The sequence below is a fragment of the Coregonus lavaretus genome (assembly GCF_964263955.1).
Source record: "Coregonus lavaretus genome assembly, chromosome: 33".
NCBI classification, from domain to species: domain Eukaryota; kingdom Metazoa; phylum Chordata; class Actinopteri; order Salmoniformes; family Salmonidae; genus Coregonus; species Coregonus lavaretus.
Genome location: NC_140020.1, coordinates 14002909 through 14113851, shown reverse-complemented (window position 1 = coordinate 14113851; position 110943 = coordinate 14002909). Strand labels below are relative to the sequence as shown.

The window sequence follows — 110943 nt, the reverse complement described above, 5'->3', positions numbered from 1 at the left end:
TACATTTTAACCTGACACATTGAATTGACATCTGGGCAGGTGGGTGATCCACCTCTGATGTCTGAACTTGCCCGGGGGCTTATCGGCTGGCTGAAGCCCCTATTAGTGCCATTCTGGCATTGTTACCATAAAGATTAACTGGTGCCTTTACAAAGATTATTAATATACGATCTCTGAGAAATGATACTCCTGACTTTAAAGATAATCTTATCTCTGCTCCAAAAAGGTATGTAGCTTGCACAACTGAAGTGGTCAATTTCTGATCTAGATATCAATTATGTAGTAGTTTAAACTAAAGCTACAAAAGCACAGATAGTAGTTTTTCATGTATTGGTTGGTTTATGAAAATCAAATGCACAGATTTGTATTCTACTTTTGTTTGTGGTTCTTCTATGCTGCTGCACCACTATCTTCTCAGTTCATGTAATTCATGTTTTGCAGAAAACTAATGTATGTTTTTATCAGATGGAATTGTGGAGTCATTAAACAGTGATGGTTGAAATGCCAAAAATGTATCTTCTTCCTGTACTATTCAGTCAAGTAAACCAATTGATGACTCAACAAAAAACACTGTCTTGCACTTAACCGCCTTGATGTATAGTTTTTCAAAGAACACTGCCCCTTCCCCTCGCGAACCCCATTCCCTCCATCCACAAGGATGTCCTGTTCCGAAGTAGTTTTTACGGAAACGTTATCACCTTCATTTCCATAAGTGCTTGCCCCCTCTGAGAATAGCCCAGGAGTGTGGCCTACACCACACCAGTAGGGCCAAGCTGTTATGTTATCTATCCTGTCCAGTATCCACTCTATCCTCCCTGGGTGGACAGACACAGGATGCGTCCCAAATGGCCCTCTATTCCCTTTATAGTGCACTATTTTTGACCAGGGCCCATTGTGGTCTGGTCAAAAGTAGTGCATTATATAGGGTATGGGGGCATTTGGGATGCAAACACAGCTCACAGCTCCCCAACGTCATGTGATCTAACTGGGGCCTGTGCTTACTGTACATAGCTCTGGGATGACCACTGAGAAAGTGAGTCCAGCTGGTTATTGTCCCACAGGTCAAGTGGAGTCCTCCTGGGGATGGGAAAGTATTTACAATAGGGCCTTCAAACAACCAAGCACTGTCCACTCAGATACGCTCCTATGAGCCAGCATAGGGAGCGAGCCCCTGAACACAGATAGGCTTGTTTGACCAGAATGCTGTGTGCTCCCAGCTAGTTCCTTCCTTCCTTCCTTCCTTCCTTCCTTCCTTCCTTCCTTCCTTCCTTCCTTCCTTCCTACCAGGATCATCTGATTTATTGTGTGTGATTTATAATGCTGTGAACAGCTGTGTAAATACACAGGCTCAATATCAAACAAATTCAAGAAGACAGCATATGATGCAAAATGTATCATACCGGCTGTATTTCTGTATTTTAAAAGTTATATATCTTGAAAACTTGATTGCTGACATGCAAAACATTTTGGGACTATATCAACAATGGACTAAACAAATACCAAAATATCATTTTTGGGTTGAGTTTTTCTTTAACAGGGCTTTAACAAGAGGCTCAGCAGAGCTGACAAAGCTATGAAATATACAACACATTTACATTTTTACATTTTAGTCATTTAGCAGACGCTCTTATCCAGAGCGACTTACAGTTAGTGAGTGCATACATTTTCATACTAGCCCCCCGTGGGAAACGAACCCACAACCCTGGCGTTGCAAGCGCCATGCTCTACCAACTGAGCTACAGGGGACATTTAATGAACATTGCCTGTAGTTAGTGGTTATGCATTAGCAATATTACATAGTAATAGGCTCTTGTTGCTGTTCCGACCAATGAAGGGCCTCAAACCACAATAAAAACCAATCTGGACCAGACATACTGTAGCTCTGAGTCTGATCTGAATAATTGTTCATCATAATGAAAATTCCATCCAGTCAGTTGAATATCCTGCCTCCTCCTGTTTCCCTCTGTGAAGTGGAGTTGCTGTCTGTCTGGGGGACTGTTTCCTCATAGTGTGGGGCTGTGCTCCTCTCTCTTTGTACCGGCTGAAACAGACATCCTGTTGACAGAGCTCTGCTGCCATAGGCCAGCTTAAGAAGCGCTAATGACAGGATAAGGCTTGGCAGAGCTGCAGATTGAGGAGTTCAGATACCAGCACTACCACACTGGTCCCTGGTACAGCATGCCAGCATGGGGTATGGAAAAATACCCGGTGAATTACAGTATTTCATATTGTATTTTGAAAATACAAAAAATAAGTAATCTTTCAAATCCATTTGAAATTATATTCATGGAAAGATTACGGCTTAAAAGAGAAATCCACTATTTTACAACTTGATGTTAGATGGTTCCTCACCCTGAAAATAGTATATGGGCCAGGAGAAACTGTAATCCATGGTTCAGTTTTCTTTAAATAGCCATTACAAACTTCAGCTAACTTTAACCACCGCTAGCAAAAAATCTATGGAATTGATGGGGGCATGCTCACATCATGCCCACATCACTTCCATAGATTTTTAGCTAGTGGTGGCTGACGTTAGCTAACGTTTGTAATGGCTATTTAAAGAAAACTGAACCATGGATTACAGTTTCTCCTGGCCCATAGACTATTTTCAGGGTGAGGAACTATCTAACATCAAGTTGTAAAATAGTGAACTTCTTTTTTAAATGCAAGGTCTTTCCAAAACACATCATAGGTCAAAAGAGCAACTGCTGCATTGAGGAAGAGGTGTTGCTGGATGCTTGATAAAAGGATGAATGATCAAAAGAGTTCAAGTTGAACATTAATTGATTCAATTAACCCTCACAGCTATCATCCAATCATTGCATCTGAAAGACTGATATCTTGAGAGTCTATCATCTTCTACCATGTGTTTTGCTTCTTAGAAAATGAATAAATTCAGCATAATTTTCAAATTTTAATAAAATGTATCTGTTTACCTGGGAATAATTGTAAGCAAATAATTTATATCGTGGGTAAGGGATTGAATGAATCTGTTATATCAAATTATATATTATTATATATTATTATACTGTACCCCAATCATCTGGAGTTACAGTAACTCAATTTATCATGTGACAAATGTACTACAAGAGATGTAGTTACCCTGCTCTGACAGATGAGGGTGTACTGTACATTGATCAGAGGAGATTCTCAAAGACTAGAATCACAATGTATTAGGGGTGTAACGATTCGTTTTAACAACGATTCGATTTGTATCACGATTCGTGGTTGTCGATACGATTCAAGGACGATATTGGTTCATTTAGAACGATACGATCCGAAACAATTCAGTGACTTGAAATCGATTCAGTAACCTTTTAGCCAAAAATTCAACCAGTGTGACTGAAATAAATGCCTGGATACTGGACAGTGCAGGTGAAGTTTCCTAGATTCCTGTTTCTTGTAAGGACCGCAATGGTGGCTTGATAATTTCTCGCTCGTCGGCTTCTCCTCTGTCATCCGCCATGCTATGCTTTGTTGTCTTGGCGCCTTTGCGCTGCTGCTGGCGCGATGACGTCACGGATAGGCAGACTGAATCGAGTAATGTTTAAAGCCTTTATCATTAAAAGTGCTAAGAAAAAACATCCATATAAAGTCTGACGTGCTTAAATCCAATGCGTTATTTCCTAGTATCGATACAATCGATTTATTACATTTTAAAACTATGTTAGATCGATATATGTTGTCCAAAAGGCCAACTCGCCGAGCACAGATCGATGTAGTTGGATCATAGGAATATAAATCGATACATCGATGTAGTAGATGGATCGTTACACCCCTAGTAAAAACACTCCAGTGCGCAAAACAGGGGCACTGGAAAATACAAGGCACACAGGGAATATTCCCAGCGATACAAAATACATGGAGCTCCACCGAGCTTCTCTCTCCTCCACAATAAACAATCGCACACAAAGACAAGGGGGCAGAGGGAACACTTATACAGGTACTAATGAGGGGATATGAACCAGGTGTGTGTAATAAACAAGACAAAACAAATGGAATGATGAGATGAGGAGCGGCAGTGGCTAGAAGGCCGGTGACGACAAACGCCGAAGCCTGCCCGAACAAGGAGAGGGGCAGCCTCGGAGGAAGTCGTGACAGATACTGTATATTTTTGAAAGAATAATATATTTCCCTTGACAGAGTAATGCTGAATGTAAAAAATGGCTCAACTTACCCCACTCTCCCCTACACATGATGTAACATTTGTTTACGATTGACAGATAATGTTTAAATGCAAAACACTTTATTTTGTGATGGGGCCCTCAGCTCAGTTTGGGAACCTTAATCCAGGCTGGACAGCAGGAACTCAACCTGTATTTCTAGATTCCTCATCACCTCCCCCGAGAGCCTCTCTGGGCTTTCATAGATTGACTCATTGAGGTTGAAGATGGATTCTAGCCATGCCTTCATCTGGCCCTGTTGACAACAGACACATCATCAACTATGAGAGAGAGAGAGAGAGAGAGAGAGAGAGAGAGAGAGAGAGAGAGAGAGAGAGAAATGTACCTTAACGAGGAGGTAGAAGTTCTCAGCAGCCTCTGTCCAGGCTCCTCCAGGAGGGTCAATCCTCATTATGACTTGCAGGAGCAGATAAAGGAAGCTACCAGGCTTCTGGAGAAGGAACAGGGGACATGAGTGAGTGTCTACAGAGCTGATATGACAACAGTGTGTATAGCATAGATAAACAACAGGATGTTCCATTCTTAAGGCCACTTACAGATATAGGAAGAGATGTCTTTCCTTCTAGAAGGCCTAGTAGAACGAATTCATAAAAAACATCTGCGAAGTTGATGCGGTCGATCTGAAGTCAAACAAATAGGATAATTACATAATCTTCATTGACAAGCACTTTAGAAAGTCTCATTGAGTAGATGTTAGATGAGAAGACGGTGCCTGCAGCTAACGCTCAAGCTTGCATGTAGACCTACTCCTACGAGAGCCATCTCCTGCTCTAGTCGCTCCCTGTTTGCTGGCTCATTAATGAAGTTCACCAGTAGGTCGTAGGCCTGCTGAAACTGCCTCACATCCTCAAAACAAAACAATCATAAAATTCCTTAAAACTTAGATCATAAACTCAAAGATTCAGGTCTGTAATTCAAAGGGCCTCCGATTGTTTGGCTAGTATGACGTTGAAACTTTTCAACTAAACCCTATGAATCACTGTTGCCTAAAGGTAACCCACTGTGCAAGAACTGGTTGAATCAATGTTGTATCAATAAAAAATGTCAATGTGATGATGTTGAATCAAAGTGGGAAACTGATTGGATTTGAAAGAAGTCATCAACGTAAGGGAATTTCGTCTTTTAACCTAAATCCAACCTAAATCCAATTACGTTCCCTATTTGGCTGAAAAACAAAGACATCCCCTAATTATAGAGATTGCTCTGTGATTAATAAGACACACAATTGTGGAGATAGAGGACATGGTAATGTGTACTATTACTAATCAGCTATGACTGTCTAATAATGTGATTGACTACCTGTGAATGGCTATCTGAAGGTGCTGACAGTTCGTCAAGCACTAGCCTCCCAGCTTCAGTGAGGTGAATGGTAGGCTCCTCAATAACCAATTTGGAAGTCTGTGAAAAAAAAGGGAACAGGGTAAAGTAAATTCTCCCTATAAGATCAGATGAGCTTTGGTTAATAATGTGTTTGGTTACCTGTGTGTTTAACACTGCAAGCTCTGTTACCAGCATTCTCCCAGCACGAGTGAGGTAGTAGACTGGTTTGGCCTTGGAGAAGACAGGCTATGAAGACAAGGGAATATGTTTTTTCATTATGTGGTTTTATAGAAAACTAGTGACTTGATGTTAATCTTTAATATCCTCTAAAGACCAGAGAGTATCAGAATGGATAGACTCACAAAGATAGGAACACACAAGGGTCCAGACCAAGGGATTAAAGCCAGACAGGACCGGTGCCCAACCTCCTCATCCACATACTAAGGAACAAGACAGGATTAAATTAAGAGTCAGTTTGAATGATAGACAGGTAGCCTATAGGACTGACAGACTGGAATAGGGAGGATCGCAAGAGGAGGCCACTGCATGATAGATTCTAAGACAATTGGCAGTTGAAATACACATGTCTGTGTTCAAAGGTTAAGGAAACATCTGAGGTACCTGCCTATGAATGGTTACCTGTTCATTTTGAGAGGACAGTTCCTCCCATACCATCCTCCTAGCAGGAGTGAAACTGATGATAATGGGCTGCTCCATTGTGAAAATCTGAGAAAATGAGGGAACAGCTTTAAAGATATCAAAGTATTCTACTAGTGGATACTGAAGGTAATTATCCCTATTAGATCAGATGAGTAATGGTTAATAATCTGAATGGTTACCTGTGTGTTTAACATTGCCATCTCTCTCACCAGCATCCTCCCAGCGTGGGTAAAATAATAAATTGGCTGCAGTTTGACAGGCTATAAAAAAAGGGAATATGTTTACAGAAATGTATTTCCAGAAGTTTCTTTTAGAAAAAGTTATGTTTATGTTTAAGCCCCCCTAAAGACCAGAGAGTATCAGAATGGATGGACTTACAGCGTTTGAAACCCACAGAGGTCCAGACCAAGGGATTAAAGCCAGACAGGGCTGCTGCCGAACCTCCTCATCCACGTATTAAGGAACAAGACAGGATCAATTTAAGAGTCAGTTTGAATGATAGACTGGTACTGTATAGGAGTAAAATATTGGCATAGGGAAGATTGCAAGAGGAGGCCACTGCAATGATAATAGTTGAAATACACAGGTCTGAGATATAAATGTTAAGAACATGTCTGAAGTACCTGCAGATGAATGGCTACCTCTTCAAGCTGAGAGGACAGTTCATCCAATACCATCATGCCAGCACGAGAGATGAAAATGTGCTGCTCAATCTTGCAAATCTGTAAGAAAATGAGGGAACTGTTTTAAGGGCATCAAAGTATCCCACTACCATAGTAGATACTGAAGGTAATCCTGCCAATTAGATAAAATGAGCTTTGTCCAATAATCTGCATGGTTACCTGTGTGTTTAACACTGCCAGCTCTCTCACCAGCATCCGTCCAGCATGGGTAAGGTAATAAGTTGGCTGCAGTGTTACAGACTATTACAAAAATAGGGAATATGTTTACAGAAATGTATTTTCATATTGTTCTACAGAAAGCATCATGTTTATGTTTAAGTTACATAAACCAGTCTAAAGACCAAAGAGTATCAGAATGGATGGACTTACAGAGCTGGGAACCCACAGAGGACCAGACCAAGGGATTAAAGCCAGACAGGGCTGCTGCCGAACCTCCTCATCCACATACTAAGGAACAAGACAGGATCAAATTAAAAGTAAGTTTGAATGATAGACAGGTAGCCTATAGGTCTGACAGACTGCTATAGGGAGGATCACAAGAGGAGGCTACTGCATGATAGATTCTGAGACACTACACAGGTCTGTGTTGAAAGGTTAAGGAAACATCTGAGGTACCTGCATATGAATGGCTACCTGTTCATTTTGAGAGGACAGTTCATTCCATACCATCCTCCTAGCAGGAGTGAAACAGATGAAAATGGGCTGCTCCACTGTGAATATCTGTGAGAAAATGAGGGAACGAACATCAAAGTATTTCACTACCGTAGTGGATACTGAAGGTAATCCTGCCTATTAGATTAGATGAGCTTTGTCCAATAATCTGCATGGTTACCTGCGTGTTTAACACTGCCAGCTCTCTCACCAGCATCCTCCCAGCATGGGTAAGGTAATATGTTGGCTGCAGTTATAAAAAATAGGGAATATGTTTACAGAAATGTATTTCCATATTGTTCTTCAGAAAACGTCATGTTTATGTTTAAAGTACATAAACCAGTTTTAAGACCAGAGAGAAGACCAAAGAGTATCAGAATGGATGGACTTACAGAGCTGGGAACCCACAGAGGTCCAGACCAAGGGATTAAAGCCAGACAGGGCCGGTGCCCAACCTCCTCAACCACATACTAAGGAAGAAAATCAGGATCAATTTATGAGTCAGTAAAATGACAGTTTGAATGACAGATTGTTATTGAACCAATCCTGCTAATGAAGCAGTATTGTTATAGCCTGGGTGCCAGTCTGTTTCAGCTCTCTGTCCACTCCTTATGGGATTGTGATGCCAATATCATATTGCCACGATGGAATTGGCAAGAGAGCAGAAAGACTGGCACCCAAGCTATTGATAGGCCTGCAGCATTCTTACCTGAACAAGGACTGGGTCCTCCTGGTCCAGGGTGGGCTCATTATCTTCATGAAAAACAATAAAGGATTGTTTTCTCTAAGTTTAAGAAATACTAGCTACAAGACACCAGACATCTGTCCATGTAGTTAGGCTGATCATATATTTACTTGTGTTTTATATTGTATGACATCAAATGTATTTATGTGTCTGCATAATGTACCAACATGTTCAATTAAACCTAAAGCAACGGTTTGGTTTCAAAGGAGCAAGTTTGTTTGTTGTTGTTAATCTAGGGCTACACTGTAAAAAATGTAATCACCATGATTGCTACCTAAATGACACCCTATTCCCTATTTAGTGCACTACTTTTGACCAGCGCCTTTTAACCATAGAACTATGGGTCCTGGTCAAAATAAGAAATAGGGTATTGGGTGGCATTTGGGACTATTACTATGTAGACATTGTCAAATATGTAAACTTACCCTCCTCAACCGTGACAACACGGTCCACGCTCTCCACGGTGGCCAGTGCATCCTCACCGATACCGTAATATTTGCTATAAAAGTAGACTGCCGAACCGGTCGCAAACAACAGGCCAGCTGCACACAGAAGCGACCTCTCGCGGAGGAATCTCAGCGGGGTCGCTGTCAACAAACGACTGAACATAGACCTACTCATTATCGCTCTACATACTGCAGTGATTTTGACTGAGTTCAAAACCATCTGACAATTCTTTATTAGAATTACAGGGTTTTATAGGGACCATTAATACGTCAAAGTCTTCCATAAGTCATGGTTGGCTATGTCACAATGGGATAAACATGTTTATCAAACTGATTAAAAAACACTCAACAGTGACATCAATTAAATTGAATTTTGAGCATGATTTGGGAGTTTATACAATTGTAAACTATGAAACCATTGTTTAGAGAACAGTAGGAGTATAACCATTTAGAAAATACTGTATCTATGGCTCTGAGTAGGAGTAGAAGGGACCGCGTCACAATGCGCTCGCCATGGTTCTGAAAAAGAACGTTGCTGCGTTCATCAGCTCTGTGATGTTCTAGGCGGAGACACTCACTGAACCACTCACTTTCACGTTCAAGGTGTCAAAGCGTTCAACCAACATGCATTGGACTAAAACATCATTCAAATAGTTACTAAAAAGCCTACAGATATGTTTTACATTATTATTTTAAATCTCCTGCATAAATCAGCTGAGATAGCCTACTCTTCTCATCTCTTCGCCCTCCTGCCCTGGTGGTTATATCAGAGCGTTTTGATAACTGATTGATAATTTGGATTATTCATATCCAAAGTGAAATGCTGATTGTGTCATATTTATAATGTAGGCCTAGTAGCCCACGTTTCATGACATAACCCTAATCCTAAAATTGAAACCCTGGGCGAGCACACAAGCTCTGGCTGTACAGCCGGCAACAATAATACATCCAAAGCGGGTGGCTGTTGAGGAAAACCAGTACACCAACACAAATCTTCATTAGGAGATAAAAGTAATCAGAGGCTAAAAGAAAATGGCAGACAATAGAAATCGAATGCGTATGTTACGGCTGGTTAGTGTTTTAATTACGAAGGACTCCCACAAATCTATTGTCTCTCTAAAAAACTGTAGGCTGCATATTGGTGGTCAAAGTGGTCGAAACGGTGTAGTGATCCTCGCTAATACAGTGAGCCACATTACAATTCTGACCAAGTGGGTTAAATCTGTTGGAGCGATGCGTAGGGTGTGTGCCTTTCACGCATGTAACCTGGGTTCGCTTCCCCGCCCCTTGTTTGCTACAATATTTTAGGAAAGGGACATCTTCATGACCAACAATCTTACTCTAAAAACGTTTGTGAAAAAAGTTTGGTCAGTCTGTGAAAGTTAGAAAAGGTTGGTTAGTCTGTGAAAGTTAGAAACTTCCAGCAGGAATTGACAGTCATCAGTCAAGGTGGTTGGATTATATAGCTACAGTGGTGCTATGGTTCCAAAAGTGCTGGTGATAAAATTAACATTACTGGCATACACATTTCAAAACAAAAGCCTATGATCAGGTATGGAGTTTTGGAAATGTTGTTAAACCCAACAGTCTATACTCTATAGCACAAAGTGTGATGTCCCCAATGATAAAATTGCATGTTACTCTAATTGTGAGATGTGTTACAGTTTACAATAGGCTACTTGGGTCTACTATACCTTCATCCTTTATTAAAGCATTCGGTTGCTAGCATTATCTCCACAAGCAAGGGTATCCTGGGGAAAGACAAATCTTCTCCTCCCAGTAGACTAACTGAATCAAAGCCAGTAGCCTTTAACATTACTGCTAGATAGCCATGTAAACACGAACCTCAGTGGCAGAGCTAAAGCTCCTCTGAGATCTTGCATAGGCTGCTGTTTACCATAATCAGGATATTTTTTTACAAACCTTGGCGATACTTTCTTTGTTCTCGATTCGGAAGAAACTTGTCTCTTATGAACATCTGTGTGCAGTTGCAGGTGGAACTCCAAAAAACAGAGAATATTCAGAAAAATATTAAATCCACTTTTTGTATTGAGCGATAAATACCGCTTTCATATGTGTAGATCTTTCTTTTGGTCGCACTGTGGGAAGTGTTGTCATTAAGGCTACTTCTACAAGCGGCCGCAGCCGCTTCGCATAGAAACGACTAGTTACTGCAACGGTGTTGGGAAATGTGAGATGTGCACAGCTAAAATGCCGAGGACTGTGCAAAAGGTGGATTTAATATATTTTTTGTCGAATTTTCTCTAGTTTTTGGAGTATGCTACCTGTAACTGCACACATACGTTTATAAGAGACACATTTCTTCCTAGGTTAGGGGTCTATAATTGTAAAATAAATGTGTTTGATTGAATAACTAGCCTAATCTAACTATCGTGGTCATACATCTGGACTCTTCATCATCATCATCAACACTTTGAATTACTAAGGAATATTCCTATAGCAACTGGTTGCTAGGGGAAACGAGACACTAGCATTATCCTCTTGTGGATAAGAGCGTCTGCTAAATGACTAAAATGTAAATGTAAAATGTTGTGAGACTGAGAGGGAGGATTGGAGAAGTGCACGAGGAGGGGTGGGAAGCAGAGAAGACGGAGCATGGTTGAAATTCCACCAAATGGATAAGAAGAGGCAGACAAAGTTTGACACATTTATGTTTTCAGTGGTTGACCGACACGAATGAACGAGTAAACCTTGTTTTAGCCTAGTGAAGTATCACAAATTAATACCTCAGTATTAATTATCCACTGCACGGAATCTCCATGAGGGCACAAGTCTGCATGACGATTTTCGCGTAAAGAGAGGCAGCGCGGGAGAGCTGACTTGTCGCCTGGCAGGTATGTTCTGCTATTTTGAATAAAGCTAGCCATACAGCTAATATAAGTTTTAGGCTATTATTAATTTCGTATAGCTAACTAAATAAATGAAGCTATCTAACAGCAATGCTGTTGTGGGCTTACACATGTAATAATTAAAACCAGGAGCCTATAATGGAGGAAGTCAGCTTTTCAGTCAGTCCTATCATTTATATTGAAAATAGGTTATTATAACACAAGGTAAACACACATTTACAATAATTGTTAGGTCTATGTTATTAGCCAAAAATTGACTGATACAAGTACAGAAACATTCATAGCCAGAGGCAACCTAGGCTACACTGCAATTAACACTATACTTATTATACACGCTATGTTCTACAGTGCTGATTCTAAGAACAGGGTTAATTCCCATAAAGTATTAGTATCTCTGTCTCTATCACATACATGCATGGACAAGGAAGATAGGTTGCATAAACAGATACAAATATAGAGCGATAAGGCGCAAGGGGGACAGGGGAAGAGAATAAACAGTGAGAGGGAAAGAATTGGTGAGTACGCTCTGTCCTGCAAATGCCAGAGCACATCAGCGCCGGAGCTACATCTAGTTTGATGTAAGGAAGTAGCCTACTCGATTGCCTATCCAGGGGCCTTGTATGTGATCAGACCTGTTGAAGGTGGGGTTCGTGTGTGAATGTGAGTATGAAAGTGTGAGTATGTATAGCTGTAAGTATGAGAACGTATCAGTGTAAACTAGGGGTGTAACGATTCGTTTTAACAACGATTCGATTTGTATCACGATTCGTGGTTGTCGATACGATTCAAGGACGATATTGGTTCATTTAGAACGATACGATCCGAAACGATTCAGTGACTTGAAATCGATTCAGTAACCTTTTAGCCAAAAATTCAACCAGTGTGACTGAAATAAATACCTGGATACTGGACAGTGCAGGTGAAGTTTCCTAGATTCCTGTTTCTTGTAATGGAATCAGGTATCAATTAATTATGAATATAAATAAACAAGTAAACAACAATGAATGGCAAATGCATTCACATTTTATTTGAATAAAGTGCAAACAACACTTTAGGTTGAATTAACAGGAAGTTAAAATTGTCTGATCTCATTTTCAATATTCAATACATTGTCAATAAAAGTACAGTAAGTGCAACCAACATTTCAACAGTAGGTTTACCTGCTACTTCTGCTTTTGTTTTTCAACATAAAAATATTACAATATTAATATCAAAAATAAAGTGCAACCAACATCTCTTCAGGTTGAATTAACAGTAGGTTTACCTGCTACTTCTGCTTTTGTTTTTCAACATAAAAATATTACAATATTAATATCAAAAATAAAGTGCAACCAACATCTCTTCAGGTTGAATAAAGAGTAGGTTTACCTGCTACTTCTGCTTTTGTTTTTCAACATTACAATACAAATACAGTATTAATATCAAAAATAAAGTGCAACCAACATCTCTTCAGGTTGAATTAACAGTAGGTTTACCTGCTACTTCTGCTTTTGTTTTTCAACATTACAATACAAATACAGTATTAATATCAAAAATAAAGTGCAACCAACATTTCTTCAGGTTGAATGAGCAGTGGATGAACCTGCTACTACTCTCATTTTAATAAACAAACAATATTCAACAAATGATCAAGTGTAACCTACTAGGCTACTCTTCAATGACTACAGATTTTTTTTCAAAAATATCAACTGATCAACATGATCTGGCTGCAGAACACTTCTCTGTGCGTTCACTATGTCGCCAGCAGTACTAAAAACTCGTTCTGCTGGCACACTGGTGCCTGGAATGCACAGGTACCGTTTAGCAAGGGTGGAAAGTACAGGTAGCTCTTTCTCCTGAGATCTCCACCACTTCATGGCATTTTCAGTCAAAGGCAACGCATCCTTTGCTCGGTACTTTAACCCCTCTGCTCTGGCTGTCTCGCTTGTGGATTTTCTTTCTCTTTGGGTGAAGGAATCGCCAAACAGCGCATCTAAGGCTTTCTTCTTACAAGGAGGTGACTCATTTGGAGCTACAATATAAGAAATATATTTCAAAATATAGTCATGTTTTTCATTAATACAAAACAACAACAATCTTTTATTGGTATCACATGAAACACACCTGTGGTCTCTTCATTGAATCCTGACAGCTTTGTGCTTGAGCTTCCCTCGTCTTCCTCCTGATTTCCCATTGCTTGCATCTATTGATGTAAGAATGTGTGAACTGTTCAAATTTCTGCTCTGTAATACTGCACACATAAATTTAGAGGAAGATAAAGAACAGATGAGATTTGAGAGAGGACAAATGAAAGGGGAGAAGAGAAAAGAGCAGAGGAAAGAGGAGAGAAGAGTTACCTGGTGGGACACTTCTGCCTCAAAAACCAGTTTTGTGTAGACCTGTTCTCTGTCCTCTTTTTCCAGGTAGGGCAGTTCTTTAAATCGTGGGTCCAACGCTGATGCTGTTTAAAGAACAAGAATATTGCATTCATTGCATTATTAAATTAAGTTGACCTGAAATTGCAAGTGATGACCACCTCCTCATACACAAAATAATCAGAAGATTAAACTTTAGTATGTTTAAAAGAAATGTGGCACAGTGATGATGTAAAGCCACCATGAACTAAGAATTGTATTGCAGATATCTTGTTTACTTTTCCATATGAAAAAACAACTCAAATTCAAACTTGAAAACGCAAAGGTGTGGCATTTTACAAATTAATACAGTCTAATAACCTAAAATATTAACCAAGTTGATTTTAATTAAGACTCCAAATTAATTACCTATGTTGAGAGCATCTTGGGTGCCCCTGTAGCGTGTGGAGAGGTCACTGGCCATCACCCTCTTAATCTCTGCAACCAGGGTTGAGTCGTCTTCGCATGGCTGTAGGTGTTTCAGCAGTTTTGCTTGAAGAGGAGCAATTACAGAGAGAGTTGGCTGGTCTTCTTCACACATCACAGTGGTTGCCATTTTGACAGGACCCATCAACTGAACAATGTCATCCATGTTGGCAATATCACTCTCACTCAGCGTGCCTACATCTGTGACCCCCTTTCGTAGATCCTTGGACATCAGAGTTGCCATTATAGCTGGCTGTTGTTCCAAAAAACGTTCAAGCATTTCGAATGAACTGTTCCATCTGGTGATTATGTCTTGGATCAGTTTATGTTTTGGTAAATCCATCAGAGTTTGTTTTTCCTGTAGGGCGTGACATGCAATCGGGCTGCGGTGAAAATATCCAACAATTTTTCGCACTTTCCCCAACAACCTGGAAGCACGGTCCACCCCCAAACCCTTCTGCGAGGCAAGGTTGAGTGTATGTGCGAAGCAGGTAATGTGTGGACTGAACTGGGCTTCTGCACCGGCCACAATCATATTCCTGGCGTTATCTGTGACGATGGCAGGATTCTTGTCGTAGATTTTCCACTCCATGCAGGCTTCACGCAGTAACGCGCCAATATTTTTACCAGTATGGGCTTCATTTAAAACTCTGGTTAGCAGAACAAAGGTCTTCATTTTCCACTCCGGATCAATGTGATGAGAGGTAATTGTCACATACCCTTGATTTGAGCATGACGTCCAGCCATCTGTCGTTATCGCTACTCGTTCAGCTTGAGAAAGCGACAGCTTCACATCATTCTTAGTACTTTCGTACAATGCAGGAATAACCTTTTCTGAGAAGTGTGGTCGGCTTGGTATTGTGTACCTTGGCTCCAATGTTTGAATCATTTCACGGAATCCCGGATTTTCAACCACACTGTAGGGTCGCATGTCTTTGCAGATAAACTTGGCAATTGTTGCCGTGATGTTTTTCGCCCGAGCTGAGTTTTGGCCTAGTCTCTGACTAAACATGCAGGCGAGACCTGAGGCTTCTGCAGAGTTGACTTTACCTTTCGCTGCTGTAGCAGCGGGAACGCTGCAAGAGGTGCCTGGACAGTCGGTGTTGTGTGAAATCCCATGGCGCCTTAGTAGGTGGTTGGAGAGATTTGTCATGTTGCCGTTGTACTTTACTTGACCTTTACATATCCTACAAACAGCGAGCGACTTATTTAGAACATCTCCGTCTTTGCAAAAGCCAAAGTGTTTCCACACACTGGACCGCAATGGTGGCTTGATAATTTCTCGCTCGTCGGCTTCTCCTCTGTAGTCCGCCATGCTATGTTTGGTTGTCTTTGCGCCTTTGCGCTGCTGTTGGCGCGATGACGTCACGGATAGGCAGACTGAATCGAGTAATGTTTAAAGCCTTTATCATTAAAAGTGCTAAGAAAAAACATCCATATAAAGTCTGACGTGCTTAAATCCAATGGGTTATTTCCTAGTATCGATACAATCGATTTATTACATTTTAAAACGATGTTAGATCGATATATGTTGTCCAAAAGGCCAACTCGCCGAGCACAGATCGATGTAGTTGGATCATAGGAATATAAATCGATACATCGATGTAGTAGATGGATCGTTACACCCCTACAATGTATGTATCAGCCATGACTTCTCATTCTGTTATGAAACATTGTATCCAACTAGCCTAAATTAATAGATACATAAACGTCACACTTTCACTCTACCGGAAACAATGTCAATAATATTTAAGTGTACTAAACTAATAGCATTGTTTGATTATTATTATTATTATTATTATTATTATTATTATTATTATTATTATTATTATAGTTCAGCATATTGCATATTTGGCATCATCAGGGTCCGTGTAACGTTTATCAGTCTAATGATCTAAAACACTCATTAAAATTGAATATTAGTTTACATTTCTCAAATTCTCAATTTTCTGATTGTATTAGATCGTGGAATGATAAGCATTACACGCACCATTCGCATACACCCATCAGTCTAAATCATGTTGTTCCTTAGACAGGAAAGAGTATTTGGAATATGAAAACTTCACAACTTTTTCTCAGATTCCTTTGTGAGTAAAGGGCAGTCTAGTTGGATGCGTCCCAACTCTAACGTCACCCCATTGAAGTTTACCACATTTTTACATTTTAGCAGACATTGTTACCAAGAGCAATTTACTGGCGCAATTAGGGTTACGTACGTTGAAGGGCACATCGACAGATGTTTCACCTAGTCGGCTCAGCGATTCGAACCGTTCTGTTACTGGCACAATGCTCTTAACCGCTAGGCTACCAGCTACTCTGCACTGGTTAAAAGGTGAGGGTTAGGTAAGGGTCGGGTTTAAGGTTAGGGTTAGGATTTAGGGTATGGACGTCCCAATGATCCCATATAGCGCTAACCTTATTTTTAGTCATTGGGTCCACCGCTATTGGTGTGTGTTAGACGCTCCGCCCATGGAGGCGGTACCGTAATAACTGACAATGAAGGAAGTCGTGTAAAGACTGGCATCTGACAGCGCAGCAGTAAGCTACTGTATCTACGTCCAAAGCGTTGTTTGGGAGAACAATTTATATTTACTAGAAGTAGCCAACTGCATCAGATTGTTTCGAATGGAGACCAGACAACAAGGTGAGTGAGCGTTCCAACTCGCAAAACGTATAGAATAATATATTGCACATAGTGGTTCATGTGGATGTAATATTGCTCTGTTGCATTTATTCAACTGGGTAGTATTTAGCCTATTGTTTGTTACTTACAATTAGCAGAGAGATGAACGAAAACTATTGTTAGTGAATTAATATTTGATATAGTCTTAGTTAACCTTAATAAATATATTAATAACCGTAATAAGCAGTTGACCTTTTATATGGGATGATGGTCTTGATAGATAAAATTATGCGTCATAACTTTTAATAAATTCTTCCTCAAAAGACAAACATTTTATCAACAGAGTAGCCATTTGCGACCAGTTATCACATGACGCGCCTAGGCTGCTAAATGGAGCACGTGGTTAACTTTTACCATTGCTGTCCAGTGTGCAACATCATGTTGCAACATGGTAACAAAAGATCAAGTTTGTAATGTTGCTCTGTCCCTCTGTTGGGTAAAAATTCATTTAGCAAACCATATGACTGGCTCAAGGGCAAGGCCACTACTTTCCCTCCCCACGTGACCATCTGACCAAATAATTGAAACCTTGTGATAGGTATTCTGCTTTGGAGAGAGTTTCTTTTGTAGTTGGCCCTATTTCCAAATAGCAAGATGGCTGTTTTATCTTGTGCACACTAGATTAGGCTACCAGTTGAATACTGGATATTTTAATCAACTTTCTGGTTCAAACAAGGTCTAGCCATTGGTTTTGATCAACCTCCGGTTATCAGGTTACAGTCAGTCTGTAATGCAGGGGTATTCTACCAGGGCGGCAAGTGCCGATGGCTGCTAGTAAGCTTTCTTGACTGACTTGGACATTCATTTTGCCAACACATGGCTAACCTTTGTTTAACCAGCTAAACAGCTGCTCTTAGCGGAAATAGGCTACAGTGAGGGAAAAAAGCTTTTGATCCCCTGCTGATTTTGTACGTTTGCCCACTGACAAAGAAATTATCAGTCTATAATTTTAATGGTAGGTTTATTTGAACAGTGAGGGACAGAATAACAACAACAAAAATCCAGAAAAATGCATGTAAAAAATGTTATAAACTGATTTGCATTTTAATGAGGGAAATAAGTATTTGACCCCCTCTCAATCAGAAAGATTTCTGGCTCCCATGTGTCTTTTATACAGGTAACGAGCTGAGATTAGGAGCACACTCTTAAAGGGAGTGCTCCTAATCTCAGTTTGTTACCTGTATAAAAGACACCTGTCCACAGAAGCAATCAATCAATCAGATTCCAAACTCTCCACCATGGCCAAGACCAAAGAGCTCTCCAAGGATGTCAGGGACAAGATTGTAGACCTACACAAGGATGGAATGGGCTACAAGACCATCGCCAAGCAGCTTGGTGAGAAGGTGACAACAGTTGGTGTGATTATTCGCAAATGGAAGAAACACAAAATAACTGTCAATCTCCCTCGGCCTGGGGCTCCATGCAAGATCTCACCTTGTGGAGTTGCAATGATCATGAGAACGGTGAGGAATCAGCCCAGAACTACACGGGAGGATCTTGTCAATGATCTCAAGGCAGCTGGGACCATAGTCACCAAGAAAACAGTTGGTAACACACTACGCCGTGAAGGACTGAAATCCTGCAGCGCCCGCAAGGTCCCCCTGCTCAAGAAAGCACATATACAGGCCCGTCTGAAGTTTGCCAATGAACATCTGAATGATTCAGAGGAGAACTGGGTGAAAGTGTTGTGGTCAGATGAGACCAAAATTGAGCTCTTTGGCATCAACTCAACTCGCCGTGTTTGGAGGAGGAGGAATGCTGCCTATGACCCCAAGACCACCATCCCCACCGTCAAACATGGAGGTGGAAACATTATGCTAAGGGGGTGTTTTTCTGCTAAGGGGACAGGACAACTTCACCGCATCAAAGGGACGATGGATGGGGCCATGTACTATCTAATCTTGGGTGAGAACCTCCTTCCCTCAGCCAGGGCATTGGAAATGGGTCGTGGATGGGTATTCCAGCATGACAATGACCCAAAACACACGGCCAAGGCCACAAAGAAGTGGCTCAAGAAGAAGCACATTAAGGTCCTGGAGTGGCCTAGCCAGTCTCCAGACCTTAATCCCATAGAAAATCTGTGGAGGGAGCTGAAGGTTCGAGTTGCCAAACGTCAGCCTCAACCTTAATGACTTGGAGAAGATCTGCAAAGAGGAGTGGGACAAAATCCCTCCTGAGATGTGTGCAAACCTGGTGGCCAACTACAAGAAACGTCTGACCTCTGTGATTGCCAACAAGGGTTTTGCCACCAAGTACGTACAAAATCAGCAGGGGATCAAATACTTTTTTCCCTCACTGTATGTTAGAGTTTACACTTCCTCTTCCAATTATAATGTGGGGAGGTCAAAATAATGAAAAACTATATACCAAATATTCATTTTGAAAGAAAGGCGGCCTGTGCGTAAGAGAGAAAAATATATAGATAGTTCAAAAGGGACTCGCACTCAAACCATGAATAGGAATAACCCAAGGAGGCTGAGATGTAAAAATAATATACTTAATTTAATCCATGCTCGAAAGAATACAAAGGGTGACAGTGCAAATTAAATAAAGAGCATACGTTTCGGCCTTATGCCTTCATCAGTGCTGTACAAAGCATTTATTACTTTTCCTTGCCATTATCATTCACCTGGGGGGCTAATGTACACTGCTCAAAAAAATAAAGGGAGCACTATAATAACACATCCTAGATCTGAATGAATGAAATAATCTTATTAAATAATTTTTTCTTTACATAGTTGAATGTGCTGACAACAAAATCACACAAAAATGATCAATGGAAATCAAATTTATCAACCCACGGAGGTCTGGATTTGGAGTCACCCTCAAAATTAAAGTGGAAAACCACACTACAGGCTGATCCAACTTTGATGTAATGTCCTTAAAACAAGTCAAAATGAGGCTCAGTAGTGTGTGTGGCCTCCACGTGCCTGTATGACCTCCCTACAACGCCTGGGCATGCTCCTGATGAGGTGGCGGATGGTCTCCTGAGGGATCTCCTCCCAGACCTGGACTAAAGCATCTGCCAACTCCTGGACAGTCTGTGGTGCAATGTGGCGTTGGTGGATGGAGCGAGACATGATGTCCCAGATGTGCTCAATTGGATTCAGGTCTGGGGAACGGGCGGGCCAGTCCATAGCATCAATGCCTTCCTCTTGCAGGAACTGCTGACACACTCCAGCCACATGAGGTCTAGCATTGTCTTGCATTAGGAGGAACCCAGGGCCAACCGCACCAGCATATGGTCTCACAAGGGGTCTGAGGATCTCATCTCTGTACCTAATGGCAGTCAGGCTACCTCTGGCGAGCACATGGAGGGCTGTGCGGCCCCCCAAAGAAATGCCACCCCACACCATGACTGACCCACCGCCAAACCGGTCATGCTGGAGGATGTTGCAGGTAGCAGAACATTCTCCACGGCGTCTCCAGACTCTGTCACGTCTGTCACATGTGTTCAGTGTGAATCTGCTTTCATCTGTGAAGAACACAGGGCGCCAGTGGCGAATTTGCCAAACTTGGTGTTCTCTGGCAAATGCCAAACGTCCTGCACGGTGTTGGGCTCTAAGCACAACCCCCACCTGTGGACGTCGGGCCCTCATACCACCCTCATGGAGTCTGTTTCTGACCGTTTGAGCAGACACATGCACATTTTGGCCTGCTGGAGGTCATTTTGCAGGGCTCTGGCAGTGCTCCTCCTTGCACAAAGGCGGAGGTAGCAGTCCTGCTGCTGGGTTGTTGCCCTCCTACGGCCTCCTCCACGTCTCCTGATGTACTGGCCTGTCTCCTGGTAGCGCCTCCATGCTCTGGACACTACGCTGACAGACACAGCAAACCTTCTTGCCACAGCTCGCATTGATGTGCCATCCTGGATGAGCTGCACTACCTGAGCCACTTGTGTGGGTTGTAGACTCCGTCTCATGCTACCACTAGAGTGAAAGCACCGCCAGCATTCAAAAGTGACCAAAACATCAGCCAGGAAGCATAGGAACTGAGAAGTGGTCTGTGGTCACCACCTGCAAAACCAGTCCTTTATTGGGGGTGTCTTGCTAATTGCCTATAATTTCCACCTGTTGTCTATTCCATTTGCACAACATCATGTGAAATGTATTGTCAATCAGTGTTGCTTCCTAAGTGGACAGTTTGATTTCACAGAAGTGTGATTGACTTGGAGTTACATTGTGTTGTTTAAGTGTTCCCTTTATTTTTTTGAGCAGTGTATGATGGGGGTGCCTGGGAGGGGTCCCTGAGCAAGAAAAGGTTGAAGACCCCTGCTGTAATTGACACTGTAACCTACAGTGTACACCAATCCTGTGTGTGTGCGTGTGTGGCTGTATGTGTGTGCGCCTGTGTGTGTGTGTATGCCTGGTTTGTGTGTAACCTACTCTTTTTTTCTTTCACCCCATTCATTGGCTTATGGACATCAAATGCTTCATCATCAGATCTGTACTCTAGTGTACTGAGCGACTCTAATGTTTATTTTTTTATTTTTTTATTTCACCTTTATTTAACCAGGTAAGCCAGTTGAGAACAAGTTCTCATTTACAACTGCGACCTGGCCAAGATAAAGCAAAGCAGTGCGATAAAAACAACACAGAGTTACATATGGGGTAAAAAACATAAAGTCAAAAATACAACAGAAAATATATATACAGTGTGTGCAAATGTAGCAAGTTATGGAGGTAAGGCAATAAATAGGCTATAGTGCAAAATAATTACAATAGTATTAACACTGGAATGCTAGATGTGCAAGAGATTATGTGCAAATAGAGATACTGGGGTGCAAAAGAGCAAAATAAATAACAATATAGGGATGAGGTAGTTGGGTGGGCTAATTTCAGATGGGCTGTGTACAGGTGCAGTGATCGGTAAGGTGCTCTGACAACTGATGCTTAAAGTTAGTGAGGGAGATAAGAGTCTCCAGCTTCAGAGATTTTTGCAATTCGTTCCAGTCATTGGCAGCAGAGAACTGGAAGGAATGGCGGCCAAAGGAGGTGTTGGCTTTGGGAATGACCAGTGAGATATACCTGCTGGAGCGCAGACTACGGGTGGGTGCTGCTATGGTGACCAATGAGCTAAGATAAGGCGGGGATTTGCCTAGCAGTGATTTATAGATGGCCTGGAGCCAGTGGGTTTGACGACGAACATGTAGTGAGGACCAGCCAACAAGAGCGTACAGGTCACAGTGGTGTGAAGCGTATGGGGCTTTGGAGACAAAACGGATGGCACTGTGATAGACTACATCCAATTTGCTGAGTAGAGTGTTGGAGGCTATTTTGTAAATGACATCGCCGAAGTCAAGGATCGGTAGGATAGTCAGTTTTACGAGGGCATGTTTGGCAGCATGAGTGAAGGAGGCTTTGTTGCGAAATAGGAAACCGATTCTAGATTTAACTTTGGATTGGAGATTCTTTATGTGAGTCTGGAAGGAGAGTTTACAGTCTAACCAGACACCTAGGTATTTGTAGTTGTCCACATACTCTAGGTCAGACCCGTCAAGAGTGGTGATTCTAGTCGGGTGGGCGGGTGCCAGCAGCGTTCGATTGAAAAGCATGCATTTAGTTTTACTAGTGTTTAAGAGCAGTTGGAGGCTACTGAAGGAGTGTTGTATGGCATTGAAGCTCGTTTGGAGGTTTGTTAACACAGTGTCCAATGAAGGGCCAGATGTATACAAAATGGTGTCGTCTGCGTAGAGGTGGATCTGAGAGTCACCAGCAGCAAGAGCGACATCATTGATATACACAGAGAAAAGTGTCGGCCCAAGAATTGAACCCTGTGGCACCCCCATAGAGACTGCCATAGGTCCAGACAACAGGCCCTCCGATTTGACACACTGAACTCTATCTGAGAAGTAGTTGGTGAACCAGGCGAGGCAGTCATTTGAGAAACCAAGGCTATTTAGTCTGCCAATCAGAATGCGGTGGTTGACAGAGTCGAAAGCCTTGGCCAGGTCGATGAAGACGGCTGCACAGTACTGTCTATTATCAATCGCGGTTATAATATCATTTAGGACCTTGAGCGTGGCTGAAGTGCACCCATGACCAGCTCGGAAACCAGATTGCATAGCGGAGAAGGTACGGTGGTATTCGAAATGGTCGGTGATCTGTTTGTTAACTTGGCTTTCGAAAGGCAGGGCAGGATGGATATAGGTCTGTAGCAGTTTGGATCTAGAGTGTCACCCCCTTTGAAGAGGGGGATGACCGCGGCAGCTTTCCAATCTCTGGGGATCTCAGACGTTATGAAAGAGAGGTTGAACAGACTAGTAATAGGGGTTGCGACAATTTCGGCGGCTAGTTTTAGAAAGAAAGGGTCCAGATTGTCTAGCCTGTACTGAGTGATGGTGCAGGGGAATGGGGTAAGACCTTGTAGTCCGATGAATGGGTTATGCCCAGCAGGGTTGAGATGCAACTTGAAGGTGACATGCCTTTGATCAGTTCCAATTCCCCTGTTATTGGTAGTATTACAGTAGTTACAGTAATTTGAATGTGTCATCATTGAAGAGTAAACCTGTGCAGCATCAATTGCATATGTATAATAGGCTACTGTGAATTGTAATAGCATGTGGTGATAAATCGTTGGATTTAGATCCACTGATCTGTCTTGATGATACTGCACAATTAAACCAGAAAATGGGCCAATGTGTTCTTGATATGCTTGCTTGCCCCATTATGTAGATAGATAGCTAGATTCCCCTTTTGTAATACTTCAGTTCTCTTGCATGTTATGTTTGAGCTGATTGTTTTAGGTATTGTGGTGTTTGAAATTTCTAAATGTTCTCTCGGTACGTATAGAGCCTAAAAGGATCTGTACATGAATGACCTAACCAGGGTCAACTTCATCAGGCAAACAATGAAACACCTATGTAATCTATGTATGTGTGATAGAAATGTTCAGAGACGTTTGTTATACAGCATTTTTTCTCTGGTTATGAACATGTTATAACCTTAGGCTATATGTTTAGAACATGTGACCTCCCTGGACAAAGTAGTCTAGGCCTATACACTGAGTGTACAAAACATTAGGAACACCTTCCTAATATTGACTTGCACCCCCTTTTACCCTCAGAACAGCCTCAATTCGTTGGGGCATGGACTCTACAAGGTGTGTGTGTGTGTTTGTTTGTTTGTGTTCCACAGGGATGCTAACCCATGTTGACTCCAATGCTTCCCAAAGTTGTGTCAAGTTGGGTGGTGGACCATTCTTGATATACACGGGAAACTGTTGCGCGTGAAAAACCCAGTAGCGTTGCAGTTCTTGACACACTCAAACTAGAGAACGACTGATATGGATTTTTTAGGGCCGATTTTGTTTGGGTGTCTGTATTTTACTATTTATATTTTTGACAACTTTTACTTTTGCTTCACTACATTCCTAAAGAAAATAAGGTAACACTTTACTTGACACCCAGCGTCATAACACATTATGATATGGTCATAACCATGTCGTAGTATGTCATAACAGCTGACATAACTTGTCATAACACTGTCATGACACATATACAGTGGGGAGAACAAGTATTTGATACACTGCCGATTTTGCAGGTTTTCCTACTTACAAAGCATGTAGAGTTCTGTAATTTTTATCATAGGTACACTTCAACTGTGAGAGACGGAATCTAAAACAAAAATCCAGAAAATCACATTGTATGATTTTTAAGTAATTAATTTGCATTTTATTGCATGACATAAGTATTTGATACATCAGAAAAGCAGAACTTAATATTTGGTACAGAAACCTTTGTTTGCAATTACAGAGATCATACGTGTCCTGTAGGTCTTGACCAGGTTTGTACACACTGCAGCAGGGATTTTGGCCCACTCCTCCATACAGACCTTCTCCAGATCATTCAGGTTTCGGGGCTGTCGCTGGGCAATACAGACTTTCAGCTCCCTCCAAATATTTTCTATTGGGTTCAGGTCTGGAGACTGGCTAGGCCATTCCAGGACCTTGAGATGCTTCTTACGGAGCCACTCCTTAGTTGCCCTGGCTGTGTGTTTCGGGTCGTTGTCATGCTGGAAGACCCAGCCACGACCCATCTTCAATGCTCTTACTGAGGGAAGGAGGTTGTTGGCCAAGATCTCGCGATACATGGCCCCATCCATCCTCCCCTCAATACGGTGCAGTCGTCCTGTCCCCTTTGCAGAAAAGCATCTCCAAAGAATGATGTTTCCACCTCCATGCTTCACGGTTGGGATGGGGTTCTTGGGGTTGTACTCATCCTTCTTCTTCCTCCAAACATGGCGAGTGGAGTTTAGACCAAAAAGCTATTTTTGTCTCATCAGACCACATGACCTTCTCCCATTCCTCCTCTGGATCATCCAGATGGTCATTGGCAAACTTCAGACGGGCCTGGACATGCGCTGGCTTGAGCAGGGGGACCTTGCGTGCGCTGCAGGATTTTAATCCATGAAGGCGTAGTGTGTTACTAATGGTTTTCTTTGAGACTGTGGTCCCAGCTCTCTTCAGGTCATTGACCAGGTCCTGCCGTGTAGTTCTGGGCTGATCCCTCACCTTCCTCATGATCATTGATGCCCCACGAGGTGAGATCTTGCATGGAGCCCCAGACCGTCATCTTGAACTTCTTCAATTTTCTAATAATTGCGCCAACAGTTGTTGCCTTCTCACCAAGCTGCTTGCCTATTGTCCTGTAGCCCATCCCAGCCTTGTGCAGGTCTACAATTTTATCCCTGATGTCCTTACACAGCTCTCTGGTCGGCCATTGTGGAGATGTTGGAGTCTGTTTGATTGAGTGTGTGGACAGGTGTATTTTATACAGGTAACAAGTTCAAACAGGTGCAGTTAATACAGGTAATGAGTGAAGAACAGGAGGGTTTCTTAAAGAAAAACTAACAGGTCTGTGAGAGCCAGAATTCTTACTGGTTGGTAGGTGATCAAATACTTATGTCATGCAATAAAATGCAAATTAATTACTTAAAAATCATACAATGTGATTTTCTGGATTCTTTTTTTTATTTATTCCGTCTCTCACAGTTGAAGTGTACCTATTATAAAAATTACAGACCTCTACATGCTTTGTAAGTAGGAAACCTGCAAAATCGGCAGTGTATCAAATACTTGTTCTCCCCACTGTATGGCTGGTAATAGCACCTACATAAGAGTGTCAAAACCCACGAAACCTACTACACAAGGCAAAACATTCCATTACATCATAGCCTACTTGTCAACAGTATGTTTATGTTATATAACATTTTCTGAAATTGACCATATTAAATTATCATTGTAATTGCGCACAAATTGATGTCATACATGCACCTACCCCAATGCTCTGTTGCTGATGACTGGGATGAATGCAGGAGCAGATTTCAGGAGCAGGACAAGACACCCTCTTTTTGACTGATGGCTGACATAAGGGCATGTACGTGATAAGCCTATCTGACTTCTATGATTATGATGGTCATAATGCTTCTTGACAGTGTCATAAAGTGTATTTTCTTGTCCAAGTAAATTGACACAGGATGGTCCTAATGCTTCTTGAGAATGTCATAAAGTGCATTTTCTTAGTCCAAGTAAAGTAAAATATGATGAAAAAAAAAACATGACTAAATAATTCATTACCACAACAACAAAGGAATTAAGAAACAAACTTTCAAACGAAAAGTAACTTCTTTGCAGGGAAAAAAGACATTTGAATAAATGTGGGTTCTGACACTCTTATGTAGGTATCATAACCAGCCATAAAATAACGCAATATATGTCACAACAGGTGAGCATATATATGGGTCATGACAGTGTTATGACCATGTTATGAGAAGTTATGTCAGCTGTTGTGACATATTATGACATGGTTATGACTGTGTCATAACGACACTAGGTTTCAAGTAAAGTGTTACCAAAAATAATGTACTTTTTACTCCATACAATTTCCCTGACACCCAAAAGTACTCGTTACATTTTGAATGCTAAGCAGGACAGGAAAATGTTCAAATTCACACACTTATCAAGAGAATATCCCTGGCCCTACTTCCTCTGAGCTGGCGGATTCCCCAAACACACATGCTTAGTTTGTAAATGATGTCTGTGTTGGAGTGTGCCCCTGGCTATCTTAAAAAAAATAAAGAATTAAAAGACAATAGTACCATCTGGTTTGCTTAATATAAGGAATCTGAAATTATTTATACTTTTACTTTTGATACTTAAGTATATTTAAAAGTATATTTGGGCTGATCTGTGGAGTCTTTTGTGCTACAGATTACAAACAATCTGTTTGCCTTCTATTTGGGACTTATATTAGCCTACTGATCAACAACATTTGCATAAAAGTATCACTCAAGCATGTCACGCCAGTATGGAAGGACATCATATAAGCACTGCTGTTAGTTTGAGAATATCTATTCAATGCAAATGGATCCAACGTAACGTCATGATTTGTGATCACGGATGCTTATGAAACTAGTATTTTTTGTCATTTTCCTTCATCGGGAAAAGGTATTATTTTTTCAGCCTCCAGGACGCATCTCTAAACAACTTAGCTGCCAGGATGAAATTCGAAACAACTCAATTGGTTAGTTCAGCTATCGGTCAAGAAATGGGCGAGTTGAAAATTGATCCTACTGCTACGATTGGATAGAGCGATGGCTGTAACTCGGCACCCTTTCACATCTCTCTCCATCGCTCATAATACTTGGTGCTGTTTACTGCTACTATGAGAACTAGCTCAATGGCTACCAAGCAATAAATGTGCATAATATCTAACAAGGAGAGCGCGGGTAGGAAAAAATATGAAACGAGGATGCACATTCTGTCTGAATGACTCAAGGCCTGGCCGATTATCAGTCGTTCTCTAACTCAAACCGGTGCTCCTGGCACCTACTACCATACCCTGTTCAAAGGCACTTCAATCTTTTGTCTAGCCCATTCACCCTCTGAATGGCACACATACACAATCCATGTCTCAATTGTCTCAAGGCTTCAAAATCATTCTTTAACCCATCTCCTCCCCTTCATCTACACGGATTGAAGAGGATTTTACAAGTGACATCAATAAGGGATCATAGCTTTCACCTGGTCAGTCTATATTAGCAGGTGTTCCTAATGTTTTGTACACTTAGTGTATATCTGATCAATTATTAATAATTTAATCAAATTAACATAATATTTCCCCCTCATTTCTGCTACCAAATGAAGAAAGAGGACAAGGACATCTCAGGACAGGTATGCTGCTTCTCTGATTACCTGGCTGCCCTTCACAGGAATGTTCCTGTGATGTGTTCCTTCTGACTGGAGTAATGCAGTATTCCTGATTCATGTTTTAAGTCTCTCTATTGTGAGTGAATGAATGACTGCACTCACTCTCACCACCCTCCCCCAATTGGATAAAAACACCCCTGACAGTGTTAATTCACCTAATGAGTTTGCGAGCAACCATTTGATGACGTTGCAGTCAAAGGACTATCTGAAATGGCATCTTTGACTTGAGCTAGCTATCACCACTGCTTAATTCTGCTCTGGCTGAGGCGAAGGACTGTGGTAAATCTAGTTAGATAATACTTGAGGGAAATCCCACTACTATAGCTAGGTCAGAAATTATGTAACAGGCCGAGATTACTGTCTAAAACAGAAGCAAAAATTGGAACCAATTTCCATATAACCTCTGTTTATTTACTAACTGATCCATTTTATTTACCGTGGTTAAGAGCTATCTCATTGGTAAGGGGATTGGGGATTTACAGTAACGCTTCCGGTTATGTTGGCTGCAGGTTCAGTCTGACACACTTCGTTAAGCTTACAGGATTTGTTTCTTCAGTCAATACACAATGCAGGTAATTTTACTGCATACGTAAACTCATTAAACATCAATGAGTTAGAATGGTGATAATAGTCCATGAGGAGATGACAGTACTATCGCTATCTGTGTAAGGCAAGAGAGGAGAGGGTATCAGTAAGCTGCCCAGTGACGTGAGCCTACCAAAAGAGCTAAATGCCTTCTATGCTTCGAGGCAAGCGCCACTGAACCATGCATGAGAGCACCAGCTGTTACGGACGACTGTGTGATCTCACTCTTCGTAGCCTATGTGAGTAAGACCTTTAAACAGGTACACATTCACAAGGCCGCAGAGCCAGATGGATTACCAGGACGTGTACTCAGAGCATGCGCTGACCAGCTGGCGAGTATCTTCACTGACATTTTCAACCTCTCCCTGACCCAGTCTGTAATACCTACATGTTTCAAGCAGACCCCCATAGTCCCTGTGCCCAAGAATGCCAAGGTAACCTGCCTAAATGACTATCGCCCCGTAGCACTTACATCTGTAGCCATGAAATGCTTTCAAAGGTTGGTCTTGACTCATGTCAACACCATCATCCCCTACCTATATGTACATATATACCTCAATTACCTCGTACCCCTGCACATCAACTCGGTACTTACCCTGTGTTTATAGCCAAGTTATCGTTACTCATTGTGTATTTTTCTATTATTTCAAAAGATTTCTCTGCATTGTTGGGAAGTAAGTAAGCATTTCACTGTTAGTCTAACCTGTTGTTTACAAAGCATTTGACAAATCTAGTTTGAGTCTCCGGACTTGAACCACATTGAAAACGTGTGGTTTGAATTGAAGAGGGCAGTCCATAAGTGCAGACGAAGGATATCTGGAAAGATTCTGTATGGAGGAATGGTCTAATGATCTATCCCTCCAAATGTGTATTCCAATCTCAGTGCCGTTATCCTCGCAAGGGGAGGGTGCACAAAGTATTGAAAACAGTGGCACCAATAATTTTGACATCCATTATTTTGTAGAAAAATAAATGATTACTTGATGAACAAAATCTATTTCTCTGAGTAATTGTATTAGTATAAGAGAATATAATAAATAAATAAAATGAAAGTATTCAAACCCCTTCCCTTTTTCCACATTTTGTTCTGTTACAGCCAGATTCTAAAATTTATTAAAAATAAAACATTTTCCTCATCAATCTACACACAATACCCCATACCCCAGCTCTAGGAAGAGTCTTGGTGTGGAACCACCAAGACTCTTCCTAGAGCTGGCCGCCCGGCCAAACTGAGCAATCGGGGGAGAAGGGCCTTGGTCAGGGAGGTGACCAAGAACCCGATGATCACTCTGACTGAGCTCTAGAGTTCCTCTGTGGAGATGGAAGAATTTTCCAGAAGGACTACCATCTCTGCAGCACTCCACCAATCAGGCCTTTATGGTAGAGTGGCCAGACGGAAGGCACTCCTCAGTAAAAGGCACATGAGAGTCCACTTGGAGTTTGCCAAAAGGCACCTAAAGACTCTCAGACCATGAGAAACAAGATTCTCTGGTCTGATGAAACCAAGATTGAACTCTTTGGCCTGAATGCCAAGCGTTCAAATATCTGGAGGAAACCTGGCACCATCCCTACGGTGAAGCATGGTGGTGGCAGCATCATGCTGTGGGGATGTTTTTCAGTGGCAGGGACTGGGAGACTAGTCAGGATCGAGGCAAAGATGAACGGAGCAAAGTACAGAGAGATCTTTGATGAAAACCTGCTCCAGAGCGCTCAGGACCTCAGACTGGGGCGAAGGTTAACCTTCCAACAGGACAACGACCCTAAGCACACAGTCAAGACGGCACAGGAGTGGCTTCGGGACAAGTCTCTGAATGTCCTTGAGTGGACCGGCCAGAGCTCGGATTTGAACCCGATCAAACATCTCTGGAGAGACCTGAAAATAGCTTTGCAGCAACGCTCCCCATCCAACCTGACTGAGCTTGAGAGGATCTGCAGAGAAGAATGGGAGAAACTCCCAAATACAGGTGTGCCAAGCTTGTAGCGTCGTACCCAAGAATAATAATAATAATAATATGCCATTTAGCAGACGCTTTTATCCAAAGCGACTTACAGTCATGCGTGCATACATTTTTTGTGTATGGGTGGTCCCGGGGATCGAACCCACTACCTTGGCGTTACAAGCGCCGTGCTCTACCAGCTGAGCTACAGAAGACTCGAGGCTGTAATTGCTGCCAAATACTTATGTAAATGTCATATTTCAAAAAATATATATATATATAAATGAGCATTGTCATTATGGGGTATTGTGTGTAGATTGATGAGTTAAAAAACGATTTAATCCATTTTAGAATAAGGCTGTAATGTAGCAAAATGTGGAAAAAGTCAAGGGGTCTGAATACTTTCCGAAGTTACTGTAGCTCAGTATTTGAATTATTTATTTTATAGTAGTCTTTGTTAATCTTTATCAAGGGTGCCAATAATTTGGGCAGTGACTGTATGTGGTGCTCAATTAAATCAGACTGAGGCAGGGGTGGGGTGAGGTTTTTGAGCCATGTGGTGCTACAGCAATGTGATATTCAGATGACAGGCTGCCAGGGAGTCAAGAGGAAAGTCAGAGCCCATCGACTCCAATGACATCCCGGCTGCATGGTTTCCTGTTATTTTTGTGCTCTTTCATATTGATTGCCATATTGATTATTTAATGAACATGAGAAAATGTTAATGTATGTACAGCAGGGACCTCTTTCAGGGCCGCAGGAACAATGCTAATGGACGCAGAACCTCACACAGGCAACACAAACACAAGCCCTCTAAATTGGCAGATTTAAATTGAGTGTCCCCGGTGTTGAAGGATTGACATGTCTTAAGGACAACAAAAGGATTTAATCAATGAGATGATTAGGTTTGCACGTCTGCATGACAAGTTGCTAAGCAACATACAGTACCCCTACGGTGGGCCTACCTTTTCACAGTGAAAAGATAGAAACAGCTGTTCAAAGCATACTGAATACTTTCCCATTTCAGATGAGCGAGGTGTCAGTAGAAAACTACTGTCAGTAGAAAACTAATGAGGTAAATCGAATGACCATACAATGCTGAGTTTAGTTATATTGTGCCCTGAAATATATTGACTATTACAAGTAGAGCTGAAGAGTGATTCACAAGGAGAGCTGCAGTGCATACTGTGGAAGGCTACACTTGAATAATGTTTACATATCTTGCATTACTCATCTCATATGTATATACTGTATTCTATAATATTCTACTGTATCTTAGTCCATGCCACTCTGTCATTGCTCGTCCATATATGTATATATTCTTAATTCCATTCCTTACTTAGATTTGTGTGTATTGGGTATATGTTGTGAAATTGTTAGATATTACTGCATGTCAAGAGCTGAGGTGTAAGGTGTGTGGAAGTCAGGCGCAGGACACCGAAGCTAGTCCAACAAAGTTTACTGAAGTTTACCAATAGGCAAAAATACAGAGAACGGCCTCAACAATAAACAGAGGCGAGCAAATACGCAAACTGTGCGTAAAACAAATAAACAAGAAAACAGGTACAAAACACGCAGCACAATGGACAGGCGAAAAACAACACACAATCTAACCTAAGCAAAACAAGGAACTTATAGGACAAGTAATCAGCACACAAACGGACACAGGTGTAAAAGACAGACGAAAGCAATCACACCAAGAAACATGGAGCGGTGGCAGCTAGTACTCCGGGGACGGCGAACGCCGAAGCCTGCCCGAACCAGGAGGAGGAGCAGTCTCGGCAGAATCCGTGACAGTACCCCCCCCTTGACGCCGACCCCGGCCTCGGGGACGGCCAGGAGGACGCGGACCCGGGCGCGTGGGATGCCCACGGTGGAACTCAGTCAGGAGGGACGGATCTAGGATGTCCCTCCTAGGCACCCAGCACCGTTCCTCCGGACCGTACCCCTCCCACTCCACGAGATACTGGAGACCACTCATCCGGCGCCTCGAGTCCAAGATGGTCCGGACCCTGTACGCCGGGACCCCCTCGATGTCCAAAGGGGGCGGAGGGGTCTCTCCTATCTCATCTTCTTGGAGTGGGCCAGCTACCACCGGCCTGAGAAGAGACACATGGAACGAGGGGTTAATATTCTTGTACTCAATAGGCAGTTGTAACCTGTAACACACCTCGTTCAACCTTCTCAGGACTTTAAAGGGCCCCACAAACCGCCGACCCAGCTTCCGGCAGGGCAGGCGGAGGGGCAGGTTTTGAGTCGAGAGCCAGACTCGATCTCCCGGTGCGTACACCGGTCCCTCACTGCGGTGGCGATCGGCGCTCGCCTTTTGTTGACGGATGGCATGCTGCAGATGGACATGGGCAGCGTCCCACGTCTCCTCCGAGCGCCGAATCCACTCGTCCACCGCAGGGGCCTCGATCTGGCTCTCGTGCCATGGTGCCAGGACCGGCTGATAACCTAAAACACACTGGAAAGGTATTAAATTGGTGGAGGAGTGGCGGAGAGAGTTCTGGGCCATCTCTGCCCAGGGGATGAACCTAGACCACTCCTCCGGCCGGTCCCGGCAATAGGACCTCAGAAACCTACCCACATCCTGGTTGACACGTTCAACCTGCCCATTGCTCTCTGGGTGGTACCCCGAGGTAAGGCTTACCGAGACCCCCAAGCGTTCCATGAACGCCCCCCAAACTCTGGAGGTGAACTGGGGACCTCGGTCAGACACAATATCCTCGGGGACCCCATAGTGCCGGAACACATGGGTAAATAGGGCCTCAGCGGTCTGTAGGGCAGTAGGGAGACCCGGCATTGGGAGGAGACGACAGGCCTTGGAAAACCGATCCACAACGACCAAAATGGTGGTATTCCCCTGGGATGGGGGTAGGTCGGTCACAAAATCCACCGATAGGTGGGACCATGGTCGTTGTGGAACGGGCAGGGGATGTAACTTACCCCTGGGCAAATGTCTAGGCGCCTTACACTGGGCGCACACCGAGCAGGAGGAGACATAAACCCTCACATCCCTAGCTAACGTTGGCCACCAATATTTCACGCTAAGGCAGTGCACTGTCCGGCCAATACCTGGATGTCCAGAGGAGGGTGATGTATGAGCCCAATAAATCAGACGATCACGAACATCGAGCGGGACGTACGTCCGTCCCACAGGACACTCGGGGGGAGTAGGGTCGGTACGCAGTGCCCGCTCGATTTCCGCATCGACCTCCCACACCACCGGAGCCACCAAACAAGACTCCGGCAGTATGGAAGTAGGCTCAATGGACCTCTCCTCTGTGTCATACCGCCGGGACAGGGCGTCTGCCTTACCGTTCTGGGACCCTGGGATGTATGTGATCTTAAAAACAAACCGGGTCAGGAACATGTTCCACCTAGCCTGACGAGGGTTCAATCTCCTAGCTGCCCTGATGTACTCCAGGTTACGGTGATCAGTCAGAATGAGGAAAGGGTGTTGAGCCCCCTCAAGCCAATGCCTCCACACCTTTAGGGCCTGGACTACAGCTAACAGCTCCCTGTCCCCAACGTCATAATTTCGCTCTGCCGAGCTGAGCTTCTTGGAGTAGAACGCACAGGGGCGGAGCTTAGGTGGCGTGCCGGACCGTTGTGACAGGACTGCCCCTATGCCGGCCTCGGACGCGTCTACCTCTACTTGGAATGGTAAAGAGGGATCCGGATGCACCAGCACTGGGGCCGAGGTGAACAGGTTCTTCAGCTTGGCAAATGCCCTGTCCGCCTCAGCTGACCACTGCAACCGAACCGGACCCCCCTTTAGCAAGGACGTAATGGGAGCTGCAACCTGTCCAAAGCCCCGGATAAACCTCCGGTAGTAATTAGCAAAACCCAAGAACTGCTGCACCTCTTTGACAGTGGTTGGAGTTTGCCAATTACGCACGGCCGACACACGGTCTACCTCTATCTCCACACCAGACGCGGACAACCGATAACCCAAAAAGGAGACGGACTCCTGGAAGAACAGGCATTTCTCTGCCTTGACATACAAGTCATGCTCCAACAGTCTTCTCAACACTCGGCGCACCAGGGCTACATGCTCGGCTCGTGTGGAAGAGTACACTAGGATGTCGTCGATGTATACTACCACACCCTGCCCATGCATGTCCCGGAAAATCTCGTCAACAAAGGATTGGAAGACTGAAGGAGCATTCATTAACCCGTATGGCATGACGAGATACTCGTAATGACCCGAGGTGGTGCTAAATGCGGTCTTCCATTCATCCCCCTCCCTAATGCGTACCAGATTGTACGCGCTCCTGAGATCCAACTTTGTGAAGAACTGCGCTCCGCGTAATGATTCTGTCATAGTCGCAATCAGTGGAAGAGGGTAACTGTACTTAACCGTGATCTGATTGAGACTACGATAGTCAATACACGGGCGCAAACCCCCGTCCTTCTTCTTCACAAAGAAGAAACTCGAGGAAACCGGGGAAGTGGAGGACCCTATGTATCCCTGTGCCAAGGACTCGGCTATGTAAGTTTCCATAGCCGCTGTCTCCTCTTGAGACAGTGGATACACACGGCTCCGCGGAAGTGCCGCTCCTGTTTGGAGATCTATCGCACAATCCCCCTGTCTATGAGGTGGTAGCCGTGTAGCCCTCGTTTTACTGAACACAAGTGCTAAATCCTCATACTCAGGGGGAATGCGCATTGCGGGCACTTGGTTCGGACTCTCTACCGAGGTCGCCCCTAAGGAAACACCTAGACATCTCCCTACACACTGGGCAGACCACTCCATAAGAGCCCTCTGTTGCCACGCAATGGTAGGATCATGGGTGCTTAACCAGGGAAGCCCCAGCACCACGGGATACGCAGGAGAGTCAATCAGATAAAACTGAATGGTCTCCTCATGACCCCCCTGCGTCGTCATCTTAAGTGGTGCTGTGACTTCTCTGATCAGCCCCGACCCCAACGGCCGGCTGTCTAGGGCGTGAACAGGAAAGGGGGCTTCTACCGGCCGAAGGGGAATTCCTAACTTATAACAAAATGCACGATCAACAAAATTCCCAGCTGCGCCTGAATCTACTAGCGCCTTATGCTGGGAATGAGGTGCCACCTGTGGAAATCTCACAGGTATACTCATGTGACCAACAGAGAGCTCTGGGTAAGTGGGGCGCCTACTCACCTGAAATGACTCCCCAGTGCGTGACCTGTTGTCCCCTCTCCCAGGAGACCCTCCCCAGCACCTGGCCGCGGTGTGTCCTCCACGGCCACAGTTGGTGCAGGGGATGGCCCCCCTCGGGTTCTCTCTCCTCCTCTCTCTAGCGCCAGCACCCCCGAGCTCCATGGGAATCGGCTCGGAAGTGCTGGAGGGTGGAATGGACGACCCCCACTCGGGACGTCCGCGGGTAGCCAGCAGGGTGTCGAGACGGATGGAGATGTCTACCAACTGGTCGAAGGTTAGGTTGGTGTCCCTGCAGGCCAGCTCACGACGAACGTCCTCTCGTAGGCTACACCGGTAATGGTCGATGAGGGCCCTCTCATTCCACCCCGCATCCGGCGCTAGAGTCCGGAACTCCAGGGCGAACTCCTGTGCGCTCCTCTTCCCCTGTCGGAGGTGGAACAGACGCTCCCCCGCCGCCTTCCCCTCAGGTGGGTGATCGAAGACAGCCCTGAAGCGGCGGGAGAACTCCGCGTAGGTGATGGTAGCGGCGTCTATTCCCCTCCATTCGGCGTTGGCCCACTCCAACGCCTTGCCGGATAGACAGGAGATGAGGGCGGAGACGCTCTCGTACCCCGAGGGCGCTGGGTGTATGGTAGCCAGGTAGAGTTCCACCTGCAGGAGGAACCCCTGACACCCGGCTGCAGAACCGTCATATGCCCTCGGGAGCGAGAGCCGTATGCCACTGGGTTCCGGTGCTGAGAGAGGAGGACTGGCCGTTGGTGATGGGATGGTGTGAGAAGGCGTGGGCACCTCTCCAGTCACCAACCGGCGCAGAGTGTTGGACACCTCGTTCATGGCGGCCCCAAGTTGCCGGATCATGGTGTCTTGATCGCTGATCCGATCCTCCAGCGACTTGGGTGCCGCCACTGCTCCTGCTGACTCCATGATGGTGTGTTGTTCTGTCAAGAGCTGAGGTGTAAGGTGTGTGAAAGTCAGGCGCAGGACACCGAAGCTAGTCCAACAAAGTTGACTGAAGTTTACCAATAGGCAAAAATACAGAGAACGGCCTCAACAATAAACAGAGGCGAGCAAATACGCAAACTGTGCGTAAAACAAATAAACAAGAAAACAGGTACAAAACACGCAGCACAATGGACAGGCGAAAAACAACACACAATCTAACCTAAGCAAAACAAGGAACTTATAGGACAAGTAATCAGCACACAAACGGACACAGGTGTAAAAGACAGACGAAAGCAATCACACCAAGAAACATGGAGCGGTGGCAGCTAGTACTCCGGGGACGGCGAACGCCGAAGCCTGCCCGAACCAGGAGGAGGAGCAGTCTCGGCAGAATCCGTGACACTGCACTGTCGGAGCTAGAAGCACATGCATTTCGCTACACCCGCAATAACATCTACTAAACACGTGTATGTGACAAATAAAATGTGATTTGATTTACATGATCAGGCTCCAAATAAAGGGAACGGCTCCAAAGGCTTCTTATGAAAAAGTATTGGACTCCGTTCCCCAGCACAGCCTTCCTTTCTGTTATTGGGTTATGTGGCCAAACTGCATCACAAGCTCTGTGCCACGCCACTCCATTCATCTGCAGATGTAATGAGAAGCCATGCCTCAAAGACATGACTCCTGTTTGTTTGTTGTCCACTTTGTCTGGACAAAAACATCTGCTAGCTAGCATCATCTTAGGAGACTGGTCGCTGCTCAATAACATCCCTTAAGTTTAGATGTCATATTATGTAGTTAAGTCCTGGCTTTATGTTGCTGGGGGTTGAAATACTATCAAAAGTTCAGAGCTTTTCACCCTTGGGATTAGTGTGAGTTGGGATTTCTATTCAGTTTACATTGCCAGGTGTATTACTGTAGCCTTGTATTGAATGCACAGCCACAGTCTCTTTACTGTACTTGTTATGCAGTTATAAAAGACTAATGGTAGTAGGGACAGATTAATGGCTGATCTAATCTGCCGAGGGAACACCATGTCAGGGCTTTGGCCATTACTTAATCAGTCTGTGCGTCAGTCGTTTTGAGCAGGGCTGCAGATATTGACCAGATACTCAGTGCTTCACGTACCAGGAAGGGTTATTTTGTTTGTCTGGTTTAGCTTGTATTGTAACTGTAAACGCACACACGCACAGATGCATGCACCCACACACACACACTTATTATCATGTAATTAGATCACTATTCAGTTCCAGAAAGAATTACAATAAACAATAGATTTGTGCTCCTATTTAGTTATACACTGTTAGTCAGACCTATTTACCTTTTTTTATTTTAGTAGAAATAGATAAGAAACAACATCCAGGACGGTTCATTAAGTGATAATGCCCGAGATGCCGGTGTTTGGAGGATATATTGCTGTTCGTCTCGGGCTGACAAACCGTGGCAATACAGTGCCTTGCAAAAGTATTCATCCCCCTTGGCGTTTTTCCTATTTTGTTGCATTACAACCTGTAATTTAAATGGTTTTGTATTTGTATTTCATGTAATGGACATACACAAAATAGTCAAAATTGGTGAAGTGAAATGAAAAAAATTACTTGTTTCAAAGAATTCGAAAAAATAAATAACGGAAAAGTGGTGCGTGGATATGTATTCACCCCCTTTGCTATGAAGCCCCTAAATAAGATCTGGTGCAACCAATTACCTTCAGAAGTCACATAATTAGTTAGATTGCACACAGGTGGACTTTATTTAAGTGTCACATGATCTCAGTATATATACACATGTTCTGAAAGGCCCCAGAGTCTACAACACCACTAAGCAAGGGGCACCACCAAGCAAGCAGCACCATGAAGACCAAGGAGCTCTCCAAACAGGTCAGGGACAAAGTTGTGGAGAAGTACAGATCAGGGTTGGGTTATAAAAAAATATCCGAAACTTTGAACATCCCACAGAGCACCATTAAATCCATTATAAAAAAATTGAAAGAATATGGCACCACAACAAACCTGCCAAGAGAGGTCCACCCACCAAAACTAATGGACCAGGCAAGGAGGGCATTAATCAGAGAGGCAACAAAGAGACCAAAGATAACCCTGAAGGGGCTGCAAAGCTCCACAGCGGAGATTGGAGTATCTGTCCATAGGACCACTTTAAGCCGTACACTCCACAGAGCTGGGCTTTACAGAATAGTGGCCAGAAAAAAGCCATTGCTTAAAGAAAAAAATAAGCAAACACGTTTGGTCTTCGCCAAAAGGCAATGACCCTAAGCATACTGCTAAAGGAACCTCGAGTGGTTTAAGGGGAAACATTTAAATGTCTTGGAATGGCCTAGTCAAAGCCCAGACCTCAATCCAATTCAGAATCTGTGGTATGACTTAAAGATTGCTGTACACCAGCGGAAACCATCCAACTTGAAGGAGCTGGAGCAGTTTTGCCTTGATGAATGGGCAAAAATCCCAGTGGCTAGATGTGCCAAGCTTATAGAGACATACCCCAAGAGACTTGCAGCTGTAATTGCTGCAGAAGGTGCCTCTACAAAGTATTGACTTTGGGGGGGTGAATAGTTATGCATGCTCAAGTTTTCGTTTTTTTTTTTCTTATTTCTTGTTTGTTTCACCCCCAAAAATATTTTGCATCTTCAAAGTCATAGGCATGTTGTGTAAATCAAATGATACAAACCCCCAAAAAATCAATTTTAAATCCAGGTTGTAAGGCAACAAAATAGGAAAGATGCCAAGGGGGGCGAATACTTCCGCAAGCCACTGTATATACTCCAAACACCGGCTTCGAGGGCATTATCACTTTTATACAACAGGTTACCAACATATTCAAATAATGATTGACATATTTTCATTAAAAAAAACATTCTTTTGATGAATTTATTCATACTTTCATCCTTCCATGAGATATAGCCCCGACACAAACCTAAGGTTGCTACCCAAGCTGGCTGGTCGTTCGTTCTATCGTTTCGGTTCGGTTGCCAGAGACGCGCCCCCAGTTGTTAAGTATTTTTGTTCTGTATCTATGGACGCGACCCAGTCGTTTGTTTCTAATGTTCCTTTGCCATACTGGCTGGCAACGTTCTTATCCCTTGCTTGCTAGCTAGCCAACTACTGCTAACTTACAGTCACGTCAAACAGTGCAGCCAGAATAACAGCAAAGTAGCTTAATTTGTGTTTGTTTAAGCTGTTTCCTAGTGACATTTATTTGGATACATCCATAACAATGAGCTAATGATGCACAATTTAGCCTGGCATAGAAAATTTGCTCTTTCATCAGGACACTGTTGTTCAGAGCAGGAGCTAGCCAACAACACAGCTAACACAATCACTTCAAACTGAAGATGGAAAGTCTGCAAACTAGCTGCATTTTGTTTTACCTGTTTTCTATTGACATTTCTTTGTATATATCCATAAAAATTATGCCAGCTGATTCATGATTTTGACTGGCTGAGAAAAGCTGTCTGCCTGTCTGTCTCGTCCCGACTCCCGACACATTCATTACTATGGGACAGCTGGAGATAGAATTTCAATATTGAAACAATGTTGCAAATGTCGGAGAGACAGACAGCAAGGTTTATACAAATCTCCGCTGTTGAAAACCAAATGCTATTCTAAAAGAAATGGGAGATAATGTCTATATGCTTTTTATAGTTGAGATCAAGTTTATAAATTGCCTGGCTGGGCTGATGAGACAGTGGATTGCGGAGTGAGATGGAACAGAGTAAATAGGCATTTCTACGTCATAGCTTTAGCTGGTGGTAACTTGTGGAATAGATGCCGGCTGGAATGCAGTTTTAACCAATCAGCATCCAGGATTAGACCCTCCCATTGTATAATTTCTAATAGACAACTGGTGGCCTTCTGGAACGGGTTAGCATGACTTTTCTCTAAACTATCCAGAAGATACTGTATCGTAGCTTTAAATATAAATTGGCTTGGAAATGGAAGCTCTAGTGTAGAGTATTGCAGTCACTGGGTCTAAAGGTGGTTGTTAAACTATGTTGGGTATATTGCCATTGTCACAATGATGCAGGCCATTGATATAGTTCATTCTGGCTGTACTGTGGCTGTGTTACTATGGCAACAGATTGGTGGATCTGCCTTGCTGTAGCCTACTCATCTCTTCTAGTTAGATCATTTGACAGCAGGGTGCCTTAGTTTCTAGCCATGACTTGATTGTCTATGTCCACCATATGCGAGTTTGTAGTTTCCTAACTTTTGGAGAGTTTGTTTTGTTTTTAATCCTCCATCCTTGTCTCTCCTCAGGTCTGTTGGACTCAGAGCCTCTAACAGAAGTAGATGAAGAGATGGTGTCAGATGTGGACCTCAACAACACTATGACTGATGAAGAGAGGGAGGAAATATTGAGTGAACTCACAAAGGTAGTCACTCTCATCAGCACTTTTCACTGATCTGTTTTCAATGTTTAGCTTGGTATGTTGATTGAGTTGGATTTAATAAATCTTCATTTTGTCCATCCAAATAAGCAAAAGATGGCAAAAAAGTTGGTACACTTATCTATCTCACATGGGCAGACTGTGTTGGACAATGGGAGAAGATATACTAAATGGAAAATAGGAGCGGAAGTAGAGGGCATTATGAGTTATGTAAATCTTGGCAGCTCTATCGGCAGAGCTCGTTTCATATTATGATTATGATTATGAGGGTAGTGCGTACGGCACAGTACATCACTGGGGCCAAGCTTCCTGCCATCCAGGACCTCAATACCAGGTGGTGTCAGAGGAAGGCCCTCAAAATTGTCGAAGACTCCAGCCACCCTAGTCATAGACTGTTCTCTCTGCTACCGCACGGCAAGCGGTACCGGAGCGCCAAGTCTAGGTCCAAAATACTTCTCAACAGCTTCTACCCCCAAGCCATAAGACTCCTGAACAGCTAATCATGGCTACCCGGACTATTTGCACTGCCCCCCCACCCCATCTTTTTACGCTGCTGCTACTCTGTTAATTATTTATGCATAGTCACTTTAACTCTACCCACATGTACAATTACCTCAACTAGCCGGTGCCCCCGTACATTGACTCTGCACCGGTACCCCCCTGTATATAGCCTCCCTACTGTTATTTTATTTTACTTCTGCTCTTTTTCTCAACACATTTTTGTTGTTGTTGTTTTATTTTACTTTTTATTAAGAAATAAATGCATTGTTGGTTAAGGGCTGTAAGTAAGCATTTCACGGTAATGTACACCTGTTGTATTCGGCGCATGTGGCAAATAAAATTTGATTTGATTTGATTCAGCATAATTATAATTTGGGTAGGGTGTATGTAGGGTCTTTTGTAGCCATTTGTAGCATATTAGGCTTCATCAAAAAAAGAAGGGGACTGGGATATTACACTTTTTGAGCATTCCAAATGAACGCTCTATAAAGCATATGGACACTTGAGCCCCAGGGGAAATCAGGATCCCTCTCTTACTCTATTTCTCTAATTGTCTCTCTTTTCTCTCTTTGTTATGTTTATCCCTCTAGTTAGAGGAAGAAATCTCCACCCTGAGGCAAGTGTTGGCCTCCAAAGAGAAACACCACTCGGAGCTCAAAGCCAAACTGGGTATAACACAACTCAGTGAGCTCAAGCAGAACTTCAACAAGAGCTGGTACGACATGCAGACTTCCACTGCGTAAGTACCCAACATATTTCAGTGTGTGTATTATGCTTGTGCGATGTATCAAATATGTTACAATACATTCCAATGTGCATGGAGCCAGGGGGATGGGGAGGGGGGATCTAAACAAGACTCCTACAGTTGCCATTTATTGTTGCCATTTAAAGACTGTCTCAGAGTAAGTGCATAAGCTTAGCATTTGGAGAAGAAAATAGGAAAATAGCACTCGGGCCCTTAAGGTATTTTGCTCCTGACACCAGAGATTGCCTTTTATGGGCATCACAGAGTGATGTATGTATGGATCCGGTCTGTTCAGGCTCAGTGAGGCAGACATTGACAGGGAGCAAGCAGCCTATCAGTGCTGTTACATCTACAGCAGCACAGTGCTGCCTGCCAGGCTGCCTGGCCCAGGACACATCTGCCCACGGGAGCAGCAAGTCAAAACAAACAGCGGCTTCAGGCTCTCTCTCTGAGACACTGATCATCATCAAAAGAATGTGTGCAGTTCGGACCAGGAAAAACCCTGAAAGATATGTTAAGTGGAACGTTGATTTGTTTTGTAAAGCTCATATACACTGAGCGGACAAAATATTAGGAGTTGCACCCCCTTTTGCCTCAATTCGTCGGGGCATGGACTCTACAAGGTGTCGAAAGCGTTCCACAGGGATGCTGGTCCATGTTGATGCCAATGCTTCCCACAGTTGTGTCAAGTTGGCTGAATGTCCTTTGGGTGGTGGGCCATTCTTGATGCACAAGGGAAACTGTTGAGCGTGAAAAACCCAGCAGCGTTGCAGTTCTACCAAACCCTGTTCAAAGACACTTAAATATTTTGTCTTTCCCATTCACCCTCTGAATGGCACACATACACAATCCATGTCGAAGAAGTCTCAAGGCTTAAAAATCCTTCTTTAACCTGTCTCCTCCCCTTCATCTACACATATTTAAGTGGATTTAACAGGTGACATCAATAAGGGATCATAGCTTTCACCTGGATTCACCTGGTCAGTCTGTCATGGAAAGACCAGGTGTTCACTCAGTGTAGGTCAGGACTGTATATATAGCCATTTTGTGTGAACAGCTACAGTGAGGGAAAAAAGTATTTTATCCCCTGCTGATTTTGTATGTTTGCCCACTGACAAAGACATGATCAGTCTATAATTTTAATGGTAGGTTTATTTGAACAGTGAGAGACAGAATAACAACAAAAATATTCCACAAAAACGCATGTCAAAAATGTTATGAATTGATTTGCATTTTAATGAGGGAAATAAGTATTTGCCCCTCTGCAAAACATGACTTAGTACTTGGTGGCAAAACCCTTGTTGGCAATCACAGACGTCAGACGTTTCTTGTAGTTGGCCACCAGGTTTGCACACATCTCAGGAGGGATTTTGTCCCACTCCTCTTTGCAGATCTTCTCCAAGTCATTATGTTTCGAGGCTGACGTTTGGCAACTCGAACCTTCAGCTCCCTCCACAGATTTTCTATGGGATTAAGGTCTGGAGACTGGCTAGGCCACTCCAGGACCTTAATGTGCGTCTTCTTGAGCCACTCCTTTGTTGCCTTGGCCGTGTGTTTTGGGTCATTGTCATGCTGGAATACCCATCCACGACCCATTTTCAATGCCCTGGCTGAGGGACGGAGGTTCTCACCCAAGATTTGACGGTACGTGGCCCCGTCCATCGTCCCTTTGGTGCGGTGAAGTTGTCCTGTCCCCTTAGCAGAAAAATACCCCCAAAGCATAATGTTTCCACCTCCATGGTTGACGGTGGGGATGGTGTTCTTGGGGTCATAGGCAGCATTCCTCCTCCTCCAAACACGGCGAGTTGAGTTGATGCCAAAGAGCTCGATTTTGGTCTCATCTGACCACAACACTTTCACCCCCTCTGAATCATTCAGATGTTCATTGGCAAACTTCAGACGGGCCTGTATATGTGGTTTCTTGAGGAGGGGGACCTTGCGGGCGCTGCAGGATATCAGTCCTTCACGGCGTAGTGTGTTACCAATTGTTTTCTTGGTGACTATGGTCCCAGCTGCCTTGAGATCATTAACAAATCAAATCAAATCAAATCAACTTTTATTGGCCACATGCGCCGAATACAACAGGTGCAGACATTACAGTGAAATGCTTACTTACAGCCCTTAACCAACAGTGCATTTCTTTTTAACAAAAAAAGTAAAAATAAAACAACAACAAAAAAAGTGTTGAGAAAAAAAGAGCAGAAGTAAAATAAAATAACAGTAGGGAGGCTATATATACAGGGGGGTACCGGTGCAGAGTCAATGTGCGGGGGCACCGGCTAGTTGAGGTAGTTTAAGTAATATGTACGTGTGGGTAGAGTTAAAGTGACTATGCATAAATAATTAACAGAGTAGCAGCAGCGTAAAAGGATGGGGTGGGGGGGCAGTGCAAATAGTCTGGGTAGCCATGATTCGCTGTTCAGGAGTCTTATGGCTTGGGGTAGAAGCTGTTGAGAAGTCTTTTGGACCTAGACTTGGCACTCCGGTACCGCTTGCCGTGCGGTAGCAGAGAGAACAGTCTATGACTAGGGTGGCTGGAGTCTTTGACAATTTTGAGGGCCTTCCTCTGACACCGCCTGGTATAGAGGTCCTGGATGGCAGGAAGCTTGGCCCCAGTGATGTACTGGGCCGTACGCACTACCCTCTGTAGTGCCTTGCGGTCGGAGGCCAAGCAGTTGCCATACCAGGCGGTGATGCAACCAGTCAGGATGCTCTCGATGGTGCAGCTGTATAATTTTTTGAGGATCTGAGGACCCATGCCAAATCTTTTCAGTCTCCTGAGGGGGAATAGGCTTTGTCATGCCCTCTTCCCGACTGTCTTGGTGTGTTTGGACCATGATAGTTCGTTGGTGATGTGGACACCAAGGAACTTGAAGCTCTCAACCTGTTCCACTACAGCCCCGTCGATGAGAATGGGGGCGTGCTCAGTCCTCTTTTTTTTCCTGTAGTCCACAATCATCTCCTTTGTCTTGGTCACGTTGAGGGAGAGGTTGTTGTCCTGGCACCACAAGGCCAGGTCTCTGACCTCCTCCCTATAGGCTGTCTCATCGTTGTCGGTGATCAGGCCTACCACTGTTGTGTCGTCGGCAAACTTAATGATGGTTTTGGAGTCGTGCCTGGCCATGCAGTCATGGGTGAACAGGGAGTACAGGAGGGGACTGAGCACACACCCCTGAGGGGTCCCCGTGTTGAGGATCAGTGTGGCAGATGTGTTGTTACCTACCCTTACCACCTGGGGGCGGCCCGTCAGGAAGTCCAGGATCCAGTTGCAGAGGGAGGTGTTTAGTCCCAGGATCCTTAGCTTAGTGAGGAGCTTTGGGGGCACTATGGTGTTGAATGCTGAGCTGTAGTCAATGAATAGCATTCTCACGTAGGTGTTCCTCTTGTCCAGGTGGGAAAGGGCAGTGTGGAGTGCAATAGAGATTGCATCATCTGTGGATCTGTTGGGGCGGTATGCAAATTGGAGTGGGTCTAGGGTTTCTGGGATAATGCTGTTGATGTGAGCCATGACCAGCCTTTCAAAGCACTTTATGGCTACAGACGTCAGTGCTACGGGTCAGTAGTCATTTAGGCAGGTTATCTTAGAGTCCTTGGGCACTGGGACTATGGTGGTCTGCTTGAAACATGTTGGTATTACAGACTCAGTCAGGGACATGTTGAAAATGTCAGTGAAGACACTTGCCAGTTGGTCAGCACATGCTCGGAGTACACGTCCTGGTAATCCGTCTGGCCCTGCGGCCTTGTGAATGTTGACCTGCTTAAAAGTCTTACTCACATCGGCTACGGAGAGCGTGATCACATAGTCATCCGGAACAGCTGGTGCTCTCATGCATGCTTCAGTGTTGCTTGCCTCGAAGCGAGCATAGAAGTGGTTTAGCTCGTCTGGTAGGCTTGTGTCACTGGGCAGCTCGCGGCTGTGCTTCCCTTTGTAGTCTGTAATAGTTTTCAAGCCATGCCACATCCGACGAGCGTCAGAGCCAGTGTAGTACAATTCAATCTTAGTCCTGTATTGACTCTTTGCCTGTTTGATGGTTCGTCGGAGGGCATAGCGGGATTTCTTATAAGCGTCCGGGTTAGAGTCCCGCTCCTTGAAAGCGGCAGCTCTACCCTTTAGCTCAGTGCGGATGTTTCCTGTAATCCATGGCTTCTGGTTGGGGTATGTACGTACGGTCACTGTGGGGACGACATCATCGATGCACTTATTGATGAAGCCAGTGACTGATGTGGTGTACTCCTCAATGCTGTCTGAAGAATCCCGGAACATGTTCCAGTCTGTGCTAGCAAAACAGTCCTGTAGCTTAGCATCTGCGTCATCTGACCACTTTTTTATTAACCGAGTCACTGGTGCTTCCTGCTTTAGTTTTTGCTTATAAGCAGGAATCAGGAGGATAGAGTTATGGTCAGATTTGCCAAATGGAGGGCGAGGGAGAGCTTTGTATGCGTCTCTGTGTGTGGAGTAAAGGTGGTCCAGAGTTTTTTTTTCCTCTGGTTGCACATTTAACATGCTGGTAGAAATTAGGTAGAACGGATTTAAGTTTCCCTGCATTAAAGTCCCCGGCCACTAGGAGCGCTGCATCTGGATGAGCGTTTTCCTGTTGATTTATGGCCTTATACAACTCATTCAGTGCAATCTTAATGCCAGCATTGGTTTGTGGTGGTAAATAGACAGCTATGAAAAATATAGATGAAAACTCTCTTGGTAAATAGTGTGGTCTACAGACAAGATCCTCCCATGTAACGCCAAGTTAGTGGGTTCGATCCCCGGGACCACCCATACTGTCACGATCGTCTGAAGGAGCGGACCAATGCGCAGCGTTGCGAGTGAACATGATGACTTTATTAATTAAAGCAACCACGAAGAAAACAACAAATGACGATACGTGAAGTTCAAAATACTGAAACACACTAACAGCAACACAGAAACAATAACCCACCAAACAAAGGAGAAAACACACAGAATATATATGGCTCCCAATCAGAGATAACGAGCCGACAGCTGACACTCGTTACCTCCGATTGGGAGTCACAGACCAATCACCATAGACACAAACAAAATGAAACTCACCCATCCCCAACACCACCAAATGAAATACACCCAAACACATGAAAATGAACAACCCTGGCTCAATTCTCAAAGTCCATAGAGCCAGAGTGTCACAGTACCCCCCCCTAAAGGTGCGAACTCCGGGCGCACCAACATCAGGACTAGGGGAGGGTCTGGGTGGGCGTCTGTCCATGGTGGCGGCTCTGGCCCCGGTCGTGATCCCCACCCCACCACAGTCACAACCTGCTTCGGTAGCCTCCTCCCAATGACCACCCTCCAACTAACCCCACCTGGACTAAGGGGCAACACCGGACTAAGGGGCAGCATCGGCCTAAGGGGCAGCACCGGGATAAGGGGCAGCACCGGGATAAGGGGCAGCACCGGGCTAAGGGACAGCACCGGACTAAGGGGCTGCACCGGACTACGGGGCAGTACCGGACTAAAGGGCAGTACAGGACTAAGGGGCAGCACCGGGCTAAGGGGCGGCACCGGACTCAGGGGCAGCACCGGACTAAGGGGCAGCACCGGGCTAAAGGGCAGCACCGGACTAAGGGGCAGCACCGGGCTAAGGGGCATCACCTGACTAGATGGCGGATCCTGGCTGGCTGGCTCTGGCGGATCCTGGCGGGACGGCTCTGGCGGATCCTGGCGGGACGGCTCTGGCGGATCCAGGCTGGACGGCTCTGGCGGATCCTGGCTGGACGGCTCTGGCGGATCCTGGCTGGACGGCTCTGGCGGATCCTGGCGGGACGGCTCTGGCGGATCCTGGCGGGACGGCTCTGGCGGATCCTGGCGGGACGGCTCTGGCGGATCCTGGCGGGACGGCTCTGGCGGATCCTGGCTGGACGGCTCTGGCGGATCCTGGCTAGACGGCTCTGGCGGATCCTGGCTGGACGGCTCTGGCGGATCCCGGCGGGACGGCTCTGGCGGATCCAGGCTGGACGGCTCTGGCGGACCCTGGCTGGACGGCTCTGGCGGACCCTGGCTGGACGGCTCTGGCGGACCCTGGCTAGACGGCTCTGGCGGATCCTGGCTGGACGGCTCTGGCGGATCCTGGCTGGACGGCTCTGGCGGATCCTGGCTAGACGGCTCTGGCGGATCCTGGCTGGACGGCTCTGGCGGATCCTGGCTGGACGGCTCTGGCGGATCCTGGCTGGCTGACGGATCTGGCTGCTCATGGCTGGCTGACGGATCTGGCTGCTCATGGCTGGCTAACGGATCTGGCTGCTCATGGCTGGCTGACGGATCTGGCTGCTCATGGCTGGCTGAAGGATCTGGCTGCTCATGGCTGGCTGACGGATCTGGCTGCTCATGGCTGGCTGACGGATCTGGCTGCTCATGGCTGGCTGACGGATCTGGCTGCTCATGGCTGGCTGACGGATCTGGCTGCTCATGGCTGGCTGACGGATCTGGCTGCTCATGGCTGGCTGACGGGTCTGGCTGCTCATGGCTGGCTGACGGGTCTGGCTGCTCATGGCTGGCTGACGGATCTGGCTGCTCATGGCTGGCTGACGGATCTGGCTGCCCATGGCTGGCTGACGGATCTGGCTGCTCATGGCTGGCTGACGGATCTGGCTGCCCATGGCTGGCTGATGGTGCTGGCTGGGAGGCTGGCGGTGGAGGCGGACCCCAGCCTCGGATTGCAGTCATCACCTCCAGCAGGGCGGCTCCCATCCGCAGGAGCTGCTCTTTCTGGTCCCGAACCCGAGCTTCCAGTCTAGTATGGGCTGCGTCGGCTCCTGCTGATTCCATAGCAGGTGTATGATTCTGTCTGGCGGAAGGCTCTAGCGGCTCCTGTCTGGCGGAAGGCTCTGAAGGCTCCTGGCAGACGGACGGCTTTGCAGGCTCAGTACAGACGGGCGGCTTATGCAGCGCTTGGCAGACGGGCAGTTCAGACGCCCTAGGGCAGACGGCAGACTCTGGCCGGCTGGCGACGCACATCGTGGACCTGGTGCGTGGAGTAGGAACAGGCCGGTCCATACCGGGAACACACACCAATGGCCTTAACTGCGGATCAGGAACGGGCCGGACCGGACTGGTAACACACTTCAGTCTCTCATGCCGTGCCACAACAACTTCCCTCCTTCCACTCGCCAATGGCTCCCGTACTCCGTTAGCCTTCTCTCCTTTTCTCCCTGTGGCAGCCTCCTGCTGCCCAGCTGCCCAAGCCATGTGCCCCCCCCAAAAAATTTCTTGGGGTTGCCTCTCTTCCACGGGCTTCCAGCCTCGCCTTCGCGCTGCCTCCTCGTACCACCTCCTCTCGGCTTTGGCTGCCTCCAGCTCTTCACGAGGGAGGCGATATTCTCCCGGTTGTGCCCAAGGATCCTTTCCGTCCAATAACTCTTCCCATGTCCCGACCTTAGGAGGCGTCCATAACTCCTGTGTAGGTAGGTCCTGTTGCCGCTTGTTACGCTGCTTGGTCCTTTTGTGGTGGGTTATTCTGTCACGATCGTCTGAAGGAGCGGACCAATGCGCAGCGTTGCGAGTGAACATGATGACTTTATTAATTAAAGCAACCACGAAGAAAACAACAAATGACGATACGTGAAGTTCAAAATACTGAAACACACTAACAGCAACACAGAAACAATAACCCACCAAACAAAGGAGAAAACACACAGAATATATATGGCTCCCAATCAGAGATAACGAGCCGACAGCTGACACTCGTTACCTCCGATTGGGAGTCACAGACCAATCACCATAGACACAAACAAAATGAAACTCACCCATCCCCAACACCACCAAATGAAATACACCCAAACACATGAAAATGAACAACCCTGGCTCAATTCTCAAAGTCCATAGAGCCAGAGTGTCACACATACACAAAAAAAAATTATGCACGCATGACTGTAAGTCGCTTTGGATAAAAGCGTCTGCTAAATCGCATATTATATTATTATTATTATGTAGTTCTGGGCTGATTCCTCACCATTCTCATGATCATTACAACTCCACGAGGTGAGATCTTGCATGGCGCCCCAGGCCTAGGGAGATTGACAGTTTTTTGTGTTTCTTCCATTTGCGACTAATCGCCTTGTGTAGGTCTACAATCTTGTCCCTGACATCCTTGGAGAGCTCTTTGGTCTTGGCCATGGTGGAGAGTTTGGAATCTGATTGATTGATTGCTTCTGTGGACAGGTGTCTTTTATACAGGTAACAAACTGAGATTAGGAGCACTCCCTTTAAGAGTGTGCTCCTAATCTCAGCTCGTTACCTGTATAAAAGACACCTGGGAGCCAGAAATCTTTATGATTTAGAGGGGGTCAAATACTTATTTCCCTCATTAAAATGCGAATCAATAATAACATTTTTGACATGCGTTTTTCTGGATTATTTTGTTGTTATTCTGTCTCTCACTGTTCAAATATACCTACCATTAAAATTATAGACTGATAATTTCTTTGTCAGTGGGCAAACGTACAAAATCCGCAGGGGATCAAATACTTTTTTTCCCTCACTGTATACAGTCGGCCTAGATTTCATTCCTCCATCTCGGCCTGTGTGTTTCCAGAGTGGCCTTGTCTCACTGGTTATTCAGTATTTTTTTTATTTATTTTTTTATTTCACCTTTATTTAACCAGGTAAGCCAGTTGAGAACAAGTTCTCATTTACAACTGCGACCTGGCCAAGATAAAGCAAAGCAGTGCGATAAAAACAACACAGAGTTACATATGGGGTAAAAAACATAAAGTCAAAAATACAACAGAAAATATATATACAGTGTGTGCAAATGTAGCAAGTTATGGAGGTAAGGCAATAAATAGGCTATAGTGCAAAATAATTACAATAGTATTAACACTGGAATGCTAGATGTGCAAGAGATTATGTGCAAATAGAGATACTGGGGTGCAAAAGAGCAAAATAAATAACAATATAGGGATGAGGTAGTTGGGTGGGCTAATTTCAGATGGGCTGTGTACAGGTGCAGTGATCGGTAAGGTGCTCTGACAACTGATGCTTAAAGTTAGTGAGGGAGATAAGAGTCTCCAGCTTCAGAGATTTTTGCAATTCGTTCCAGTCATTGGCAGCAGAGAACTGGAAGGAATGGCGGCCAAAGGAGGTGTTGGCTTTGGGAATGACCAGTGAGATATACCTGCTGGAGCGCAGACTACGGGTGGGTGCTGCTATGGTGACCAATGAGCTAAGATAAGGCGGGGATTTGCCTAGCAGTGATTTATAGATGGCCTGGAGCCAGTGGGTTTGACGACGAACATGTAGTGAGGACCAGCCAACAAGAGCGTACAGGTCACAGTGGTGGGTAGCGTATGGGGCTTTGGAGACAAAAGGGATTGCACTGTGATAGACTACATCCAATTTGCTGAGTAGAGTGTTGGAGGCTATTTTGTAAATGACATCGCCAAAGTCAAGGATCGGTAGGATAGTCAGTTTTACGAGGGCATGTTTGGCAGCATGAGTGAAGGAGGCTTTGTTGCGAAATAGGAAGCCAATTCTAGATTTAACTTTGGATTGGAGATTCTTTATGTGAGTCTGGAAGGAGAGTTTACAGTCTAACCAGACACCTAGGTATTTGTAGTAGTCCACATACTCTAGGTCAGACCCGTCAAGAGTGGTGATTCTAGTCGGGTGGGCGGGTGCCAGCAGCGTTCGATTGAAAAGCATGCATTTAGTTTTACTAGTGTTTAAGAGCAGTTGGAGGCTACTGAAGGAGTGTTGTATGGCATTGAAGCTCGTTTGGAGGTTTGTTAACACAGTGTCCAATGAAGGGCCAGATGTATACAAAATGGTGTCGTCTGCGTAGAGGTGGATCTGAGAGACACCAGCAGCAAGAGCGACATCATTGATATACACGGAGAAAAGTGTCGGCCCAAGAATTGAACCCTGTGGCACCCCCATAGAGACTGCCATAGGTCCAGACAACAGGCCCTCCGATTTGACACACTGAACTCTATCTGAGAAGTAGTTGGTGAACCAGGCGAGGCAGTCATTTGAGAAACCAAGGCTATTTAGTCTGCCAATAAGAATGCGGTGGTTGACAGAGTCGAAAGCCTTGGCCAGGTCGATGAAGACGGCTGCACAGTACTGTCTATTATCAATCGCGGTTATAATATCGTTTAGGACCTTGAGCGTGGCTGAAGTGCACCCATGACCAGCTCGGAAACCGGATTGCATAGCGGAGAAGGTACGGTGGTATTCGAAATGGTCGGTGATATGTTTGTTAACTTGGCTTTCAAATACTTTCGAAAGGCAGGGCAGGATGGATATAGGTCTGTAGCAGTTTGGATCTAGAGTGTCACCCCCTTTGAAGAGGGGGATGACCGCGGCAGCTTTCCAATCTCTGGGGATCTCAGACGTTATGAAAGAGAGGTTGAACAGACTAGTAATAGGGGTTGCGACAATTTCGGCGGCTAGTTTTAGAAAGAAAGGGTCCAGATTGTCTAGCCCAGCTGATTTGTAGGGGTCCAGATTTTGCAGCTCTTTCAAAACGTCAGCTGTCTGAATTTGTGTGAAGGAGAAGCGGGGGGGGGCATGGGCAAGTTTCAGCGGATCACTTACCAGAGTCACACTTTCAGTTACCAGAGTCACACTTTAACTAGGTGCTCAAATGAGCAGAGTGCCCCTCGCCATTCACCGTTACCATGGTGAGGGGGAACCGCAAGCCGCCAGGGCCAAGCAGATCCAGTGGTGCTGGATCTGCTGAGTGGCGCAGTGGTCTAAGGCACTGCATCGCAGTGCTAACTGTGCCACTAGAGATCCTGGTTCGAATCCAGGCTCTGTCGCAGCCGGCCGCGACCGGGAGACTCATGGGCGGCGCACAATTGGCCCAGCATCGTCCAGGGTAGGGGAGGTAATGGCCGGCAGGGATGTAGCTCAGTTGATTGAGCATGGCGTTTGCAACGCCAGGGTTGTGGGTTCGTTTCCCAGGGGGGGGGCAGTATAAAAAAATATCTATATATATATATATATATATATATATATATATATATATGTATTCACTAACTGTAAGTCGCTCTGGATAAGAGCGTCTGCTAAATGACAATTAAAAAAAAAAAAAAATTGATCATTGGCTGGACGGGAGAGGAGAGGAGATGAGGGGGCCTCCACTGTGTAAATGCCACAACATACAGTGGATATAAAAAGTCTACACATCCCTGTTAAAATGCCAGGTTTTTGTGATGTAAAAGAATGAGACAAAGATAAATCATGTCAGAACTTTTTCCACCTTTAATGTGACTTATAACGTGAACAATTCATTTGAAAAACAAACTGAAATCTTTGAGGGGGAAAAATAAAAAATAAAAAACTCACAATAACCTGGTTGCATAAGTGTGCACACCCTTAAACTAATACTTTGTTGATGTCACGGATTCTGCCGAGGCTGCTCCCCCTCCTGGTACGAGCAGGCGTCGGCGGTCGCCGTCCCCGGAGTACTAGCTGCCACCGATCTATGTTTCTGTGTGTGATTGCTTTTGTCTGTCTGTCACACCTGTGTCCTATTGTGTATTCATCACCTGTCCTATAAGTTCCGTCTTTTTGCTTGGTAGGATTGTGTGTTGTTGTTCGCCTGTCGTTGTGCTGCGTGTTTTGTTTCTTGTTTGCATTTTTTGTGTTTTACGCATGTTGCGTAAATGCTCGCCTCTTGTTGTTTGAGGTCGTTTGTTTTCCGTTTCCTTTTGGAAATTTTGAGTAAACTCTGTTGGACTGAGCCTCGGTGTCCTGCGCCTGACTTCCACCACACATACACCTCACCTCATGACAGAACAACACACCATCTCCATGGAGTCAGCAGGAACAGCGGCGATACCCGATTCCTTGGAGGACCGGATTAATTACCAGGACGCCATGATCCGGCAACTCGGGGTCGCCATGGACGAGGTGTCCAACAGTCTGCGCCGGTTGATGAATCGGGAGGTGCCCACGCCTTCTCACACCATCCCAGCACCAACGGCCAGTCCTCCTCTCTCAGCACCGGAACCCAGTGGCATTCGGCTCTCGCTCCCGAGGGCATATGACGGTTCTGCAGCCGGGTGTCAGGGCTTTCTCCTACAGGTAGAACTTTACCTTGCCACCATACACCCGGCGCCCTCGGGATACGAGAGCGTCTCCGCCCTCATCTCCTGTCTCTCCGGGAAGGCGTTGGAGTGGGCCAACGCCGAATGGAGGGGAATAGACGCCGCCACCATCACCTACGCGGAGTTTTCCCGCCGCTTCAGGACTGTCTTCGATCATCCACCTGAGGGGAAAGCGGCGGGAGAGCGTCTATTCCACCTCCGACAGGGGAAGAGGAGCGCACAGGAGTTCGCACTGGAGTTCCGGACACTAGCAGCGGATGCGGGATGGAATGAGAGGGCCCTCATTGACCACTATCGGTGTAGCCTACGAGAGGACGTTCGTCGTGAGATGGCCTGCAGGGACACCAACCTGTCGTTCGACCAGCTGGTGGACATCTCCATCAGTCTAGACACCCTGCTGGCTACCCGCGGACGTCCCGAGTGGGGGTCGTCCATTCCATCCTCCAGCACCTCCGAGCCTATTCCTATGGAGCTCGGGGGTGCTGGCGCTAGAGAGAGGAGGAGGGAGAACCCGAGGAGGGCCAACCCCTGCACCAACTGTGGCCGTGGAGGACACACCACGGCCAGGTGCTGGGGAGGGTCTTCTGAGAGAGGGGACAACAGGTCACGCACTGGGGAGTCATTTCAGGTGAGTAGGCGCCCCACTTACCCAGAGCTCTCTGTTGGTCACATGAGTATTCCTGTGCGTTTTCCACAGGTGGCACCTCATTCCCAGCATAAGGCGCTAGTAGATTCAGGCGCAGCTGGGAACTTTATTGATCGTAAATTTTGTGCTAGGTTAGGAATTCCCCTTCGGCCGGTAGAAGTTCCATTCCCTGTCCATGCATTAGACAGCCGGCCGTTGGGGTCGGGTCTGATCAGGGATGTCACAGCACCGCTGACGATGACTACGCAGGGGGGTCATGAGGAGATCATTCAGTTCTATCTGATTGACTCTCCTGCGTACCCAGTGGTGTTGGGGCTTCCCTGGTTAAGTACCCACGATCCTACCATAGCGTGGCAACAGAGGGCTCTTATGGAGTGGTCTGCCCAGTGTGTAGGGAGATGTCTAGGTGTTTCCATAGGGGCGACCTCGGTAGAGAGTCCGAACCAAGTGCCCGCACTGCGCATTCCCCCCGAGTATGAGGATTTAGCACTGGTCTTTAGTAAATCGAGGGCAGCAAGGCTACCTCCTCATAGACAGGGGGACTGTGCGATAAATATCCAGACTGGAGCAGCTCTTCCCAGGAGTCATGTGTATCCCCTGTCTCAAGAGGAGACAGCGGCTATGGAGACATACATAGCCGAGTCCTTGGCACAGGGATACATACGGCCCTCTATTTCCCCAGTCTCCTCGAGTTTCTTCTTTGTGAAGAAGAAGGACGGGGGATTGCGCCCGTGTATTGATTATCGTAGTCTCAATCAGATTACAGTTAAATACAGCTACCCACTGCCACTGATTGCGACGATGACGGAATCATTACGCGGAGCGCGATTCTTCACAAAGTTAGATCTCAGGAGCGCGTACAATCTGGTGCGCATTAAGGGGGGGGATGAATGGAAGACAGCATTTAGTACCACCTCGGGTCATTACGAGTATCTCGTCATGCCATACGGGTTAATGAATGCTCCTTCAGTCTTCCAATCCTTTGTTGACGAGATTTTCCGGGACATGCATGGGCAGGGTGTAGTAGTTTACATCGACGACATCCTGGTGTACTCTTCTACACGAGCCGAGCATGTAGCCCAGGTGCGCCGAGTATTGAGACGACTGTTGGAGCATGACTTGTATGTCAAGGCAGAGAAATGCCTGTTCTTCCAGGAGTCCGTCTCCTTTTTGGGTTATCGGTTGTCCGCGTCTGGCGTGGAGATAGAGGTAGATCGGGTATCGGCTGTGCGTAATTGGCAAACTCCAACCACCGTAAAAGAGGTGCAGCGGTTCTTGGGTTTTGCTAATTACTACCGGAGGTTTATCCGGGGCTTTGGACAGGTTGCAGTTCCCATTACGTCCCTGCTAAAGGGGGGTCCGGTGCGCTTGCAGTGGTCAGCTGAGGCGGACAGGGCATTTGTCAAACTGAAGAACCTGTTCGCCTCGGCCCCGGTGCTGGCGCATCCGGATCCCTCTTTGCCTTTCCAAGTAGAGGTGGACGCGTCCGAGACCGGTATTGGGGCAGTCCTGTCACAACGGTCCGGCACGCCACCTAAGCTCCGCCCCTGTGCATTCTACTCTAAGAAGCTCAGCTCGGCGGAGCGCAATTATGACGTTGGGGACAGGGAGCTGTTAGCTGTAGTCCAGGCCCTAAAGGTGTGGAGGCATTGGCTTGAGGGGGCTCAACACCCTTTCCTCATTCTGACTGATCACCGTAACCTGGAGTACATCCGGGCAGCTAGGAGATTGAACCCTCGTCAGGCTAGGTGGAACATGTTCCTGACCCGGTTTGTTTTTAAGATCACATACATCCCTGGGTCCCAGAACGGTAAGGCAGACGCCCTGTCCCGGCAGTATGACACAGAGGAGAGGTCCATTGAGCCTATTTCCATACTGCCGGAGTCTTGTCTGGTGGCTCCGGTAGTATGGGAGGTCGATGCGGAAATCGAGCGGGCGCTGCGTACCGACCCTACTCCCCCCGAGTGTCCTGTGGGGCGGACGTACGTTCCGCTCGAGGTTCGTGATCGGCTTATTTCTTGGGCTCATACATCACCCTCCTCTGGACATCCTGGTATTGGTCGGACGGTGCACTGCCTTAGCGTAAAATACTGGTGGCCAACGTTAGCCAGGGATGTGAGGGTTTATGTCTCCTCCTGCTCGGTATGTGCCCAGTGTAAGGCACCTAGACATTTGCCCAGAGGTAAGTTACATCCTCTGCCCGTTCCACAACGACCATGGTCCCACCTCTCGGTAGATTTTGTGACCGATCTACCCCCTTCCCAGGGTAATACCACCATTTTGGTCGTTGTGGATCGGTTTTCTAAGGCCTGTCGTCTCCTCCCACTGCCGGGTCTCCCTACTGCCCTACAGACCGCCGAGGCCCTCTTTACCCACGTGTTCCGGCACTATGGGGTCCCCGAGGATATTGTGTCCGACCGAGGTCCCCAGTTCACCTCCAGAGTCTGGGGGGCTTTCATGGAACGCCTGGGGGTCTCGGTTAGCCTTACCTCGGGGTACCACCCAGAGAGCAATGGGCAGGTTGAACGTGTGAACCAGGATGTGGGTAGGTTTTTGAGGTCCTATTGCCGGGACCGGCCGGAGGAGTGGTCGAGGTATATCCCCTGGGCAGAGATGGCCCAGAACTCTCTCCGCCACTCCTCCACCGGATTAACACCTTTCCAGTGTATTTTAGGGTATCAGCCGGTCCTGGCACCGTGGCACGAGAGCCAGACCGAGGCCCCTGCGGTGGACGAGTGGATTCGGCGCTCGGAGGAGACGTGGGACGCTGCCCATGTCCATCTGCAGCGTGCCATCCGTCAACAAAAGGCGAGCGCCGATCGCCACCGCAGTGAGGGGCCGGTGTACGCACCGGGAGATCGAGTCTGGCTCTCGACTCGAAACCTGCCCCTCCGCCTGCCCTGCCGGAAGCTGGGTCGGCGGTTTGTGGGGCCCTTTAAAGTCCTGAGAAGGTTGAACGAGGTGTGTTACAGGTTACAACTGCCTATAGAGTACAAAAATATTAACCCCTCGTTCCATGTGTCTCTTCTCAGGCCGGTGGTAGCTGGTCCACTCCAGGAGAATGAGATAGGAGAGACCCCTCCGCCCCCTTTGGACATCGAGGGGGCCCCGGCGTACAGAGTCCGGACCATCTTGGACTCGAGGCGCCGGATGAGTGGTCTCCAGTATCTCGTGGAGTGGGAGGGGTACGGTCCGGAGGAACGGTGCTGGGTGCCCAGGAGGGACATCCTCGATCCATCCCTCCTGACTGATTTCCACCGTGGGCATCCCACGCGCCCGGGTCCGCGTCCTCCTGGCCGTCCCCGAGGCCGGGGTCGGCGCACGGCTGGAGCCGCGCGTCAAGGGGGGGGTACTGTCACGGATTCTGCCGAGGCTGCTCCCCCTCCTGGTACGAGCAGGCGTCGGCGGTCGCCGTCCCCGGAGTACTAGCTGCCACCGATCTATGTTTCTGTGTGTGATTGCTTTTGTCTGTCTGTCACACCTGTGTCCTATTGTGTATTCATCACCTGTCCTATAAGTTCCGTCTTTTTGCTTGGTAGGATTGTGTGTTGTTGTTCGCCTGTCGTTGTGCTGCGTGTTTTGTTTCTTGTTTGCATTTTTTGTGTTTTACGCATGTTGCGTAAATGCTCGCCTCTTGTTGTTTGAGGTCGTTTGTTTTCCGTTTCCTTTTGGAAATTTTGAGTAAACTCTGTTGGACTGAGCCTCGGTGTCCTGCGCCTGACTTCCACCACACATACACCTCACCTCATGACAGTTGAAGCACCTTTTGATTTTATTACAGCACTCAGTCTTTTTGGGTAGGAGTCTATTAGCATGGCACATCTTGACCTGGCAATATTTGCCCACTCTTCTTTGCAAAAGCGCTCCAAATCTGCCAGATTGCGAGGACATCTCCTGTGCACAGCCCTCTTCAGATCACTCCAGAGATGTTCAATTGGATTTAGGTCTGGGCTCTGGCTGGGCCATTCCAAAACGTTAATCTTCTTCTGGTGAAGCCATGCTTTTGTGGATTTGGATGTGTGCTTTAGGTCGTTGTCATGCTGAAAGGTGAACTTCCTCTTCATCTTCAGCTTTCTAACGGACGCCTGAAGGTTTTTTGCCAAAATTGCCTGGTATTTGGAACTGTTCATAATTCCCTCCACCCTGACTAAGGCCCCGGTTCCAGCTGAAGAAAAACAGCCCCAAAGCATGATGCTGCCACCACCATGCTTCACTGTGGGTATGGTGTTCTTTGGGTGATGTGCAGTGTTGTTTTTGCGCCAAACATACTTTTTGGAATTATGGCCAAAAAGTTCAACCTTGGTTTCATCAGACCATAACACATTTTCCCACGTGCTTTTGGGGGACTTGATGTTTGTTTTTGTGAACTTCAGCCGGGCTTGGATGTTTTTCTTGGTAAGAAAAGGCTTCCGTCTTGCCACCCTACCCCATAGCCCATTCATATGAAGAATACGGGAGATTGTTGTCACATGTAGCACACACAGCCAGTACTTGCCAGAAATTCCTGCAGTTCCTTTAATGTTGCTGTAGGCCTCTTGGAAGCCTCCCTGACCAGTTTTCTTCTTGTCTTTTCATATATTTTGGAGGGACGTTCAGTTCTTGGTAATGTCTCTGTTGTGCCATATTTTCTCCACTTGATGATGACTGTCTTCACTGTGTTCCATGGTATATGTAATGCTTTGGAAATTATTTCGTACCCTTCTCCTGACTGATATCTTTCAACAATGAGATCCCTCTGATGCCTTGGAAGCTCTCTGTGGACCATGGCTTTTGCTCTGAGATGCAACTAAGAAAATGTCAGGAAAATCCTACTAGAACAGCTGAACTTTATTTGTGATTAATCAGAGTCACTTTAAATGATGGCAGGTGTGTAATGACTTCTATTTAACATGACTTTGAATGTGATTGGTTAATTCTGAACACAGCCACATCCCCAGTTATAAGTGTGTCTCCCGAGTGGCGCAGTGGTCTAAGGCACTGCATCGCAGTGCTAGCTGTGCCACCATCCTGGTTTGAATCCAGGCTCTGTTGTAGCCAGCCGCGACCGGGAGACCCATGGGGCGGCGCACAATTGTCCCAGCGTCGTCCAGGGTAGGGGAGGGAATGGCCGGCAGGGATTTGGCTCAGTTGGTAGAGTTGTGGGTTCAATTCCCACGGGGGGCCAGTATAAAAAAATAATGTATGCACTCACTAACTGTAAGTCGCTCTGTATAAGAGCGTCTGCTAAATGACTAAAATGTAAAATAAGAGGGTGTTCACACTTATGCAAGCAGGTTATTGTAAGGTTTTCATTTTTCATTTTTCCCCCTTGAAGATTTCAGTTTGTTTTTCAATTGAATTGTTCACATTATAGGTCACATTAACAGTGGAAAAAGTTCTGACATGATTTATCTTTGTCTCATTCTTTTACATCACAAAAACCTGGCATTTTAACAGGGGTGTGTAGACTTTTATATCCACTGTATCTCCTTAATCTCCAGTCTCAACACCAATGCAAAACAAAGACAACAGGGACAAGTGTAAAGGAGGTCAACAACTCCCTCATAACAGCTGAGCTGTATCTATTGTCAGTGTGGTTTGTTGTTGGCGTCCGTTGTTGTTGATGTTAGGTGATATTATTTATCTTTCTCTCTCTCAGGCTTTGCTGCTAGAAATGTGTTCATTTGCAGATATAAATGTGTTCAACATCCACTGAAGTAGCTAGAAAGTTTACTAGATAGCTACAGTAGTTGCCTTGGTAACCAAACAGACTTGCTAGTTTAGCTAACGAAACCATCAGTCCTAGCTTGCTATTTTGAAAATCGAATTCAGCAATGCCAATAATGTTTTCAATTTCAACTTTTGCTTTCAAAAGCAGCTCAAATATAGAATATGTAAGAATGAATTATAGCCATTGAATTCTACCGTGCTGATATACCGTGCTGATATACGTTATAGGGAAATAATGGATGCTCTAGAATGCCCTTCAAGCCAATCAGAAACGAGTATTCAACAATGCGATGGTATAATTAAGCAATAAGGCACAAGAGGCAGTGCTGTATCATTAATACAGTCACAGGTGAATGGCATTGTTGGTCAACCCATTTACCTGTGACAGTATTCATGATATAGCACTGCCTCACGTGCCTTATAGCTTTTATAAAACTCTTACCAAAATATTGCAATAACAATTAATTACATATTTTCATTAAACAGTTATTTTGATAAGTCCATTCATACAATTTCATTCTTCCACCAGAAGATATAGTCCGGACAAAAAGCAGGTTGTTAGTTCTTTTGGTCATGTTGCTACAGACGCGACCAGTCGTTTAATTATTTTTGCATAGTTGCTATGTAAAAGGACTCGTTGTCCGTTCTAAACAAAATGGTTCGTATGCAGCCTGGATAACTTCTTGTGACTTGCTAGCTAGCTAGCCAACTTCAGCTAAGTCAGTCACGTCAAACATTGAACCTGCAATGACAGTACACAAGCTGCATTTTCGTTTGTTTGAGCTTTTTTTCTATTGGCATTTATATGGATATGTCCATGATAATGAGGTTTGTGCATGATTTCGACTGGATGAGAAAAAGTTTACATGGAAACCATGTGTTTGATGAGTTCGATACCATTCCATTAATTCCGTTCCAGCCATTACTATGAGCCCGTCCTCCCCAATTAAGGTGCCACCAACCTCCTGTGTTCTAGAACTACATGTTATAAAAGCACATTGCACAATCCATGGGTCAGATTTAGACCATAGACTAAGTCTGGACACCATTCACTCTATGGTACTACAGAGATCAAAATTCAAAAGTGAAGGACAGGCAGACAGCAAGGCTTATATTAACTCCCGCTGTACCAAACTAAATGATAGGCTGGAAGCAAGGGGAAATAATGTTCGAGTTGAGATAAATACAAGAGATTACTCGGACAGCAACATGAACATCATATTCTTATGGAGGCGTAGTGATAATTTTCAGATGGAACTGAGGTGTGTCTGTGGCGGCCAATACAGCACGGCTTGGAACGCTGCTCGTCCAATCAGCATCCAGGATCCATCCAAACAACCAGTTTTATAAACTGCACTTAATGCATCGTACAAATGCAGTTATCTCTTTGCCTTGAAATAACAGGACTTCATTCCGATAAGGTGATGGCATGCGCTGGTGTTAAGGGAAGTACAGGGGTTTCTTAGGGTCGTTGTAGATTTCCATGCAGTCTGTGTCTAATGCACAGAGTGGTAATCAGGCTCTATGGTCTGGGGCTCTGAGAGGGTGGAAGCTAGGCAGGCCGCACATCCTGGTCTCATAGACTAGACGTAACATAGTAAATCCGGGACACTCAAATTAGTATGATATATTACGTTTGTTATGGTTATACAGTGGGGAAAAAAGTATTTAGTCAGCCACCAATTGTGCAAGTTCTCCCACTTAAAAAGATGAGAGAGGCCTGTAATTTTCATCATATGTACACGTCAACTATGACAGACAAATTGAGGAAAAAAAATCCAGAAAATCACATTGTAGGATTTTTAATGAATTTATTTGCAAATTATGGTGGAAAATAAGTATTTGGTCACCTACAAACAAGCAAGATTTCTGGCTCTCACAGACCTGTAACTTCTTCTTTAAGAGGCTCCTCTGTCCTCCACTCGTTACCTGTATTAATGGCACCTGTTTGAACTTGTTATCAGTATAAAAGACACCTGTCCACAACCTCAAACAGTCACACTCCAAACTCCACTATGGCCAAGACCAAAGAGCTGTCAAAGGACACCAAAAACAAAATTGTAGACCTGCACCAGGCTGGGAAGACTGAATCTGCAATAGGTAAGCAGCTTGGTTTGAAGAAATCAACTGTGGGAGCAATTATTAGGAAATGGAAGACATACAAGACCACTGACAATCTCCCTCGATCTGGGGCTCCACGCAAGATCTCACCCCGTGGGGTCAAAATGATCACAAGAACGGTGAGCAAAAATCCCAGAACCACACGGGGGGACCTAGTGAATGACCTGCAGAGAGCTGGGACCAAAGTAACAAAGCCTACCATCAGTAACACACTACGCCGCCAGGGACTCAAATCCTGCAGTGCGAGACGTGTCCCCCTGCTTAAGCCAGTACATGTCCAGGCCCGTCTGAAGTGCATTTGGATGATCCAGAAGAGGATTGGGAGAATGTCATATGGTCAGATGAAACCAAAATATAACTTTTTGGTAAAAACTCAACTCGTCATGTTTGGAGGACAAAGAATGCTGAGTTGCATCCAAAGAACACCATACCTACTGTGAAGCATGGGGTTGGAAACATCATGCTTTGGGGCTGTTTTTCTGCAAAGGGACCAGGACGACTGATCCGTGTAAAGGAAAGAATGAATGGGGCCATGTATCGTGAGATTTTGAGTGAAACCCTCCTTCCATCAGCAAGGGCATTGAAGATGAAACGTGGCTGGGTCTTTCAGCATGACAATGATCCCAAACACACCGCCCGGGCAACGAAGGAGTGGCTTCGTAAGAAGCATTTCAAGGTCCTGGAGTGGCCTAGCCAGTCTCCAGATCTCAACCCCATAGAAAATCTTTGGAGAGAGTTGAAAGTCTGTGTTGCCCAGCGACAGCCCCAAAACATCACTGCTCTAGAGGAGATCTGCATGGAGGAATGGGCCAAAATACCAGCAACAGTGTGTGAAAACCTTGTGAAGACTTACAGAAAACGTTTGACCTGTGTCATTGCCAACAAAGGGTATATAACAAAGTATTGAGAAACTTTTGTTATTGACCAAATACTTATTTTCCACCATCATATGCCAATAAATTCATTAAAAATCCTACAATGTGATTTTCTGGATTTTTTTTTCTCATTTTGTCTGTCATAGTTGACGTGTACCTATGATGAAAATTACAGGCCTCTCTCATCTTTTTAAGTGGGAGAACTTGCACAATTGGTGGCTGACTAAATACTTTTTTTCCCCACTGTATAAGACAGATGGTTACTTATAGCAAAAAGTAGGGTGGTTGGTCGGGGTTAATGGGTAGGCGTATAACGCGAACGTCTAGCAACCAAAGGTTGCGAGTTCGAATCTCATCACGGACAACTTTAGCATGTTAGCTAATTAGCAACTTTTCAATTATCTACTACTTTTTAGCTACTTTGCAACTACTTAGCATGTTAGCTAACCCTTCCCCTAACCTTAACCGTTTTAGCTAACCCTTCCCCTAACCCTAACCCCTAGCCTAGCTAACGTTAGCCAGCTAGCTAACGTTGCTACCCAGCCACCTAGCTAGAATTCGTAACATATCATACATTTTGCAAATTCGTAACATATAATACGAATTGTAATTCGTAACATATCATACGAAATGGGTGATGGACATCCACTAATTAATACATACCATACGAAACGTAGCTTAACATACTACATGTAGTATCTCAGATTTATGTACAGAATAACACAAAATGCTCTGAGACCAGGTTGAGCTGCAGACTAGCAGGCTGTTAGGCCTAGAAAACAAAGAGGAAAATCAATGCTTCCCTTTGTAGGCCAGCGCCCTAACAGTGGTATTTAAGCTGTTCAAATGATCAAAATTATGCTCTCCTCTGTTTGCCATCGATTCTGCAGCATCAATAGGGAAACAGTCTTTCTCATCTGTGCCATGCTCAGAGTACAGTGCCTTCGGAAAGTATTCAGACCCCTTGACTTTTTCCACATTTTGTTACGTTACAGCCTTATTCTAAAATGTATTTATATATTTTTTTATCTACACACAATACCCCATAATGACAAAGCAAAAACAGGTTTTTAGAATTGTTTGCTAATTTATACAAAATAAAAAACTGAAATATCACATTTACATAAGTATTCAGACCCTTTACTCAGTACTTTGTTGAAGCGCCTTTGGCAGCGATTACAGCATCGAGTCTTCTTGGGTATGACGCTACATGCTTGGCACACCTGCATTTGGGGAGTTTCTCCCATTCTTCCCTGCAGATCCTCTCAAGCTCTGTCAGGTTGGATGGGGAGTGTTGCTTCACAGCTATTTTCAGGTCTCTCCAGAGATGTTCGATCGGCTTCAAGTCTGGGCTCTTGTTGGACCACTCAAGGACATTCAGAGACTTGTCCCGAAGCCACTCCTGTGTTTCCTTGGCTGTGTGCTTAGGGTCGTTGTCCTGTTAGAAGGTGAACCTTCGCCCCCAGTCTGAGGTCCTGAGAGTTCTGGAGCTGGTTTTCATTAAGGATCTCTCTGTACTTTGCTCCGTTCCTCTTTGCCACAATCCTGACTAGTCTCCCAATCCCTGCCACTGCAAAACATCCCCACAGCATAATGCTGCCACCACCATGCTTCACCGTAGGGATGGTGCCAGGTTTCCTCCAGATGAGATGCTTGGCATTCAGGCCAAAGAGTTCAATCTTGGTTTCATCAGACCAGAGAATCTTGTTTCTCATGGTCTGAGAGTCTTTAGGTGCCTTTTGGCAAACTCCAAGCGGGCTGTCATGTGCCTTTTTACTGAGGAGTGGCTTCCGCCTACCATAAAGGCCTGATTGATGGAGTGCTGCAGAGATGGTTGTCCTTCTGGAATGTTCTTCCATCTCCACAGAAGAACTCTAGAGCTCTGTCAGAGTGACCATTGGGTTCTTGGTCACCTCCCTGACCAAGGCCCTTCTCCCCCGATTGCTCAGTTTGGCCGGGCGACCAGCTCTAGGAAGAGTCTTTGTGGTTCCAAACTTCTTCCATTGAAGAATGATGGAGACCTCTGTGTTCTTGGCGACCTTCAATGCTGCATAAATGTTTTTGTACCCTTCCCCAGATCTCTGCCTCGACACAATCCTGTCTCGGAGCTCTATGAACAATTCCTTCGACGTCATGGCTTGGTTTTTGCTCTGACATGCACTGTGAACTGTGGGACCTTATATAGACAGGTGTGTGCCAATCAAGTTTTACAAGGATGATCAATGGAAAGGGGATGCACCTGAGCTCAATTTCGAGTCTCATAGCAAAGGGTCTGAATACTTATGTAAAGGTATTTCTGTTTTTTATTTTTAATACATTTGCAAAAATGTCTAAAAACCTGTTTTTCTCTTTGTCATAATGGGGTATTTTGTGTGTAGATTGCTGAGGGAAATGTTTTATTTAATCCATTTTAGAATAAAGCTGTAACGTAACAAAATGTGGAAAAAGTAAAAGGGTCTGAATACTTTTCGAAGGCACTGAATGTATACTATATGCAATGAATAAAAATGAATCAAATCTGCTGTCCACAGGTAAATGATATTCCCCTCGGTCATGTTTGTATAGATATGTTAATCCCTGTCCTGATTGTGATGCTGAGCTGGAGTATCAGTTACACCCTGGCTCCGACTCTGACTATGAAACTAATCTGTGTGTGTGGAGTGAACAGTGTTCTGGACAGGGACGGGAAGAGCGCAGGAGTGGCTATCCTAAGGTATCCTGTTCTGTGTCTGTTTTAATAATCACTGTCTTGTGTTTTCATTTGGCCAGGTACAAAAAGACGTCGGAGACGTTGAGCACGGCAGGTCAGAAGACATCAGCAGCGTTCACCACACTGGGAACAGCCATCAGCAGGAAGTTTGGGGATATGAGGTACGGTGTCACTGGTGCCTATAGCAACCACACAACATCAAAATATTTAATATCCTATCAACTAAATCCTTACGCTACATCTTTAAGCCTATAGCTATTGAAACAGAATACAGGGGCCCTCCAGTCAGAATGACCATGCTCCTCCCTCATCTCTGCTTCTCTGCAGCCAGTCTGCCTTGTCATGTGCCCAATCCTGACTGTTGCTGGGGTTGACCCAGACAATCTGTTTACAGGGGACATGTTTGTGTTGCGTAAGCCCAGAGTAAGAAGCTTTCTGCAGGCCAGATTGGATGCAGGCCGGGGTGAGGTGGGATCAGTGCTGGGAGAGCTGTGGGCTAGCCTGCAGTAACCCTCGGGGTGGCTCCTGACCACTATCGGCCCTGAAGGACTGGTGCACCTCCATGGCTGGCCAGAATGCTGGCTCTACACTCAGCCACTGGGGAGCTATCGTATCATAGACAGCTGTCCCTGGTGTCACTTGTAATGCAATACTCAGACTAGCCATGACAAAAAAAACAAAAAACATTGTAAAGTGGTTATTCCACTGGCTATAAGGTGAATGCACCTATTTGTAAGTCGCTCTGGATAAGAGCGTCTGCTAAATTTACATTTTAGCAGACGCTCTTATCCAGAGCGACTTACAGTTAGTGAATACATATTTTTTTTATACTGGCCCCCTGTGGGAATCGAACCCACAACCCTGGCGTTGCAAACGCCATGCTCTATCAACTGAGCTACATCCCTGCCGGCCATTCCCTCCCCTACCCTGGACGACGCTGGGCCAATTGTGCGCCGCCCATGAGTCTCCCGGTCGCGGCCAGCTGCGACAGAGCCTGGATTCGAACCAGGATCTAGTGGCACAGTTAGCACTGCGATGCAGTGCCTTAGACCACTGCGCCACTCAGGAGTTAAATGGCGTAAATGTAAATGTAAAGGAAAACTGGGAATTACTGTTAAAGTGAGGGAAAAAAGTATTTGAACCCCTGCTGATTTTGTACGTTTACCCACTGACAAAGACATGATCCGTCTATAATTTTAATGGTAGGTTTATTTGAACAGTGACAGAGAATAACAACAAAACAATCCAGAAAAACGCATGTCAAAAATGTTATACATTTATTTGCATTTTAATGAGGGATATAAGTATTTGACCCCTCTGCAAAACATGACTTAGTACTTGGTGGCAAAACCCTTGTTGGCAATCACAGAGGTCAGACGTTTCTTGTAGTTGGCCACCAGGTTTGCACACATCTCAGGAGGGATTTTGTCCCACTCCTCTTTGCAGATCTTCTCCAAGTCATTAAGGTTTCGAGGCTGACGTTTGGCAACTCAAACCTTCAGCTCCCTCCACAGATTTTCTATGGGATTAAGGTCTGGAGACTGGCTAGGCCACTCCAGGACCTTAATGTGCTTCTTCTTGAGCCACTCCTTTGTGGCCTTGGCCGTGTGTTTTGGGTCATTGTCATGCTGGAATACCCATCCACGACCCATTTCCAATGCCCTGGCTGAGGGAAGGAGGTTCTCACCCAAGATTAGATAGTACATGGCCCCGTCCATCGTCCCTTTGATGCTGTGAAGTTGTCCTGTCCCCTTAGCAGAAAAACACTCCCAAAGCATAATGTTTCCACCTCCATGTTTGACGGTGGGGATGGTGGTCTTGGGGTCATAGGCAGCATTCCTCCTCCTCCAAACACGGCGAGTTGAGTTGATGCCAAAGAGCTCGATTTTGGTCTCATCTGACCACAACACTTTCACCCAGTTCTCCTCTGAATCATTCAGATGTTCATTGGCAAACTTCAGACGGGCCTGTATATGTGGTTTCTTGAGCAGGGGGACCTTGCGGGCGCTGCAGGATTTCAGTCCTTCACGGCGTAGTGTGTTACCAATTGTTTTCTTGGTGACTATGGTCCCAGCTGCCTTGAGATCATTGACAAGATCCTCCCGTGTAGTTCTGGGCTGATTCCTCACCGTTCTCATGATCATTGCAACTCCACGAGGTGAGATCTTGCATGGAGCCCCAGGCCGAGGGAGATTGACAGTTATTTTGTGTTTCTTCCATTTGCGAATAATCACACCAACTGTTGTCACCTTCTCACCAAGCTGCTTGGCGATGGTCTTGTAGCCCATTCCAGCCTTGTGATTGATTGCTTCTGTGGACAGGTGTCTTTTATACAGGTAACAAGCTGAGATTAGGAGCACTCCCTTTAAGAGTGTGCTCCTAATCTCAGCTCGTTACCTGTATAAAAGACACCTGGGAGCCAGAAATCTTTCTGATTGAGAGGGGGTCAAATACTTATTTCCCTCATTAAAATGCAAATCAATTTATAACATTTTTGACATGGGTTTTTCTGGATTTTTGTTGTTGTTATTCTGTCTCTCACTCTTCAAATAATAAACCTACCATTCAAATTATAGACTGATCATTTCTTTGTCAGTGGGCAAACGTACAAAATCAGCACGGGATCAAATACTTTTTTCCCTCACTGTATGCCTGTCCATGTTATTTAGTGTGTGTTGTAGAGGTGTCAAGAGTCTTTGTTTTGTTATTTTAATGTCATCGTCATTATTGCATGATAATAACACATAACAAAATACTTTAATAGTGTATTTACCAACCAATGTTATGTATGAAATCATGTTTAACATTAATCCAGAGAGACAAATAGACGTTCCTTCATGTATTCCAGCATGTTTGGCTTTGAGTTAATGTATCCCACAAATGCGTTCCTGTGTGGATTTTTCGTGTGAATTACATATACAGTACAACACATTATTTTAACTATGTTGCCCAGTGAAATGAAAAAGGGTATGCCCTGGCCCACTTGCATTGGATTTGAAAAAAAGTATTATTTAGCTACGAGTTACCAGACAGAGCAAGGTATGTTGCCTGTGGTGATACTTGCTGCTGGCTTTACTTGGGCGACTCCCTTACTGTAATGAAACCTTCGGCACTACAGACTGCAGGTTTTTTTTAAATAGTTGCAACCCAAACATTTGCATTCTACTTCATAATGTAGGCCTACAGTACAGCATACGGTATGGCATTACCATAGCTTGGATGATTGATTGGTTAACTGTAGGTTTGAGATGTGTGTGGACTGGATCTTTAAATGTGGCTTTTCTTGAATAGAAGATGAATTTAACTCTTTGCTGTGTTTCTAAAATGAAGTCACATAATGTACAGTATAAGCAGGACACTTGATACTGTCATTCAAATCTCTTAAAATAGGTTTGTTTTTTCATCCCTTTCTATGCATCAAAAGATCAAATTCACTTGGGTAAGATATTGTGTTTTAGTGTTATCTCAGTATTCATATACCTCTGATTTGGAGTCAGATAATCCGTACGTGTTTGCTATGACTGCACTGAAACTAGTCAAAAGACCAACTAAGATGGTGGTCATTTACTCACGTAAATATGAGAGTAATTAGGATGATGACTACCAACTGAATGGGATAATTTGCAGTATTCTATCGATTTGATTGTTGAGACAGTTCCAGTGCAGTCACATAATACTGTATAAGCAAGCTCCTCAGATCTGTAGCAAACTGACCAGTAGGCATGCATGACTTAAAGTGTTGTTGACAATAGCATGTTTTACTTGTAGGTAGTCCAATATGGTTACAGTTGAGATTATTTTTCTTTCTCTTTTGAACCTTGTGTAGATGTAGCTCTGTATAAGTTGTTAGTCAGAGAAATATGAATAAGTCATCACTTTAGATGATACTGCATGACTAAGTCGTCTAAGAACAGTGTTGAGGTGTAGTGAACTACATGTAATTTAACTACATAAATGTTTTGCAGTAGCTTTGTGGTAGTTGAACTGAATTCAAATAGTAGTGTTTTCAGTAGTAAATTACTTTTTTTTGCCATGTAGCGGTGTAGCTAACTACTGGAACTACACACTACTTTTTTTTGCAAAAATACAATATGGGTGAAGTAGGCAATACTTTCCTTTCTTTTTCGGCATCAGGCCTGCCTAATTCTCACTTGAAACATCGTTTTTGTGTTTATTAGGCAAAATTCACATTCTGTTAACAACTGACTCCAGAATGGTCTGTTCTTGCAATTTGTAGTCTATGACATATCAGATTTAGATATGATAATTTATCTTGAAGTAGTTTGGATGTAGTGAACTACTTTTTCAAAGTAACTTTAGTTAAGTCAACTATATTTTTCTTAAAGGTAGCTTTAGTGTAGCTTAACTTCTTCCGGTGTGAAGTAATTGGTAGCTTGGTCAACTACATTTTCTGAGTTGCTTTCCCAACACTGTCTAAAAACATATATCATATTACACTGTAAGCTATTAGATTCGTCTATAATATTTAAATCTAAGATGTATGTTTCTTTTAGGCAATCAGATGATGGGTAAATCTCTATTATAGAAATGCCTAGAAAGTTGCCCTGCTGCAGTACTGTAGACTAAAGTGAGTGCTTGCTGAGCCTGTACTGTGCTGTACTGTGTCTTTGTGTGTGTGCATGTGCGAGCATGCGTGTGCGTGGGTGCGCAAGCATGCGTGTGTGCTCTGTGATTTCTGCTTTCTGTAAATCCATGTTAATGATTTAACTCCTCTCTTACCTGGGCCATGCTCTCTTGGGACAGCTACTCTATCCGCCACTCAATGAGCATGCCTGCTATGAGGTAATTGTGTGTAGCCTACTTTGTGTGTAGTGATAGAGTTAATCCTCCACTAGATCCCCATCCTTAGCCACCCAGTCATTCTTGTTGTCTTAAGGCTGAATGTTTGTAAGCATTATGATGAGGAGAATTGGTATTGGTTCAGAATTTACAGGTGAAACAGGCTTGCATTGTAATATTGGTATATTTACTGCAGCAGTCATCAGGACAAGATAAATACATTTCTAGCTATCTGACCTGCTTATTAGAAGCAACCTTTCAATTACACTGAGCATACAGGTCTTCTCACAGTGTTGTGTTGATAGAGGACTGTAAGTGCAGGCAGCTTTAGTATAGAGAGGACTGTAAGTGCAGGCAGCTTTAGTATAGAGGACTGTAAGTGCAGGCAGCTTTAGTATAGAGGACTGTAAGTGCAGGCAGCTTTAGTATAGAGGACTGTAAGGTCAGACAGCTTTAGTATAGAGGACTGTAAGTGCAGGCAGCTTTAGTATAGAGGACTGTAAGCGCAGGCAGCTTTAGTATAGAGGACTGTAAGTGCAGGCAGCTTTAGTATAGAGGACTGTAAGTGCAGGCAGCTTTAGTATAGAGGACTGTAAGTGCAGGCAGCTTTAGTATAGAGGACTGTAAGTGCAGGCAGCTTTAGTATAGAGGACTGTAAGTGCAGGCAGCTTTAGTATAGAGGACTGTAAGTGCAGGCAGCTTTAGTATAGAGGACTGTAAGTGCAGGCAGCTTTAGTATAGAGGACTGTAAGTGCAGGCAGCTTTAGTAAAAGTGTACACAAGAATAAAGGTACAGTATGGTGGCTGGCTTCAACCGCTGTGCAGTTCTGCTTCATGGTGACTCAGATAGATACATGTTGTATACTAAAATAATAGTATTGTGGAAAACTGATCTGACTTTCATCCATTAGGAACTCGCCCAGTTTCAAGTCCTTCGAGGAGAAGGTTGAAAGCACCGTTTCCAACATAAAGGTAATGTGAAACATGGCACATGTTGCTGTCAGAGCAATGACAGAGAGCTATGAGAGGTTTATTTACGTAATGTTGAAGTAAGTTAGGCCGGGATTCAATCCAATCGCGGATTTGGACAATTCCCCATTTTAAAGGCAATTTCCGAATGAGCTGAGATATGCAGAGTTTATTAAGAATGTGTTCTCCCCAAATGCGGGAACATTGCCTTTAAAACGTGCATTGCGGACAAAGCACGATCAGATTGAATCCCGGCCTAAGTAAATTCAACATAAGTGAGTAAACATTATGGACCTCAACAGTATTGAGGTCTTTCTTGTTGACTCCTTTCTTTAAAAGCTTCTCTTCCTCTAGGTTAGGTATCATGTCTGCTATTTTTACAGCTCAGCTAATTGAGGTTAAACACTACTCTCTGGAGAACAATTGCTCCACTTTGAATGTGAGCATTTAGAGCCTAATGTTGTAATATCTGGTGTTCTAACAACCCTGCTGAAAGTTCAAACAGTGTATTGTATATTTTAACATTTTGGTTTGTTTTTGTGTGTGTGCGTGTGTGTGCCTGTGCATTTTTGGTTTTGGATTTGGAGCAGACCAAGGTGGGAAGCCAAGGGGGTGGAGGGAGTTTTGAGGAGGTGTTGTCTTCAGCCGCCCACGCCAGTGGCCAAGAAACCCCCAGCAACAACATGTCTGAGAGCAGTGATCATGAGAGGAGCTGCTAGACCAGTCTGAACCACTCAACTACCTCCCCAGACCAGGATTAGCACTCTGCTGCCACTCACTGGCCCAGAGGCCACATTACATGACCTGATGTGTAGCGCATTACATAGGCCTATTTACCCAAAGCCCCATCAAGTACCAACACAAATGTGTATTATCTATCTGCTACTTAGCTTTATATGTGTTTCCATCATACATGAAAAAGAAAGATTGTGCTACTGTAAAACACTCCTGTCCTTGATATTTCATTTCTATGATTACAACTATTAGCTTTTGCATTAAAATTAAAATGAATCCGTCCTGTTTATATCAATATATTTGAAAAACAAAAAGTAGTGACACGTTTCTTCCCAATACTAAAACAACTTACTTTTTTTGTATTTTCATGAGGACATAGGCTCTATTCAATCCGTATTGTGGAAGTCCAGTGTTACAGCGTGATACAATTTTTAAGGCAATGTTCCCGTATTATTGGAGACTGCATTCACGGTAAACGCTGCATATATTAGCTCAATCGGAAATGTACCTTTACATTTCTATTGTGCAATCTGTACGGCCTCAGCAATACACATTGAATAGAGCCCCTACTTTCCAAGAGTGGACAGTCATATAACTATTGGGGAGAGGGAGTTTTATTTGATACTAATAATTGAAATTGCATGTGCTGGATTTGTAGGCCTACACTGCACTGTTAATGGGGACCAAGGTAAGGCCTTGTGCTGGAATCTACTGAATACACTGTCATCCCTATGAATCATACTAATATCCCCTTTATTCCAACCGTGCACTGTTTGCACATGAGGCTTGATCGGGGGCAGAATGACCATACAGTGTATGTATATGATACACAACTTATGCTTATTATAGGTCACAGCTGTCAAACGGTGTAGATGCTTTGACACCCTGTGGGATTAAATGTTTCTTTTTAAATGTGTTTATTTCTGGTTATTACTGCTAATCTTCAATAATGGACCGTACAGCTGTTTTTCTATCTACATAATTAACTAATTTTCTCCTCATAGTTTTTCTTGGTTTTTAAGTTAACTGTGACGTTTATCAGACATTCAGGTGATGGATGTTTTCAGACATTTACTGATTTAGGCCTAGATTCAATCAGATCAAATGTTAACCGGCGATAGCCGACACACGCATAAACTGATGTTTTGGAGGTGTCACGAAGCCACACCCGTCCCACTCGTGTTTGAAGTTCAGAATGAGAAAGTTTAGGCTATATAGAAATAGTCGCTCAAATTGAAAATCATTCAAACAAAATAATTAGGTTTTCTATCAACCTAATCGAGATATAGATAACATCTCACATTCCTGTGTTCGAACTTGTAAACAAGGCTGCATGGGATTTCTCTTAATGCGACGCCATGCAGCCAATGGCAATGTCCGCTGTAGGTATAATGCCAGGAGCCGCTTGTGGATTTGACCGCTCTAATGCAGTTCCACCTCCGACACCGCCAAAACGACTGCTATGGGAATGTACTGTGTTTTCTGCAGTATCATTATTAAGTAATTTGTTGCAAACCAACCTAAAGGTCCAGTGTCATGTGTCACTCTTAAAACATGTTATTACATTGAAATATATACTATATGTTAAATTATGTACTAATCTAATAAAATAGAACACTCAAGCACACATACATTGTATTAAAACAGCCCAAACACATTTTTAAATGTGCTGTAATTGACAAACAGCTTCCCATTGACTCAAGTATTTACACTAATGCCTTTGTACAGAACATGTCATGAGGTGTTTGCAGTTTCTATTGATTGGAACAAGTAGGCCTATTGGAATTCATTCAAATAAATGTTGTCGTACTCATAACCAGTGGTTTTACTGAAGACTCACAGCTTAAGAGGTCAAACAAACTAAAAATAAATACAAACGTGCATCTTCTGATACGTCACAGGAATCGTACAGGCGAAATATGTGCATATCTAGAAACGTTCATTAAAAACAAATGACTTTCAAAATCTTGCCCAACTTCTATGTAGAATAAAATTAGCACTTTGGGAGTAAAACAGGGCACACGTTTGTTTTCAATGATAGCCTAGCTTTTGCTTCATTATTAAACAACTCCCGAACCAGAAATCCTGCCATGTCCTGTGAGGAACAGTTAGAACAGTGGCTACCACAACATCATGGACACATGCTGAGTGTAGCATCATTCAGTGGAAATGTTGAAGTCACGAGGAGGAGTCTGTTCTTGGTTTCTTGGTCTCTGAGCTCCTAGACAACCCATCAACTCCAACTGCCATGTGACCAACTCTCTCTTCATTCAGACTCTTCACAAACTGGACAACCTCCGGGTGGTGGAATCAGCCTGAGGTGGAGGGAGATTGAAAGAAACAAACATTTTACACCACCTTTACATAGCCCATAGAGCCGATTATCAGCCCTCACTACCAAGTTAAAGGAGAGATAGTACCTACCTTGTGTAGAAGCAAAGAACTCCTGTAGCCTGCCTGGTTTCTCATCCAGCTCCTTGTACTCATGGACCTGCAGAATCATCTCTAGCAGGTCAAACTCTTTCACCAGCTTAGCAGTGCTCGACTGGCTCTCGTACTCCTGGGGACAAACAGTGTGGGAGGAGTGGGAGCAGTGATTCAATTAAGCTGGAGCTTCCCAGTGCTGAGCTCCTGAACCTTGGGTTAAAGAGAAAGGTAGGATTAAAGTATGATAAACCAAGGTTAGGGTTATGCCAATTAGGGTAAGGTTTGAGGCTAGGGTTAGGGTTGAGCAGGGATGTCCACATGAAGTTAGGGTTGTGTTTTAGGCTAGTGTTAGGCCGGGGTGTGGACATTAAGCTAGGGTCAGGGTTGTGGTTAGGGTTGAGCCAGGTTGTTGACATGAAGCTAGGCTTAGGGTTGTGGTTGAGGCTAGAGTTAGGGTTGTGGTTGAGGCTAGGGTTAGGGTTGAGCTAGGGTGTAAACATGAAGCTAGAGTTAGGGTTGAGGCTAGGATTAGGGTTGAACCGGGATGTGGAGGGATAGGGCTCCACCACCTCCAAATTACTAATTTAACCACTGGGTGTGTGGAGGAACGAGGAGAAACAAACATACTACAGGCACAGAAAGATGAAGGTAGCAAAGTGGAAAACAGCTGTGACTGACCTCCCAGAGTTCATAGATCTCTTTCCTTAAGCCCTCCTGAGTATGTTGCTTCCTGAGAAAGAAAGGATTGTCATTGGCTGATATTTCTGAGAAATCAACAAATCTACCATTTCCTACATGTTGACACCATGGAGGGTTTGGAATAATTAATTTGCCTCTTCCCGTCTGTTTCTCTGCTTTACCAACATTGTCTGCTGGTACAATATCACCCACAATGCATTCTGCCATGTCATGAACCAAGGCCAACTTCATGCACCTGAGAGAGGTAATTCATAAAAATTAATAATACCATAAATACATCAAATACAGTATATATTATAAACCTAGTATGAAAAAGCATGAAAAACTGCAAGAAAGTAATGAAATGTTTATAACAACTTATATTACAGCAGCATTTGAATTTTGAACAGATGAGTGTGCAGACCAACTTTACCTTTCTTTATTGACCTTGTGATCTGTTATTGTCAGCGCCATCATGGACATTCTGTACATGTGGTCAGACACACTCTCTGGCTGTTTCACGTTCCTGTACACCCAGCCCGTCCATGGCACGCACTGCAGGATGTAGGCAAAGTTTATTTTGCCAAAAAGTAGCCATAACAAGCTCATAATGCTTAGGTAGTGTAAGTTGTGCTATCGCTGGCTTCATCAATAAGTGCATCGATGACGTCGTCCCCACAGTGACCGTACGTACATACCCCAACCAGAAGCCATGGATTACAGGCAACATCCGCACTGGGCTAAAGGGTAGAGCTGCCGCTTTCAAGGAGCGGAACTCTAACCCGGACGCTTATAAGAAATCCCGCTATGCCCTCAGACGAACCATCAAACAGGCAAAGGACCATGGGACTAAACACCTCCCTCTGCAACTGGATCCCGGACTTCCTGACGGGCCGCCTCCAGGTGGTAAGGGTAGGTAACAACACATCTGCCACGCTGATCCTCAACACGGGGGCCCCTCAGCGGTGCGTGCTCAGTCCCCTCCTGTACTCCCTGTTCACCCATGACTGCATTGCCAGGCATGACTCCAACACCATCATTGTTTGCTGACGACACAACAGTGGTAGGCCTGATCACCGACAACGATGAGACAGCCTATAGGGAGGAGGTCAGAGACCTGGCCATGTGGTGCCAGGATAACAACCTCTCCCTCAACAAAGGAGATGATTGTGGACTACAGGAAAAAGAAGTGGACCGAGCACGCCGACATTCTCATTGATGGGGCTGTAGTGGAGCAGGTTGAGAGCTTCAAGTTCCTTGGTGTCCACATCACCAACAAACTATCATGGTCCAAACACAGTCGTGAAGAGGGCACGACAAAGCCTATTCCCCCTCAGGAGACTGAAAAGATTTGGCATGGGTCCTCAGATCCTTAAACAGTTATACAGCTGCACCATCGAGAGCATCCTGACTGGTTGCATCACTGCCTGGTATGGCAACTGCTCGGCCTCCGACCGCAAGGCACTACAGAGGGTAGTTTAGGTGAACCTGTAGTAAATAAAAGCCTGGCCAGAAATGTGTGTAATGCTCAAATAGAGCCAATAGATGGCATCATAAACACGGCTATGCGCAAACCATAAACTCAGCACTGTCAGAACAGTTGTTTTAGGTATTTTGAACAATCAGATCAGCTTTGAAAAATATCTGATGTAAAAAGATCTGATGTTATTGCCGAAAAGTCAAATTAGTGGGAGAAAGATCAGAATTGGGCTGCCTGTCTAAATGCAGCTTACTAGTTGACAATGTATGTACAGATTGTTTCTTTGAAAATGTATTTATATTCTGACACATAAAATACATTATTAACATGTTTTTTAAATGTTAATAAAATGATTTTTATGAGCAATAGAATGCCGCCCAAAATGATACACATTACAATTGGACTCGATTTGAAGCTGTCTGGTAAATTAAGTCTGGCTTAATGCCCAGGAAATTAGTCTCCTAATCATTATACCAGGAATCTCTCTCATATTAGAAAAATACCTTTAACTTGGCATTATGATGTCCAACCTATATACGTAGTTTCCCCAAGTGTGTGAAAACTAAGTGCATGAGAAACAAAGTTTCTAAAGGAATTGTCTGTTTGATAGAGTCAGATACATTTTATGGAAATTAATGATTGTGTGTTCATAATCTCCAAATATTTACAAAGTGAGTATTTAGACCCTTCTTTCCTTCTGTTGCTGTTAAATCTGTTTCCCCTGTATCTTTAGAAGTTGTGGCCTTGGCACGTCTGATGAGGCATTCTGTGATGAGGTGTGAATGACGGAGTCAGGCGCAGGAGGTAAAACACCGAAATCCAGAGTTTATTCAGTGTACGTGAATAAAGCGCAGCAAGCGTAAAAACGAAACTAGCACAAGGGAAAAATCCACCTTGGCTACATACAAGGAAAGAGTAGCTCAACCGAGCTACTCACTCTCACAATGAACAATCACTCACAAAGGACAAGGGGGCAGAGGGAACACTTATACACAGACTAATGAGGGAATGAGTACCAGGTGTGTGTGATTGACAAGACAAGACAAATGGAGTGATGATAAATGGAGCGGTAGTGGCTAGTAAGCCGGTGACGATGAACGCCGAAACCTACCCGAGCAAGGAGGAGGGGCAGCCTCGGCTGAATTCGTGACAGTACCCCCTCCCCTTGACACGCAGCTCCAGCAGTGCGCCGACACCGGCCTCGGGGTCGGCCAGGAGGACGCGGAGCAGGGCGAGTCGGATGGCGATGATGGAAGTCCCTCAACAGAGAGGGATCGAGGATATCCCTCACCGGGACCCAGCACCGTTTCTCCGGACCGTACCCTTCCCACTCTACGAGGTACTGAAGGCCCCCCACACGGCACCTCGAATCCAGTATGGAACGGACAGAGTACGCCGGCGCCCCCTCGATGTCCAAAGGAGGTGGAGGGACCTCCCGCACCTCAGACTCCTGGAGCGGACCAGCCACCACAGGCCTGAGGAGAGACACATGAAACTAGGGGTTTCCCCCGCCCGATGAGGTGGCAATTTAGTTGCTTTATTCTTGGAGAAAACTTGTGCCAGATCATGGTATTCGGGGGAATGCGCACGGTGGAGGCACCGTCTGGACTTTCCACTGTGGTTGCACCAACGGAAACACCCAGATACCTACCCTGACACTCTCGCAACCACCCCGTGAGAACCCTCTGCGGCCATGAGAAAGTGGGGTTGTGGAGTGCTAGTCCCTAATGGTCGACTATCAAGTGCTCTGATGGGGCGTGGAATGGATAGGGGAACTAATGAAATGCCCTGGCGGCATGCGAAAGTTTTTTTCCATAAAGTTCCCAGCTGCGCTTGAATCTACTAGCGCCTTACACTTGGGAACTCTCATGTAATCAAGGAAGTATATGGGTATGGTACAGTGCGCATCAGAGGGCTCTGAACAAGTGTGGGTGCTCAATACCTGGGGTGATGCGAGAGTGCCCTGCCGGCCGCCTCCTGACCCAAAAGAGCGCTGACGACAACGTGTGGTGGAATGTCCCTTCATGCCATCCGATTGGCACTGGCACTGTCGTCTTCCGCTCTCTCAGTGCGCGGTACCACCCAGCTCCATGAGCTCTGGATCCGCGTTGGTCGGGGCGGGAACGGGCAGACCTCTTCCAGGACGTCCTCTGGTTGCCAGCAGGTTATCCAGACGAATGGCCATGTCCACCAGTTCGGTAAAAGACAAACTGGTGTCACAGCAGGCTAACTCCCGCCGGACGTCCTCCCATAGATGGCACCAGAACCGGTTGATCAGGGCCCGCTCGTTCCACCCGGATCCTGGGCCCGCTGCCAGAATCCGGAACTCCAGCGCAAACTCCTGTACTGTCCTCGTCCCCTGCCTCAAGTGGACCAGCTGCTCACCGCCCGAAATAGGCGGGTGAACTCCCTGTAGTCCACCAACGCGGCTCCTCCTTCTCTCCAAACCGCGTTGGCCCACTCCAGGGCTTTCCCCGAAAGGCAGGAAATGAGGACGGACACCTGCTCTCGAATTGATGGCGCCGGCCTGACACTGGAGCAGTACAGCTCCAGTTGGAGAAGGAATCCCTGACATAGAGCCGGCGTCCCATCGAACGCCCGTGGTCGAGATATCTGGATCCCTCCGGGTGCTGTGATGTAGGTGGCTGGATCCGGTTGGTCAGCTGGTCTCGACGGATCGGTTCCTCTTCTCTCCAGGCGTTGGACGACCTGAAGAACCCGATCCATCGCTTCCCCCAAGCTGGCCAGCATAGTGGAATGTTGCTGGACCCTTGCCACTATTCCAGGCATGCACTCCTCTCCTGCTGACTCCATAGAGGTGAGTGATTCTGTGATTTTGTATGTTTGTCCACTGACAAAGAAATTATCAGTCTATAATTTTAATGGTAGGTTTATTTGAACAGTGAGAGACAGAATAACAACAAAAAAATCCAGAAAAATGCATGTCAAAAATGTTATAAATTGATTTGCATTTTAATGAGGGAAAAAAGTATTTGTTCTCCACTGAATCATTCAGATGTTCATTGGCAAACTTCAGACGGGCATGTATATGTGCTTTCTTGAGCAGGGGGACCTTGCGAGCGCTGCAGGATTTCAGTCCTTCACGGCGTAGTATGTTACCAATAGTTTTCTTGGTGACTATGGTCCCAGCTGCCTTGAGATCAATGACAAGATCCTCCCGTGCAGTTCTGGGCTGATTCCTCCAACTCCACGAGGTGAGATCTTGCATGGAGCCCCAGGCCGAGGGAGATTGACAGTTATTTTGTGTTTCTTCCATTTGCGAATAATCGCACCAACTGTTGTCACCTTCTCACTAAGCTGCTTGGCGATGGTCTTGTAGCCCATTACAGCCTTGTGTAGGTCTACAATCTTGTCCCTGACATCCTTGGAGAGCTCTTTGGTCTTGGCCATGGTGGAGAGTTTGGAATCTGATTGATTGATTGCCTCTGTGGACAGGTGTCTTTTATACAGGTAACAAACTGAGATTAGGAGCACTCCCTTTAAGAGTGTGCTCCTAATCTCAGCTCGTTACCTGTATAAAAGACACCTGGGAGCCAGAAATCTTTCTGATTGAGAAGGGGTCAAATACGTATTTCCCTCATTAAAATGCAAATCAATTTATAAAATTTTTGACATGCGTTTTTCTGGATTGTTTTGTTGTTATTCTGTCTCTCACTGTTCAAATAAACCTACCATTAATATTATAGACTGATCATTTCTTTGTCAGTGGGCAAACGTACAAAATCAGCACGGGATCCAATACTTTTTTCCCTCACTGTACATATATACATATATATACATATACATACACATACATATATATATATATACATATATATATATATGCATATATATATATATATATATATATACATACATATACACATATACACACATACACACACACACATACATACACACATGCATACATACATACATACATACATACATACATACATACATACATACATACATACATACATACATACATACATACATACACATACATATCCTTTAAAAATATATATTCCCCTTTATTACTTTCCAACCCCACCACCCTTTCCATACTTGGAGTAAAGTGAACAATAATGCTTAGGCCTCTACTTTCAGCTTATACCTACTATCTACATTTTATAGACACAGTCAATTTTACAATAATCATATTTTGTTTGTTTTTTCTCCTGAACTTCCTCTACTCTCAACCTCTCCGATCATTTTCATGATGTCCATCCGGTTTGCTTCTATATGCCATATCTTTCTAACTGTGCTCTTTCACAAAAGCTCCCAACCTACAACCTATATACGTATTATGGACACATTATGCTTACATTATTAGTTATCTTGTTATTATTTGTTGTTAGTTGTTATTAGTCCCATCCTTCAATTCCATTCAACACCTCCCATCTATCTTTTAACACCATCCATATAGGATTTCTATTTGCCATATATATTTCAACTGTACTGTGATGTCTTACAAAAGTTCTGAACATTTCTATTCTCATTGTTTCTACAGATTGTGAATTGAAAATAATTTTTTTTGCTAAAAGTATTATTATGTTATTGATCGATTGACTATGACTTTTCAGATCACCCAGTAATGCTATCTGCAAGGTTAGCTCCAGGTAAATATTGCAATCCTTTATCCATTCCTTGACCTGTCCAAAAACAAGCTACAAATGGACAGTACCAAAACAAATGATCTAATGATTCTGTCTCTTCGCAGCAAAATCTGCAGAGCTGGGAAGATTGTATCCCCCATATAAATAACATTATATTGGTAGCAAGAATTTTATATAATAATTTAAATAGAAAGATTCTAAGTTTTGAATCCGGTGTCGTTTTGCGTATCAGTTCATAAACACTATGCCATGGGATCGGTACGTCAAAAATCTCTTCCCAACTATTTTGCAATCTATATGGGACGGCTGTCAATCCTTTGGTCCTTAAATGAAACTGATATACTTTTTTATTTATCACAGTTTTCCTTAACCAATTATGTTCTTTAATGCAAGGCCGACAGACAAGTTCCTTACTTTCTCCCCCTTCCACTTTCCTCTTCCATTTTTGCGGTAAGGCTGCAATTATTTCGTTGTAATCTTGCGTAGAGCAGACATTTCCATATGTTTTTGTTAGCTGCATGTGCGACATAACTCCACCAGTCCTACCGATGATATAATTTACGAAGATTATACCTTTTTTTTTTATTTTGTCCCCAAAAAAAATTTGGGGGTCAATTTGTATATTTGAGTTTAACCACAATATTTGTTGCATTATTTGTTCTATAGTTTCTGGAGGATTAAATTGAAATTGCAACCAACTTTCTATGGCTTGTTTTAGAAATAGTGATATTTGGGAAATTATCTCCTTTTCAAATAACTGAAAGTGAGTGGTTGTAATCTGAATAAAGGGGAAAAGGCCATTCTTGAACATTGGGTGAGACAATCTTACTAATTTGCTAGAGAACCAGTTCGGATTTAAGTATCACTTTTGTATGACTGAAGTTTTTAGTGATAAGTCTAATGCTTTAATATTTAATAATTTCTGTCTTCCGAATTCATATTCATTATATAAATAGGCCCGTTTAATTTTGTCTGGCTTGCCGTTCCAAATAAAATTGTCACGATCGTCAAAAGGAGTAGACCAATGCGCAGCGTGGAATGCGAACATACTTTATTATATTCACCACACGAACAAAAACAACAAAACGATACGTGACGTCCTTGGTAACTAACACAAACCATACACGGAACAAGATCCCACAAAACACTGTGCCAAACAGGCTGCCTAAGTATGGTTCCCAATCAGAGACAACAAGCAACAGCTGATACTCGTTGCCTCTGATTGAGAACCACCCCGGCCAACACAGAAACACATGAGCTAGATAACGAACCTAGAACACAAACCATTAGAAACTACACACCCTGGCTCAACATAACAGAGTCCCAGAGCCAGGGCATGACAAAAATTGAATATTTTTTTCTCATATAATTTAAAAAACTGTTCGCTAGGCGTAGGCAAGACCATAAGCAAATAGGTAAACTGGGATAATACTAAAGAGTTAATCAGGGTGATTTTTCCACAAATTGACAGGTATTTACCTTTCCATGATATTGTGACTTTTGCAGTGGCGTGTATTCATTGATGCTTCCCCCCCAAAAAATACCAAGAAAAAATAAAATAATGTATCTTTGGTCTCTCTGTGTTTCAGAATTTTCCTTCAATTACCAAGAGGCTGGAGAAAGCATCCGAGCGAGCGAAACAGTGCCCATCTGTCTCAGTATGTGCAGGCCATCTATCTGATGCTGTCTGGTCAAAAAGAACATTGAATGCCAGCGAGCATTTGGCTTCCCTTGATAAAAATAAATAAATAGCCAATCAGCGTTGAGCTAAACTGAGTGAGCTCAACTGTTTTTGGTCCTGGTGCACCAAAAAAGCGAGTTTGGATTTGGCTTCACACCAATCATAAGCCAAACGTTATTTACAGAAAAAACTTGAATTATTGCATGTTGTTGTGTCGTTGTGCTCCAGTGGCTAGCTAACTAGCTAAAATTGTCCGTTCCTAAATTAGCCATGGATGGAGATAGGGACTTGGCCTTGTGGTTTTACTTAATTCTATGTACTGGCCAATGATTATAACGGCGATTCTGATCTAACCATAAATTCATACATTGTGCCCCTGGCCTGAGAGGATGGAAGTTCAATATGTACAGTTGAAGTCGGAAGTTTACATACACCTTAGCCAAATACATTTAAACTCAGTTGTTCACAATTCCTGACATTTAATCCTAGTAAAAATTCCCTGTCTTAGGTCAGTTAGGATCACCACTTTATTTTAAGAATGTGAAATGTCAGAATAATATTAGAGAGAATGATTTATTTCAGCTTGTATTTCTTTCATCACATTCCCAGTGGGTCAGAAGTTTACATACACTCAATTAGTATTTGTTGGCACTGCCTTTAAATTGTTTAACTTGGGTCAAACGTTTCGGGTAGCCTTCCACAAGCTTCCCACAATAAGTTGGGTGAATTCTGGCCCATTCCTCCTGACAGAGCTGGTGTAACTGAGTCAGGTTTGTAGGCCTCCTTGCTCACACACGCTTTTTCAGTTCTGCCCACACATTTTCTATAGGATTAAGATCAGGGCTTTGTGATGGCCACTCCAATACCTTGACTTTGTTGTCCTTAAGCCATTTTGCCACAACTTTGGAAGTATGCTTGGGGTCATTGTCCATTTGGAAGACCCATTTGCGACCAAGCTTTAACTTCCTGACTGATGTCTTGAGATGTTGCTTGAATATATCCACATAATTTTCCTTCATCATGATGCCATCTATTTTGTGAAGTGCACCAGTCCCTCCTGCAGCAAAGCACCCCCACAGCATGATGCTGCCACCCCCGTGCTTCACGGTTGGGATGGTGTTCTTCAGCTTGCAAGCGACCCCCTTTTTCCTCCAAACATAACGATGGTCAATATGGCCAAACAGTTCTATTTTTGTTTCATCAGACCAGAGGACATTTCTCCAAAAAGTATGATCTTTGTCCCCATCTGTAGTTGCAAACTGTAGTCTGGCTTTTAAATGGCGGTTTTGGAGCAGTGGCTTCTTCCTTGCTGAGCAGCCTTTCAGGTTATGTCGATATAGGACTTGTTTTACTGTGGATATAGATAATTTTGTACCTGTTTACTCCAGCATCTTCACAAGGTCCTTTGCTGTTGTTCTGGGATTGATTTGCACTTTTCGCACCAAAGTACGTTCATCTCTAGGAGACAGAACGTGTCTCCGTCCTGAGCGGTATGACGGCTGCGTGGTCCCATGGTGTTTATACTTGCGTACTATTGTTTGTACAGATGAACGTGGTACCTTCAGGCGTTTGGAAATTGCTCCCAAGGATGAACCAGACTTGTGGAGGTCTACCATTTTTTTTCTGAGGTCTTGGCTGATTTCTTTTGATTTTCCCATGATGTCAAGCAAAGAGGCACTGAGTTTGAAGGTAGGCCTTGAAATACATCCACAGGTACACCTCCAATGGACTCAAATGATGTCATTTAGTCTATCAGAAGCTTCTAAAGCCATGACATCATTTTCTGGAATTTTCCAAGCTGTTTAAAGGCACAGTCAACTTAGTGTATGTAAACTTCTGACCAACTGGAATTGTGATGCAGTGAATTATAAGTGAAATAATCTGTCTGTAAACAATTGTTGGAAAAATGACTTGTTTCATGCACAAAGTAGATGTCCTAACCGACTTGCCAAAACTATAGTTTGTTAACAAGACATTTGTTTAGTGGTTGAAAAACGAGTTTTAATGACTCCAACCTAAGTGTATGTAAACTTCTGACTTCAACTGTAGCTAGATGTAGTAGGCTAATGTAGCTGGCCTGGTGCATCATTACCCATGAAAGGAAAGGATAGCGAGCAAGCATTTTAGCCAGGTAACCTAGGACACCAAAAAACAAAAAGCGTGTACTGTATGACAGAGTCATGAAAGAGAGGAGGATTGCATTGGCGTTTCTGGGTGATTCAACATACACACACACACATACAGTGAGGGAAAAAAGTATTTGATCCCGTGCTGATTTTGTATGTTTGCCCACTGACAAAGACATGATCCGTCTATAATTTTAATGGTAGGTTTATGTGAACAGTGAGAGACAGAATAACAACAAAAAAATCCAGAAAAACGCATGTCAAAAATGTTATAAATTGATTTGCTTTTTAATGAGGGAAATAAGTATTTGACCCCTCTGCAAAACATGACTTAGTACTTGGTGGCAAAACCCTTGTTGGCAATCACAGAGGTCAGACGTTTCTTGTAGTTGGCCACCAGGTTTGCACACATCTCAGGAGGGATTTTGTCCCACTCCTCTTTGTAGATCTTCTCCAAGTCATTAAGGTTTCGAGGCTGACGTTTGGCAACTCGAACCTTCAGCTCCCTCCACAGATTTTCCATGGGATTAAGTTCTGGAGACTGGCTAGGCCACTCCAGGACCTTAATGTGCTTCTTCTTGAGCCACTCCTTTGTTGCCTTGGCCGTGTGTTTTGGGTCATTGTCATGCTGGAATACCCATCCACGACCCATTGTCAATGCCCTGGCTGAAGGAAGGAGGTTCTCACCCAGGATTTGACCGTACAGGGGGTCAAATACTTATTTCCCTCATTAAAATGCAAATCAATTCATAACAGTTTTGACATGCGTTTTTCTGGATTTTTGTTGTTGTTATTCTGTCTCTCACTGTTCAAATAAACCTACCATTAAAATTATAGACTGATCATTTCTTTGTCAGTGGGAAAATGTACAAAATCAGCAGGGGATCAAATACTTTTTTCCCTCACTGTATGTGCTTTCTTGAGCAGGCGACCTTGTGGGCACTGCAGGATTTCAGTCCTTCACGGCGTAGGGTGTTACCAATTGTTTTCTTGGTGACTATGGTCCCAGCTGCCTTGAGATCACTGACAAGATCTTCCCGCGTAGTTCTGGGCTGATTCCTCCTCCTTTTTCCCTCACTGTACACACACAGAAATCAGTACCATGGACAGCCATATCATATTTAGTTTACGTTGATTGGACTAAATTGTTTTTTGTATCTTAGTTGTCACTGTATTAGAGTAAGCATAGGCGATTTGATGCGGTGATTGCAGTAACTCTCCGTGGTTCTAAATCAATAGTTGTTTAGTAGTCCAAAAATATCGAAAACATTACCTTGATTGACAACGCTGTAGTCATGTAACTGTTTGTTACATACAGTATGTTTTGTGAACTTCCCTGGACAGATGTTGCTCTCCAGTTTTGTGATGAAACAAAGGTGTAGTTGAATTTATTCTGCCACTGTGTCCTCTTATTGTCTCAAACTTAAGCCTAAATATCACGGTGTTGAGGCATATGAACTAACAGGCTATAGAGCAAACAACGCAATTATCAAAACACATAGGTTGTAATATATGGCATTTTCTTTCTTGGATTGGCTTCCCCTGTGATTTTACCCACACACCGCTACTGGACTTTTGTGTTCTAAATTGTTGCTAAATCTTCAACCCATGACACTTGGACATAGAATACCCTCCAACATGTTTATTTCTAGAAATAGGCCTATCTCCCATCCCCAACTGAGTTGTGTTATGTTTGTCTCTCAGTGTCTTTACAACCAAGCAGCTGTGAGCCCACATTTCGTCATGATGATGGCAAAGGATATGGGTCTCTTCCTCCCTCTTGGGTTGTAATGCTATATCCAGGGTGTGTGTCCTGTCAGAGAGACAGGGACAGTCTCGTTGGTGGATGTCAGCCTCATCCACCTGTGCCACCACACTTCCTACCTACATTGTTTCCTCCAGACAGACACTCTATTTAGGGGCATGGTAGACAAACATACCCAGCCTGGAAGGGCTCTCTCTGGGGCACGACTGGGGGGTTAAATGGGTTTAATGGATGATATAACCGACCAAAGTCCGCTTTGATGTGGATTGTAGAGCAGTAGTAATTGAAGTATCAGTAAACTCTGTACTCTTGTGCTACTGTAATGCCTATGTTTGAAATGATAGACTATAGTCAGCTTATACTATATCTGTAATTGTTCCCAACTTTGGAATGTGTTGGTGAGCCTGAGAAATAATGTTTGAATAGTTTCCATCGTCATTAGCCCCTAAGCAGTCTATGTTATTAACCTTTCTGAGTAATTACCATTGGCTTCCTAAGCTGCTGACAGAGTGAAATGTTTTCCCTCTGAGTATGGTTTCATCTTCAAGATGGAACAAGTTCCCAGTTCAGACAAAACCATGCCCTTTGAAATCATTCAAACATTGCCTGCATTACTGTTAGTCAAGATGCCGTTCATCTGCTTAAAGTTCTGCTAAGAATCTCATATCATATCAACGGGGGGATGTTTCCAATTGACCCTAGGGCATGTAGGGAAAGAGTCCCTTCACAGGTCAATGTGATGGCTGTTAGACAATAACAACATCCACTCTGTTCATGTTGTCAAAACAATGATAGCTGCTGCACTCCTCCCTCTATTTACAGGAAACAACAAGTTCCTTCCTCCCATCCATCCTCTGCTCCGTGGGGTAAAAAATAGACCCAGCCAGTTGCCCAATCAAAGGGACAGCTAGGATAGCTAGCTGGTGACTGCTCATCTCTTAGGGGCCGATTACTACCTGAGTTCAGCAAGCGTAAATGGAACATAATTCCCTTTTTATGCACTTTTCTCACTAAGCGTATTCTGACCTTGAATTTTAGCATGAGAATAGCATGCTATTCACCTGCTTTTCGTTGGGGGTGGAGATCAAAGAAATGAAGGTATGGCGGAGGTGTGTCTACAGATATGCCATATTCTGACCTTGAATTCCATAATAATTCCACCACTTTTACACGCAATGAAAGGATGAATAAGGTCTAGCAACCTGTCGGTTCCAAGTGGAACAACATCTACTTTTTTTCAATAGAAATAACACCATTCTCAATGCACTGTACAAATTGATAAGAGCTATTGATAAGAGCTAGGTAAATGAGTAAGCTGTTTGGAAAAGGGGATTCTAAATATAAATTACAATTGTTTTAGATCTATTTTACCTTATGATTGCTGGAGACAAATGTGAAACCAGTTATATGGCAGCAAACTTAAGCTTTTCCGCAGGGACGTTGATGAAATGCTGGCCTTATAACTTGGGATGAAATTTGGAGACCCAAGCTATAGGCTTCTGTAGCCATGCACAAATTACAGTATAGAGCCAAACTTACCGAGTTGATTTATGATTTCTAGAATCCTTTAATTATATGCCCAGATTTTTCACTGTATTTTTTACAATTTGTATTGTTTTAAATATTAGCCACTATCGGTAGCCACCCACATACATTTATAACTGTCACTGACTTTAGTGTTAGTTTCCTTACATTTTGCATCATTACATTACATTGTTGATTTACCTTTCTTTCCTCTGTCATGTTCGTGTGGTTGTTCCTGAGGATCGCTAGCAATAGTGGATCATATTAAGCTAATGTATTACAAGTTGTGCAATAATTTGGGACATGTAGCCTATTTGAATCATTATGGAACGCAGACCATACATAGTAGTTTAAAGCTGGAGCCTGGCACACGGTTTACAATGACTGGACCATTATCACAGTTCCATGATTAGTGAAGATTATTAGGGTAGATTTATAGGACTACTCTTCAACCCCCATTTTACACTTTTCTCACCTTCCAATATTTTATGTATTGAACAATTGAATATAGCAACTTTCAAGATGAATCAAACCACTGTATTTTTTATTCACCAATATATTTAGTGGGTAAAGATGCTCCAAACCAGTTTTTTTATTATTCATAAATACATTACTAACCCTGAATATTATACAAGATCAGAGCATTTTTTTGTTTACCAATTGGTGCTGAAAAGGAGACAAATATCTCAAATCAAATCACATTTTATTGGCCACATGCGCCGAATACAACAGGTGCAGACATTACAGTGAAATGCTTACTTACAGCCCTTAACCAACAGTGCATTTATTTTTAATAAAAAAGTAAAATTAAACAACAACAAAAAAGTGTTGAGAAAAAAAGAGCAGAAGTAAAATAAAATAACAGTAGGGAGGCTATATATACAGGGGGGTACCGGTGCAGAGTCAATGTGCGGGGGCACCGGCTAGTTGAGGTAGTTGAAGTAATATGTACTTGTGGGTAGAGTTAAAGTGACTATGCATAAATAATTAACAGAGTAGCAGCAGCGTAAAAATATGGGGTGGGGGGGCAGTGCAAATAGTCCGGGTAGCCATGATTAGCTGTTCAGGAGTCTTATGGCTTGGGGGTAGAAGCTGTTGAGAAGTCTTTTGGACCTAGACTTGGCACTCCGGTACCGCTTGCCGTGCGGTAGCAGAGAGAACAGTCTATGACTAGGGTGGCTGGAGTCTTTGACAATTTTGAGGGCCTTCCTCTGACACCGCCTGGTATAGAGGTCCTGGATGGCAGGAAGCTTGGCCCCAGTGATGTACTGGGCCGTACGCACTACCCTCTGTAGTGCCTTGCGGTCGGAGGCCAAGCAGTTGCCATACCAGGCGGTGATGCAACCAGTCAGGATGCTCTTGATGGTGCAGCTGTAGAAACTTTTGAGGATCTGAGGACCCATGCCGAATCTTTTCAGTCTCCTGATGGGGAATAGGCTTTGTCGTGCCCTCTTCACGACTGTCTTGGTGTGTTTGGACCATGATAGTTCGTTGGTGATGTGGACACCAAGGAACTTCAAGCTCTCAACCTGTTCCACTACAGCCCCGTCGATGAGAATGGGGGCGTGCTCAGTCCTCTTTTTTTTCCTGTAGTCCACAATCATCTCCTTTGTCTTGGTCACGTTGAGGGAGAGGTTGTTGTCCTGGCACCACACGGCCAGGTCTCTGACCTCCTCCCTATAGGCTGTCTCATCGTTGTCGGTGTGTCGTCGGCAAACTTAATGATGGTGTTGGAGTCGTGCCTGGCCATGCAGTCATGGGTGAACAGGGAGTACAGGAGGGGACTGAGCACACACCCCTGAGTATTTCTGTGTATTTGTGTATTTACATGGATTTCTTTAATTGATCCCTAATATTCTGAACCGTTCTCTCCATATATTCTAGTCTGTCGAGAAAATTCAAATTAAATGTACACCAAATTTAAAGGGATGGCTTTAATAAATGTACTGAAAACCCTATTGAATGAAAATTCCACGAGAAACTCTGTTGGCCAGCAAGTGGGAGGGTTTTCAGCGGTTGAATTAAATGTATTCAGCGCACACAAGGGAACAACGCCTGCAAAGACCATTACGCACCTGCATAAGGTAAGTCTGAATACCAACTACTGAGAAGTGCGTACGAAAGGTGTGCATAGGTAAGGCGTACATTTCTTAAGTCTGAATCGGCCCCAAATGTATCGTCCCATCCTCTATTTTTAGGTTTTTGTCTGTGTTAATTTTTATTTTTTTTAAGACGTCCTCCTAACCTTTGACTCCCCAGTTTGACTCTAGTTGCTCAAAATTTAGGCCCTGGCACTAAAAATGGTCTGGGAAATCTTTAGGGGGATTTTACATGTTTTCCGGCCATCCTGAGGATCCTCTCGGCGAGAGTGGTGGTAATTGTGAGGCTGGCTGGACGTGGGGACAGTTTCTCGTGAGAATGTCGTACCGCCTTGCATTGGGCTTGCGGGGGGATGTTTACTGAGAGCGCCCGCACGGGGTCTTCCGAGCGAGCATCACTCAGAGGTCTTGCTCTCTGCACCAGACTGTCATTATAACTCCCATGTCCTCCTCCCTGGCTGGCTACTCTGCTATATATCACTGCCTAGTGATTTAGCCACTGTTGTTGAGTGACATTGTAAAGACTAAGAGCGGGCCCCTACACTGAGGCACAATTAGTAGCACACTTCAGAGTTTCACAAATCTTTTTTATATTTCATTTAGCTTATGATTCTAGCATTTTATTCATTTTATTTAGTGGTGAATTTCATTAACAACTGGAACAACTTATATTTTACATTTTAGTTTATTTTATAATTGTTTTGTTCTCAAAAGCTAAAGGTGATATAAGAAGGTTGATTAAACCAGAGAATGTCAGAAATGCAGTTTGTGTCTGGTCTTGGTCTATTGATGTGATATTTGTCTTGTTAAGCACACTTAGATATGCCTGACTAACAGGCTATAAACAATACTTCTGGCCAGGATGGCATCAAGAAGAAGTAAATAAAGTAGTGCATATCCTTTTTGCCTGGGTTACCTTGGCAACAGGTAATTGATCCCAGGCCCTGGAATCCCCCAGCTGCTCTCTCTGGGTGTTGCCAGAGCGCAGCTTCCTACCAGTCAGCAACCAGCAGCAACAACGCTTCTGTGGAAACCCATGGTGGCAAACAAATAGCATCACTTGCACTGCCTTGTGCAGAGTCTGTCAGACAGAGGAGGGCTGTGTCCCTGCAGGCCATGTGAATGGGAAGAGGTTAGGGCCAGAGCCGGTGAAACATGAGCCTCAGCAACACTGCTCACTGCACCTCAAATGAGCAGAGCACTACCTTGAAGTGAGCGACCTCGGCCCGGTCATAAACATGGTTCACAGGGGAAGACAGGAAAATCTGTATTTTTCTGGGAGAGGAGAAGAGGAGAAGAGGACTGACTGGGGGCTCGATCACACTGCTGCTTTCTTCTCTTCTCTGGGAGAGTGTGAAGAAAGGAAATTGTAATTCATGGCTCCTCTCCTATGACTAAGAGACTTTGAGAGGTCATGTACACTGCGTATGACAAACATTAGGAACACCTTGTGTCAAGTTGGCTGGATGTCCTTTGGGTGGTGGACCATTCTTGATACACACAGGAAAATGTTGAGCGTGGAAAAACCCAGCAGCATTGCAGTTCTTGACACAAACCGGTGCGCTGGGCACCTACTACCTTACCCCGTTCAAAAGCACTTCAATCTTTTGTCTTGCCCATTTACCCTCTGAATGGCACACATACACAATCCATGTCTCAATTGTCTCAAGGCTTAAAAATCCATCTTTAACCTGTCTCCTCCCCTTCATCTACACTGATTGAAGTGAAATTAACAAGTGACATTAATAAGGGATCATAGCTTTCACCTGGATTCACCTGGTCAGTTTATGTCATGGAAAGAGCAGGTGTTCTTAATGTTTGTATACTCAGTGTATGTTAGGCTCATTCGGGAGGCCCAAAGCACAGCTTAGCTCACTTACGAAAAGAGGAGGTGGAACTTGCCATGTCCCTAACATTTATAATTTATCTGTTTGAATACACTGGTTTATCATCTAAAAGTTATGATAACAGATATGTATATCTTGTTTAACCCTGTATTTTCAAAGAGTGATCTATAATCACTCATTCTGAAAATGATAATCAGTTGTTTCTATGGAGAATAGTCTCTTTCCTCAGGCGTGGTTATGGCTTGTTGTTGTTCACTGTTAGCTGAATGTGGAGAGTGATTTTTTTTCTTTCGATTTATTGGCGGTGTGACAGGACATTTAACCCTGCGTTTGGCATTACGAGGGAGCCCTTTCAGCTGCTCTGTGGGGTGCGATGCTTCCCAGTGTGCTGTGCCTGTGCCACTATATACCTCGGATGGAGCAATGCCACAGCCCAACGCCATCACTCCAATGTGCTTCAGAACAGAATAATTAAACAGATTGAACGAGATCTTAAGCGCCTACAAATTCGTAACATTTTGTATGAATTGGAATTCAAACATATCATACAAATTTCAGGGGAAAAAACGTTTTTTGGTGGGGGACGTAACATATAATACAAAATGGATGACATTGTACACAATTGTGCACCATTTTCAGGGACCCGTTTTGGCTTGTGAGCAATACTTTCAAAACTATTGGCTGAATTTATACAAAACCTTTCTAGCATCACTTTAACAGAATCTGTTTGTGGCATTCTAGTACACTGTGATGGATGCTCGTGTTTACAGCCGACTCAAAATGACTGTCACTTTGGGTTGTTGATGTGTTGTATTGAAACTTGTTGATTCTGATTTCCAATATTCTCATGTTTCTCTAAGCATATCCAGTCCTCTTGAATTTCAGAGGATGTATCAATTTTGAATTGATACAAAATGTCAATGTATTTGATGTTGTGTACTGTATAAAACCTTCCACCTAAATGTTGACGTACAACTCTGAGGGCCCAAAAAAAACCACAAAGGTAGGGAATAGACTAGGGCGTCAGCGCCCAGTGGGCTGTCTGTAACTGTAACTCTAACTCTGTTGGCCGTGGGTGACCCACTTCTCAGCCCTGTGTCTCAGATAAAGGGAGAGAGAGGGAACCGAGCTGAGCATCGCGCCAGGAGACTTGCCTCCCAGTGTCTGCTCCCACGGCTCCAGCCCCGCCAGATCACTCTGTTCCCAGCACAGTGCCAGCCCCATGGGTCGCTGAGAGAGATCTCTCGCCACCCCTCGCCACCCCTCGCCAGCCTGCCTCCTCCCAGACTGCACACACAGAGTGCCACTGTCTGCTGTATGTACCCACGGCCTGCCTGGCTGGCTGGCTGACTGGCTACTGCCACTGGCCACGTTGCGTAACAGGCTATCTGCTTGTACTGTTTTCTCTTGCTCTTTTTGGAATGTTGACAGGGCCACATTCATGTATTCCCAAAAGAACGAGGCTGGTTGGGTAACATTAGAGCAGGGGGGACTCAGAGTGGGGATTTTGGGTGCTAGAGTTGGGGCTGGACTGTCAGTCAGTCAGAGTAGCCTGGGAAAGGGAGCTGGAAGTCAGGGTGGGTGAAATGCCAGGTCATGACGATTTAGCCCGGGAGCATGTGATGATGCGTGCCCAAAGGGCCGCTGCTGCCGGTGATGTCAACCTTTGAATCAGACGACATCTGAAATCTCCTTCTCACGTTTGAACAGCAGCCTTTGATAACGAAGTGTGGAACATCACCCGAGCCCCCTGTGCAGACAACTTGAATGGGTATTCAGGGGGTATTAAAGGGTCACAGGAACACCTTTCATCTTTTTAAACTGTTGTTGCGTTCCATCTGTCACCATCAAAAGGAGCTCCTGCCGTGAGCCAAAAACCACAACAACTAGCGTTAGCATTTCAGGATTACTGCTAAGGAATTATGGCAGAAGGAGTCATAACATGTCCACTATAAACAGGATTAAAGATCACTAGTCATGGGCATGTTATTTTAAAAACCGTGTTAAATATAGAGGGGTCATTAACATTAGCAAAGAATACGGTATAAAATAAATTATATAAATACTGAACTATATTGTATGCAAAAAAAATCGAAAGTTTACATACACATAGGTTGGAGTCATTAAAACTCTGTTTACAGACAGATTATTTCACTTATAATTCACTGTATCACAATTCCAGTGGGTCAGAAATGTACATACACTAAGTTGACTGTGCTTTTAAACAGCTTGGAAAATTCCAGAAAATGATGTAATGGCTTTAGAAGCTTCTGATAGGCTAATTGACATCATTTGCGTCATTTGGAGGTGTACCTGTGGATGTATTTCAAGGCCTACCTTCAAACTCAGTGCCTCTTTGCTTGACATCATGGGAAAATCAAAAGAAATCAGCCAAGACCTCAGAATTTTTTTTTAGACCTCCACAAGTCTGGTTCATCCTTAGGAGCAATTTCCAAACGTCTGAAAGTACCACGTTCATCTGTACAAGCAATAGTACGCAAGTATAAACACCATGGGACCACGCAGCCGTCATACCGCTCAGGAAGGAGATGTGTTCTGTCTCCAAGAGATGAACGTACTTTGGTGCGAAAAGTGCAAATCAATCCCAGAACAACAGCAAAGGACCTTGTGAAGATGCTGGAGGAAACAGGTACAACATTATCTATATCCACAGTAAAACGAGTCATATATTGACATAACCTGAAAGGCCGCTCAGCAACGAAGAAGCCACTGCTCCAAAACCGCCATAAAAAAGCCAGACTACGGTTTGAAACTGCACATGGGGACTTTTTGGAGAAATATCCTCTGGTCTGATGAAACAAAAATAGAACTGTTTGGCCATAATGACTAATGTTATGTTTGGAGGAAAAAGGGGGTTGCTTGCAAGCCGAAGAACACCATCCCAACCGTGAAGCACGGGGGTGGCAGCATCATGCTGTGGGGGTGCTTTGCTGCAGGAGGGACTGGTGCACTTCACAAAATAGATGGCATCATGAGGAAGGAAATTTATGTGGATATATTGAAGCAACATCTCAAGACATCAGTCAGGAAGTTAAAGCTTGGTCGCAAATGGGTCTTCCAAATGAACAATGACCCCAAGCATACTTCCAAAGTTGTGGCAAAATGGCTTAAGGACAACAAAGTCAATATATTGGAGTGGCCATCACAAAGCACTGACCTCAATCCTATAGAACATTTGTGGGCAGAACTGAAAAAGCGTGTGCGAGCAAGGAGGCCTACAAACCTGACTCAGTTACACCAGCTCTGTCAGGAGGAATGGGCCAAAATTCAAACTTATTGTGGGAAGCTTGTGGAAGGCTACCCGAAACGTTTGACCCAAGTTAAACAATTTAAAGGCAATGCTACCAAATACTAATTGATTGTATGTAAACTTCTGACCCGCAGGGAATGTGATGAAAGAAATAAAAGCTGAAAGAAATCATTCTCTGACTATAGCACCGCCTATTATTCTGACATTTCACATTCTTAAAATAATGTGGTGATCCTAACTGACCTAAGACAGGGAATTTTTACTAGGATTAAATGTCAGCAATTGTGAAAAACTGAGTTTAAATGTATTTGGCTAAGGTTTATGTAAACTTCCGACTTCAACTGTATATATACACTACCGGTCAAAAGCTTTAGAACACATGCTCATTCAAGGGTTTTTCTTAATTTTACTATTTTCTACATTGTAGAATAATAGTGAAGACATCAGAACTATGAAGTAACACATATGGAATCATGTAGTAACCAAAAAAGTGTTAAACAAATCGAAATATATTTTATATTTGAGATTCGTCAAAGTAGCCACCTTTTGCCTTGATGACAGCTTTGCACACAAGTATATAAGATGGTACTGATATCTGTGTGTGTGTCTGTGTGTGTGTGTGTGTTTGTGGTGTGTTGTGTGCGTGCGTGCAAGTAGAAAAAACATGTTGACTCACCCTACTTGTAGAGAAACGCCAATGCCATCCTCCTCTTTCATGTTGCCTAAACAGTCCATAACTCTGTCATAAAGTACACGCTTTTAGTTTTTGTTGTCCTAGGCTACCTGGCTAATCTACTTGCTCTCTTGCCTAACTTCCTTTCATGGGCAATGATACGCCAGGTCAGCTAGTTAACATTAACATACTACATCTAGCTACATATTGAACTTCCATCCTCTCAGGCTTGGGGCACAATTTATGAATTTATGGTTGGATCAGAATCGCCGTTATAATCATTGGCCAGTACGGAGAATTAAGTAAAACTACAGTACAAATCCCTATCTCCACCCATGGCTAATTTACGAAAGGGACCATTTTAGCTAGTTAGCGAGCAACTGGAGGACAACAACACAATGAGATGCAACAATTCAAGTTTTCTTCTGTCAATGATGATATTTGGTTTGTGATGTGATTGGTCTGGCTTCACTTAACATTTTCTTTTTGATGCGCCAGGACCATTCACAGCTGAGCTCACTCAAATTAGCTCAACGCTGATTGGCCAAATGCTGGCTTCCATTGCATTCAATGCTACGGGCGGCAACAATATCATACTCTTTTTGACCAGACAGCATCAGATAGATACGCTACACATACTGAAACAGAGGGGCTCTGTTTCGTTCACTCTGATGCTTTCTCCGGTGAGATACATTCAGCCTCTTGCGAATAGAAGGAAATGTATGAAACACAGAGAGATAAATTATTTTGTATGGTTTTTTTTGGGGTAAATTTTTTTGGGAAGCCTGTCTTCCCTTGGCTCCATGAATACACGCCACTGATCCTTCGTCTGCGCTTATGGACTGCCCTCCATAAGAGGTTTTCAATGGGGGTGGCCATTGCAAAATGTTGATTTTGTGGTCAAATAACAATTTCTTTGTGTATTTTGATGTGTGCTTGGGGCTATTGTCTTGCTGGAAGATCCACTTGCTGCCAAGTTTCAGCCACCTGGCAGAGCCAACCAGATTTTTGGCTAAAATGTTCTGGTACTTGGTAAAGTTCATGATGTCATTGACCTTAACAAGGGCCCCAGGACCAGTTGAAGCAAAATAGCCCCATAAAATCAAAGATCCACCACCATATTTTACAGTATGGACGAGGTATTTCTGCATATGCATTGTTCTTTAGAAGGCCAAACCCACCGTTGGTGTGTGTGCCAAATACCTATTTTTTCATGTCATATGACCATAGCACCAGTTCCAATCCAAGTGCCAATGCCGTTTAGCAAACTTCAGGCGGTGCTATAGTCAGATGACATTAAAACAGAGCTCTTTGTATCTTTGGATCCAATAATTCCGGACCCCACTGTAGATGACCCCAGCTAATATCCACTGCTGAAGTGACAACAATTTTGGAAGCAGGAGTTGGTTGTTTTACCAAACTGGATCATTTAACAGTTGTGGTCAATAGTGGCAGAATTAGTACAGGAAATGACTGTTGCAAGTCATCAGTCTTTCAATATGTCAATTATACTGTACATGAAACCATACATGCTGTTTAAAAAGTCAGGATAAAGTAATGAGAAAGTCTTCCAGATAAGCATCTCTCAGTCTCTACAATATTTTTGAAAGCTTTGTTGTCAGTGTGTCTATGTGCTCCAGCTTTTCCTTTGAATTCACCCAAATTAGGTCATTAAAATCATCGAGACTTATCTTAATTGATAACGAGGCCTTTCATTTGGGTGTGCTGCTGTACACGTTATCGTTCCACAGTCTGGGTGTAACCACCTTCATTTAATTAAATAAGAGATCATTTGAAAGTTGGAAAATTCCCCTTACATAACTCCACCAACTTGCTATTAAAAACCCTGTGGGGGCCTCAAAGAAAGATAGGGTCGTTAAGTACATCATAGTCAAATTTGGATTAGCACAAACATATTGCAAGAATTTTGTTATGTGATAGTTCACAGTCTTTCAATCTGTAACTGTCTATATTTGCCCTCCTCAGCAACTAACTGTGGATGATAATCAACTTGACCTTAGTTGTAACTGTACGATCAAGGGCCACTGATTACATTTAGTAACCAGTTATACTGCCGTAATCTCAGCAATGCTTGCTATGAAAGGCCACAGGCATGAAGGTATAAGAGTTTTACCATATTGTGAAAAACTAGAAGCTTTATTTCATAAGCTGACATACAGTGTATTCAGAAAGTATTCAGACCCCTTGACTTTTTCCACATTTTGTTGTTTCAGCCTTATTCTAAAATGGATTACACTGTTTCCCCGCCGTCCTCATCAATCCCCATAATGAAAAACCAAAAACAGGTTTTTAGAAATGTTTGCAAATGTATAATGCATAAAAAACTGAAATATCACATTTACATAAGTATTCAGACCCTTTACTCAGTACTTTGTTGAAGCACCTTTGGCAGCGATTACGGCCTCGAGTCTTCTTGGGTATGACGCTAAAAGCTTGGCACACCTGTATTTGGGGAGTTTGTCCCATTCTTCTCTGCAAATCCTTTCAAGCTCTGTCAGGTTGGATGAGGAAAGTCACTGCACAGTTATTTTCAGGTCTCTCCAGAGATGTTCGATCTGCTTCAAGTCCGGGCTCTGGCCGGTCCACTCAAGGACATTCAGAGACTTGTCCCGAAGCCACTCCTGCGTTGTCTTGGCTGTGTGCTTAAGGTCGTTGTCCTGTTGGAAGGTGAACCTTTGCCCCAGTTTGAGGTCTTGAGCGCTCTGGAGCAGGGTTTCATCAAGGATCTCTCTGTACGTTGCTCCGTTCATCTTTACCTCTATCCTGACTAGTCTTCCAGTCCCTGCCGCTGAAAAACATCCCCACAGCATGATGCTGCCACCACCATGCTTCTCCGTAGGGATGGTGCCAGGTTTCCTCCAGACATGACGCTTGGCATTCAGGCCAAAGAGTTCAATCTTGGTTTCATCAGACCAGAGAATCTTGTTTCTCATGGTCTGACAGTCCTTTAGGTGCCTTTTGGCAAACTCCAAGCGGGCTGTCATGTGCCTTTTACTGAGGAGTAGCTTCCATCTGGCCACTCTACCATGAAGGCCTGATTGGTGGAGTGCTGCGGAGATGGTTATCCTTCTGGAACATTCTCCCATCTCCACAGAGGAACTCTGGAGCTCTGTCAGAGTGACCATCAGGTTCTTGGTCACCTCCCTGACCAAGGCCCTTCTCCCCCGATTGCTCAGTTTGGCAGGGCGGCCAGCTCTAGGAAGAGTCTTGGTGGTTACAAACTTCTTCCATTTAATAATGTTTTTGGGGATCTTCAATGCTGCAGAAATGTATTGGTACCCTTCCCCAGATCTGTGCCTCGACACAATCCTGTCTTTGAGCTCTACGGACAATTCCTTCAACCTCATGGCTCTGACATGCACTATCAACAGTGGGACCTTATATAGACAGGTGTGTGCCTTTCCAAATCATGTCCAATCAATTTAATTTACCACAGGTGGACTCCAATCAAGTTGTAGAAACATCTCAAGGATGATCAATGGAAACAGGATGCACCTGAGCTCAATTTTGAGTCTCATAGCAAAGGGTCTGAATACTTATGTATATAAGGTATTTCTGTTTTTTATTTTAATACATTTCTAAAAACCTGTTTTCGCTTTGTCATTATCGGGTATTGTGTGTAGATTGCTGAGAAATTGTATTTATTGAATCAATTTTAGAATAAGGCTGTAATGTAACAAAATGTGGAAAAAGTCAAGGGGTCTGAATACTTGTGCACTGCACTGTACAGTCCCTCCAAAATATATGAATATGATTTGGACCACTTCAGTATAAAACATTTTTTCTGGATTGCTGGTTTAAAAATATAAATCCAAAATAATATGAAGATTTATAATGCTGGAAGTAATAGTGATCTTAGTATGATAATTTTCTCATTTTTAACAGAAGAATAACACTCCAAAACACATTAAATAAATGTTCTCCTTTATAACAGTGTGTGTATTATATCCCGACAGCGTAGCCCTCATTGGAGGGGAGCCAGGGGGAGGTTAAAGCAATGGGAAATGGCCCACTGCTCCCCCAGCTCCCCTCTGTGCTGCTCTGCCAGCCACTGTGAGCCAGGGGCCCTGCATGGTCACAATGAAAGAGAGGAAAATATGTTATATTTTTAAAAATATGTTATATTTAGAACCCGGTCCGTCCGTCCGCGCCACCCCAGACTAGAAAAAAGGGCACCACTTAATAAATAAACATCCCAGAGCCTGAGAATGATGGTGAAGCCGACCAAGGAAAACAATGTGCGAGTCAACACGGAGCGGCCTGTGAAAACAAACAGAGCTGATGAGAACGTTGCTGCTTCTGAAAGGCTCATTAGAGGCCAGATGCAACCTTCCCCCCTCCGCTCTCAGCGCTTGCCGCTTCCTTGCTCGCTATCCCTTGCACCCGGCACTGGCAACCCAGCGGCACGACTTCCCCTCCCGGCCCACCGGCCTGCCTGCTCAGCCTCACTCACTGTTTCAAACAGCACTCAATTTCTTATTCAAGCTCCATGTCAAATCTATACCTCCCCCTCGAACACACACCACCACATCCTCCTCCTCCTGTCTGCCTTCTCTAGCCTGATAAATGATAGCACTAAATAATTGACAAGAGCGGCTAGCTCTATTTTTCCATGAGCACTCTCTCGCTCTAATAAGGATATGTTCCTATGCCACTGACTGCTCCCCTCCCTCTTTTTCTTTGTCAGTTCCCTTTGTTTTTTAACCCATGTTTGTTGTGTTAACTTGACATGTTTTTTGTTTTGGCAGACATTTTTCAGCTCTGAATGTTTGGAGATTTGATTGCAACCCTGACATTTTGAGAGGCGAAATAGGAATATGTCTGTTTCTATTTCAGTGTCTTCCTTTCTCTATTGTAGCACTTTGAAATAAGTTTTCAGATCAAAACTATCAACATGAATGAGAAATGTTTCTATTCATTTACTCTCTGTCTCTCCCTCTCCCACAAGACCCGGCTCCTTTCAAGATTTTCCAAACCATTTCCCTCAGATCCATTCAAATTGTGTTTCTTCTCTCAGCCTCTCACCCACACAAGGAATTAATCTGCTAGTATGAGAAATGAGAATTGAAATTCCACAACATAACCATTTGCATTATCAAGGGGCACATTCTAAAACTAACTAATAGGATTACAGCTTCATTTTCCCTAGACTCTCATTAATGATTTGTCTCTTGCACTAATTGCAAACACAAATCTATGGACCTTCTTGACAGTCAGTCTCTCTCAGAGGAATGTATTGAGCAAGGATCAGCGCCTCTATCGAGTGACAAAAAAGGCATGCAAATTCCTTAGCCATTTGCCATAGCACAGACATGCTCACAGACGTGCGGTTAGATGTTTTCCATGAAAAAGGCTACATTTAATATTTTCTGCTAGTCAGGCTGGCATTTCCCTGGCCTGGCCTATGGCTGTATGCTGTATGCTGTGGATGTAAGGGCGTAGGTCTCAGTGGACCGTCTGGAGTGTGTGTCAAAACCATGTGGGAACCGCAGTGCTGTGGCAACGCTTCCAAATCTTGATAGTGGTGAGAGAGGGTGGAGGGGTCGCCTGGTATCAGCCGAGGGGATCGCCCTGCACAACAGCGGGAAGTGCTCTGAGAACGTTCACTTAGTGGGCCATTGTACTGCTCCGGCTCTGACCAGGCCCCAGCCCCAGCCCTAGCGTCACGGCAACGGGCAACACTGATGCAATGCCAAGCCAAGTTATGGAACGTTCAAAATGATATGGAACACCATGAGTCAGCATATGTGACATGGGACATGCATGCTTTCCACCACTGGGATATCGGGTTGATAGAGTTCATTAGACATAACATGGTCTAGTCTAGTCACTCTACATGGGTGTTTTGTGGGCCGCTGGCTTGGATTCCAGCGATACTACGGTGTTCAGAAATCTATAGGTCGGTCAGCTGTGGAACTAATGCAGATGGGAGATGTGAGAGGGAAGCTGCTGTATCTGATCAATGGTCAAGGGGCATCTCATAACCTCTCTGCTCCCCATGAGGCCAGGACACGCAAACATTGCTGCTGGGAGGGGGGTTCTGGTTGGGTGTGCCCATGGGGATGGCATTACCCGTCCCATCTGTTCCCTAGGGTCCTGACTCAAAGAGATCACCCTAAGATTGGGCTCCTGAGTGGCACAGCGGTCTAAGGCACTGCATCTCAGTGCTTGAGGCGTCACTAGAGACCCCCTGGTTCGATTCCAGGCTGTATCACAACCAGCCGTGATTGGGAGTCCCATAGGGCGGCACACAATTGGCCCAGCGTCGTCCGGGTTTGGCCGGTGTAGGCCGTCATTGTAAATAAGAATTTGGTTCTAACTGACTTGCCTAGTTAAATAAAAAATAAAAAAAGATAGTGCATGGCTGCCTCAAAACACTACCCATGGACATGGGAAAGTTTCACAGAGAATTTCACAGAATAAAAAGCCAGAACAAAGTTAATGGATATGAAGTCAATCAAGATAGCGGGGCCTCTGATTTGGTTAATCTGGCTACATTTACTGTCATTCAGAGGGAGATAAAAAAAAGTTCTGTAAGATTCCAAGACATGTTAAGGGTCTGGATGGCTGGAGATGCAGATGCCAATAAATATATACTTTTAGATTTTCTAAAACTATTTTCTTATTTAGAGAAGGAGCTTGCAGTGTGTATGTGTGTGTTTAAGCCAATCTCTGTCTGCTTGCATGAGTGAGTGTGTGTGTTTCAAAAAGCGAGAGAAAGAGAGTGTGTGTTGTGAGAGAAAGTGAGTGTGTCTCCAGAGACGTTGCTGTTGTTCGTGCAGGGAGCGAAGCGAGCCATGGATGGAGCTGTGGTGGGAACGTCACCTGATCCGTGCCTTGGGGGCGACCCCAGTGGGCCGCCGCTGCACCGTGTCCGAGGGGAGCGATTGCGAGTGACAGGCGTGGGCCCCTGTCACAAAAAGGCCTCTGTGGTTTAGGTGGAGGGGCAACGTAAGTCACTGATGGACGGGGGAGCCATGAGAATGGTCCTGGGAGAGGAGAGGGGAGAAAGGAGGGGGCCCTGGAGCAGATCCAACGCAGGCAGACCCTCTCACATGACCGCCCCCCATCCTCCTCTCCTCTCCACCCAACCCATTACACTTAACCCCTCGGCAGCTCCACACCTCTTCTCTCTCTACTCCCCCTCTCTTCTCACACTGTGCCTCACCCTCACTCTGTTCTTCATGTTCTTCATTCTCTCCCTCTCTTCTCCTCTCTTCTCCTCCTCTCTTCTCTTCCTCTCTTTTCTCTCTCATTCTCAGGACCTGTTCTACAGATGTCATCACATGGGAACAGTGAGAATACAGTGGGGGAAAAAAGTATTTAGTCAGCCACCAATTGTGCAAGTTCTCCCACTTAAAAAGATGAGAGAGGCCTGTAATTTTCATCATAGGTACACGTCAACTATGACAGACAAAATGAGAAAGAAAAATCCAGAAAATCACATTGTAGGATTTTTAATGAATTTATTTGCAAACTATGGTGGAAAATAAGTATTTGGTCAATAACAAAAGTTTCTCAATACTTTGTTATATACCCTTTGTTGGCAATGACACAGGTCAAACGTTTTCTGTAAGTCTTCACAAGGTTTTCACACACTGTTGCTGGTATTTTGGCCCATTCCTCCATGCAGATCTCCTCTAGAGCAGTGATGTTTTGGGGCTGTCGCTGGGCAACACGGACTTTCAACTCCCTCCAAAGATTTTCTATGGGGTTGAGATCTGGAGACTGGCTAGGCCACTCCAGGACCTTGAAATGCTTCTTACAAAGCCACTCCTTCGTTGCCCGGGCGGTGTGTTTGGGAACATTGTCATGCTGAAAGACCCAGCCACGTTTCATCTTCAATGCCCTTGCTGATGGAAGGAGGTTTTCACTCAAAATCTCACGATACATGGCCCCATTCATTCTTTCCTTTACACGGATCAGTCGTCCTGGTCCCTTTGCAGAAAAACAGCCCCAAAGCATGATGTTTCCACCCCCATGCTTCACAGTAGGTATGGTGTTCTTTGGATGCAACTCAGCATTCTTTGTCCTCCAAACACGACGAGTTGAGTTTTTACCAAAAAGTTCTATTTTGGTTTCATCTGACCATATGACATTCTCCCAATCCTCTTCTGGATCATCCAAATGCACTCTAGCAAACTTCAGACGGGCCTGGACATGTACTGGCTTAAGCAGGGGGACACGTCTGGCACTGCAGGATTTGAGTCCCTTGCGGCGTAGTGTGTTACTGATGGTAGGCTTTGTTACTTTGGTCCCAGCTCTCTGCAGGTCATTCACTAGGTCCCCCCGTGTGGTTCTGGGATTTTTGCTCACCGTTCTTGTGATCATTTTGACCCCACAGGGTGAGATCTTGCGTGGAGCCCCAGATCGAGGGAGATTATCAGTGGTCTTGTATGTCTTCCATTTCCTAATAATTGCTCCCACAGTTGATTTCTTCAAACCAAGCTGCTTACCTATTGCAGATTCAGTCTTCCCAGCCTGGTGCAGGTCTACAATTTTGTTTCTGGTGTCCTTTGACAGCTCTTTGGTCTTGGCCATAGTGGAGTTTGGAGTGTGACTGTTTGAGGTTGTGGACAGGTGTCTTTTATACTGATAACAAGTTCAAACAGGTGCCATTAATACAGGTAACGAGTGGAGGACAGAGGAGCCTCTTAAAGAAGAAGTTACAGGTCTGTGAGAGCCAGAAATCTTGCTTGTTTGTAGGTGACCAAATACTTATTTTCCACCATAATTTGCAAATAAATTCATTAAAAATCCTACAATGTGATTTTCTGGATTTTTTTTCTCAATTTGTCTGTCATAGTTGACGTGTACCTGTGATGAAAATTACAGGCCTCTCTCATCTTTTTAAGTGGGAGAACTTGCACGATTGGTGGCTGACTAAATACTTTCCCCCCCCACTGTAGGTACAGTGAGTTTGAGGTACAGTAGAAGAGAGAGACGTAAGAGGTGTAGAAAGAGAGACAGATTGAGAATAGTGAAAAGGAAAAAGAAGGAGGGGATAGTTAATGGTCATGTTAGAGGGAGAGAGGCTATGACCTGGGTCACCTACCCAGTCTCTGGTCCTCACGGAGTCTGTCTGTGGGAGCGCTGGTCTCTCTCACTCTCATGGCCTCCTGCTCAAGGGACAGCCTTGTTCACATATACAAGCCAGTGTGGGAGCCAGCCTTCACTGAGGGGCCAAGGCAACACACTGTCTGTCTAGCGGTCAGAAGAAATCAACAGGAGTTAGCTAGCTGACTAAGGCTGCGTTTAGACAGGCAGCCCAATTCTGATCTTTTGTTCACTAATTGGTCTATTGAGCAATCAGAAATCAGAAATGGGCTGTCTGTCTAAACACAGACTTAGTGGGCCCAAACACACTGGCTCTATATGTGTGCAAGTAAATATGGTGGATGCCACAAGTCATTAGAATACCGCCAAAGACACTAAGGATGTATTGTGGATTCACACTTATGTTTAGTGTGCACTGTGGTTTTGTTAATAGTGTACATTATGGACTGAAGTGGTTTGATTTATGCGTGTGTGTGTGTGTGTGTCTGTGTCTGTGTTCTACATATCAGTGTTGTTTCTTGTGTATCGTCTTGAAAGAGGACAGGTCATATCAGCACAATAAAAATCACTAGGGTTTGTCTCTGCAGGGAACGTTACTTTGTCCATATCGAAATGAATGATGTTTTATTTATTTGGGTTACTGGTTCAAGATACACTGTATAATTCAACTATGATGATGATGATGATGTTGGTTAATGGTAACAATGTTAGCTAAACAAAACCAAGTACAATCTGGACTATAATCTAATCTCGTGGGAAAATGTCCCTGCCACCACGTCCTTATGGTTTTACATTATGGCTTCCCACCACTTTTCCTGTTGGTTTGTCAAATGAATAACTCTCTTTCATTGGGTAACATACAATTATCCTCCTCTCTCCCAACGGGCGAGGAAACCAAGCCGCAAAGCTCTCTCAATGTTTTCATTGTCAGGAAAGAGCTGCTGTAGTACTAGAAGCATCATACTGTACAGTACATGGAGAGACATATTATTATTATTAATATTTGGGGGGGGGGGGGGGTGGTTAGATCAGCTTTAATATTGCAGATAGATTGTATCTTCCATCACTGTAATTGTCTGCATCATTTCCAATCTCCCATATATTATTTTGTAAATATATATATATATATATATATATATATATATATATACACTACCAGTCAAAAGTTTGTACACACCTACTCATTCAAGGGTTTTTCTTTATTTTGACTATTTTCTACATTTTAGAATAATAGTGAAGACATCAACACTATGAAATAACACATATGGAGTCATGTAGTAACCAAAGAAGTGTTAAACAAATCAAAATATATTTTAGATTTTAGATTCTTCAAAGTAGCCACCCTTTGCCTTGATGACAGCTTTGCACACTATTGGCATTCACTCAACCAGCTTCATGAGGTAGTCTCCTGGAATGCATTTCAATTAACAGGTGTGCCTTGTTAAAAGTTAATTTGTGGAATTTCTTCACTTCTTAATGCGTTTGAGCCAATCAGTTGTGTTGTGACAAGGTAGGGGTGGTATACAGAAGATAGCCCTATTTGGTAAAATACCAAGTCTGCAGAGGATAAGTTCATTAGAGTTAACTGCGCCTCAGATTGCAGCCCAAATAAATGCTTCACAGAGTTCAAGTAACAGACACATCTCAACATCAACTGTTCAGAGGAGACTGCGTGAATCAGGCCTTCATGGTCAAATTGCTGCAAAGAAACCACTACTAAAGGACACCAATACGAAGAAGAGACTTGCAAGATACACAAGGAATATGAGATATTTGGTTCCAGCCACCGTGTCTTCATGAGACGCAGAGTAGGTGAACGGATGATCTCCGCATGTGTAGTTCCCACCATGAAGCATGGAGGAGGAGGTGTGATGGTGCTTTGCTGGTGACACTGTCAGTGATTTATTTAGAATTAAAGGCACACTTAACCAGCGTGGCTACCACAGCATTCTGCAGCGATACGCCATCCCATCTGGTTTGCGCTTAAAGGGACTATCATTTGTTTTTCAACAGGACAATGACCCAACAAACCTCCAAGCTGTGTAAGGCCTTTTTGACCAAGAAGGAGAGTGATGGAGTGCTGCATCAGATGACTTGGCCTCCACAATCACCCGACCTCAACCCAATTGAGATGGTTTGGGATGAGTTGGACCGCAGAGTGAAAGAAAAGCAGCCAACAAGTGCTCAGCATATGTGGGAACACCTTCAAGACTGTTGGAAAAGCATTCCAGGCGAAGCTGGTTGAGAGAATGCCAAGAGTGTGCAAAAGCTGTCATCAAGGCAAAGGGTGGTTACTTTGAAGAATCTAAAATCTACAATATATTTGTATTTGTTGAACACTTCTTTGGTTACTTCTTTGTGTTATTTCATAGTTTTCGTATCTTCACTATTATTCTACAATGTAGAAAATAGTAAATAATAAAGAAAAACCCTGGAATGAGTAGGTGTGTCCAAACTTTTGACTGGTACTGTACATATAGTGGGGGGGGGAAAGTATTTAGTCAGCCACCAATTGTGCAAGTTCTCCCACTTAAAAAGATGAGAGAGGCCTGTAATTTTCATCATAGGTACACGTCAACTATGACAGACAAATTGAGAATTTTTTTCTCCAGAAAATCACATTGTAGGATTTCTAATGAATTTATTTGCAAATTATGGTGGAAAATAAGTATTTGGTCACCTACAAACAAGCAAGATTTCTGGCTCTCACAGACCTGTAACTTCTTCTTTAAGAGGCTCCTCTGTCCTCCACTCGTTACCTGTATTAATGGCACCTGTTTGAACTTGTTATCAGTATAAAAGACACCTGTCCACAACCTCAAACAGTCACACTCCAAACTCCACTATGGCCAAGACCAAAGAGCTGTCAAAGGACACCAGAAACAAAATTGTAGACCTGCACCAGGCTGGGAAGACTGAATCTGCAATAGGTAAGCGGCTTGGTTTGAAGAAATCAACTGTGGGAGCAATTATTAGGAAACGGAAGACATACAAGACCACTGATAATCTCCCTCGATCTGGGGCTCCACACAACATCTCACCCCGTGGGGTCAAAATGATCACAAGAACGGTGAGCAAAAATCCCAGAACCACACGGGGGGACCTAGTGAATGACCTGCAGAGAGCTGGGACCAAAGTAACAAAGCCTACCATCAGTAACACACTACGCCGCCAGGGACTCAAATCCTGCAGTGCCAGACATGTCCCCCTGCTTAAGCCAGTACATGTCCAGGCCCGTCTGAAGTTTGCTAGAGTGCATTTGGATGATCCAGAAGAGGATTGGGAGAATGTCATATGGTCAGATGAAACCAAAATATAACTTTTTGGTAAAAACTCAACTCGTCGTGTTTGGAGGACAAAGAATGCTGAGTTGCATCCAAAGAACACCATACCTACTGTGAAGCATGGGGGTGGAAACATCATGATTTGGGGCTGTTTTTCTGCAAAGGGACCAGGACGACTGATCCGTGTAAAGGAAAGAATGAATGGGGCCATGTATCTTGAGATTTTGAGTGAAAACCTCCTTCCATCAGCAAGGGCATTGAAGATGAAACGTGGCTGGGTCTTTCAGCATGACAATGATCCCAAACACACCACCCGGGCAACGAAGGAGTGGCTTCGTAAGAAGCATTTCAAGGTCCTGGAGTGACCTAGCCAGTCTCCAGATCTCAACCCCATAGAAAATCTTTGGAGGGAGTTGAAAGTCCGTGTTGCCCAGCGACAGCCCCAAAACATCACTGCTCTAGAGGAGATCTGCATGGAGGAATGGGCCAAAATACCAGCCACAGTGTGTGAAAACCTTATGAAGACTTACAGAAAACGTTTGACCTGTGTCATTGCCAACAAAGGGTATATAACAAAGTATTGAGAAACTTTTGTTATTGACCAAATACTTATTTTCCACCATAATTTGCAAATAAATTCATTAAAAATCCTACAATGTGATTTTCTGGATTTTTTTTCTTCTCATTTTGTCTGTCATAGTTGACGTGTACCTATGATGAAAATTACAGGCCTCTCTCATCTTTTTAAGTGGGAGAACTTGCACAATTGGTGGCTGACTAAATACAATTTTTCCCCACTGTATAGACAGAACCAAAGCAAATGATCTAATGATTCTTTCTCTTCGCAGCAAAATCTGCAGAGCTGTGATGGTTGTATCCCCCATATATATAACATTCTATTGGTTGCAATAATTTTTTATAATAAATTTAAATAGAACAATTTTAAGTTTGGAATCCGGTGTTGTTTTGCATGTCAATTCATAAACCATGTGCCGGAGAAACAAAATGACCATATCTTTAGAGGAACTGGATTATCCTAACTGTATAATGATTGATCCTATACCGTAGGACCTGGACTTTTTCCTGGTCAGGTTCTGTGGCCAGGAAAAACGTCTGGCCTTATGCAATCCCATATTAATGTATAACACCATGTATTGGGCAATTCCACGTTAACGGAATTACGCTGAGACTCCTATTTTTCACTTTAAAGTGTAT

General features: G+C 44.3%; 1 protein-coding gene and 1 pseudogene across 3 annotated transcripts; one reads left to right on the top strand and one right to left on the bottom strand.

Annotated features, from left to right (window-relative positions):
• The first annotated feature begins 16892 nt into the window (after positions 1-16892).
• LOC311108782 (tumor protein D53 homolog) lies at positions 16893-74092 on the top strand. Of its 2 annotated transcripts, none has more exons than XM_084151529.1 (6): positions 16893-17022; positions 41154-41269; positions 42376-42524; positions 66732-66833; positions 72384-72444; positions 73029-74092. In XM_084151529.1, the coding sequence occupies exons 1-6, from the start codon at positions 17004-17006 to the stop codon at positions 73158-73160; spliced, it is 579 nt and encodes a 192-aa protein (XP_084007655.1). In that variant the 5' UTR covers positions 16893-17003; the 3' UTR covers positions 73161-74092. The 2 variants fall into 2 exon arrangements, with proteins under 2 accessions (XP_084007655.1, XP_084007656.1); XM_084151530.1 differs by having other exon boundaries at positions 16905-17022; positions 73032-74079.
• A 1262-nt stretch (positions 74093-75354) lies between these two features.
• On the bottom strand, positions 75355-76890 carry LOC311108150 (5'-deoxynucleotidase HDDC2-like; annotated as a pseudogene). The gene is made up of 5 exons: positions 76715-76890; positions 76464-76537; positions 76282-76367; positions 75601-75736; positions 75355-75491 (listed from the first exon to the last, which is right to left on the bottom strand). The product of its transcript is annotated as a 5'-deoxynucleotidase HDDC2-like (transcript).
• Between the last annotated feature and the right edge of the window lie 34053 nt (positions 76891-110943).

Coding starts and splice junctions, on each gene's coding strand:
- LOC311108782 (XM_084151529.1), top strand. Junction 42,525..66,731: donor GACATGCAGACTTCCACTGC/GTAAGTACCCAA, acceptor TCATTTGGCCAG/GTACAAAAAGACGTCGGAGA. Junction 66,834..72,383: donor AGGAAGTTTGGGGATATGAG/GTACGGTGTCAC, acceptor TTCATCCATTAG/GAACTCGCCCAGTTTCAAGT.